Below are 144179 nucleotides of genomic sequence, written 5' to 3'. Positions count from 1 at the left end.
ATATCATGAAAGGCTATTGGCTAATCGGGACTGACATAGTGTGGGAACTACAACCTTGCACTGAATACCAATGCAATTTCGAAACCAATGCGTGTGTGTGTGTGTGTGTGTGTGTGTGTGTGTGTGTGTGTGTGTGTGTGTGTGTGTGTGTGTGTGTGTGTGTGTGTGTGTGTGTGTGTGTGTGTGTGTGTGTGTGTGTGTCTGTGTGTCTGTGTGTGTGTGTGTCTGTGTCTGTGTCTGTGTGTGTGTGTCTGTGTGTCTGTGTGTCTGTATGTGTGTGCGCGTGTGTGCGAGAGAGAGGTAGAGAGAGAGAATGAATATTTCATTTGCCCCTGAGGAGGGAGAAAAACAAAGAGAAAGTGTTCAAAGAGACAGGCCAAGACTCCTGTCAAAATTTACTGTCTATGAAGCTTACTACTAATGTGTTGCATCAATATGCTCCCTCCTGATAAATTACACTGCTTGGTTTAGATGGCAGCTCAAAATGAATGTGCTTTTTTAGCTTTTTTAAATGTTTTACTTGTTAAGCAAAATCTCTATCTCTGAGCAATTTTAATAGTATAAAATAATATAGTTTTAAAAATGTTGTGAGCATACAATATGGGTGGTCATTTCCATGTAAAAGGACCCCGTGAGAACCATTGTGAAGTTCATTGGAGCATGTCAAATTGGGTGTCAAAAGAATCTATATTTTTGGGAAATTAAGGCATACAGTTACTTCAGAAAATATTCATACCCCTTGACTTATTCCACATTTGGCTGTGTACAGCCTGAATTCAAAATGGATTAAATAGATGTTTTTTCTCCCATCTACACATAATACCCCATAATGACAAAGTGAAAACATGTTTCTAGAAATTTTTGCAAGTTTATAAAAAAAATGATATATAGAAAAGTAACATTTACATACATGTAAGTGTTCACACCCCTTTGCTATCAAACTTCAAATTGAGCTCAGTTGCATCCAATTTCCTTTAATCATCATTGCGATGTCACTACAACTTCATTGGAGTCCACCTGTGGCCAATGTTTGGGCATGATTTAGAAAGAAACACACCTGTCTATAAGGTCCCACAGTTGACAGTGCATGTTAGAGCAGAAACTATACCATAAAGTCCAATGAACTGTCCGTAGATCTCTGAGATATAATTTTGATGATGCATATATCTGGGGAAGGGTAAAAAACAATTCAGTGACTGTTGAAAGTTTCCAGGAGCACAGTGGTCTCCATCATTGGGAAATGGAAAAAATATGGAACTACTCAGACTCTGACTAGAGCTGGCTGTCCGACCAAACTGAGTAACCGGTCAAGAAGGACCTTGGTCAGGGAGGTGACCAAGAACTCAATGATCCCTCTGACAAAACTACAGAGTTCGTTGGCTGAGATGGGAGAACCTGCCAGAAGGACAACAGTCTCTACAGCACTTCAGCAATCTGGGCTTTATGGGAGAGTGGCCAGATGGAAGCCAATCCTGAGAAAAAGGCCCATGACAGCACACCTGGCGTTGTCAAAAAGGCACATGAAAGACTCAGAGCATAAGGCTAAATATTCTGAGGCCTGATGAGACAAAACTTTAACTCTTCGGCCTGAATGCAAAGCGCTATGGCTGGAGAAAACCAGGCACAGCTCATCACCCGTCTAACACCATCCCTACCATGAAGCATGGTGGTGGCAGCATCGTGCTACAGGGATGCTTTTCAGCGGGAGGGACTGGAAGACTGGTAAGGATAGAGGGAACAATGAATGGATCCAAATACAGGCAAATCCTTGATTAGAAGCTGCTTCAGAGTGCAAACAACCTTAGACTGGGGCAAAGATTTCTACAGGACAATGACCCCAAGCATACAGCCAAAGCAATGCTGGAATGGCTTCAGAACAAGAATGTGGAAGTCCTTGAGTTGCCCAGCCAAAGCCAAGACTTGAATCCCATTGAAAATCTGTGGAAAGACTTGAAGATTGCTGTTCACCGCCAGTCCCCATCGAACTTAACAGCGCTTGAGAAAATCACCAAATCCAGATGTGCAGAGCTTATACAGACATACCCAAGATGACTCAAAGCTATAATCACCGCCAAATGTGCTTCTACAAAGTATTGACTCAGGCGTGTGACTACTTATGTAAATTTAATATTTCTGTATTTCATTATCAATAAATTGTCAAACATTTCTAAAAACATGTTTTCACTTCGTCACTATGGAGTATTGTATGTAGATGGGTGAGAAAAAAATAACAATTTAATCCATTTTAAATTTAGGCTGAAACACAACAAAATGTGGATTAAGTCAAGCGGTATGAATACTTCCTGAAGGAATATATTGTTCAAACATCTACCTGAAAAAGTCATGAAAGGTATTAGAAATACATCAAAACACAATGTTGAAGTAAAGACACCTGCCAACTGATATCAACACTTATATTTAGTTTAGCAGAACATTTTCTGCCTTCTGTAAGAAGCATTGAGGTTTATTCCTTTTCCTTATTTTCTCATTAAACTGTAAGATGTCAATATTGTGTTTATTGTTCATGGAGCTGTTGATAACCAAAATATACCTGTTTTTGATTGTAAATTAGATGTGATTGGCCTGACTGAAAGCCTGATGAATTTATTGTGTTAAATGGCGCCTCTCCCCCTGGTTACACTAGTGACCATAACCCCCGCGCATCCCACAAAGGTGGAGGTGTTGCTAACATTTATGACAGCAAATTTCAATTTACCAAAAACAAGTCTGCATTTTTCTCTTTTGAGCTTCTAGTCATGAAGTCTATGCAACCTATTCAATCACTTTTTATATCTACTGTTTACAGGCCTCCTGGGCCGTATACAGCATTCCTCACTGAGTTCCCTGAATTCCTATCGGACCTTGTAGTCATGGCAGATAATATTCACATTTTTGGTGACTTCGGTATTCACATGGAGAAGTTGACAGACACACTCCAAAAGGTTTTCGGAGCCATCATCAACTCAGTGAGTTTTCTCCAACGTCTCGGGACTTACACATTTCCACAATCATACCCTGGATCTAGTTTTGTCATGTGAAATATTGTGGATCTAAATGTTCTTCCTCATAATCCTGGACTATCGGACCACCATCTTATTACGTTTGCAATTGCAACAAATAATTAGCTCAGACCCCAAACAAGGATTATCAAAAGCTGTGCATAAATTCTCAGACAACCCAAAGTTTCATAGATGCCCTTCCAGACTCCGTCCACCTACCCAAGGACGCCAGAGTACAGAAATCAGTTAACCACCTAACCGAGGATCTAAACGTAACCTTGCGTAATACCCTAGATGCAGTCGCACCGCTGTAAACAAAAAAACATTTGTCACAAGAAACTAGCTCTCTGGTATACAAAAAATACCAGTGGCCTGAAGCAAGCATCCAGAAAATTGGAAGGGAAATTGCACTCCACCAAATTGAAAGTCTTTCGACTCGTTCGGAAAGACAGTGCCGTGTAATATCGGAAAAGCCCTCACTGCTGCTCGATCAGCCTACTTTTCCAACCTGATTCAGGAGAATTAAAAACAATCCCAATGTCATGACTTCCGCCGAAGTTGACTCCCCTGCCTGTTCGGGCGGTGCTCGGCGGTCGTCGTCACCGTCCTACTAGCCGCCACCGATCCCTTTTTCGTTTGTCTGTTTGTTTTGTCTTATTAGTTGCACCTGTTTTTTGTTTCGTAATGAGTATCCCTATAATTAGGAGTTTGACCCGCCCTTGTTTTGTGCGGGATTGTTTTTGGTTACGTGTGTGTATGTTTGGGTTTTGGCAAGTGTTTCTCTCTGCGCCCTTGATGTTCGGGCTTATTCAGTTTTGAATTAAGAAAAAATATAAGGAATATTTTTTTCCAAAGCGGCTCTCTCTCTCTCTGCGTCTGGTTCTTTCGCCAACCTAGTTCCGCGTGACAGAATCCCGCACCACACAAAATGGAACCAGCAGGAGCAGCCGCGTCTCCTCTCCCATCGATGGAGGAAAGGGTCCTCCATCACACCAGTGTTCTCCACCGTATTGGGTCGGCTATGGACCAAATGATGGAGAGGATGGATCGATGGGAGAGGAGTGGCCTTCCCACCTCATCTCCAGCACCCCCTCCTCCAACACCTCCTGTTCCTGTTTCAGCATCCGGCTCCGGGGCTCTTCGGCTGGCGCTCCCACGGGAGTATGATGGAACGGCGGCCGGGTGTCAGGGGTTTCTTCTTCAGCTGGAGCTTTACCTGGCGACCGTTCGTCCTACTCCCTCCGGAGAGGAGAGCGTGTGCGCCCTCGTCTCCTGTTTGACTGGACGAGCTCTTGAATGGGCCAACGCAGTGTGGAATGGCCCAGACTCGGCGAGGGATCATTACCCTGAGTTCACCCGCCGATTCCGAGCTGTGTTTGACCACCCACCAGAGGGTCGTGCGGCGGGTGAACGGCTGTTCCACCTGCGTCAGGAGACGAGGAGCGTACAGGACTTTGCCCTGGAGTTCAGGACCTTGGCTGCAGGAGCAGGGTGGAACGACAGGGCCTTAATAGACCATTTCCGATGTAGCCTTAGGGAGGACGTCCGCAGGGAGCTAGCGTGTCGGGACACCACACTCACGCTGGACGAACTTATTGACATGGCCATCCGTCTCGACAACCTGCTGGCTGCCCGCGGACGTTCGGAACAGGTCCTGTCGTTCCCACCTCCCAGCTCTCCTGCTCCTATCCCTATGGAGTTAGGGGGGGCAGCGTCAAGGGGGACCGGAGGAGGAGTGTCCTCCTGCACCAGTTGTGGTCGGCGAGGGCACACGGCCGACCGGTGCTGGAGGAACTCTTCTGGGAGTCGGGAGGGCAGGCGGAACACTACTCGATCACCCCAGGTGAGTCAGCACCAGACTTACCCAGAGCTTCCTGTTAGTCATATGTTTGTGTTAACCTATTTCCCCGGGTTTTCTCCCTCTCTACAGCATAAGGCGCTAGTCGATTCAGGCGCAGCTGGGAATTTCATTGATCGGGGGCTCGCATTAAGGCTAGGGATTCCCCTTGTGTCGTTAGAGTTACCTTTCCCCGTGCACTCCTTAGATAGCCGACCATTAGGGTCAGGAATGGTCAGGGAGGCCACGGTACCACTGGACATGGTAACGCAGGGTAGTCATAAGGAGCAGATTAGTCTGTTCCTTATCGACTCACCTGCGTTTCCAGTGGTGTTGGGAATTCCCTGGCTAGCTCAGCACAACCCGGTGATTTCCTGGCAACAGAGGGCTCTGAAGGGGTGGTCAGAGGAGTGTTCAGGCAGGTGTCTAGGAGTTGCCGTTGGTGCGACTACGGTGGAGAGTCCAGACCAGGTTTCCACCGTGCGCATTCCCTCTGAATATGCCGATTTGGCTATCGCCTTCAGTAAAAGGAAGGCGACCCAATTACCACCCCATCGACGAGGGGACTGCGCGATAAACCTCCTGGAGAACGCTGCACTTCCTAGGAGTCACGTGTATCCTTTGTCTCAGGAGGAGACAGCGGCTATGGAGACATATGTTACTGAATCACTGGGACAGGGATACATTCGGCCCTCTGCATCACCTGTCTCCTCGAGCTTCTTTTTTGTGAAAAAGAAGGATGGCGGTTTACGCCCGTGCATTGATTATCGAGGTCTAAATTCCATCACAGTGGGGTTTAGTTACCCCCTACCTCTCATCGCTACGGCGGTGGAATCATTTCACGGGGCACGCTTCTTCACAAAATTGGACCTGAGGAGTGCGTATAATTTGGTGCGTATCCGGGGAGGAGATGAGTGGAAAACTGCATTTAGTACTACATCTGGCCATTATGAGTACCGCGTCATGCCATATGGGTTAAAAAATGCTCCAGCTGTCTTTCAATCCTTCGTAGATGAGATTCTCCGAGACCTGCTCGGGCAGGGAGTGGTAGTGTACATTGATGACATCTTGATCTACTCTGCCACCCGCGCGGCGCATGTGTCTCTGGTGCGTAAGGTACTTGGGCGACTGTTGGAGCATGACCTGTATTGCAAGGCGGAGAAATGTGAGTTCTTCAAACAGGCCGTTTCCTTCCTGGGTTATCGTATTTCCACCTACGGGGTGGTGATGGAGGAGAACCGCGTTACAGCCGTGCGTAATTGGCCGACTCCGACCACGGTGAAAGAGGTGCAGCGGTTTTTAGGGTTTGCCAATTACTACCGGAGGTTTATCCGGGGTTTTGGTCAGGTGGCTGCTCCCATTACCTCACTGCTGAAGGGAGGACCGGTGCGCTTGCGTTGGTCAGCAGAGGCGGACAGAGCTTTCAGTTGTCTGAAGGAGCTGTTTACCAATGCGCCCGTGTTGGCGCATCCGGACCCCTCTTTAGCGTTCATAGTGGAGGTGGACGCGTCCGAGGCGGGGGTCGGGGCCGTGCTGTCCCAGCGCTCGGGCGAACCACCCAAGCTCCGCCCTTGTGCCTTCTTTTCGAGGAAGCTCGGTCCGGCGGAGCGAAACTATGATGTGGGGGACCGGGAGTTGTTAGCTGTAGTCAAGGCTTTGAAGGTGTGGAGACATTGGCTTGAGGGGGCGAAACACCCTTTTCTCATCTGGACTGACCATCGTAATCTCGAGTACATACGGGAAGCGAGGAGACTAAATCCGCGTCAGGCTAGATGGGCCATGTTTTTCACCCGGTTTCAGTTCACCATCTCGTACCGACCAGGCTCCCAAAACACCAAGGCCGATGCGCTGTCCCGTCTCTATGATACCGAGGAGCGGTCCGTTGAGCCAACTCCCATCATTCCACCTTCATGTCTAGTGGCACCGGTGGTATGGGAGGTGGACGCGGAGATAGAGAGAGCCTCACGGTTAGAGCAGACCCCTCCTAACTGTCCAGCAGGGGTTCAGTACGTGCCGGGAGGGGTCCGGGATAAACTAATCCGTTGGGCTCATACTCTCCCCTCCTCGGGTCATCCTGGCATCGAGAGGACAGTGCGGAGTCTTAGAGGGAGATACTGGTGGCCCACGTTGGCTAAGGACGTGAGATTTTATGTCTCCTCCTGCTCGGTGTGTGCTCAGAGCAAGGCTCCTCGGCACTTGCCTAGAGGGAAGTTACAGCCCCTCCCCGTTCCACAACGGCCGTGGACACACTTATCGGTGGACTTTCTTACCGATCTTCCCCCGTCCCAGGGAAGTACTACGATTTTGGTCGTTGTGGATCGGTTTTCTAAGTCCTGCCGTCTCATCCCGTTGCCCGGTCTCCCTACGGCCCTGCAGACTGCGGAGGCCTTGTTTACCCATGTCTTCCGGCACTATGGGGTGCCTGAGGATATCGTTTCTGATCGGGGCCCCCAATTCACGTCCAGAGTCTGGAGGGCGTTTATGGAAAGACTGGGGGTCTCGGTCAGCTTGACCTCGGGTTTTCACCCCGAGAGTAATGGGCAGGTGGAGCGCGTAAACCAGGATGTGGGCAGGTTTCTGCGGTCATATTGCCGGGACCGGCCTGGTGAGTGGGCGAGGTATGTTCCTTGGGCTGAGCTCGCTCAGAACTCCCTCCGCCACTCCTCAACGAACATGTCCCCGTTTGAGTGTGTGTTAGGTTACCAGCCGGTCCTGGCCCCATGGCACCAGAGTCAGACCGAGGCTCCTGCGGTAGAGGAATGGGTACAGCGCTCCAAGGACACCTGGAAAGCCGTCCAGGAATCGCTAAAGTTAGCAGGACAACGGCAGAAGAGGAGCGCTGACCAGTACCGCAGTGAGGCCCCCGTGTTCACACCGGGGGACAGGGTCTGGCTCTCGACCCGAAACCTGCCTCTCCGCCTGCCCTGTCGGAAGCTGGGGCCGCAGTATGTGGGGCCGTTTAAAGTCCTGAGGAGAATAAACGAGGTGTGTTATAGGTTACAACTCCCTAGGTATTACCGTATTAACCCCTCGTTTCATGTGTCTCTCCTCAGGCCGGTGGTGGCTGGTCCCCTGCAAGAAGGTGAGGTGCCTGAGGTCCCTCCACCCCCTCTGGAGATCGAGGGGTCCCCGGCGTACACAGTACGTGCCATTCTGGACTCGAGACGCCGGGTGAGGGGCCTACAGTACCTCGTGGACTGGGAGGGGTACGGTCCGGAGGAGAGATGCTGGGTTCCGGTGGGGGACATTTTAGATCCTACTTTACTGAGAGACTTCCACCGCCTCCACCCGGATCGCCCGGCACCTCGCCCTCCGGGTCGTCCCCGAGGCCGGTGGCGGCGCGCTGCGGGAGCCGCGCGTCAGGAGGGGGGTACTGTCATGACTTCCGCCGAAGTTGACTCCCCTGCCTGTTCGGGCGGTGCTCGGCGGTCGTCGTCACCGTCCTACTAGCCGCCACCGATCCCTTTTTCGTTTGTCTGTTTGTTTTGTCTTATTAGTTGCACCTGTTTTTTGTTTCGTAATGAGTATCCCTATAATTAGGAGTTTGACCCGCCCTTGTTTTGTGCGGGATTGTTTTTGGTTACGTGTGTGTATGTTTGGGTTTTGGCAAGTGTTTCTCTCTGCGCCCTTGATGTTCGGGCTTATTCAGTTTTGAATTAAGAAAAAATATAAGGAATATTTTTTTCCAAAGCGGCTCTCTCTCTCTCTGCGTCTGGTTCTTTCGCCAACCTAGTTCCGCGTGACACCCAAATGTATTTTTAATACTGCTGCAAAGCTAACTAAAAAGCAACATTCCCCATGTGAGGATGGACTTCACTTCAGCAGTAATGAATTCATGAACCTCTTTGATGAAAAGATGATCATTAGAAATCAAATGACAGACTTCTCTTTGAATATGCATATTTCTCCAAAACTCAGTTGTCCTAAGTCTGCACAGAACTGCCAGGACCTCGGACCAATGGAGACACTCAAGTTTTTTAATCCTGTATTTCTCAACACATTCATGGCCTCTAAACCTTATAGCTGTCTACTGGACCCTATTCCAACTAAACTACTGAAAGCTGCTTCCTGTGCTTAGCCCTCCTATGTTGAACATAATAAATGTCTCCCTAACTTCAGGAGCTGAACCGAACTAAAAGTGGCAGTAATAAAGCCTCTCCTGAAAAAGCCAAATCTTGACCCGGAACATTTTCAAAAACTATAGGCTTATATAGAATCTCTAATTACTCTCCAAAATGTTTGAAAAACCTGTTGCTCAGCAACTCACTGCCTTCCTGAAGACAAATAGTGTATACAAAACGCTCCAGTCTGGTTTTAGACCTCATCATAATATTGAGACCGCACTCGTGAAGGTGGTAAATTCCCTTTTAATGGCATCGGACCAAGGCTCTGTGTCTGTCCTCATGCTCTTAGATCTTAGTGCCGCTTTTGACACCAACAATCACCACATTCTTTTGGAGAGATTGGAAACCCTAATTGGTCTACACAGACAAGTTCTTGCTTGGTTTAGATCTTAACTGTCAGAAAGATATCAGGTCGTTTCTGTGGATGGTTTCTCCTCGGTGTTCCTCAAGGTTCCATTTTAGGACCACTATTGTTTTCACTATATATTCTACCTCTTGGGGATGTCATTTGGAAACACAATGTCAACTTTCACTGCTATGCAGACGACACACAGCTGTACATTTCAATAAAACATAGTTAAGCCCCAAAAATGCCTACCCTTGAAGCCTGTGTTTCAAACATAAGGAAGTGGATGGTGGCATTTTCTTTCACTTTTGAACTGAGACAAAACAGAGAAGCTAGGTCTTAAGAAACAAAGCGATCTGCTGTTTGATCTGACAATTAATCTCAATGGTTGTACAGTCATCTCAAATAAAACTATGAAGGACCTCAGTGTTACTCTGGACCCTGATCTCTATTTTGATGAACATATCCAAAATATTTTAAGATCATATTTTTTCCATCTTCGTAAGCAAAAATCGGAAACTTTTTGTCCAAAAATTAAGCAGAAGGCTGATCCATGCTTTTGTCACTTCAAGATTAGACTACTACAAAGCCCTACTCTCCAGCTACCCAGATAAAGCTTCAGCTAGTGCTGAATACGGTTGCTAGAATCTTGACTAGAACCAAAACATTTGGCCTATTTATTGCCTACCTCCTCATGCCTTTTGCACACATTGTATATAGATTCTCTTTTTTTTTCTTTTTTTTCCTACTATGTTATTGACTTGTTTATTGTTTACTCCATGTGTAACTCTGTGTTGTTGTCTGTTCACACTGCTATGCTTTATCTTGGCCAGGTCGCAGTTGCAAATGAGAACGTGTTCTCAACTAGCCTACCTGGTTAAATAAAGAAAATAATAATAATTATCATATTAGTACAGTGCTAACCTACACTGGCTTCCTGTTAAGGCTAGGGCGGATTTCAAGGTCTTACTGCTAACCTACAAAGCATTACATGGACTTGCTCCTACCTATCGCTCCGATTTGGTGCTGCCGTACATACCTACACATACGCTATGGTCACAACATCCTTATTGTTCCTAGAATCTCTAAGCAAACAGCTTGAGGCTCCTATAAAGCTACATTTTTATGGAATGGTCTGCCGATCCATGTGAGAGACGCAGACTCTGTCTTGACCTTTAAGTCTATACTGAAGACTCACTTCTTCAGTAGGTCCTATGATTGAGTGTAGTCTGGTCAAGGGGTGCGAAGGTGAACGGCAAGGCACTGGAGTGACGAACCACCCTTGCTGTCTCTGCCTGGCCGGCTCCCCTCTCTCCACTGGGATTCTCTGCCTCTGACCCTATTACGGGGGCTGAGTCACTGGCTTGCTACTGCTGCCCATGCCGTCCCTAGGAGGGGTGCATCACATAGTGCCAGGCTTTTCCCCCCGCTATACTCGACTTGAGTGGTTGAGTCACTGATGTGATCTTGCTGTCTGGTTTTGCGTCCCCCTCAGGCTCGTGCGGTGGGGGAGGGGGGGGGGGATCTTCATGGGCTATACTCTGCCTTGTCTCAGGGTAGTAAGAAGGTGGTCTGTTGCTATCCATCTGATGGTTTGGGGGCTGTGCTTTGGCAAAATGGGTGGGGTTACAGTACATTCTGACTGGTTAGCCCTGTCTGGACAGGGCCACAGGGCCACTCCCCCTATCTATGCTGCAATAGTCTATGTGTCTATGTGGGGGCTAGTGTTAGTCTGTCCTGTCTGGTGTAATTCTCCTGTCTTATCTGGTGTCCTGTGTGATCTTAAGTATACTCCCTCTAATTCTCCCATCTCGCTCGCTCTCTTTTTCCCCTCCCGGAGGAACTGAACCCTAGGACCATGTCTCAGGACTACCTGGCCTGACAACTCCTGGCTGTCCCCATCCCCAGTCCACCTGGTCATTCTGCCGCTACAGTTTCTGCTGTTCTGCATGTGGCTATGGAACCCTGATCTGTTCACCGGATGTGCTACCTTGTCCCGGACCTGCTGTTTCGACCCTATCTCTCCCTCTTTCTCTCTCTCTCTCTCTCTATCTCTCTTTCTCTCTCACTACTGCACCTGCTGTCTCAACCTCTGAATACATGGCTATGAAAAGCCAACTGACATTTACTCCTGAGGTGCTGACCTGTTGCACCCTCTATAAACACTGTGATTACTATTTGACACTGCTGGTCATCTGTGAACGTTTGTACATCTTCAAGAACGATCTGTCCTTAATGGCCATGTACTTATAATCTCCACTGGGCACAGCCAGAAGAGGACTGGCCACCCCTCAGAGCCTTGTTCCTCTCTATGTTTCCTCCTAGGTTCCTGCCTTTCTGGGGAGTTTTTCCTAGCCACCATGCTTCTACATCTGCATTGCTTGCTCTTTGGGGTTTTAGGCTGGGTTTCTGTATAAGCACTTTGTGACATCTGCTGATGTAAAAAGGGCTTTGTAAATACATTTGATTGATTAATTGCCTTGTGCCTTGAAATTCCGTTACCAAGAACCCACATCCAATGACTATGAGACCAGTCTAGGGTCACACCAGTTGAATATTGACCATTACAATAGTACTTCTTTCCTCTTTTATTGAAGAAAAATGTACTTGCCAAATTGGGCATACTTATGAACTTGTTCTGAAGTGTGTTGCCAAGCCTGTAATGGTTTCTTCCAACTCATTCCCCCCAGCTAATATTCTCAGGCTCCTACTGTAGCCTACAATCTCCTTTGAAATCGCTGGCTGCCTTGAGTTTGTTTAGTGCCGTGTTTACTGTCTGGCCTTGCTGTGCTGAGGGTGTCCCTTAGGGCTGATCCAGGGCCAGCTTTGGCTAGGGTAGCAAGCTGGGAAGAATGTCACAGGGAAGTGGAGACTGATCCCTCGTCAGTGTGAAAAGACATCCATCAGAACAAATTTTACATTCTCCCAGACTGAGAAGAGGTCAAAGAGTGGACACAGAGCCAGCTCAATTTCTCTCTCCCTCTTTCTTAATCTTTCACCTCTTCTCGCTTCTCCAAATCCCTCCACCTCTCTCTCTCTCCCTCTCCATCTCCCTCCCTCCATCTTACCCCTCATTCATAGTGTGTCTGGAGCTCAGCCAGTAAAAACAGCTTGAGCAAACCTGCTTTCCCCTGGGCTCTGTGTGTGTGTGTGTGTGTGTGTGTGTGTGTGTTCACTCAGATGACCATATCCAGGACACTGTGCCATAGGGTCAGCACGTACATCCTTTCTGTCTACTCAAACAAGGCAAGGTCTGCCAGTCATGCAAAATACCCTAATGTCTGGCTGTTCTTTCCGTTTGGGTCTTGCAGCAAGGACTATTCTTTGGAAGACTACACTGAGTGTACAAAACATTAGAAACACCTGCTCTTTCCATGACATAGACTGACCAGGTGAATCCAGGTGAAAGCTATGATCCGTTATTGGTGTCACCTGTAAAATCCACTTCAATCAGTGTAGATGAAGGGGAGGAGACAGGTTAAAGAAGGATTTGTAAGCCTTCAGACATAAATTGTGTATGTCTGCCATTCAGAGGGTAGTACGTGCCAGGCATCGGTTTGAATGTGTCAAGAACTGCAACGCTGCTGGGATTTTCACACTCAACAGTTTCCTGTGTGTATCAAGAATGGTCCACCACCCAAAGCACATCGATCCAACTTAACACAACTATGGGAAGCATTGGAGTCAACATGGGCCAGCATCCCTGTTGAATGGTTTCATTCCATCCCCCAACGAATTTAGGCTATTCTGAAAAAAACCGGGGTGCAACTCAATATTAGGACGGTGTTCATAAGGATTTGTACACTCAGTGTACAGTATACTTGTGAACTAATGTTTATGTTTCACCATACAAAAATGGATTCTGTTTTCCAAACATGTCCTTCAATCTCTACAAGGGAACTAACTATAAGTGTGGAAGATGTGCTCAGTGTAACAACATGGTAAACAGTTCTACCAGAGAAAGTTCATCACTTGTAACTTTACCAACGTTGTGTTAATGCTCACATGCCTGTGTGGTAAAGCCAATGTGGGCCAAAGAAGAATATGTTTAAAAATAATATCTGAACATATAACAGCGATCCGGACTGGCAATATTGAATATGCTAAGGCAAAATATTACTTAGAAACCAAACACTGTCCTCTTTGAGCTTTGTGGGCCTGGAACAGATCATACCTATTAGAGGTGGTAAAATCCCTAAAATGTACTTACAGCGAGAGATGTTTTGGATTGATAAATGAAATACCATGTACCCTCAAGTTTTAAATTATTATTTCTAATTCAGATCTATTTTGCAGATTATTAAGGCTGTGCTGTATTTTGAATGCTCATGTACAGCGCATTTGGAAATATTCAGACCCCTTGACTTTTTCCATATTTTGTTACGTTACAGCCTTATTCAAAAATGGATTAAATCGTTTTTTTCCCCCTCATCAATCTACACACAATACCCCATAATGTCAAAGCAAAAACAGTTCTTTTGAATTTTTTGCAAATTTATTACAAATAAAAACAGAAATATCACATTTACATAAGTATTCAGACCCTTTACTCAGTACCTCGTCGAAGAACCTTGGGCAGCGATTACAGCCTTGAGTATTTTGGGGTATGACACTACAAGCTTGGCACACCTGTATATGGGGAGTTTCTCCCATTCTTCTCTGCAGGTCCTTTAAGCTCTGTCAGGTTGAATGGGGACCATCGCTGCACAGCTATTTTCAGGTCTCTCCAGAGATGTTCGATTGGGTTCAAGTCCGGGCTCTGGCTGGGCCACTCAAGGACATTCAGAGACTTGTCCTGAAGCCACTCCTGCGTTGTCTTGGCTGTGTGCTTAGGGTCGTTGTCCTGTTGGAAGGTGAACCTTCGCCCCAGTCTGAGGTCCTGAGCGTTCTGGAGCAGGTTTTCATCAAGGATCTCTCTATACTTTGCTCCATTCATCTTTCCCTCGATCCTAACTAGTCTCCCAGTCCCTGCAGCTGAAAAACATTCCTCATGAAGCTGGTTGAGAGAAAACATTTTTATTTCACCTTTATTTAACCAGGTAGGCTAGTTGAGAACAAGTTCTCATTTGCAACTGCGACCTGGCCAAGATAAAGCAAAGCAGTTCGACACATACAACACAGAGTTACACATGGAATAAACAAACATACAATCAAAAATACAGTAGAAAAATTGATATTCAGCGTGTGCAAATGAGGTAGGATAAGAGAGGTAAAGGCAATAAATAGGCCATGGTGGTGAAGTAATTACAATATAGCAATTAAACAATGGAATGGTAGGATGTACAGAAGATGAATGTGCAAGTAGAGATACTGGGGTGCAAAGGAGCAAGATAAATAAATCAATACAGTATGGGGATGAAGTTCATTGGATGGGCTAATTACAGATGAGCTATGTACAGGTGCAGTGATCTGTGAGCTGCTCTGACAGAATTCTGATAGAATGCCAAGAGTGTGCAAAGCTGTCATCAAGGCAAAGGGTGGCTACTTTGAAGAATATAAAATATAAAATATATTTTGATTTGTTTAACACTTTTTTGGTTACTACATGATTTCATGTGTTATTTCATAGTTGTGTTGTCTTCACTATTATTCTACAATGTAGAAAATAGTAAAAATAAAGAAAAATCCTTGAATGAGTAGATGTGTCCAAACTTCTGACTGGTACTGCATGTAAATAAGGTATTTCAGTTTTCTGTCTTTAATAAATGTATTTTTTTTTACCAAAAAAACTGTTTTCACTTTGTCATTATTGTGTCTAGATTGATTAGAAATGGTTTTTATTAAACAATTTTAGAATAAGGCTTTAACATAAAAAAGGTGGAAAAAGTCAAGGGGTCTGAATACTTTCCGAATGCACTGTATGTGTATATTTTCCTACATTCAAATAATTTTTCTATCCAGATTTGTTCTATCCAGATCAATTTGTTATACCCCAAACCATACATTTTTGTAGGCTTTCCTGTGCAATAGGAAGTAACTAAATGCACCCAAATTTCAAAAATGTCCTGTTTGTGTGTGTGCATACACGTGTGTGTGAGATCGATAGAGAGAATTCAAATTTTATTTGCCCCTGAGGAAGGAGGAAAAAACAAACAAGAGAAAGTGTTCCATGGGACAGGCAAAGACTCTGGTCAGGAACGATTCCCGTTTAAAACAGAAGAATTTAGCGTCAAAGAACTGAACTGTCTGTGAAGCTCACTTCTAATGTGTTGCATCAATATGCTGCCACCTGATAAATGGCACTGCTTGGTTTAAATGGCAGCCCAAAATGAATGTGCTTTTTCCACATTCATAAATACAACTATTTATGATTGTCTGGTAGTGTTCATATTGAAGATAAATCCAAGTAACGCCACCATTTGGTGAGATTAGATTAGATCACCCCAACACCAAATGCTCAACCCCCTCAAACGTGTCCCGCTAAAATATCTGTTGTCAGTCAACATACAGTATATCTGTTGAAGTAAAGGTGGCATAATGAAATGAATATGGCTTTGATATTATTGTTTCATGGCATTAAAATAGAGGAAGATCTATGCACACACTCCTGTGATCGCTATAAAACTCTCTGATGTATACTAACTAATCAAGGGGGCAGACCTGCATCTGTGGCACTGACTGAGACAGATTGCTGCCGTTAATGTGAAGAGCAGATACTAATGCACCAACGTCACTGTCAAGCTGTTTAAAAAACACCTCCGACAGACATGAGTCACTGCCTCCGCTGAAAGATGGAAATGTGTCTCGTCTCTCTTAAAAGCATGGCGCGATCTGAAATGGCATCCTATTTCCTATACTGTGCACTGCTTTTGACTGGAGCAGTCTATTATTATAGGGTGTTATACTATGAAAGACAGACAACGTCATCATTGTCTTCCAGTCTGAGTGTTTCTTCAGTGAACTGGGTGATGATGTTTTATCATGCAAGTGGGTCTCCAGCTTCTACACCCTGTGATTATAAACTGCTTATTTACAATTCAATCGTGTGTTTGTATAGCTGCATCAGTGAATGTGAACCCAGAATTTTAATTGGGTTCAGTCACTGGAGCTGTTGTTGATTTCAACGGACCTGCCTTCCACAAGACCAGTTGTCTCGGAAAAGAGACATAATTGTTATTTTCTATAGAAATATGTTTTCAAATGGGCGTGTGTTTGTGTGCGAATGCTAATGCATGTGTATATGCAAGTGTGTGTGCATGTCTGCATAGGTGCATACTGTCTGAGTGTACCATAGGATAGTGTGCCTGCTGGGTCCTTCTCCAGTTTCCAGTCTCTGCTCAGTTTCTGCCTTTTTCAAAGCTGCCTAATTAATCATGCATTATTAAGACAGAGCTGAGCTGGGGAGCGTAATAGCCTTCACTGCAGTCCCAGCACAACACAGGCACACACAGGTCCTAATGACTGCTCTGTGTGTGTGTGCGCGTGTGTGTCGGTGTGTTGGTGTGTGTGTGTCGGTGTGTTGGTGTGCGTGCGTGCGTGCGTGCGCATGACTTGAAGGGCATCAGCGGTCAGAGAGATAACTTGTAGCAGTACTTGTTACTGCTCTCAGGGGTGAAGCGCTTGAAACCTGCGGTACTTCTCAATGAGCCTCAAATCCATTTTAAATTGCACCATCTGTTATTGGATACACCAGGACACGACCTTAGCTCATCTTTACATTGGTCTCATCATTAGGATGATATATCTCTGTCAACTGAAAAGCAAGGGACATTTGCATATTGAGTGTTCAATTAGGTTTCTCTACACTATTCTATTCTATTCCAAACCTAACAACAGTGGTTCTAAAGCGGAATATAATAAAGAGAGGTAAAAATAAGGTAATATTTGTGGTTGTATGGCCTCTCGGTGTGTGTCCATCTCTGACCTGGCTTCTCTCCCCTGACCCAGATGCCAGGGTGTGTGTTAGGGTTAGGGTTGAACCAGGATGTGGACATGAAGCTAGGGTTAGGTTTAAGAGGGTTTCTGTTTGTATCAAACGTTGGGTTGCACGGGCCTATTGCAACTTCCTGCTATGTCTGCATATGTATATGGCAGGTCAGTCTGGTCTGGAGAGGATGAGGGAACATGGGCTGGTTGTTTGCCTGCCTGAGACCTGTGACGGTTCAATGAGAGAAAGACAAGGGTAAGTGCTGAGGGTAAACAAGTAAAACACATTATAATAATAAAGCATGCAAGCTGGAACAGTAAATTCATAGATAAATAATTGAATAAGTAAATAATATAGTAAAACTATATTAAAATAAAGGGATTAAGGGATTAAGTGCTGCAAAAATAAGTGCTTAATATAATAAACAAAAAAATATAAAAGACAAAATGTGGAAAACCTGTAACGGTTTTCTTCCGTTGGTGAAGGAGAGGACCAAAACGCAGCGTGGCTAGGGTTCAACATGTTTAATAAACAAAGGGACGATGACGATGACGATAACGTGAACACTATACAAAATACAAAATAACAAACGTGAAAACCGAGACAGTCCTATCTGGTGCAGAACACAAAGACAGAAGACAACCACCCACAAACCCCAACATAAAACAAGCCACCTAAATATGATTCCCAATCAGAGACAACACAAAACACCTGCCTCTGATTGAGAACCATATTAGGCCAAACATAGAAACAGACAAACTAGACACACAACATAGAATTCCCACCCAGCTCACGTCCTGACCAACACTAAAACAAGTAAAACACACAAGAACTATGGTCAGAACGTGACAAAACCACTGTTTGGAGCATCAGTCACGCCCCACAACCAGCATTGTAGGCTGCAGCAAGCTAGGCTGCAGGGCTACACCCACACCTGAGGCCACATGGCCTTGTTAGGCTGCAACGCACCTGAGGAAATCTAAGGGGCTGCTTTTGTTCAGTACAGGGGAGCTCCTGGCTGGACGCGGAGGCTGACTGCTACAGACATTTGTTTAAAGCCCTGGACACTGTGTTCTTCACTGGAAGAAGGGACTGGACCTCAATGTAAGCTGTGTAGCTGTCCAGCAAATGTTCTTTAACCTGTTGAGGACAGAGGGCGCTGTTTTCACTTTGGGGGAAAATCGTGCCCAATTTAAACGGCCTCGCACTCAATTATTGCTCGTACAATATGCATATTATTATTACTATTGGATAGAAAACACTCTCTAGTTTCTAAAACCGTTTGAATTATATCTGTGAGTAAAACAGAACTCCTTTTGCAGCAAACTTCCTGACACGAAGTGGAAAATCTGAAATCGATGCACTGTTCTAGGGCCTGCCTATTAATGTCCTTGATATATATTAGAATACATGCACTTCATACGTCTTCCACTAGATGTCGACAGGCAGTGAGAGAAGAAATGGAGTGAATAACTTGATCTGGGGTCGAATAATAGCTCTCGGCATGACGTGTCACCAGTTTCCTGTTTTCTGGAGAGCGCGTGAAGGGACCTGGATTTGCCTTCTGATAAGCTGTCGTTATGGTCGACTAATATCTCCGGCTTTGATTTTATTTGATACATGTGACAATATCATCGTAAAGTATGTTTTTTCAATATAGTTTTATTAGATTATTGAAATTTATTCGGGACGTTAGGCGTGTTGCGTTGTGTGCCTTTGTTCAGGAAGGAGAGCTTAGCGCCACTTTGCTAGCTTTCCGTGCTAATTGACTGGAGAAGAGGACACTCTAAATCCAAACAACGATTGTTCCCGACAAAGGACCCCTTGTACAACATTCTGATGAAAGATCATCAAAAGTAGGACCCATTTTATGATGCTATTTCATATATCTGTCGAACATGTTGTACTAGTCGTTTGCGGCCAGGTTTTGGGTACTCTCTCGCCATAACGTAAACTGCATATCGTAATGAAGTTATTTTTAGAATTCTAACACGGCGATTGCATTAAGAACTAGTGTATCTATCATTTCCTATACAACATGTATTTTCTAGTAACGTTTATGAATAGTTATTTGGTCAGAATAGTTGGAGTGTCATAAAAATATCCGCACATTCTGGGAAAAAGATGCTACGTTAGCACAATGTATAACCACTGATTTCAGCTCTAAATATGCACATTTTCGAACAAAACATAAGTGTATGTATAACCTGATGTTATAGGACTGTCATCTGATGAAGGTTTATGAAGGTTAGTGAAAATGAATATCTTTTGCTGGTTAATTCCCTATCGCTAACGTGCCTATTGCTATCGCTAACGTGCCTTGATGAATGAATGCGGTAGTGTGGTAGCCTATTGTAGTAAGATAATATAATGCTATATTGTGTTTTCGCTGTAAAACACTTAAAAAATCGGAAATATTGGCTGGATTCACAAGATGTTTGTCTTTAATTTGCTGTACACCATCGATTTTTCAGAAATGTTTTATGATGAGTATTTAGGTATTTGACGTTGGTGTCTGTAATTACTCTGGCTGCTTCGGTTCTATTTCTGACAGTAGCTGTGATTGTAGCTGCAATGTAAAACTGATTTATACCTCAAATATGCACCTTTTTCGAACAAAACATAGATTTATTGTATAACATGTTATAAGACTGTCATCTGATGAAGTTGTTTCTTGGTTAGTTTGGTTGGTTCTTGGTTAGTTAGGTTGGCTTTGTGCATGCTACCTGTGCTGTGAAAAATGTCTGTCCTTTTTTGTATTTGGTGGTGAGCTAACATAAATATGTGGTGTTTTCGCTGTAAAACATTTTAAAAATTGGACATGTTGACTGGATTCACAAGATGTGTATCTTTCATTTGCTGTATTGGACTTGTTAATGTGTGAAAGTTAAATATTTCTAAAAAATATCTTTTGAATTTTGCGCTCTGCCTTTTCAGTGGAATGTGGGAGGAGTTCCGCTAGCGGAACGCCAGAGCCAGACAGGTTAAAGTTAAGGCTAACTCTAGGTTAGGTTAAGTAGAGTGGGAGAGTGTTTTGTTTTCAGTTAATGTTTGAGAACCAGCTTTGTGAACTTTTTATTTTGAATAATTATGCCAGCCTAGCCTGGTTTAAGCTGTGCCCCTGTGTGTTGGACTTCTGTCATTGTTCCTCCTCGATGCCTTCCTACCAGCCATACCTAGCGAGTCGTTGCAAAAACTAGAGACAAAACAAGGCAGGGCAAATAAATACATCATTTTTTCCTGATCTTACTCCTGGTGTTGGTGGCCCTCTGGATCTCGTAATTTGTCCCTGACCGACCCCTACAGGTCAAGGTTAGATATTCTTATTTATTTCCCATTCAAGCCAAGTGGAGCTAAGGTCTTGAGTTTGGCTATCCACCTGGATTCGGACGTTCTTCTCTGGCCTATGGTCCAGGAGGCGTTCATCTCCAGACCGGTGATGCTGACAGAGGTTGTGGGGTTGAAAGTTAGGGTTAGGATTTAGGCTCTCTGGCTCTCTCTTCTTCTGTCAGCCTACCTACTCATCAGACACCCTGTCTGGCTGCCAATGTTCCGCCATGCCCCTCTCCTGTTCCTTGTAGAGGCCTTCACGGGTCCAAAAAGTTAGACCCGTTCTGAAATGGATCTAGGGCTTTCCCACCCAGACCCAATAAAGAATTTTTTAAATATAGCGACCAGTTCCGAAACGGACCCGAGGAAAACTAGACTCGTTACGAATAGAGCTGGTCAGATCAAGACCCGGGCAGATTAGAGCTAACCGCAATTTTTAAAGCGCGAGGGAGAGGAGGTAGAGATAGGTCTCTCTAGCAGGGTCCGTGCTATGTGTGTAGGCTGTGTGTGAGTGTGAACGAGTGACATGGGGAGCAGGGAGGAGGGAGAGGCGTGCGACAGCAACCAACCAAGCAGTGTCTCGACATAATCCTGTCTCTGGGCTCAACGGACAAATCCTTCGACCTCGTGGCTTGGTTTTTGCTCTGACATGTACTGTCAACTGTGAGACCTTATATAGACAGGTGTGTACCTTTCCAAATGATGTCCAATCAATTGAATTTACCACAGGTGAACTCCAATCAAGTTGTAGAAACATCTCAAGGATGATCAATGATAACAGGATGCACCTGAGCTCAATTTCGAGTCTCACAGCAAAGAGTCTGAATACTTATGTAAATAAGGTATTTCTATTTGCAAAAAATTCTAAAAACCTGTTTTCACTTCATCATTACGGTGTAGATTGATGTTGTGTGTAGATTGATGTTGAAAAATTCAAGGGTTCTGAATACTTTCCGAATGCACTGTAGGTGTGGTGTTAGTTGGTGCAATTTTTTCCTTTCCCCCTTCCTTTTGATTTTTATATTACAAAATGTAACATGATCGACCACACACTCCTGCACATTAGGTGGCAGCATGCACAAACAAAATGTGCCAACATCATGATACCAAAGAAGAAAAAGAAAAGAAGAAGACGTCAATCCATGTAGCCTGTCATGTCTGCCAGTAGCTCTCGAACTCTCTAGGTCTGCATTCTGCCTTCTCCCTACAGCTTTCGGCCATTAGCTTGGCCCACGACTACCTCGTGTGAACTACAATCCTGACGCTGTGTTTTAAAGTTTAGAAACCTCAATAACCATCACTTGTGAAACAGCTTATCTTTCATCAGCGAGAAATAATCCTTAAAATAAAGAACATACACTTACTGTAGCAGTTTTGAACAAATCCATACAGCTATGGTATGGGTGCCTCCATCTGACAAAACTACATTTACGCTACACTTGCCGAGTTACGCTTACACACAGGTGTTTGGACCATGCTAGATAGCTAATTAGCATAGGTGGTTGCCTCTTGTCCTCCGTAAACAAGCACTGTAACATGGAGATATGGCCGTGTGGGAACACTAACCCTATCAAGGTGTGTATCAATTTAATTTTTGGGTTTTTGAAAAAGATTTCACGCTGATATAAAATATAAGCTCCTTATGTTTCCAAAACAGTACCGCAAGCGATGCGTGCTAATGTTCAGACCGAACTTCAAAAAGCCCAGCTTAAAAAATATACTATCGTCAATAGGCGCTAAAGCAGTTAGCATCTATGAATGGGTTATTCTGTCAAAAACAATGTTGAAAGGGGGATAATGTTAGCTACAGTAACTTCGTTAGGTAGGCCTACGTTGGTTGGAGAAAAAAGTATGCTATGCTCAACCCTACACTCCAACCTCTGGTCTCCTAGCCCAGTCCAAGCTCTTTTCTGTCCTGGCACTGCAATGCTGGAACCAGCTTCCCCCTGAAACTAGAACAGCATAGTCCTTGCCCATCTTCCAAAAACATCTGAAAGCTTACCCTTTCAAAGAGAATCTTAAATAATCCCACAGCACCCCCCCCACCCCCCCAAAAAAAATGTTTTGCCTTTTGTGAACTAACACCTGTACGTTACTTTTTTAATCCCCTTGCTAGCTCGGACTTTACTGATGGCTACTTTATTGAGGAAAAATGTACTTACTGTGATATGTGGTTGTTTTAAGATTAATGCACTAAGTGTCAGTTGCTCTGGATAAGAGTGTCTGCTAAATGACTAAATGTAAATATCACTCAAATATGCAATTAATGGTGGTTAATATTGAGCAATATCGAGAGGCTACCCTCACACATCTGAAATTATATGCTTAATTGATGTTTACCGATCATGAAAATCATGCAGTTACTTGCTGTATAACTCTGATGGTAGAGCTAAATGTGCACATTTGCTTTTCGTGGAATAATTGGACATTTGTAGTTCTGACTATGTGTAATTGGGCGGCAGGTAGCCTAGTGGTTAGAGCGTTGGGCCAGTAACCAAAAGGATGCTAGATCGAGTCCCCTAGCTGACAAGGTAAAAATCAGTCGTTCTGCCCCTGAACAAGGAAATTAACCCAGTAGGCCATCATTGTAAATAAGAATTTGTTCTTAACAGACTTGCCTAGTTAATTAAATAAAACAAATTATAGGCTGCGAGTCAGTAAGCAGGTACAGAATGCGAGTTTAAGAACAAGACAAATTAATTAAACAGTAGAACGTTTAGCGTACTGAACGTGACCAAAACCAATACTGCCTAATGACTGAGGCTACTGAGGGCTAAATAAAGGCAGAGTAATAAAGATGATGAGGTCGAGGTGTACATAACGATGGGGAGCAGGTGTGTGTAATGATGGTTGCCTGGACTGGTGGTTAGTAGACCGGCGACGTCGAACGCTGGAGCGAGTGAGTGACTGGGAGTAGGCATGACACTATGCTCTTCAAGAACAGATAATATCACAACCAAATATTTATTTAACAATCCCTTGAAAGTGGTACGCAGTTGTCAATGGTTTTAGTGGAGCTAGGAGTCTCCTTGCCCCCCAGCAGGCAAATCAAACTCTTTGCACCTTATTGTGACGTTTTATTGATAACAATCTATTGCATTTTGATGACATTTTTTATTTAATTAATTTAACCTTTATTTAACTGGACAAGTCAGTTAAGAAGAAATTCTCATTTACAATGATGACATATGATTGGCCAACAACAAGCTAAACGCGCCACTCTCGTGAAAAGCAAGAGCAGAAGTATCATACTGTCATGGTTCCTCCTGGCACCAGAGAGCGGCAGTGACCGCCCTAGAGACTTTTATTGGACTGTGTGTGTCTTATTATTTCATGGTTGTGTCCATGTTAAAAGAGGTGTGTTTTCTGTGGTCCTTTGCAGAAACTTGAATTGTTTACTGTGTGCTTCGGTGCTGCGGCTACCGTATCTTAGTAAAGTATTATGTTTATTCTTAACCACTGATTCCTCGTCTGGTCTCTTCTCTGCACCTGGGTCCAACCTTACTACATCACAGCAAGCTTCTGCCACAACATGGACCCAGCAGAGATCACCCAGATCTGGAATGTGGTAGCCCACCAAGGAGCACTGTTAGGATGGCAGCAAGAGCAGCTCTCACAAATCTCCAGGACCCTTCGGGCACTTACCAAGTCCCTCCAACCACGACACGCCCCAGGAGGAGCCAACGCCCAGGTCTCATTGCTCAGTGCTACAGATGTCGCCGTTGTTCCTCCAGGGAAACTGTACCAGGAACCCAAGATCCCAGCCCCCGAGCGGTATGACGGCCACACGGGAGGATGCAAGGGGTTCCTCACTCAGTGTTCTCTGGTGTTTGAGCTACAGTCCTCCTCGTTCCACACCGATTGGCCATGATCACCTACATCGTCTCTCTACTCACGGGCAAGGCCCCGGCGTGGGCAACGGCGGTGTGGGAACAGCAGCCCCCATCTTGCAGATCCATAGTAGCCTTCACTGACGAGTCTTCGACCACCCAGTCGGCGGACGAGAAGCGGCCAGCCGACTGTTCAACCTCCGCCAAGGGGCCAGACCAGTGCCTGACTTAGCCATTGATTTCCGCACCCTCGCCGCTGAGAGTGGGTGGAATACGGAGGCACTGGTTACTACTTTCCACCATGGTCTGTCTAACTCCATCAAAGATGAACTGGCCGCACGGGAACTGAGAGAGGACCTCGAGTCCATAATAATGCTGGCAATCAGGTTGGACAACCACATCCGGGAAGGGATGAGACAGTGCTCTTTTGACACCACTCCAGCATTCTGGTTTCCTGAGCACCCCAAGCCCACCGAGCCCAGCATGGAGGATCCCATACAGCTGCGTTGCACACGTCTGAGCCCACAGGAGTGTGCCAGGCAAATGAGCGAAGGCTTCTGCCTCTATGGCGGAGGTCTTGGCCTTCTGCTTGCTACCTGCCCAGAGCTGACGGGAAACACCAGGGCTCACCAGGACAGAAGGAGACTCTGACGAGCTCTGCAGTTACCTCCCGGCTACCCAGTCACCGTCTCTTACTACCCGCAACCCTCCACTGGGACAACCGTCAGCACGAGATTCAAGCCATTGTGGACTCCGGGGATGCAGATAATTTTATTGATCAATACTTAGCAGGAGAGTTACAGATCCCCTTGCTTTAAATGTCCCATCCCGCTACAGCTTCAAGCCCTCAATTGATGCCCCATTGGCTCCGGTTAGGTGGAATATCTGACCAAGCTCATTCTACTGCAGGTTGGGCTGAACCACTCAGAGACTCTTAGTTTTCAGTTGATAGTTTTCTTATCCTAGGGTACCCCTGGCTAGCGCTACATAACCCACTAGTTTCCTGGTCCATGGGGTAAGGACTGCCAGACTAAATGTCTAAGACCCCCACCAAGAGCCTCGCCATGTCCTCCTGCATCCATTGAAGACCAAGACTTTCCCGCTCTCCCTCCCGAAGACTTCGACCTCCGGGAGGCCTTCAGTAAGAGGCTGGAGGCAGGTTTCATTCACCCCTCTACATCCCATGCTGGTGCAGGCTTCTTCTGTTGTGGGTAAGAAGGATGGAGGCCTGCGTCCCTGCATCAACTACAGAGGGCTGAACCAGATTACGATCAAGAATTGTTACCCCCTACCCCTGATGTCCTCTGCATTGGAGTTGGTCCAAGGGGCCCAATTCTTCACCAAACTGGACCTCCGCAACCCTTACAATCTGGTGAGAATCAGGGAGGGAGATGAGTGGAAGACTGCCTTTGACACCCCTAGTGGCCACTATGAGTATTTAGTCATGCCCTTCAGATTATTGAACTCACCGGCAGTCTTTCAAGCATTGGTAAATGACACCCTGAGGGATATATTGAATCGGTTCATCTTCGTTTACCTCAATGACATCTTGATCTTCTCCAAGACCCTTCTGGAACACATACTGCACATCCGCCAAGTCCTGAGATGCCTCCTGCAGAGTCAACTATATGTCAAGATAGAGAAGTGTGAGTTCCACGTATCCCAGGTTTCCTTCCTGGGTCGCATTACCTCTACCACAGTCATCCAAATGGACGAATAACTCTCCCACAGTTAAGTGGGCTGTTGAGGGGTGGAGACACTGGTTGGAGGGTGCACCTCATCCTTTCGTGATCTGGACGGACCATGAGAACTTGGTCTCCATTCTAGAAGCCAAGAGCTTGAATGCTCGCCAGGCTAGGTGGGCTCTGTTTTTTAACGGGTTCGATTTCATACTTGCCTATCACCTGGGATCCAAGATTCAGAAGGCAGATGCCCTGACCTGCCAACACAATTTCTCTAACGAGGAGAGGGACGCCGAGCCCATCATCCTCAGCTCACGCATTGTGGCCCCTGTGATATGGAGTATTGAGACCATGGCCCGACAATCACAGACCCGATAACCTGACCCCAAGTACTACAATGAGGACACTCCTCTAAATTAACTGGGCGTCCAGGTGGAAATTCTAGTGGCCCAACATGATGGAGGATGTGAGATCCTTTGTTGCGGCCTGTTCCATCTGTGCCCAAAGCAAGTCTTCACATCAGCGGCCCTGGTCTCATCTGTCTGTAGACTTTATCACAGGGTTAACTCCATCTCAAGGGCTTACCACTATCCTAGTGGTCGTCGATCGGTTCTCCAAGGCAGCCCATTTCATCGCCTTACCCAAGTTGTCTTCAGCGAAGGAGACCGCTGATCTAATGATTATCCATGTCTTTCGACTACACAAACTTCCCCCGGACATTGTCTCAGATTGTGGGCCCCAGTTTTTTGCATGGTATTGGAAGGCATTATGTTCCCTGTTGGGGGCATCGATGAGTCTCTCCTCGGGGTTCCACCCTCAGTCGAATGGGCAAACTGAGCAGGCCAACTAGAAGCTGGAGAAGTTCCTCCGCTGCTTCTTCTCCACAGGCCAGCAACTGGAGAAAATTCCTCGTCTGGGCGGAGTATGCTCATAACACACTGCCGAACTCGTTCACTGGACTGTCACCGTTTGAGTGTCAGTTCGGGTTCACCCCCCCCCCCCCCCCATCATCGTTCATTCGACGATGTCGCCACACCTAGATCAGAGCCCTACCCTCCTTGCTCTGCTCCTCTGCCCGACACCAACATTAGGAAAACTGGCACCGAAGACCTATTCGACTCCTCCAACCAGGCCAATAGGTGTGTCTGTCCATCTGTGATCTTCCCTTAAAGGTGGACTCGTGGAAGCTCATTCCTCGCTACATAGGACCATTCAAGATCCTGAGTCGCATCAATCCGGTCACCTATCATCTCCAGCTTCCCCAGGTCCATGAGGGTCTGTTCGTCCTTTCATGTCTCCCGTCTCAACCTGGTAAGAACCAGTCCATTCCCTCCCCCCACACCTGATCCTCCGCTCCCTCGACTTGTGGATTGCCGCCTGACCTACACCGTCCGGCGTCTGTTGGAGGCTTGTCGGGTCCGAGGAACCGAACAGTACCACGTGGACTGGGAGGGCTACAGTCCCGAGGAGCGGGTGTGGGTGCCTGCCCAGGACATCCTGGATCCGGGTCTTGTTAGAGACTTCAAACAACAACGTGGTGGTTGGCTGGAGCCGCTCCAAAGGGGGGGGGGGGGGGGCTGTCATGGTTCCTCCTGGCCCCAGAAGGCGGCAGAGACTGCCCTAGAGACTTTTTATTATTTCACGATTGTGTCCCTTTGCAGAAGCGTGAATTGTTTACAGTGTTTACGGTGAATTGTTTGTGTTTGTTGTTTTTCAAGTGTACTGTGATCCTGAGCTTTCGTATCTTAGTCAAGTATTATGTTATCCTTACCCACTGATTCCTCGTCTGGTCTCTTCTCTGCACCTGGGTCCAACCTTACTACATCACACATACAATTTATATCTCTCTCTCTACTGCAGCAGTCACATTCAGATCTGTACAGCTCCTTCCGGACTAGTCAGTTAATAAAATGACACATACCCGAGACAATCATATCAGATCCAACCCAGTCCCATGACATTATTTAGAATTCTGGATCTGGACCCGCTTGGGTCCCAGATCAGGTCTCGGTATTCGAGTACAGATGGATCCGTGAAGAGCTTAAGTTCATTGCTCCCTCCTTTTGAATGTAAAAAAAAAGGTCAAATAGGGGGGGGCTTATATTTGTATGTAACCTGTACAGTGTAGTGATTTTGCATATCCCACTCCCCCTGAGACACCCTCAGAGAGTGGAGTTACTGCAAACGTACTGTATTTAATGGTGCTATTTCTCGTAATTTTTCACTACCTTTAATAGTTCACCCTCCCCCTTGCCCCACCCAGACCAGAAAAAAAGTACCTGTCAGATGTCTTGCTTTCTCTACTGTCTCTGGCATTACTCCCTAAGCTGTATAATAAACATGAATAATGACAAAATTCTTATTTTAGATGAGAACTATTGACCGTTCTTATTTAGCAAAAGGATCTTCTATTGCAGGGATGTGTGAGTGTTTTTCTTATTAGTGTTTTTCAGACCTCCGCATATACAGTCTTTTTATAGGCAGGTGGTCTGGAGAATCCTTGCCTCAGCAGCGGTCTACTTGCTGTCCCTGGTCTCTTTAACCGGCAATAGACGTCTAGTGACATGATAAAAAGCTGGTGAACATCAACAAACTCAACCACGCCTGCAGGAGGCGGGAGCCCCCATTTTTCGCAAGGCCTGTACACAGAATCATACGAACTTAAATGATAACAATCATCACCAATTTTTGATTTTTCCGACAATTTTCCAGAGAACATTCCTTCCCTCCAGAACCATTTATTGAATGGCCCAGGAACACCTTACATCTTCAACATTTCTGTCTGAGACAATATTTCCTCACTATTTCATCACAATTGATTTGCCTGTGACATTTGAGTGAGACAAAGAACAAAGTATGCCTTTGTGTTTCTTATTTACACAACAACTGAGTATGAACCCTGAGTGAGAGTACGGTTCCTTGCTGGAGGAACAGTCTGTACAATAAAGTATAGTGATGAATGCTCCAGACAATAATGAGAATATGATTGATCACAGGAAAGATAATTGAAATGGATTAATAATTTGTGTTTGGAACTTAATCCTTTCAGTCCCTTCGAGTTATTGTGTGTGTGTGTGTGTGTGTGTGTGTGTGTGTGTGTGTGTGTGTGTGTGTGTGTGTGTGTGTGTGTGTGTGTGTGTGTGTGTGTGTGTGTGTGTGTGTGTGTGTGTGTGTGTGTTTGTGCGTGTGTGTGTGTTAGTGCATGTGTGTCCGTGTGACTTATAGAAGTGATAGGGGGCCCAATTGTGAGAGAGAGGTAATAACATTCCGAATATCAGCCATGCCCCAGGCCCTCTGATCTTGCTGTGATCAATACCACTACAAAGCTCTCCACATCCAATGATTTGATGGGAAACGTGTTGCTATCCTACCAATCCACCAACAGATATCTTCAACACATCCCAACACTAAGGAAAAATCTGAATTCACACGTTGATTCTTTTAAACTGTTGTTTGAGTGTCATTTATTTGTGTGTTTTTCCCATCATAGAAACCTGACACATTGCAGAGCATCATGCAGCAGAGTACAGGCCTACCATCGCAGAGCTCTAAGGCTTACAGTCCTTCTGTTGCTCCACTTAGCGGTTCTGATATTAAGCAGGCACACAACACTTTTACCATAAAGATAAATACTTCCCAATTTGGCGGCAGCTGGAGAATCTCTTTAACCTTCAGCTGGTATCATATTTGCTTCAAGAGATGTACAATTCAAGGAGATAGTGGGAGAGTCAGTGTGTATGTGCATGTGTGGGTCCATACACAAGTGTTAGAGAGATAAGGTCAGAGTGTAAAAAAGGGAGACACTTGTTTACAGGATGTAATATATGTAATATATAGTTATCATGTCCTCTGTCAGGTCAGGGAGACACAGTGACTATGCTTTGTCATCATACATAGACCCCTACAGCATGTTTCTCTTACATGTGTCCCCCTGCCCTTTCAAACTCTGTTAACACCAGGGATGCTGTCACGCCCTGACCATAGATTGCTTTGTATGTTTCTATGTTTTGTTTGGTCAGGGTGTGATGTGGGTGGGCATTCTATGTTGTATGTCTAGGTTGTCTGTTTCTATGTGTTTGGCCTAGTATGGTTCTCAATCAGAGGCAGGTGTCAGTCGTTGTCTCTGATTGGGAGCCATATTAAGGTAGCCTGTTTTTCATTGTGTTTTGTGGGTGATTAGTTTCTGTTCAGTGTTTTTTGTATTCACCGTTCAGGACTGTTTCGTTTCGTTCTCGTTATTTGGTTTTGTGTTCATGATAATACATTATCAATATGGACACTTACCACGCCGCGCGTTGGTCCTCCTCTTCTCATTCCATCGAGGAGCGTTACAGATGTTTTGGAGATAAATATAATGTAACATGACTCACAGAGCATAAAGCCGCTGTACTGTGTGGTTTAAAATATAGTAAACATTATACCGTTTACAGCCTTCTGACCCTTGCCGGTTTTTTTTTATACCCAAAATGTATTGTACTGGTAAGCTCAGTAAGGCGTGGAATGTAGAGTATCTAGGATATTGTCAGAACTGTTGGTAAACAACAGTGCTGTTGCCAAGGTAGTTACAGACCAGTGGAGGCTGCTGAGGGGAGGACGGCTCATGATAATGGCTGGAACGGAGCGAATAGAATGGCATAAAACACATAGAAACCATGTGTTTGATGTGTTTGATACCATTCCACCTATTCCACTCCCACCATTACCACACCCGTCCTCCCCAATTAAGGAGCCACCAACCTCCTGTGTTACAGACAGACCACTCTGCTCTGTCAAATATTGATCAACAACGAGTGGAGTCAGAAATGTGACAGGGCCATGTTAGGACTTTCGGAATGAGAAATGAAATGCCAACCTGTCTCGATTTCGCTTGCTTTTTTTCAAACTTGTCCTTCAGATGCTGCTATGATAGAAAGAACGCATGCTGTTCAAGAGATTATTTCACAAAAGACCCATTGAGGATTAGATCACAAAGATGTCGGACATATGATCCAGCCTACAGATCAGTCTGTAGATGGCGTGTGATGTGACTCAGTGGCCAGTACCCCACTGACCCAGATGTCCCCCACCTTGCTGACACTGCTTGGCTTTAGAAGTAGATCAGAGTAATTTTGAGGCCAACAGATGATCCACCTTCAGACCCTGAACCTCCTGAATGACCCCTGACCCTGTGACATGACAGTCACCTAGTGAGAAACCACTATATTTCTGACCTACATATTTAAAAATGGTAAAACGGTCAGCCTGTGCATACATGTGTGTGTGAATGAGTGAGTTTGTTTGTTTACAAAACAACTCTGTGCTGTTAATTGAGCTGTCAGCAGCTGTTTCCAAACAAGCCCTTTCGGACAAGCAAAAATTATTTGCAATTAAGAGGCACCTTACAGCAGGGGAAGGCAACGAGATTCAGCCGCGGGATGATTGTTGTCGGAGCGGATGGTCGGGGGGTCCGGAACATAATTATAATCATTTGTACACTGCAAATGAATGACAACTAAGCCCAAAAATATTTCAGACCTTGAATCATAAGATCACATATGTTTCTAGCGAATGGATGTCCTAAATTAAACACATTCTTAGCTGAATTCCTGGTGATTTTACAGGCTTTTTTTTCCCACCACAAAAAATGTAAATATATATATATATATATTTTTTACTTTGGAAGGGAAGGGGGAGGGGTGGGGTGAAAACAAATCACTTGCGGTCCTGTTACCGATCCCTGTTGCCACCCCTGCCTTACAGGCACAAACATACCCACACCTGTTTTCGTAAACACCCACATCAACAAGGAGGCATTATATGAACTATAAAAGACTTACATTATCATATGAATTGAAACCATAAGAGATTAATTAATGCACCATTGTGCTTTCAACCATTTTCCTCTTTTCTTTTCTTTTCTCTTACATCCGTGAGCTGAAGGACCTCCCAATATCTCTATCTCTATTTCTCTCTGTGTGTGAGATAAAAGGATGAAAGGATGTGGATGAAGAAAGGGAGCGACTGCTATTCCTGGCCCACTAGAGAAGTGTACGTCTCAATTAAAGACCAGAGACACGTGTGTGTGTGTGTGTGTGTGTGTGTGTGTGTGTGTGTGTGTGTGTGTGTGTGTGTGTGTGTGTGTGTGTGTGTGTGTGTGTGTGTGTGTGTGTGTGTGTGTGTGTGTGTGTGTGTGTGTGTGTGTGTGTGTGTGTGCGTGTTTGTAGATGTGAGAGATTTGACTTAGATTTTCTTTTTTTTCTCGTCATTAGTATAACAAGTGCATTGTAATTGAACTAACCTTCCTTTAAGGAAGAAGAGAGAGAAAGGGAGAGAGAGAGCAGAGGGTGGAGAGAGAGGGACAGAGAGAGAAAAGAGAGAAGAGAAAGAGCTACAGTAGAGAAAGAGAGTGAGGAAGAGAGAAAAGAGAGAGGCAGGGGAGCGAGGTAAATGCGAACATTAATCATCTGTGAGATATACGGCCTGTAAACAGAATTATCCTCTGAATCTCACCATCAGCAACTTAGCATGGCCAGTGGTCATAGCAATACGATTATAGTGGCTGAGATACTGTACTGTATTAAAATATATCTCAGCTACTGATGACTCCTTAGATTGCCTGATGGAAGACAGAGAGAGGGAGAGGGAGGGAGAAAAGAGAGAGAGGGGGCATTAGTATTGACCTCCAAGTCTGCAGTATTCTAAAAGAGAGAAAGAGGGAAGGAAGAGAGACAAGTCTGAGAGTAGGACAAGTTTGTACAGTATGTACACTGAACAAAAATATAAACGCATCATGCAACAATTTCAAAGATTTGACTGAGTTACAGTTCATATAAGGAAATCAGTCAATTTAAATAGATTCATTAGGCCCCAATCTATAGATTTCACGAGTGGGAATACAGATATGCATCTGTCTGTCACAGACACCTTAAAAAAAAGCAGAGGCATGGATCAGAAAACCAGTCAGTATCTGGGTCGGGTGACCACCAATTTTGCTTCATGCAGTGCGACATCTCCTTCACATAGATTTGATCAGGTTGTTTATTGTGGCCTGTGGAATGTTGTCCTACTCTTCAATGGCTGTACGAAGTTGCTGGATATTGCAGGAAACTGGAACACGCTGTCATACAAGTCGATCCAGAGCATCCAAAACATGCTCAATGGTCGACATGTCTGGTGAGAATGCAGGTCATGGAAGAACTGGGGAATGTTCAGCTTCCAGGAATTGTGTACAGATCCTTGCAACATGGGGCCGTGCATTATCATGCTGAAACATGAGGTGATGGCGACGGATGAATGGCACGACAACGGGCAGTTATGCCTGTCCATACCATAACCCCACCGCCACCATGGGGCACTGTTCACAACGTTGACATCAGCAAATCTGCCCGGTACAGTTGAAACCAGGATTCATCCCTGAAGAGGACACTTCTCCAGCATGCCAGTGGCAAATCAAAGAGGAGCATTTGCCCACTGAAGTCGGTTACAACGCTGATCTGCAGTCAGGTCAAGACCCTAGAAAGGACAATGAGCACGCAGATGAGCTTCCCTGAGACGTTTCTGACAGTTTTTGCAGAAATTCTTCAGTTGTGCAAACCCACAGTTTCATCAGCTGTCTGGGTAGCTGGTCTCAGACGCTCCCACAGGTGAAGAAGCCGTATGTGGAGGTCCTGGGCTGGAGTGGTTACACGTGGTCTGCGGTTGTGAGGCCAGTTGGACATACTGCCAAATTCTCTAAAACGACGTTGGAGGTGGCTTATGGTAGAGAAATGAACATTCAATTCTTTGGCAACAGCTCTGGTGGACATTCCTGCAGTCATCATGCCAATTGGACGCTCCCTCAAAACTTGAGACATCTGTGGCATTGTGTTGTGTGACAAAACTAGAAATTTTAGTGGCCTTTTATTGTCCACAGCACAATGTGCACCTGTGTAATGATCATGCTAATTAATCAGCTTTATATGGCACATCTGTCAGGTGGATGGATTATCTTGGCAAAGGAGAAATGCTCACTAATAGGGATATAACAAATTTGTGCACACGATTTGAAAGAAATAAGCTTTTTGTGAGCATGGAACATTTCTGGGATCTTTTATTTCAGCTCATGTAACATGGGACTAACACTTTACATGTTGCGTTTATATTTTTGTTCAGTGTAAGTACCCTAACTACAGGAATTAAAGTACTGCTGTTAGAGCTTGGAGCAGAGAGAGTAGTGTTATTGTAATCCTCCGGCAAGATAACATTGCCCAAGGGTTGTGTAAGAGATATAGAAACACACAGACACACACAGACACACACAGTCCGTCATCCAGAGGGACAGCAGGTGGACCAAAGGGCATAGAAAGGTAAGCCAAGGACAGCAAAGCTTCAACCACTCCTAAGGCCAGGATTCAATCAGATCAGCAGTAACCGGCATTAGCCAACATAATGCATAGATTTTCATTGCTTTTGTTTAGGCAGCGAGCGGCTGCTATTGTGGTTATTGTCATGAAATAACACCCCTCTTATATCCCACTGGGGTGAGAAGTTCAGAACACCAAAGTCTAGGCTATATAGAAATGATGACCCATTTTTTAAATTTATTATCATAAACAAAATAATAGTGCTTTATATCACCCTAATCGAGGTGTAAATTACATCACATTCCAGGGTTCGAACTTGTAATGCGGCTGTATGGGATATTTACTGTGACTCGACAAGGAATTGGCCTGCGATTTCTGAAACATTGTAGGGTAGGCTACAAAAAAAAGCAATTGCAATACTTAGAGTAGTTAGTTATATTTCTTGTGTGTTTTTGATCTACTTGACTTAAAAATATATATATATATTATACTACCACTGATATTCATTAGTGCATTGTTGGGAAAGAGCAAGCAAGAAAAGCATTTCACTGTAGGCCTACTTGTGCAAGTGACAGTATCAAATTGAAACATGATACATAGGCCTACTTCAACGTAAAAGATCAGCTGTTAAATTCGACTGTACACTGAGTATACAAAACATTTAGGACACCTGCTCTTTCCATGACATAGACTGACCAGGAGAAAGCTATGATCCCTTGTTGGTGTCACTTGTTAAATCCACTTCAATCAGTGTAGATGAAGAGGAGGAGACAGGTTAAAGAAGGATTTTTAAGCCTTGAGACAATTGAGAGATGGATTGTGCATGTGAATGGTGAATGGGAAAGACAAATATTTAAGTGCCTTTGAACGGGGTATGATAGTAGGTGCCAGGCGCACCGGTGTCAAGAACTGCACCGCTGCTGGGTTTTTCACGCTCAACAGTTTCCCGTGTGTATCAAGAATGGTCCACACCACCCAAAGGACATCCAGCCAACTTGACACAACAGTGGGAAGCATTGGAGTCAACATGAGCCAGCATCCCTGTGGAACGCTTTTGACACCTTGTATTTGGTATTTGATTAGAATCCCCATTGACTGTTGCTAAAGCAGCAGCTACTCTTCCTGGGGTCCACACAAAACATAGAACATGACATAATACAGAACATTACAAGAACAGCTCAAGGACAGAACTACATACATTTAAAAACAGAACATATAGTCAACATATCAGTACATACACATAAAATATCTAGGTCAAATAAGGGAGAGGTGTTGTGCCATGAGACGTTGCCTTATCTCTTTTTTGAAACCAAGTCTGCTGTTAATTTGAGCATTTGCGATGGAAGTGAGTTCAATGCAATAATGGCTCTATATAATACTGTACGCTTTCTTGAATTTATTCTGGATTTGGGAACTGTGAAAAGACCCCTGGTGGTATGTCTGGTGGGGTAAGTGTGTGTGTCAGAGCTGTGTGTAAGTTGACCTGTAGAGTCCATGCCCCGATTAATTGAGGCTGTTCTGAGGGCAAAATGGTGGGATGCAACTCAATATTAGGAATGTGTACCTAGTGTTTGGTATACTCAGTGTGTACCGGTATTATAATCCACGTTGCCTATGATATTGCAGTACTTGAAATACATAGCCTATAGGCTATCTATTTAGGCCTACTAGGCTACTAGGTCTTATTAAATGAGAGATGCGCATGGAATTTGTTTTATAGCTCCTTCGTGAATATGAACCCTTCATGTTCAGAAAAGGTGAGGAATATATTCTGCAATGGTTATGAAAATAAAGCAGGAAAAATCAAATGAAATGTATTTAATGTATAAAATTGACCTATGTCTAATTATAATATTCCGATGTTTAATTATAATTTACCTATGTCTAATTATAATAGTCCTATGTCTAATTATAATTTACATATGTGTAATTATAATATTCCTATGTCTACTTATAAGATTCCTATGTCTAATTATAATATGCCTATGTCTAATTATAAGATTCCTATGTATAATTATTTTAGATTTTAAAAAATAAAACACAGATTTTCTCTCTTCTCACTAATGGCAAATCATTTCTTTCTTGTTAATATGTTTTTCATTTTTTATGAATAAGCTTTTCATCACATCCCCATTTGCACAAAATACTTACTTGACAGCTTGCAATACAATATCTCAACCACTAGCAGATGTGTGTATGCATGGTCTTAAGTTTTCTGGGAGGTGAGCACATTCTCACCTCAAGTACATGTTTTATAAATGCCAACTTTTGCATGAAAACTGGCGCATACACATTTTAGGCTATATTTGTAAGTAAGCACAGTTTATTAATGAGGCCCCAGGAGCCGCTTGTGGATTTGGCAGCTCTAACACCTCTGACACCGCCTAAACAAAAGCAATGAAAAGCTCTGCGTTTTTATCGACTATCGTGTTAGTACTAATTTGATTGAATCCTGGCCTAACAGTACCTCAGACCAGGGCCAGAGAGGCTCTACCACTATATCACTAGGGCTGTAACGTACTGAGCCTCTTACACACACAGACACACACAAACAGACGAGGTGTCTTCACACTGGGAGCTAAGTCACAGATCCACCCAGAGAACGGGGGAGAGGCACGCACGCACGCACGCACGCACGCACGCACACACACACACACACACACACACACACACACACACACACACACACACACACACACACACACACACACACTGAGAGGGGAAATGCTTACAGATTTTCCTGAGGCAGCTGAGATTGGCAGGGGCAGGGGAGAAGAGGTGACGAAAGTGGAGGAGAGAAGAGAAGAGGAGTAGGAGAGGGTGAGGGGGGGTCAGGTGGGGGCCTCCATCAAAGGGCAAAGTTGAGAGAGATGTCCCGACTGTGCAACACCCAGCCCAGCCCCCACCCTCCGACCACTCCCACCAACAGCTGTGTGTCATAAACAAGCACACGATCTGTTCTGAACCTCTCCACTCCTCTCTCTCCAAGATCAGAGCAAAGGGTGCAGATCCAAAAACAGGAGGTAATGTAACACATATTTATTTCAAATCTTAATTACAACTGTGCTTTTCCATGAGACTGGACTGTGGGGGTGATTGAACTATGGTAGAACATGATGCGTGTGTGTGCGTGTCAGCTTAGTGCCCATGTTGTTGTGCAACCATGGTGTCATCCTGGTGTCACAGTGCCCTGTATGGCCAACATTTCTCAGTGTGCAGAAAGGCACACAACACCGTGGAGGATGCGATGACAGAGGCAGTGACCTCTCAACATGATTCCATGTTCCTCCGCTCACTTCAATCCGTGGCTGTAACATTTTATAGTGATAGGACCATATGATGAGAAAAAACTACGCTCGCATGAACCTTCTGAGATCTGAAGACGGACTTGTGTTAGCTTCTTGAGCTAATGCCTAGGCAGTCTTGAGTTGTGCAACCCAAGTTTGAAAAGGTGATCGGTAACATCTGAGGGAGCAGGTCCTACTTTTAAAATTGGTAAATAATGTGAAGGAGAGATGACAGTATCTGCAGGCAGAAGTCACTAGGGTTGCAACATTCTGGAAACTTTCAATAAATTCCCTGGTTTTTCCAGAAATCCTTTTTTGTTGTTGCACATTTATAAAAAAAAAAACTGAAATATCACATTTACGTAAGCATTCAGACCCTTTACTCAGTACTTTGTTGAAGCACCTTTGGCAGCGATTACATCCTCGAGTCTTCTTGGGTATGACGCTACAAGCTTGGCACACCTGTATTTGAAGAGTTTCTTCCATTATTTTCTGCAGATCCTCTCAAACTCTGTCAGCTTGGAAGGGGAGAGTCGCTGCACAGCTATTTTCAGGTCTCTCCAGAGATGTTAGATCGGGTTCATGTCCGGGCTCCGGCTGGGCCACTCAAGGCCATTCAGAATCTTGCCCCGAAGCCACTCCTGCGTTGTCTTGGCTGTGTGCTTAGGGTCGTTGTCCTGTTGGAAGGTGAACCTTCGCCCCAGTCTGAGGTCCTAAGCGCTCTGGAGCAGGTTTTCATCAAGGACAACGTAAAAATATGTAAAAATGGAAGAGGTCTGAATACTTTCCGAATGCACTGTATAGTATACATTTGTTATATCTGTGTCCATATTGTCCATTAGTTTCTAGAGATAGTTTAAGAGAAAATAGCCAAATTAATGAAAAAAGCATCTAATGTCACACCCTGATCTGTTTCACGTGTCCTTGTGCTTGTCTCCACCCCCCTCCAGGTATCGCCCATCTTCGCCGTTATCCCCTGTGTATTTATACCTGTGTTTTCTGTCTGTCTGTGCCAGTTCATCTTGTTTCCCAAGTCAACCAGCGTTTTTTCTCTTAGCTCCTGGTTTTTCCAAGTCTCTGTTTTTCTCTTCCTCCTGGTTCTGACCCTTGCCTGTCCTGACTCTGAGCCCGCCTGCCTGACCCTTGCCTGTCCTGACTCTGAGCCCGCCTGCCTGACCCTTGCCTGTCCTGACTCTGAGCCCGCCTGCCTGACCTCTCTGACTGCCCTTGACCCCGAGCCTGCCTGCTGCCCTGTACCGTTTTGGACTCTGACCTGGTTATGAACTGAACTGTCCCCGACTTGCCTTTTTCCTACTCCTTGGATTATAATAAATATCAGAGCTCAAACCATCTGACTCCCGCGTCTACATCTGTGTCTCGCCTTGTGTCGTTATATCTAATTAACAATGACATTCTTTTCAATTAACTCTGAAACTCTTCCAACCATTGACAAAACATTGACAAAAAATACATATTGGCAGTAAAATAAATAAAAGTATGTAAATATATATAAAGGATATTTCATGCTGCTGAAGTATTCATATTAACCACCAATGGTATTCACTAAGTTTCTGGTTTATAATTAAGATGTTTTACAGCTTTGGCATTGTATTTATTTTTAAATAATCTTATTTTATTAGTTCATATATTTTACATGTGATTATGCCACACAGAGGGTCAGAGATAATTACAGACACCTGTGATCATCAGAAGTACCCAAAAAGGCCACTAAAATGCATTGTGATGGATTACAACAAATCCTTGATAATCACCAAAATTCTGTTAGTTTACTGGTAAAATGTGAAAGTTTCAAGTAATATACCCTCCCTTTTCAAACGTAGTTGCTGATGAAGACCGGTCTCTCTGTAAATATCGGCTGGTGAGGCTATAAATCAGTTGTGTTAATGGGTCTGATCAGAGAGAGAGAGAGAGAGAGAGAGAGAGAGAGAGGAAGACATACATAACATAGTGACATAAGCTTGTTAGTGTAGAGGCTTTCCTTTCTGTATGGGAACATATGGTCCCATTGAGGATCAATGGCATATATAGGCCAGTCTTAGCACAGAGTCTAACACTGCTAATCGGCTAACTTTCTAAGATGTCCTCGCTGCAACGAACACACACGCATGCACGCACGCACTCGCACAGACAGACAGACAGACAGACAGACAGACAGACAGGCAGGCAGGCAGGCAGGCAGGCAGGCAGACAGACAGACAGACAGACAGACAGACACACACACACACAGACACACACACACACACACACTCTAAAATGACCCCAATCCTCCTGCTCTAGGCCGATGGGTCAGTGAACACTAACAGTGTGTAAATTTGTGCGTGCGTCTATTTTCAGTAATGTCTAGCACATTAGTACAACTATTAATACAGCAGCCAATATTTTCCTCTTGCTGCAAATCCATATGGCCAATATACCACGGCTAAGGGCTGTTTTTATGCACGACCCGAAGCAGAGTGCCTGACTACAGCCCTTAGCCGTGGTATATTGGCCATATACCAAAAAACCCTGAGGTGCCTTATTGCATTTCTTGGAGATTGCATTTCTAAATTGCAACATTGTCACTTAGGTTGGAGAGGCAGACAGCAAGGTTCATACAAACCTCTTGCTTTTTAAGTATTTGTCCAGTAGGTTTCCTCAGGAGTGGGTGGGTCACTCCAGCCCCATCTCTCTCTTTTTCTCTTTCTCTCTCTAGTGATTTTCTCTGCAGCATCAGAAGACTCCTCTGGATTCTTACCAACACAGGAATGTGGCAGCAGTGACCCTATAGTCAGTCCTAACCTCCCCCTTCAACTACTCTCTTCTCTCTGGCCCCCTGTATTCCTATTGGCCTAATCACTCCCCTCCCTCCCTCAATCCCTCCACAACCTCTCTCTCTCCTTCCTTCGATTCCTCTACACCTTCTCTCCTACCTTCATCCCTCTTTCTCTCTCTGGGCAAGGTGAAGAGCAGACAGAAGTGGATTAGGGAGAATCTGATCAGGAGAGAGAGAGTTACTCCTCACTATTCCTTACTCTGCCCACTTGTGGGGGTCAGAACCTCAGGCCTGTTAGAGGGACTAGCAGCCTTTGGTTCAGAAACAGCCATCACTGTCAGCATTGCTCCTAACCATGCCTACCTACTCCGATGTGTTTGAATATACAGTCATTGGTTGATCAAAGCAACTTATTCACACACAGGTATCATTATCAAACGGTGACCATCTGGCTACTTTTAGGGTTTCGATGGTATTTTTTGGATGGTTTGTATTCTGTTATGAACCATTACCCCCAGCTGTACACGTAGTTTGAAATTCTACTACATATCACCATGAGTGTGCTAAATGCCTTGCTATCTGTGCTCACTGGTTCATTTCAGGAAGTAAACAACTTTCACAACCTTGTCTGGGGAAAACCCATGAAGAAAGTTTCAAGGAGTCTTGGTTCACTTTAGGTGACCTTGGTGTGTTAATAGGCTTAATAATATGTTGTTCAAACTCACTATGGGTTGCATGTTTCCTCACAATATTGTTTTGGACATTAGTTTTAGGACTGAGCATTCTACTCAATGCATTCTCAATGAGCACTGATGAAGATTTCATCAAAAGTGCAACACAGTGGCTTGGAACTACGATGACATTTCAAAAGGAGGCAAATAATTAGTAAGAAAACCTTTTGTCATCATTTTGATGTCGCCAGATTGACTTTAGATGCGGTATAACGCTAGCTAGCTGGCTAAGATCGAGAGGAGACCACTGGATTCATCATGGTTAGCTATTTCTGACTAACTTTGCTAGCTAATGACAACATTGCCATTTGTCTAAAGTAAATTTGACCACATGATAATGATGGCAAAGATGTTTCTTACTAAATATTTGCCTACTTTAGCAATGTCATGGTTATTCCAGTCCACTATACTGTAAATCAGACGAAACAGTCATTAGCCTGCCTTCATAGAATGACTGGGTTTATCACGTAGAGATAGAGGACTCATCTTTATATCTGTGCCGTTATTGCGTCTGTGACAGCACGGGCATCGCCACTGAGGCTACAACCCATAGGAATCCCCACCCAGTTGACATCTTTGATTACTTTAAAATGACCAAAGCAGGGTGGGCGCCCTCAATGGTGCTGGTCATGCTAAAACTGCCAAGAGGCCTCTATCATTCAAATCAAATCAAATCCAACTTTGTCACATGCGCCGAATGCAACAAGTGTAGACCTTACCATGAAATGCTTACTTACAAGCCCTTACAAACAGTGCAGTTCAAGAAAGAGTTAAGAAAATAATTAACAAAAGTAAAAAATTATAAAAAGGGACACAGTAAAGTAACATTAAAGAGGCTACATACATTCTCTATGGTTATCACGACTTTTGGGCACCACAATGGCAGAGGGCAGCTGGAGAACGGTCATAACAATGGCATGACGCTACCGAGTGACGGAGGTGCAACCTATGAATATTGACCAATAGTTTCTCTGTAATCGTGAGGATTGCTGATGCTATGTAATGGTCAATGAGAGGCTTTGAAGCCACCGGCTGCCATATTGGTACTCCTCAGAAGAAGCAGTACTCCATAGTAATGAATGGAATATTACATTATTTCAATAAAATGTTTCAATGACAAAATGACATGTTTTTTAGTATGTATTTGTTTTAGTGGGGCAGTAGCATTGGTACTCTACAAAAATACTTTCAGGAATATGTTTTATATATTTTTTTATGTTCAGTTTACATAATATCATTTTAAAGTATGCATTTAGTGGTAATAGGATATACTTGTCAAAATGTATACATTAATAAATTCAATTATATAGCTACCAAAATCTATTTATTTATTGTTTACTATGGAGGAATACCAAAATATACATATATTGGGTCATTGTGACTCAGCAGCACAGGTGGCAAAGCATTCTGAACATTTATTCTCAACTTTTGAAAGAGCTGTTCTGGAACATTCTCTCCTCAAGCATTTTTTGCATGGATTAAATTACATGAAATCGAAGCAATTTATCTTCAAGCTTCCTTATCTGATCATTGAATTTATGCAGATTATGTGTTCATGCTAATTTCCCCTAGTCATATGCTACTGAAAGTAGTAGCTGCAAGCATGAAAAACACAAAAACAAACATACCTAAGTTCTATTATGAATAGTATCTAGCTTCTAGTCTCATTCAATGGTCCTTGTGGTAGAGATCTAGAGATCTAAGCAAATTCTTTCCATGATACCTTTTTTACAAATCCGTTGGAACATCTTTGAAGTGATTAATCAAAGACAGCATATTTGACTGTTACAGCCTTCTGCATAGTTACAGGGTCTGAAATTAAACCTCTGGTAGCTCCTCCAACCTCGTGGCTATCTTCTCAGCTACTGTATCAGGGAAAAAATCTATTTTTAGAGTTTTAAACTTATTTGCTCAAGGGCAGGGCAGCGTAAAAGACCTTGAAATAAGGACATGACAGCTGAAATTGGATACTGACTTCAGATGTTAGCATTATCTCAAACCACTGAGTCTGTGCAGCTTTGAGTGGTTTTAGGAGCCTCTTTCACAAATATCTGAGTGTATGGAAGAAAGGGTATTCTATTTCACAAACCCAGCAGAAGCAAATGGCAGGCAAACCAAACCTGAACTTCATCTGTCTATGGCATCCATTTTCAGGTCCAAATTTAGGAGTTGGTCAGCAACTGCTGATTCTCCACTACGGCAGAGGAAGGATGTTTTGGACAATGGATTCCATCACCTGACCTCTCCTTTCAAAATGTCCTGTGTATTCTATTCTGAAATGTTGATGTTGTTGATTCTATTTTATTATTGTCTATTCTAAAAATCGGTTTTGTTCTCTGCCAGCCTAGGTCTAAGTCTGAGTGTGTGCGTGTGTCTAGGCCGAGGGCGAGCAGCCTGCATTCTGAAGCTCATTCTCCCAGACACCGTCTCTAGCAGACCCTTTGATGTGCTGTGTCAGCGCACACACACACACACACACACACACACACACACACACACACACACACACACACACACACACACACACACACACACACACACACAGTAGCAAATCCCCTTTGGTGACAGAGCTGGAGAAGGAACACTCAGACATCACAGAGGAGGAAGATAAACAGAGAGATGGAGAGAATAAGAAAGAGAGCGACTGCAGCTGTGTGTTTGGGTCCAGTGACACCTATGATCTGAAAGACCCGATGATGACTGTGACACTCAGACACAAACTGCACTCAGCAGAGGGACATAGCTAATGATGAATTGATATGGGTCCTATATGATAGGGTGAGACACCAAGTCTTTCTCTTACTCCGACCAGTGTATTGTTTAATGAGAGGGTAATGTGGAGTATTTTCTGTGAGTATGATAATGACAATGAGTTATACCTTGTGGTAGAAATACACCATTCAACAGATTCAGCACTCACCTCATTGCACCCATCTGGCCCTGCAATGAAACATATGGGCAGACAACAGAGACACGCATGCATGCACTGCAGCCAATGCAGGATTGTTTCAGGCACCTGAGATATTACCCTTTCCATAAAATAGAAAGAGTGATCCCCTCAGTGTTATTGGTTGGACCGTAGACAGAGAGGCCCGGGCAGCGGGTGATGGTGTGTGCCGAGACATTCTAGTCATTTAGCAGACACGCTTATCCAGAGCGACTTACGGTAGTGAGTGCATTCATTTTCATACTGGTCCCCCGTGGGAATCGAACCCACAACCCTGGCGTTGCAAGCGTCATGGGGCCAAGGCCAAGCCAACCTCCCCTAGAGACACCAGATGGCTCATTACATAACCGCTACACCCTGAGAGAGCAGGGAAGCAGGGAGTGGGAGGTGTGTACGTTCTACTGATATGGGTGGTGTAAATGTGTGGGCCGGGGGGCAGAGCAGCAGGCCAGGCATGCGTGACCATTACTATCACCCCCTCCATGTGTCCTGTCCAAAGTCACCATCCATCCTCACACCCTAATACACACTAACACAAACGTTATGACATCCTTATTGTCTAGCGGCTAAGTGAAACAATTGTGGCTTTTGCGATAGAGGCACCAAATTTCACACATGGCTATAGTGCCATCGCAGATTTTCTACATTATTGGGATGGAATGGAACATTAAATCCATGAATAGAACAGTTAAAAGCCAATTAGAGCAAAGGGAGAGGTGTTTCTATTGGCTTCTAGTAATGCCCCCTTCCAGATGCCACCAGACTGTGGGGCAACACTGACACCTGGTGGCAAGGAAGAAAAGTGAATGTGTTTTCTTCAGCGAAGGATGACCTCTTTTCAGGAGTTCAAATAGAGCCTGTCCTATTTTGACCTTTATTTAACTAGGCAAGTCAGTTAAGAACAAATTCTTATTTTCAACGACAGCCTAGGAACAGGGGTAAAACGACAGATTTGTGCCATGTCAGCTCGGAGATCCAACCTTTTGGTTACTAGTCCAACGCTCGAACCACTAGGCTACCTGCCACCCCTCTATTGCAGTAGGCTAGGCTACAGGTGGGATATTATGGTATGATGCTATATGTAAAAAGTCAATAGTTAAACACTGCATTGAAATCAAGGTGTTTCATTGATTACAGGCGCTCTGTCTGGCCTTGCAAGGTTATCATCTATCCAGTTAATGTAGACACACATACAGCAGAGAGATACTATTTCAGGGCAACATGAGACAGCGTTGTGCTAAATGTTGGTTTCTGCCTATCCTAAAGCAATCGCTACTGTGGCAGAGCATTAGAGAGAAGAGAGAGCGAAATAGAGAGGGAGAGCGAGAGAGGGTGTCTACCTTCACCAGGCAGCGCTCCACAGCCATAAAAGAAAACCAACCCTCTATCTCCCTGCAGAGTTAACCTCTGGTCATTCTCCAGGGTGCTGGCTACTGCTGAACATGGACAGTCATTGTGTTTGGTTTACAGTTTGGTTTACACATATGAACGCTGAATGTTGGCTTATCTTTTAAGAGGTTGATTTTAAGTGCACCTCATGTATTGGGGCGGCAGGGTAGCCTAGTGGTTAGAGCGTTGGACTAGTAACCGGAAGGTTGCGAGTTCAAATCCCCGAGCTGACAAGGTACAAATCTGTCGTTCTGCCCCTGAACAGGCAGTTAACCCACTGTTCCTAGGCCGTCATTGAAAATAAGAATTTGTTCTTAACTGACTTGCCTAGTTAAATAAAGGTAAAAAAAAATAAAAAAATAAAAAAAAAGAGCCATGTCTGGTAAAGTCAAGAGCACCTAGGAATGATTTCAATAAGTTGGAAAAAGCCAAATAACGAGAGGACACAAGAGTTTCCCCAAAAAAAGTCAGTTTAATTGAATGCTAAAAGAACAAGGCTGAGACGCTGTATCAGTACATAGGTGATGCATCACAGCAACACAACAGTTTTTTATGTGGGGGGCGGGAGACACACGACTGTGACCTGTTCATCAACCTCCAGGTTAGAGTAGAAAGAAGCTGATCTTAGGCACTGGTCTGTTTTACACATTTCACCTTAGCCGTAATGAAGGATTTTGTAAGGATAAGCTGTTGCTAGATCACTGCCCAATGACAACTCCTACCCAGAACACTCAACCTTCCCCTGTGGATGTAGTGCATAGCTCAGTAGTTTCTCTCTCTAATTCAACCACTCATGTATTGACCATTCCAATAACAATCCTTGTCAAAATAATATCTAATGTAAAAAACAATTTCAAATTTGTCTACATAAGACCGAATCAAGTCGGTCGCTCACATATATAGTGATATTTCATATTGTACAAAGTTACATTCTGAACTGCAAATGCTCTTTCATAGAAATAAATACTGAAATGGCTAAACTGCAATATGAGGGATCTTCTCCTGGAGAGAAACACACACACACTTTCACCCCTCAGGACAGACACCAGCTAAATCCGTTGATGCACAGACCAGAGACACATGAAACCTTACCCCCTTTCTAGTGCACTTCTTTCAACTAGCCTGGCCAAAATAGTGTACTAGATGGGGAATCAATGTGTCATTTTAGATGCAACCAGAGTCTAAAAAGATAAAATGTACAAAAAGTTAATCAAAATAGGCTTAGAGTCTGAAAACTTCAGTATCATAGCAACCTATGGGGGGAGCCACCTTGCCCTCTAGTGTACAAAAGGTAGAAGAAAGAAGTTGTTCCTAGACGCTGATCTAAGGTCAGTGTTGAGTTGTTCCCCTTAATGTTTCATGTTGGGATTTAGAGAAGATAAACTGATCCTAGATCTGTGCCTATGGGTAACATCTACTCTCAGCGTACAAAAAATGTCAGAAGCAGAGAAGCCGGCTATTATACACCAACATCTCTGCTCTCGTAGAGTGCTCTTAGTTTATTTGCAGAGATGACAGCTTAAAAATATATCTCTATTCTATACACCATGATCATTTTAACAAAGACGGTCTGGCAAAATGTTATTGTATTTACAGAGAGACGGGGCTGAACATGCTGCTACAAGGCCACACATTACACATTTACTTTATTTGGTAACCGGCCATGTAACATTCTTTCACATAGGAATAAATAAATCTGTCACACTTAAAGTCCATAATGTAGTTTTCAATATATTTTTTCTCAACTTTCAAACATAAGGCAGCCGTTGATTTTCGTAAAGTGTCTGCAAGCTCTAGCTGGTGGGAGAGAGGGAAGGCGGGAGAGCAGCGGCCCAGAAACTAAAGACGGAAGCCCTGTTCCAACACTCTTGCAATGCAACACTGCCTTCCTTCCGTGAGGTAATAAATTATTCATCTATATGTATCCATCCTATTTAAATCCTGTCAATCATTACCCCTAGAAAGAAAAGAGGCATTTCGAAAGTATTGAAACAAGGCGATTCTCTGTCCCAGCAGCTACGGACATGATTGATCAGAGATCTATTAGGTTAGCCTAAACATAAGCCCAGTAATGGAGGACAACACTGATCCCAGGTCCAGAAAAATCTTACAATTGATTAAAAACTGTCTTTCATACAACCAAGAGCCATGTTCTCACAAAATAAAATCTATCACACAAGAGTACGTCTGTGTCATTCAGGACACACAGGATTGGCTCACTTGCTGGATTGTCCTGTAATCCCTTCTTTCTTATTGGACGATGTGAGACATCATGGGGTTGATTTGGTTTTGCATTTCAAAACACATCATAACCAATAAACCATCATTATTCTCCTGTGAGCAGGTCTCTTATACAGTATTGTCTCCTCTCCGTCCATCTGAAAGAAAGCACAGAGGGGAGGCCAAAGACACACCCTGACCCTGCATTGATTCCACCAATCACCACACAGTATTTGGACAGAGGGGTTGGACCCTAAGCATCCAATAGAAAACCAGGTGCAAAATATGATCTAAGAAAATTAAAATCACCATTTTTTTTGTTTTCACTAATAATCATTCTAGTAATAATAATAATAATAATAATAATAATAATAATAATAATAGAAGCGCGACAGGCTTGTATCAGATTTAAAATACAATACAATCAGTAAAATAAAACATTTAATTAAAAAAATGTAAAACAAAACAAAGATACAAAACCAAAATTAGAAGAAAATAAATAAACAAAAATAAACATGCAAAAGAGTGAATCTGACTGGACAGCTTGTTCCTGCTTTAAATAGGCTCCTCATCGCCGTGGCATGGTCAGAGGTTAAAGTTCAGTCCTGGCTGTCCATGACCTGCCAGACGATCAGGTGACTCCTCTCAGCTTTGGCCAGGAACGGCTGCAGCTTCAGAGTGGGCTCGTCCAGTGGCTCTTCAGTCTCATCACCTACACACGCACAAAGACACACAAAGACACACAAAGACACACAAAGACACACAAAGACACACAAAGACACACAAAGACACACACACACACACACATTAAGCCACTTCAACTCATACAAATATCTATGTTTTCATGCCCTGCCATATACTGACTGTACTTGTCAGTCTGATGTGATGGTCCATGCCAACTCACCCATCCTGAAGTCGATGTATCCCTCTCCTCCACTCATCACCAGAACAGACTTGCCCAACTGCTTTTGAGGGTTCTCCTCTGCCCCATTGTCACCCCCCGCCTCCGCTGCTCCGCCTGCACCTGACGGGATCACCTGACCTGGGGGGACCTTCATCAGTTAAAAGGCAGGACGAGGAGGAGAAGAAGAGAGGGAAGAGAAGTGAAGTTACCTGGGACAGCGGTGAAGAACTTGACTGCGTCTCGGTGACCATGGAAACAGAGCTGAGCGTGCACCATGGAGCAGAAGGGTACGAAGGTTCCAGCCGTCACCTTGTCACTGTTCTCATCACCATACACACGGATCACTCCGCCAGGTTTACCTGGCCCTGCCATCACCTTATTGGCTAGAGAGAGAGATGAATCGTTAAATAGAGAGAGGGTAGATAGATGGAAGGATAGAGAAATTTTCATTAAATAGAGAATGGAAGGGGAAAGAGAAGGATGGAGAGAGAGATCTATCATTAAATAGAGATTGGGAGGGGAGAGAGAAGGATGGAGAGAGATGCATCATTAAATAGAGATTGGGAGGGGAGAGAGAAGGATGGAGAGAGATGCATCATTAAATAGAGATTTGGGGAGAGAGTAGTGGGCATAGAGAGGGGGGTGGAGACAATGGAGTGGGAGAGAGACATTACTTCCCCTTACTGTCAGTGAGAGGTATAGAGATGATGACTCCATTGCCAGTGCCGACCCAAAGACGGTTACAGGACACCGTGAGAGCTGTGATCCTGACAAAGGAGAAGCCCAGCTTCCCCGTACCTGAGGGAGACCAACATGACACATTAAGAAAATAGGAATGGCCTCCCGGGTGGCGCAGTGGTCTAGGGCACTGCATCGCAGTGCTAACTGCGCCACCAGAGTCTCTGGGTTCGCGCCCAGGCTCTGTCGCAGCCGGCCGCGACCGGGAGGTCCGTGGGGCGACGCACAATTGGGCTAGCGTCGTCCGGGTTAGGGAGGGTTTGGCCGGTAGGGATATCCTTGTCTCATCGCGCTCCAGCGACTCCTGTGGCGGGCTGGGCGCAGTGCGCGCTAACCAAGGGGGCCAGGTGCACGGTGTTTCCTCCGACACATTGGTGCGGCTGGCTTCCGGGTTGGAGGCGCGCTGTGTTAAAAGAAGCAGTGCGGCTTGGTTGGGTTGTGCTTCGGAGGACGCATGGCTTTCGACCTTCGTCTCTCCCGAGCCCGTACGGGAGTTGTAGCGATGAGACAAGATAGTAATTACTAGCGATTGGATACCACGAAAATTGGGGAGAAAAGGGGATAAAAAAAAATAAAAAAAATAGGAATAATGGGTCTGTATTTCCTGTATGTCACTTGGGCTTGCTAATGCTGTGAACCCCTGTCCCATATCAGTCAAAACTAGCTAACAACGAGGACACAAACACCACAATCAAGTTGCGTTAGAAGCATAGAACGTAGAACACACAATAACTGCAACAGGTGTAAATGGCCTTGGTTCCTCACCCAGCATCTTGCTGACGTAGGGCTCTATGTCAACGTCCTGCAGGTGTTGGTGTGTGTGGGAATGGAACAGTCTCAGAGTAGAGTCCAGTCGGATGGACACCCAGATACCATCTCCTTCCCCCGCCAGCTGTCTCACCTGGCTCTCCTTACGGGGGTGGGCATCAAACGACTTCTACAGTGGAGAGGAGGATTACAACTATAATCTGTGGACTGAGCCTGTGTGAGTCCGTGTGTGTGTGTGGGTTCTTGTGCGTGCGTGCGTCCATGAACGGGTCAGACGTACCTCAATCTTCATGGCTTTGGGCTGGACCACGTAGATCTTGTTCCTGTAGCCACACCAGACCTTGTCGTGAACCACGGTCATACAGCGGACAGAGTGGTGGGGTCTGCCCAGGTCTAGTAGGTGGTAGTTAGTCAGGTCCCACTGACCATCTGGAGAGAGGAAGAGTAAGAGCGGTGTGTAAGCACCAATGTAGGAATCCTTTAATGGACACAGTCACATAAGAAACTAAGAAAACCAATTAAAAGTCACACAAACGTGTAAGAAAACATCTCAGCCTTACCCACTCCTCTGTGGAAGATAGCCAGTGTTCCATCAGCCAGAGCCACCAACACTCTCCCCTTCACATGGACAATGCCCAGGACAGAGTCCTTCAGCTTTATAGAGTGGAGACACTTCCTCCACTGGGCCACTGACGAGTGCACGTACACACTGGAACACACACACATTTGACTGATGAGGTCAATATGAGATAGATAAACTGATCTGATTGATTGATTAAATCGATCGGCGTCTCACCATCCGTTCTGTGCCCCAAGCCACATGGTTGGTAAAACACTGCTCATCTTCTGGGCTTCTTCTCTCATCAGGTCCTGTTCCTCTGGGTTAGGGTTGGAGCTAACTCCATCCTTCACCAGATCAGACTCCCTGAGAACAGAAACAGGATGTTAGTGTGTATGTATGTGTGTGTGTGTGTGTGTGTGTGTGTGTGGTGTGTGTGTGCATCCCTGTATCCCATACCTCTGTGTGTAGTTGGCTGGCGTCTCCCCAGGACTAGTGCTCTGTACTCCCAGAGGGTCAGTGAAGACATGTTCAGTGTAGACTCCCCTCTGACTTAAGTCATGCTCCGGGCCTGCAGGACCCGCACTGGCCTCTGTAGCTTCAGTAGCCTCCTCTGCAGCCTTGGCGTCTACACAGAGAGGAGTGAAGGAGAAACTGTAGGTGTAAGAGCAGAGAATTCAATAGATAATCACTTTTGACTTAGGGAAGGACTGGAGAAGCAAATATTATTGCTTTTTTGCCATAATCACTGATCTGGTCTATGAAAACACCCTTACACACTTACCAGAACCATGCAAAATGCACATTCACTAATAAATGACTAACTTCTGGTAGCAGGCGTTAACAATCTCTCAAGCACAGGCCCACCTGCTAGTGAGTAGCCAGCTAATCTTTATATTTAAAGTCTAGTTTTACATGGATCTAGTTGCTTGCTAACAAGGTAGAACAGTTGATCTGTTATGAATACACCCTCCTTTCCGTCTCCAACTGTTTGAACAACCCAGCCTGTTCACTTAGTTTAGGATGTTGAAATCCAGTGGCCTACCTGGATAAGAAGATGCTTATTTCGCAGAATGAGAACGAGTTGCCAATTCCGTATTTAAATGCATATTCTTATGCTCTGTGCACATTTATAAAACACAGGCTAGACAGCTAGCATACAGACTGGATAATATGCTGCTAGCTGTACATGGTGCCGCGCACGACAGAAACTGAGCATTCATTTTCCACAATCACTTTAATGGATACTCCCATCTAAGTAGGGTCTGCTCTGTAATACATTTTGGGAGTTGAGACATAAAAGGGCATCGTTGCAAAGGTTACGTTCTCCTCTATTACAGTAAAATAATGTCTCAATGTGTTTCGGTGTCATACGAGTTGATTGCTTGTTGTAAGAGGGAGATGATCTTGTCTCGCTGTGGTGGTGAGTGGCAGGGGGAGGGGTTTAGTGTCTGGAGCGAAGGATACGAGACCAAAAATACAAACACACAAACAAAAAAAAGATACATGTGTGTATGTATGTACAGTTGAAGTCAGAAGTTTACATACACTTTAGCCAAATACATTTCAACTCAGTTTCACAATTCCCGACATTTAATCCAAGTAAAAATTTCCTGTCTTAGGTCAGTTTGGATCACCACTTTATTTAAAAAATTTGAAATGTCAGAATAATAACACAGAGAATGATTTATTTCAGCTTTTATTTCTTTGATCACATTGCCAGTGGATCAGAAGTTTACATAGACTCAATAAGTATTTGCTAGCATTGCCATTAAATTGTTTAACATGGGTCAAACATTTTGGGTAGCCTTCCACAAGCATCCCACAATAAGTTGGGTGAATTCTGGCCCATTGCTCCTGACAGAGCTGGTGTAACCGAGTCAGGTTTGTAGGCCTCCTTGCTCACACACGCTTTTTCCAGTTCTGCCCACACATTTTCTATAGGATTGAGGTCAGAGCTTTGTGATGGCCACTCCAATACCTTCACTTTGTTGTCCTTAAGCCATTTTGCCACAACTTTGGAAGAATGCTTGGGGTCATTGCCCATTTGGAAGACCCATTTGCGTCCAAGCTTTTAACTTCCTGACTGATGTCTTGAGATGTTGCTTCAATATATCCACATAAATTTTCCTACCTCATGATGCCATCTATTTTGTGAAGTGCACCAGTCCCTCCTGCAGCAAAGCACCCCCACAACATGATGCTTCCACCCCCGTGCTTCACGGTTGGGATGGTGTTCTTCGGCTTGCAAGCATCCCCCATTTTCCTCCAAACATAACGATGGTCATTATGGCCAAGCAGTTCTACTTTTGTTTCATCAGACCAGAGGACATTTCTCCAAAAAGTACGATCTTTGTCCCCATGTGCAGTTGCAAAACGTAGTCTGGCTTTTTAAAGGTGGTTTTGGAGCAGTGGCTTCTTCCTTGCAGAGGTTACGTCGATATAGGACTCGTTTTACTGTGGATATAGATATTTTTGTACCCGTTTCCTCCAGCATCTTCACACGGTCCTTTGCTGTTATTCTGGGATTGATTTGCACATTTCGCACCTAAGTACGCACATCTTGGAGATAGAACGTGTCTCCTTCCTGAGAGGTATAACGGCTGCATGGTCCCATGGTGTTTATACTTGTGTACTATTGTTTGTACAGATGAACGTGGTGCCTTCAGGCATTTGGAAATTGCTCCCAAGGATGAACCAGACTTGTGGAGGTCTACATTTCTTTTGTCTTGGCTGATTTCTTTTGATTTTCCCATGATGTCAAGCAAAGAGGCACTGACTTTGAAGGTAGGCCTTGAAATGCATCCACAGGTACACCTCCAATTGACTCCAATTGACTTGATTATGTCAATTAGCCTATCAGAAGCTTCTAAAGCTATAACATAATTTTCTGGAATTTTCCAAGCTGTTTAACGGCACAGTCAACCTAATGTATGTAAACTTCTGACCCACTGGAATTGTGATACAGTGAATTATAAGTGAAATAATCTGTCTGTAAACAATTGATGGAAAAATTACTTGTGTCATGCACAAAGTAGATGTCCTAACCGACTTGCCAAAACTATAGTTTGTTAACAAGAAATGTGTGGAGTGGTTGAAAAATGAGTTTTAATGACTCCAACCTAAGTATATGTAAACTTCCGACTTCAACTGTATGCCTGCGTGGGTGTACTAATCTTACCTGTGTCGGTGTCATTCTCTGCTCCTGCTGTCTGGGGGGTAGCCACTGCCCCCTCTGTAGAGCAGCCAACCACATTGATCCCTGCCAGCACTCCAGCTTCGCCCATTGAGCAACTACTGGTTGTGCTGGCTTGCAAAGTCCCGCCCTCAGCACCCGACCCCGACTCCGCGTCATGGGGCACCTCCTCCCCTGCCGGATAGTCTGTCTCTCTGGCACCTGACACACACACACACACACACACACACGTCATATATAAACATGTATAAACAAACATGGTATGATTAGCTGCAATCAAAACAAAAACATTTAGCCTTGTCTTCAGTTTACATCACACAAACGAACACACGCAGACCTGGCACACTGGCGATGCAGAGAACATGAGAGTTGCAGACAAAGAAATTCTCCAGGACGTTCCCAGGCTGGTTGGCATCGATGACGATGACCTTAGTGGTGGCCTGAGTACTGGTACAGATCCACACCAGAGAGGACAGCTCCTCCTGGTGGAGCAGCTCCTTCTCCTGCTCCTACACACACACAACGGAAAAGGGTGTATGAGTGTGAGTGTGTCTTTACTGTACGTACACACGTGTGTCTTATGAGCCCGTCTGTCTGTCTATTGTATGCGTGCAAGCATGTGTGTGCTGTATGATGTATTATGTACCTTTAGGTCCTGGTCCAGTTTGTCCAGACTGCTCTGTGATCCTGTCTTCCTGAGAGGGCTCTCAGGACCAGGGCTGGTCAGGTCACTGTAGAACACACTGGCACCTACTATAGACCCGCCGTCACGAGTCTTACCCCCCGACAGGTTCACACCCGCAGCACACCACAACTACAGGAGATAAATACACACAGTTACCAATACGCAACATATACAGTGCATTCAGAAAGTAGTCAGACCCCTTGACCTTCTCCACATTTTGTTACGTTACAACCTTATTCTAAAATTGATTAAATATGTTTTTTTCCTCAATCTACACACAATACCCTATAATGACAATGCAAAAACAGGTTTAGAAATTTTGGCTAATTTATAAAAAATAAAATAAATGAAATATCAAAATGTACATATGTATTCAGACCCTCTACTCAGTACTTTGTTGAGGCACCTTCGGCAGAAATTACAGCCTTGGACCTTCTTGGGTATGACGCTACAAGCTTGGCACACCTGTATTTGGGGAGTTTTTCCCATTATTTTCTGCAGATCCTCTCAAACTCTGTCAGGTTGGATGGGGAGCGTCGGTGCACAGCTATTTTCAGGTCTCTCCAGAGATGTTCGATTTGGTTCAAGTCCGGGCTCCGGCTGGGACACTCAAGGACATTCAGAGACTTGTCCCGAAGCCACTCCTGCGTTGTCTTGGCTGTGTGCTTAGGGTCGTCGTCCTTTTGGAAGGTGAACCTTTGCCCCAGTCTGAGGTCCTGAGTGCTCTGGAGCAGAATTTCATCAAGGATCTCTCTGTACTTTGCGCCATTCATCTTTCCCTCGATCCTGACTAGTCTTCCAGTCCCTGCCGCTGAAAAACATCCCCACAGCATGATGCTGCCACCACCATGCTTCACTGCAGGGATGGTGCCAGGTTTCCTCCAGACGTGAGGCTTGCCATTCAGGCAAAGGAGTTAAAGCTTGGTTTCATCAGACCAGAGAATCTTGTTTCTCATGGTCTGAGTCCTTTAGGTGCCTTTCGGCAAACTCCAAGTGGGCTGTCGTGCATTTTACTGAGGAGTGGCTTCTGTCTGGCCACTCTACCATAAAGGCCTGATTGGTGGAGTGCTGCAGAATTGTTGTTCTTCTGGAAGGTCTCCCATCTTCACAGAGGAACTCTGGAGCTCTGTCAGAGTGACCATCGGGTTCTTGGTCACCTCCCTGACCAAGGCCCTTCTCCCACCGTTTGCTCAGTTTGGCCGGGCGGCCAGCTCTAGGAAGAGTCTTGGTGATTCCTAACTTCTTCCATTTAAGAATGATGTAGGCCACTGTGTTCTTGGGGACCTTCAAAGCTGCAGAAATGTTTGGGTACCCTTCCCCAGATCTGTGCCTCAACACAATCCTGTCTCGGAGCTCTACGGACAATTCCTTCAACCTCATGGCTTGGTTTTTGCTCCGACATGCACTGTCAACTGTGGGACCTTATATAGACAGGTGTGTGCCTTTCCAAATCATGTCCAATCAATTGAATTTACCACAGGTGGACTCTAATGAAGTTGTAGAAACATCTCAAGGATGATCAATGGAAACAGGATGCACCTGAGCTCAATTTTGAGTCTCATAGCAAAGGGTCTGAATACTTATGTAAATAAGGTATCTGTTTTATATACGTCAAGGGCTCTGAATACTTTCCGAATGTACTGTATGGAGAGAAAGACAAGGTAAGGAAAGGTACACACACCTTCATGGTAGCATCTTTCTCATCCAGTGGTCGGAGGTAGACAGGTACAGGTAGATTCTTCATCTTGTTCTCTAACGTCTGACCACCATTGGCCACCTGTAATATAACACAGTGGTCAGCATACCTGGAGTCACTGAACCGAACTTAACACGCAGCCCTTGTCTAGAAAAAGTCTAGTATAAAGTAATGCACTAAGACACTTGTCCTACCTTGAATTTCTGCGGCAGGCTCCACCCGTAGGCCTGTACCCTGCCGTCGTCCTCCTTCTGAACGTGGGCTTTCACCTGTCTGTACTGGGCTCTCTTCTGCTCCCTGCGAGACACCATGTTGCCTGACTCAGACCTGAATTGGGGGAGAAAAAAAACATCTAATCTATTTTGGACATACTGTCCAGTGTAGATGGGTAAATTAATTGAAGAATGGATGGTGGCATGGAGGTGGGGCCAAAGGACGATTGAATCCTTGACGTGTGAAAGACTGGTTGGATCATGAGTGAAATGGAAAGATGGGTAGACGTCTCCAACACTCACTCCTCATTGAGGAAGTCGAAAGCCTTGCTCTTGTCGCTGGGTAGCTGTTGCAGAGCTGCGCTCCTCTTCTTCACAGAGGGCTGGACCTGGGAGGAGGGGGCGTTGTACTTCACATTCACTGGCGCAGCCTCCGCTGGCTTCTTAGCCGCTCCTCCACTCGAACTGAACAACCGACTGAAACTGGAGGACGGAGGGAGGGATGGAGGGAGAAGGAAGGAGGAGGTAGAAAGAAAGAACACACAGACACATATAGAGGGGCAGACAAAGCAGCAGCAGCAGGGTTTAAGGGATAAATCATCTAATTAAGGTTTGATTACGCCCCCGCCCCCCCAAATCACACCTTCAGTACCCATTTCAGTTCCAAAATCACAGCAAAAATCAGAACCATACAGAGCTTGGCAAACTTTCAAAAAGGTCAGAACAATGCTTGTTGTTCCAGTGCCATGATGCAAAGAGCCCTTTCTCAATCAGATTGGTTAGATCAGACTACACTGACCAAAAGCAGCGAGCGAGTCTCCACTCTGTGATTTTACAGGGGATGGGAGAGCAGGGAATGCATTGGTTAGTACTGTAACACGAACCAGGCAGTTAGTAATTCAACACAGAACACAACACAGTTACAGACTATTGCTGCTTATTCCAGCTCCAGAGACGATGCTTGTTTAGTAACAGAATGAGATCAAAAGACTAGGTCCATAAATATCAGGATTCTTTCAGTTGAAGATCAAATAGCTACAGACCATCAGGTTAAAACGTATAGATGACTGTATGACCCTCTCCATATAGCAGAAAGTAGCCTCAAGACTAAACTCAGTGTATCAGTTTAGAAATCTGTCCAACCACAGATGACATTCTGATTACAGTATCTGACTCTAGAATACAACTATCCATTCCACTAGTTATACCCTCTTTCTCCACGCCCATCACCCATCCCAACCACTCCCAACACACCTCCTGCATACAGATAGGACAACAACAACATCAGGCAGGATACAACAGAGAGAGGGACCAAAGGAGCAGAGGGTAACAGGAGACAGAGGATTTCTTCATAAATAAACATGCATTCAATACACACAACCCCTCTCCAACAGCTTAATGCTTTAACCCCTGCCCCAAATAAACATTCATCATTAGTCAGATGCATTACACACCATAACCATTCCTGCTGAAACCCAACAGGGGAGCCTAGATCAGGAAATGGCAATTTAGAAGACATTTCAGTAAAAGATATGTAATATGTGTACTAAGCTGAAGCACACTGATACGCGTGCACGCTCACAAACACACATCTGTCTTCCATTTGTAGGTGAATCGTTTTTGAAACGTTTTAAAGCAGATGAAAAGTGTTGGTTTCCCTTGGGAGATTTCACACAATTTGAACTCACTCCGACTTACAACAAAAACAAAATGACACTTCAACTAAAAAGCCATTCCCTGATCAGGCAGACACTCCCTGGTTTGTTGATTTGTTTGTTAAGAACCAAAATCAAAAAGACCCATTAGCCTGTCAAAGGATTACCTACACACTGGAGATCAAAATGTGAAAAAAAGAAGAAAAAAAAAGAGGGGAAATCAGATTAAATGATCATCAACAATCTTACAGTGGTTTTAGCTATAAGTGTGGTATGACAGCTCCTAGGTGTGGAGTGTAAAGAGAAAAGGAGAGCACGCAAAAAAGGAGAGATGTGTGGTAAAGGGGAAGGATTGCATTGAAGGAGTGAAGAAAAGGAGTGATAAAAGGAGTGACGGTAGGAAAGGAGAGACGGTAGGAAAAGGAGAGACGGTAGGAAAAGGAGAGACGGTAGGAAAGGAGTGACGGTAGGAAAGGAGTGACGGTAGGAAAGGAGTGACGGTAGGAAAGGAGTGACGGTAGGAAAGGAGTGACGGTAGGAAAGGAGGGACGGTAGGAAAGGAGAGACGGTAGGAAAGGAGAGACGGTAGGAAAGGAGAGACGGTAGGAAAGGAGTGAAGCTTACAACTGCCAGATGCTGGATTTCTTCTTGTCTGCGGTGGCTGGATTCTCTCTCGATGCTCTGAGGGGAAGATTACAACACATTTAATGACTTATCACTATTCAGCTGAGACAAAAACGATCTTGTTACTCAACTAGCTAGAATCGCCCAGGAGAGAAAACACAAAAACACAAACTAGAAGGGGTGCATGTTTATCAGTAAGCACATTGTGTGGTTGGAATACAAAAAGACAAAAACTCTTCAATATGCATCATTTTGTTTTGGACTAGCTGAGCTTGTCACATGATTCCTCTCCCTACCGTATCATCTCTGTCCATCGTACAGCTTCCTGTAGCTCCATCAGTCTCTCTTTGTACTGGTTCCTCTCCATCAGGACTCTGGCCATCTCTACCCTGGTGAACCTCTTCCTCTGGGCCGTGGGAACATCCGCCTGCAAGAAGTGGTATCAGCAACCTCAGAGACACACACACACACACACCTCAGGAAACACACACACCTACATACAGTTGAAGTCGGAAGTTTACATACACCTTAGCCAAATACATTTAAACTCAGTTTCACAATTCCTGGCATTTGATCCTAGTAGAATTAACCCGTTTTAGGTCAGTTAGAATCACCACTTTATTTTAAGAATGTGAAATGTCAGAATAATAGTAGAGAAAATGAATTATTTCAGCTTTTATTTCTTTCATTACATTCCCAGTGGGTCAAAGTTTGCATACACTCAATAAGTATTTGCTAGCATTGCCATTAAATTGTTTAACTTGGGTCAAACATTTCAAGTAGCCTTCCACAAGCTTCCCACAATAAGTTGGGTGAATTGTGGTCCATTGCTTCTGACAGAGCTGGTGTAACTGAGTCAGGTTTGTAGGCCTCCTTGCTCACACACGCTTTTTCAGTTCTGCCCACAAATTTTCTATGGGATTGAGGTCAGGGGTTTGTGATGGCCACTCCAATACCTTGACTTTGTTGTCCTTTAGCCATAACTTTGGAAGTATGCTTGGGGTCATTGTCCATTTGGAAGACCCATTTGCATCCAAGCTTTAACCTCCTGACTTATGTCTTGAGATGTTGCTTCAATATATCCACATAATTTTCCTACCTCATGATGCCATCTATTTTGTGAAGTTCACCAGTCCCTCCTGCCGCAAAGCACCCCCACAACATGATGCTTCCACCCCTGTGCTACAGGGTTGGGATGGTGTTCTTCGGCTTGCAAGCCTTCCCCTTTTTCCTCCAAACATAACAATGGTCATTATGGCCAAGCAGTTCCATTTTTGTTTCATCAGACCAGAGGACATTTCTCCAAAAAGTACGATCTTTGTCCCCATGTGCAGTTTCAAACCATAGTCTGGCTTTTTAATGGCCGTTTTGGAGCAGTGGCTTCTTCCTTGCTGAACGACTTTTCAGGTTATGTCGATATAGGACTCATTTTACTGTGGATATAGATACTTTTGTACCCGTTTCCTCCAGCATCTTCACAAGGTCCTTTGCTGTTGTTCTGGTATTGATTTGCACTTTTCGCACCAAAGTACGTTCATCTCTAGGAGACAGAATGCGTCTCCTTCCTGAGCGGTATGATGGCTGCGTGGTCCCATGGTGTTTATACTTGCGTATTTGTCACGTTCCTGACCTGTTTTCCATTGTTTTTGTATGTGTTTAGTTGGTCAGGGCGTGAGTTGGGGTGGGCATTCTATGTTATGTGTTTCTATGTTGGGTTAAATGTGTTGCCTGATATGGTTCTCAATTAGAGGCAGGTGTTTGACGTTTCCTCTGATTGAGAACCATATTAAGGAAGGCTGTTCTCACTGTTTGTTTGTGGGTGATTGTCTTCCGTGTCTGTGTATGTCGCACCACACGGGACTGTTTCATTTTCGTTCGTGTATGTAGTCTGTTCCTGTTCGTGCGTTCTTCGTGTTATTATGTAAGTTCGTTTGTTCAGGTCTGTTGACTTCGTTTATTGTTTTGTAGTTTGTTCAAGTATATTTTCGTCTTCGTTATTATTATTAAAATCATCATGTATTCCACCTACGCTGCATTTTGGTCCAATCCTTCTCGCCTCTCCTCATCCGAGGAGGAGGGAAAATATGACGACCGTTACAGTATTATTGTTTGTACAGATGAATGTGGTACCTTCAGGTGTTTGGAAATTGCACCCAAGGATGAACCAGACTTGTGGAGGTCTACAATTTTTTTTCTGGGCTCTTGGCTGATTTCTTTTCATTTTCCCATGATGTCAAGCAAAGAGGCACTGAGTTGGAAGGTAGGCCTTGAAATGCATCCACAGGTACACCTCCAATTGACTCAAATTATGTCAATTAGCCTATCAGAAGCTTCTAAAGCCATGACATAATTTTCTGGAATTTTCCAAGCTGTTTAAAGGCACAGTCAATTTAGTGTATATAAACTTCTGACCCACTGGAATTGTGATACAATGAATTATAAATAAAATAATCTGTCTGTAAAAAATTGTTGGAAAAATTACTTGTATCATGCACAAAGTAGATGTCCTAACCGACTTGCCAAAACTATAGTTTGTTAACAAGAAATTTGTTGAGTGGTTGAAAAATTAGTTTATGACTCGAACCTAAGTGTATGTAAACTTCCGACTTCAACTGTATATCTTAGCAAACACATACACACACATACCTCAGCAAACACATGTACACACGCACAGAACTCACATCTTCCTCATTGTTCTCACTCTTCGTCTTTGTTTTGGCCTCCTCCGCCTCAGCCCGAACACTACGAGAAACACAAACACACTAGAGATGCCTGGGGATCCTATATTCATCTAAACAGGGAAAGAAAACAGACAGAAGGGCAGAGTAGAGACTGACTTCTTGAGTTCCTCCTCCAGTTCCTTGCTCTTCTCCTCCAGTCTGGTCTTGGCCTGAGTCACAGCCTCCAGCTCTCCCTGCAGCACCTCCTTCTCACACGACAGCTCATCCACACGCGCCATCAGGTCATTCTTCACCAGGTTCAATGCATTTCTGACGAGACGGAGGACAAAGATTAGACGGCGTGATCATCAGGCCCTACACATACTTCCTCTGGGACCTGGGTGAACTCTGATGAAAGCTAAATCCCTCCGTGAACAATAGGTGGCAGTAGTGTGCTGTCTACTGCACAACGTGGAACATTGTTGCGCTTGATAAATTCATGTTTCGTTTATTTCGTGAGCATGGACGCAGGTGATTTGAAAACACAACTTACTTGGTCTCCAGCAGCTGAGTGTTCTCGTGGATGAGATGCTCCACTTCACGGCCCATACCTTAGGAGGAGAAAGGAGGGATGAAAAGGAAAAAAAGAGAAGAAATGGAAATTCCTCCTGTCTAAAATGGAATGATATGACACACACACACATTCCTTCAGTCTTACCCAGGAAGTTAAGGTCTGAGACCCATGCTGGCAATGTGAGGTGGAAAACAAAACAGATTATCTTGACGATCACCTAACAGTTTAGTTGATTTCGTGAGCATGGACGCATGCTCACAGAATTGCGGGGACTCCAACAGGTCTATACGCAGCCTAAAGAACACTGAACCTACAACCTCACCAAGAGGGAGATCCCACTGTATATTTTAGACATCATTTGGGAGTTTGGGAGCTAAAAGGGGAGAACTAGAGGGAGGGTGGGAGTGTCTTACCCAGCAGGTCAGCCCCCTCGTCCATGTCTGCTATTTCCATGTCGGGTCCTGCCGAGGACAGCTCCGCAAACAGAGACTCAGTGTTCCTGTCGAACGCCATGTTCTCTATACCTACTCCTTCAGTAGGAGTACTGGAGAGGGATGTGAGGAGGGAGAAAGGGATGGGGTAGGGGGGGGGGGGAAGAGATGGAGGGGAGAAAGGGATGGGGAGGAGGGGGGGAAGGAGAGAGGTCATCTGAGTGAACACAGCTACAATACATTCCATCATAAAATACAATTTGTATAGATTTGTTTTATATATCCGGCTCAAAAGGACCCAAGCTGGAAGGGATTTTCTGTACAGTTTGACACATAAATGGAGATTGAGTGTTCAGGATAGAGATGCAGAGATCGAGATAGAAACACTACTTCCTGTTGACCCTACCTGGCGTCTCTGTAGCCGCTAAGGTCCATGTCCAGTTCAGGAGTGGACTCTATGATGGCCTGCACCTCCAATGACTCAGTGTTATCATCTGCTGCGTGTGGAGAGGAAAGAGAACATGTTAGATTACTGTTCTTGTGGGATGCCAAACACATTTTTGGTAGGTTTTACAATACAACTAATCCAAGTCCCCAACATAGCCAATCCCCATGTTATCCCAGTTTATGCCCTGGAGCTGCAGTACTGACCTGTGCGAGGTCCTGACCCTCCTCTCAGTTCTAAGTTCTGTCTTTCTGGACCCTCCTGATCCTCTGGTCCTGTGGTGTTCTTCCTGCCGATGTTCTCTGGCTTCCTGTTGCTTCTGTCCAGGTTCCTGTTCAGACCCTTGCCCACTTTCTCAAACTCTTCCTGGAGTGGCGTGCTCACCGATGCCATGGCAACGTCAGACTCGGAAATAGACATGGGACTGGCCGACATAGACCCGCCCCCTTGAGAAGACAGTGGAGTGACCAAATTAGAGCCACCGTTTTGCGTGGACAATGGGGTAAGCGACTTTGTGTCCCCTCCTTGAGATGACATGGGGGTACCCGATTTGGACCCTCGTTGAGAAGACATGGGCGTGCCTGATTTAGAGCCACCTTGTTGTGAGGACATTTTGGAACCTCCTTGAGCAGGAGCCCCAAATGAGGTCCCCGACTTGGAGCCCCCTTTAGGAGACATGGGCATGTTGGACTTGGAGCCCCCTATAGGAGACATGGGGGTCCCCGACTTGGAGCCCCCTTTAGGAGACATGGGCATGTTGGACTTGGAGCCCCCTATAGGAGACATGGGGGTCCCCGACTTGGAGCCCCCTTTAGGAGACATGGGCATGTTGGACTTGGAGCCTCCACGGTTCGCATTAGACATCTCATCCTACAGAAGAGAAAGAAGAGGAAGAGGAGGAATATAAATGAGATCCTGACAGATGGTCAAGGACACAAGGGCCATATTCTAACAGTCTTAGCTTCTTTCCCTCGAAAAGGAACAAGGAAGTTTGAAAAAAGGTTAACCAATCCAACACAACCATGAATACCCAGTCAAAATCATCCCTGAACACTCAAACATTCACAAGGCAATGATATAAAGTGCATAAAACAAAATCAACAAAAACACAAAGTCCCCCCCAAACTCAGTAAATACAATATCTTCCACTGAAACAAAAGGCAAAGTGAAAACCAACCGGGAAAAACCACCTCAATTCACATCAGAGTTGTTAGAGCACACAACAAATCAACAAATCAGTTTTAGTCAATTCTACAGCTAAGGCTAGTTGATTAGGTTGAAGTAGAGAGGATTCTACAGCTAAGGCTAGTTGATTAGGTTGAAGTAGAGAGGATTCTACAGCTAAGGCTAGTTGATTAGGTTGAAGTAGAGAGGATTCTACAGCTAAGGCTAGTTGATTAGGTTGAAGTAGAGAGAATTCTACAGCTAAGGCTAGTTGATTAGGTTGAAGTAGAGAGAACGCTCTATGCATTAGTAATCCTAGCAAGCCGACTAACCCTGAAAGGCTGGGTTGCATCTGAAATGGCACCCTACTCCCTATATAGTGCACTACTTTAAGTCAGAGCCCCACAGGGCCGAAAGTAATGCACTACATAGGGAATAGGGGTCATTTTAGATTCAGCCCCACAGTCACACCATTGGCGTCCAGGTGAGTAAGCAGCTTGGGTGGCATACAGCTGGCAGTGAACTGGGTTCTAATGGTGACACAAAGGCTAGATGAAGCTTTTATGGAGACTACATGGTCAACAACACAGCAACTACAGGCCTTAACAACAACAACAACGCGGTAGTTTGGACCTGGTTCTGTTCAGCCTGCTGATTGGCCCAAAGCCTCTGCCCTCTGCTCTGGGAGTCTGGCGCCCCCAACTGGTTTAGAGAAAAATTACAGTGAAGGCCAGTTTTAGAGCAGTGATCACAACTGGAAAGGGGGAGGGGGAGGGGGGGGGGGAGCAGCAGATTTATGTTGAAAAAAAGTATTGCAAATCATGAATTAAGTATAAAGACAGTTGTTCAAGTGAAAGGGCCGGTGGAGCCAGACGTGTTGGACTGAAGGTGACAAACGGGTTAGACGTTCTGATGAGCAGCCACTTCCAGAGGTCGTCTACCCAGGCTTTCTACTGCAGTCAACCATTCAAATGATTGCATTACATACTTTATATGGCTTTTTAGAATAGCCTCGGACAAGAGCATTGGCAAAACACTGGCTGACATCCACTACACCAGAGTTTCTCATGTTCTGTCCTTCACTTTTCCCTTCTACTTCTTCCTTTACCCTTGGGTGTACTCCCCCGCTTTCCCTCGCTGGCATCATCCTCTCTGCCGTTGCCATAGTATCACCTGTCACCCATTCAGAGCCTAGCTTCTCTTCTGTCCATCAGACTGATAAAGCTGACGCTTTCCATGACAAAAAACTCTAAGCTCTGCTGACACAGTGTGTGTCTGTATACAAACCTGAGATAGAGAGAGATATAATTGGCGGGGGTGAGAGAGAAAGAGAGAGAAAGTGGGAGGGGGGACTGTAACCGAAAACTATAAATCTTTGGGAAATGTCGAGTCAGAGGCTGTAACAAAGGCGTCCCTGTGAGTCTGAACTGTGGCTGTGTGTGGCTGTGTGTGTGTGTGTGTGTGTGTGTGTGTGTGTGTGTGTGTGTGTGTGTGTGTGTGTGTGTGTGTGTGTGTGTAAAAGTCAGCTTAAGAGATCCACCGTGAAAGTGAGAAAGGGATGGTTTAGTGGGATATGGGATAGAGAAAGAAAAGAGGTTTGATAGAGATGAGGATTAAGTAAAAAGATGATTTAGTAGTAGCCAGGGCTGAGCTGAAACGTAGGCAGTTGAGTTTCATCTACTGGTCTCATATCTTATGTCAAATGTTGTCTTGTAACTTCTGACATGAAGCCCCCTCTTCCTGGTATCTGAATCCTTTCTATCTGGCCACGAGGAGTAAAATATCACAACAAATGAATACTTAAATCAGCCGATCACTCATTAATATTCATGACGGAACCTTGCTCGCGGCAACCATGGTGAGGTTCTCGTGTGGCCCCAGCAGAAAGCGTCCCTTTGGTCTGCTCAGACACTCTGTCCTGTTCCCCTGTTCTCTCCTCTGTTCCCCTCTTCCCCTGCTCCCAGCCCCGAATGGTACCACTTCCATGGGCCCTCAGACAGACACACAAGCCCCCCTGCCATCCCTCAATGCCTTCTTAGGCATTCTGGGCACACTGATCCAAGTTTACCTCTCAATCGTGCTTTGGTACACACTGAATCAAACTTCCTTCTCAATAAGCCTTTCCGTCCTCTGGCAGAGTGAACGGTTGAAAGTGTCTGTTTCCACACAGACTATCTCCTCTGGGCCAAATGACCCATCTTATGTCGCCCTTCAGATTCCTGGGAAAAGCTAAGAGGCATGGGGCGTGGGGTCCAGATTCAAACCACCGAGTTCACTTTGTACTCATACAGTGAATTCCTGAAAAGTATGTCCAAAACAGTCAGCGAATGTTAGAATAACGTCTGCATCCGTTTAAAGTGACTGGCAGGTGAGGAGCATATTGATACCTTGAGGCTGGTGTTGGAGCGAGGGTGGCTCAGGTCCTTACATCTCCAGGCTTCAGACGGCGTTTCAACAGCTTCCCTCTGCGAGTCACTGGTCAAATCATATTCTGGTAATGGGAATAACCCCATTGAGATGGGACGCTCCTTCCTGGATTCAGAAAGATAAAAAGAGGGTGAGGTGAAATCCACAGAGAAAGGTGTGACAATGTTGGATAGTGTAAGAGTGTGAGGTGAAATCCACAGAGAAAGGTGTGACAGTGTTGGATAGTGTAAGAGGGTGAGGTGAAATCCACAGAGAAAGGTGTGACAATGTTGGATAGTGTAAGAGGGTGAGGTGAAATCCACAGAGAAAGGTGTGACAGTGTTGGATAGTGTAAGAGGGTGAGGTGAAATCCACAGAGAAAGGTGTGACAATGTTGGATAGTGTAAGAGTGTGAGGTGAAATCCACAGAGAAAGGTGTGACAGTGTTGGATAGTGTAAGAGGGTGAGGTGAAATCCACAGAGAAAGGTGTGACAGTGTTGGATAGTGTAAGAGGGTGAGGTGAAATCCACAGAGAAAGGTGTGACAATGTTGGATAGTGTAAGAGGGTGAGGTGAAATCCACAGAGAAAGGTGTGACAGTGTTGGATAGTGTAAGAGGGTGAGGTGAAATCCACAGAGAAAGGTGTGACAATGTTGGATAGTGTAAGAGTGTGAGGTGAAATCCACAGAGAAAGGTGTGACAGTGTTGGATAGTGTAAGAGGGTGAGGTGAAATCCACAGAGAAAGGTGTGACAGTGTTGGATAGTGTAAGAGTGTGAGGTGAAATCCACAGAGAAAGGTGTGACAGTGTTGGATAGTGTAAGAGGGTGAGGTGAAATCCACAGAGAAAGGTGTGACAGTGTTGGATAGTGTAAGAGGGTGAGGTGTGCCCTGTAATAAAGGAGTCACTGAGCTGATTTATAAGCCTTACAGAGGCTGGTCAATGTGTTGTGATTAAAAACGCAAGTCAATAGTCCTGCTGCAGGCATGAAAGCTGAACATCATGAAGAAATTTCACACCCAAAACATGGCAACGAAAAACAAGACATTAATCATTTGAGACTTTGCAAGGAGGCACTACAGCCGTTTCTATTTGGTGCTTTAGTACGAGGGGTGACATCCCTCTGATCCATTGGTCGCTCAGTAACCTCTGCGTCTCTATATCAGGCCAGTGACTGAAGAGCTGGTAGATTCCCACAGTGGTGGTTCTTCTTTTCCACACATTGCGTCATCTCTCTAGCTCCCCTCTAATGACAAAACTAATCCTTCATGCACAGCGTACACACTCACCTGCTAGCTTCCACACTTCCATGCTCTCTCTCAGCACCCACAGTTCTCTGATGACCCAATACATCACACACTTTCAAGGATTTTCAAAGTCACATGTTCCATAGGTCTCTGAAGTGAACAAATATTCCCTTGCTTTAAGCATCAAACATGATCAGCCTCTGAACATCAATAGAAGTGGAGCACAATATCAACCCACCCACATCAATGAGGATCTATCAAAAAGGTACAGTAGGCAGAAACAAAGGCTTCCATGTTGAAAAGAGCAGGCTGTATGGAATGGTAGCAGTCCATAGACAACACACACCACTATAGGCTGATTCCCAAAGAGAGAGAATCAGAGAGTTTCCCATGCCAATAAAGCCCCTTAAATTGAACTGAGAGAAAGAGAGAATAACATTTTTGTTTATTATCTACTTCACTTGCTTTGGCATGTTTCCCATGCCAATAAAGCCCTTAAATTGAAATTGAGGGACAGACAGAGAGCAAGAGAGGGATAGACAGCGAGCAAGATCGAGCGGGACAGACAGCGAGTGGGACAGAGCACGCGTGAGCGAGACAGAGAGCGAGCGAGAGCGAGCGGGACAGACAGCGAGCAGGACAGAGTGCGTGAGAGCGGGACAGAGCCTGTGAGAGCGAGCAGAGAGCTCGGGACAGAGAGCGCGAGACAGAGAGCGCGAGACAGAGAGCGCGAGACAGAGAGCGCGAGACAGAGAGCGCGAGACAGAGAGCGCGAGACAGAGAGCGCGAGACAGAGAGCGCGAGACAGAGAGCGCGAGACAGAGAGCGCGAGACAGAGAGCGCGAGACAGAGAGCGCGAGACAGAGAGCGCGAGACAGAGAGAGCGCGAGACAGAGAGAGCGCGAGACAGAGAGAGCGCGAGACAGAGAGAGCGCGAGACAGAGAGAGCGCGAGACAGAGAGAGCGCGAGACAGAGAGCGCGAGACAGAGAGCGCGAGAGCGAGGGACAGAGAGCGCGGGACAGACAGACCGAGGGACCGAGCGAGCGACAGACAGACGGACCGAGTGACCGAGCGAGGGACAGACGGACGGACCGAGGGGCCGAGCGACGGACCGAGTGACCGAGGGACCGAGCGACGGACGGAGGGACCGAGGGATCGAGCGAGCGACAGACAGACGGACAAAGGGACAGACAGACGGACCGAGAGGCAGGCAGGCAGGCAGACAGACAGACCTAGCGACAGACCGAGCGAGCGACCGAGCGACAGACAGAGACAGACCAAGCGAGCGGCAGACAGAGGGAGAGCAACAGACCGGGGGAGAGAGAGCGAAAGCACAGACTGCACAAGAGGGACAGAGAGAGAGAGAGACAGGGAGAGGCCTCAGAGGTCAAACTTAGGGCAACAATGTTCACTGTCAATGCCTGCCATTTTGACAAATTGGAGGGTAGCTGAACTAAAGTCAACTATTTTTTTCAACTCTCAAAGAAATATCCAAAATAACCAAAAATAGCATAAAGCTTTGACAGGTCCCTCTGGTATAGGATATTTTTTCCCCTCATTGGGAACAACTGCATAAATAAAGGATAAATGAAAGCAAGTAAGATGTCATGTTATCATGGATATGAGTATTGCTGTGATTTACTGGCTGAGAAGGCTCTTTCTCCTGACCTACTTTCAGCCTGCAGAACCATACTGCCTGGCTGTTTGTCTCCAACACAGCAACAGCATGGTAACCATATGTTAAAAGCCTGGCAACTGGGCTTTACCCCACGGCAAGTAAACAAGCAAGGGGAAGAGGGATGAGACGGAGTCAATCGGAGGGGTAAGCAACCATATAAAATAACAAGTGATTGAAGCAGAGATTGGAAAGTGAAGAAAGGAGGAAATGAGAGATGTAGGAAGAGAGAGAGAAAGAGAAGAGACTGGAGAAGAGAACATGGAGAAGAGAGAAAGAGAAGAGACTGGAGAAGAGGACATGTGGGAGAGAGAAAGAGAAGAGACTGGAGAAGAGGACATGGAGGAGAGAGAAAGAGAAGAGACTGGAGAAGAGAGAAAGAGAAGAGACTGGAGAAGAGGACATGGAGAAGAGAGAAAGAGAAGAGACTGGAGAAGAGGACAGGAGAAGAGGACATGTAGGAGAGAGAAAGAGAAGAGACTGGAGAAGAGGACATGGAGGAGAGAGAAAGAGAAGAGACTGGAGAAGAGGACAGGAGAAGAGGACATGTAGGAGAGAGAAAGAGAAGAGACTGGAGAAGAGGACATGTAGGAGAGAGAAAGAGAAGAGTCTGGAGAAGAGGACATGTAGGAGAGAGAAAGAGAAGAGACTGGAGAAGAGGACAGGACATGGATAAGAGAAAGAGAAGAGACTGGAGAAGAGGACATGTAGGAGAGAGAAAAAGAGACTGGAGAAGAGGACAGGACATGGAGAAGAGAAAAAGAAGAGACTGGAGAAGAGGACATGTAGGAGAGAGAAAGAGAAGAGACTGGATAAGAGAAAGAGAAGAGACTGGAGAAGAGGACATATAGGAGAGAGAAAGAGAAGAGACTGGAGAAGAGGTCATGGAGAAGAGAGAAAGGAGGTAAACAAACACACCCATCCCTTTCACAGAGAGTTACCTGCAGGAGTGGGGGTGACTTACAGTAGGCTGTGTTTCATTCTCTCTCACACACACACACACACTACCTGCTGGGTCGTGGCAGGGTGGGCAGGGCAGGGAGGCCAGTGGAGACAGAGTAGTGCACCAGCAGCAGGACAGACAGAGAGACCAGCACGGCAGAGTTAATAACAACGGCTCCCCCAACGAAGCCAAAGACAAACAGCAGCATACACCTCGGGCTCATGACCCCCCCTGAACATGGCCCAGCGCCTCTCACTGCCGGGACCAGGGGAGGGGGGCGACCGCCAGGGGGCTAAAACACACGCCTCTGGGGCTTTTACAAACTGTCCCTTGGATGACGACGCGAACTAGAGTATACTCCTTCTCCTTCTGTCGTCAAAGTACTCCTCACATACACACTCTGTTGCCGTGTGTTGAAGAGAAGAATGCTCAGGTACAGGAGATCTGGAACTCAGGCTGGAGAGTAGAGTGTGTGGCGCGGTGTGTGTTCAGACCAGCGGGCCAACGAGCGACGGCCACAGAAACAACAACAGCAGTAATCCCATGAGCAGTAGCAGCGGAGGCAGAGAGAGACAGAGCAGCAGCTGCTACTGTAGAGTGATGCCGGCTTGAGTTCAACACTGCTGTGACATCATCCAGTGAGAGAGAGAGAAAGAGGGTGGACACTGGCCTTGCAGCAGCCTTCTCCTCGCCTCACTTTTCTTGATGTATTTGTATCCTCTTTCTGGCAGACGATGCTCTTTCTTTACTAAACTGCGACACTGATGTCGCTGAGCAGTCTAGAATTGTCGCCGTCACTCTCACCCTCCCTTTCTCTCCCCTCCCCCTCGCCCTCTCTCCCCTCCCCCTATCGGATGCTGAGGCAGCATCAGAGCTGGTAACATATGCCTCCCCTCAGCTCGATGCTGATTGGCTGAGCCATGGAGAGACTGGGAGGAGGAAAACCCTGTGGGAACTGACAGCGTCTGCTGCTACTGAGAGACTGTAGAGGGCTGCTGACACACACACACACACACACACACACACACACACACACACACACACAGCTAATAATTTTACACACTTGTTAGGAAAAACACAGAAATCACTAATTAGTTCCTTGTGAACACAAACATAAATGCTGTTCAAATCTAAAAAGCTACACAAACTGCTTTGATCTGATATACTAGTCAAACTAACACCTCTCTGATCTGCTCAACATGAAGGTTTGCCCAGCAGGAGACCATGACCTCTTTTTACTGCTGTTTCACTAATCTGATCAGCTGACTAAAACACTACAGCTCTGAATCACTCATCTCCATCACACTGTGGGATTACTGCAGCTGACCACTGAATGCTGCCAAACCTCTGATTTATATACAGCTGATTCCATGGCATAATCCCACTCAATATCTATCCCAATCTCCTCTTCATCATCCTCCCCCCACTTCAACACATATCCCCTAAAAGTTCATCCCCATCTCCTACCACCGTCCCCTCTTTTTTCCATCCCTTTTGCCTCTCCTCCCATCCCCTCGTCCCTCATTTCCCTTCCTTCTGCCCAGCCCCTCATGCCTACCTCACATCGCTCATCTTCTGTCAGGTTCTGACCTAAAAGGAAATCGTGCCCATGGAGAGCAGAGAGCGCAGTAGTGGCGCCTGCAGTGATGAAGCACGTCACATCAACGTACTCTCTCACAAACACACTGAGTCAGGGTGAGGAGCCAACTAAGACAATGAATGTTAGTGTGCAATACTGTATAATAAAATACAAAACACCTACACAGTACCCAGGATGAAGTGGCCACGAGCCACTATTAATACACTATTAACACTGTTATATGAGAGTGTTTGTGTACAACTTCAGATACTGTCCACACAGTGATCTCCGTATGGGACTTAGTTGTATGAATAGTTGTATGATCTTACCGTGATCTGCTTGTGCTTGTGTCTGTAGGCGCCTCATGCACCGCCGCGTGCTGCTGGTGTTTGGTACGTTCCAAGTGCTCCATGTAGCTGTGGATCATCTGCATGGGACATACCACATAGGGAGATTAGGGGGTTAGCGTGGACAGGGAGTGGCCCTATTCAAATAATTATTTGAACATGGCCATGATGCCTGCTGTTTCTTAGATGAGTTTTTTTGTGTTGATGTACAGCTGGAACAGACAGCCTCCCGGCCTGTGGGGTATTTAGCTGTCACTGTGCGTTTGTGTGAGCTTCTAAAATCAAGTTTCCGTCCATATTTAAAATGTCATGGTCTCTACGCAAGCTTGTTTGTTTTGGCGTCTGGGCCAATGTGTTAGTAATAGATTGGAGAACAGACTTTAGGCAGACTGAGTTGAGGCAGCTTGACAACATACTTATTACTGGGAAAATTGCTCCAATCTCCTTAAACTGACCCAATTCTAACTCCCTCTTTCTCCTTCCCGCTCTCCAGCATCCTCCATCCCTCACCATCCTCATCCCTCCCTCCCCCTCCCTCCGTCCTCTGTTGTAGTGTGAATTCCCTGAATGCTGGAAATAGCATCTTGTCTTGGTTCACTGTCGGTTAAACATCAATGGGATCCACTAGTCTGCCGACCTATGTCTAAAACATATTATACATACATTCTAGCCATTTAGCAGAGCCAACTCTCTTAACCGCTAGGCTACCTGCTGCATAGGCAACCTGCCATCCAGGTGCGTATGTGTGTGTGTGTGTGTGTGTGTCTTCAAATCCCTGTTCACCCACGAATGCGTGGCAGAAATTAACATTAAATTCTCTGTCAACAGCTGTGGTGGACATTGATGCAGTTAGCATACCAATTGCACTCTCCCTCAAAACATCTGTGGCGTTGTGTTGTGTGACAACACAGCACATTTTAGTGGCCTTTTATTGTCCCCAGCACAAGTTACACCTGTGTAATGATCATGCATTTTAATCAGCTTCTTGATATGCCACACCTGTCAGGTGGATGGATTATCTTTACAAAGGAGAAATGATCACTAACAGAATTGTAAACAAATTTGTGCCCAGAATTTGATAGAAATAAGCATTTAGTCCGTATGGAACATTTCTGGGATTTTTTGTTTCAGCTCATGAAACCAACACTTTACATGTTGCGTTTATATTTTTGTTCAGTGTAGTTTGCCCAGTAGACCTACAAAGGAACAGTCCCAACACGCACTTAAATACACAAAACACTATCTTCCCCTCCCCCCTACCTCTGTGTGTCTCTGGTGGAGGGCATTGTACTCTTTCTTCAGCTCGGCTTCTCGTTCCTCCAATCTGCCAACTGAAAGAGAAAACGGTTAGATGATCTCAGTCAAACAGAACTACATGGTTAATGAGGGAAAAGAACCCTAACAACTGTTATAGGGTCATTCCAAGGGTTGCAAAGCAAACGGTAATTTGGGTAATAAACAGAAAATCTATGGCAATTTAGGTCATTTATACTTTGAATAACTTTTTTAAAATTATTATTTTCTTTTTTTATCTCCATGTCCACGAATTTCTAGTAGATAGACTATATGGTTCAAGAAAAAATGCCTAATTAATGAAAGAAAGCATCTAAAACCAACAATGGCATTATTTTCACCTCAACTCATCCAACTATTGAATTTTGTTTCCACAACTGCCACCTGTTTGATGCCAAAACATCGACAACAAATACATAGACAGTCAAATAAACTGTAATTTTGGTGGGGGAAATTTGATATTTCATGCTGAAAACCCTCATTAAAACACCAATTGGTATTCACTAGGTTTATGGTTTATATTTAGGATAATGTTTTACAGCTTTGTCATTCAAATGTTTTTATTTTGAAATAATCTTATTTAATGATTTCAGATATTTTAAATGTGGTAAGGCCACAAAGGGCCAGAGAACTGCAGACACCTGTGATAACCTGAAGTACCCAAAAAAATATCCATTAAAAACCAATCTGTCAGTTTAAGAGAGATGTTTTTATTTTATTTTTTCAAATTGAATGCATCTCAATCCACCGCATCTGCCTATGCAACACTTCCGCATCTGCGGTGAAAGGTGACAGAGCTAGAGCGGTGTTTGTCAGACCATGAGACATCCCGAAAATCTGTCTTCTCACAAAATCATCTTTTGCGTCTGAACGGTTTGGCCTACAAAACTATGATGACCGCTCTGGAAAGATGAGACTCACGAACACGCTGGTGTTCTCCGACTCCCACATGCTTATTGGGATTCGTCTGAAGTCGGTACAGCAGATCTGCCAACTTCTGTCTGTAGCCTTCTGTGTAAAGGTGAGACTCTCACGAACATGTCGGTTGCTGTGCTCTCTAGGAATGCTCACAGGCCTTACAAGACTCGTCTGAAGGTCCCCAGTCAATCTGTTTTATGGAAGTATGTATATGAAGACTGTTTAGTGACAAAAATAAGGTGTTTAATACAAGTTTTAAAAAATGAGTATCTCAAATATAGGATAGAAACTTCAGAACAAACAGACTGTTGTTCCATATAGTGACTCTGTTATTCAATGTGTTTGTATGGGCTAATAGCAGTAAGGCCAAATATATACACTGCTCAAAAAAATAAAGGGAACACTTAAACAACACAATGTAACTCCAAGTCAATCACACTTCTGTGAAATCAAACTGTCCACTTAGGAAGCAACACTGATTGACAATACATTTCACATGCTGTTGTGCAAATGGAATAGACAAAAGGTGGAAATTATAGGCAATTAGCAAGACACCACCAAAAAAGGAGTGATTCTGCAGGTGGTGACCACAGACCACTTCTCAGTTCCTATGCTTCCTGGCTGATGTTTTGGTCACTTTTGAATGCTGGTGGTGCTCTCACTCTAGTGGTAGCATGAGACGGAGTCTACAACCCACACAAGTGGCTCAGGTAGTGCAGTTGATCCAGGATGGCACATCAATGCGAGCTGTGGCAAAAAGGTTTGCTGTGTCTGTCAGCGTAGTGTCCAGAGCATGGAGGCGCTACCAGGAGACAGGCCAGTACATCAGGAGACGTGGAGGAGGCCGTAGGAGGGCAACAACCCAGCAGCAGGACCGCTACCTCCGCCTTTGTGCAAGGAGGTGCACTGCCAGAGCCCTGCAAAATGACCTCAGGCAGGCCACAAATGTGCATGTGTCTGCTCAAACGGTCAGAAACAGACTCCATGAGGGTGGTATGAGGGCCCGACGTCCACAGGTGGGGGTTGTGCTTACAGCCCAACACCGTTCAGGACGTTTGGCATTTGCCAGAGAACACCAAGATTGTCAAATTCGCCATTTTTAACAGTTCTTGCTTTGAATATTGAGGTTACAAAGGGTCTCTCTATAACTGTGATTGGCTGTTATAGATCCCCCTCTGCTCTTGGTGATGCATTGTCTTCTCTGATGCACCTTACTGCTAAACTTCTTCACAGTGAAATTATCTTGATTGGTGATCTCAACTGGTGTTGGTTAAAGCCGGTGTCTGATGATTTAAAAATGTTTTGTAATTCTATGAATCTTACCCTGTTGATTAACTAACCCACTCGCCCAAATCTCAAATGTCCAGAGGAATCTACTAAATAAATCATTACAAAAAAACAACAACCATAGAATATTTAAGAGACCATTGTGCTGTTGTTGCTGTTAGAAATACTAAGACAAACCCACGCTTTACTCGTAAGAGAAATTTGAAGAGTTTTGATGAGCAGGCTCTCTTTCATGATTTGTTTTATTTTGACTGGAGCAAGATTGATCTTATTCCTGATGTGGAAACTGCCTGGAAATTCTTTCATTATGTTTTTTCCCAAATAGTAAAAAAACATGCCCCATTCCACAGGTTCAGAGTTAAAGGGAGGGATAATCCATGGTTTTCTGAGCTGTCTTGTTTTATTCACAACCGTAATCTATCCTGGGCTAAGGCAAAGAAATCATGTTATGATGTTGATTGGCTTATTTTTAGGCAGTTACGAAACAAGTGTTCTTTTCTTCTCAGGAAGGCCAAGTCTGAATATTTTATTTCTATTATGACTGATAACCTGTATGACCCTAGAAAGTTTTAGAAGGATATTAAGTCTATGTCTGGTAACAGTAATGTTAATGAATTACCATCATCTGTATTGAAGGACTTTGTTGCTGTATATGACAAAACTGAAATGTTGAATTGTTTCAATGAGCACTTTGTATCATCTGGTAGGCTGTTTGATTCAGTGTCCTCTGTCTCTGTACAACCCTGTGTGGATGAAGCAGTGAGAGCTGTTCAAACATTTAGCTTTTTGCCATTCTCAGTGAAGGAGATACATAAAGCCCTGAAATCCTTAGATCAGAGAAAGCCTACAGGTCCTGATTTTCTTGATGCCTGCTTTTTAAATCTGGCAGCTGATTTCATAGCTGAACCACTTACATATCTGTTCAATCTAACTCTGGAATGTAATGAAATTCCAAAGATCTAGAAATCACCATTTGTCTACCACTTTTAAAAAGGTGGAGATCAAACTCTTAAATAATTATAGGTCCATCTAGAAGCTGTCACCCCTGGTGAAAATACTTGAAACCCTTATGAGTGAACAGCTAAAAAAAAAGGTTTTATATACTAACTCTATTTTATCAATGTACGAATTGAGCTTCAGGAAGAAGCATACCACAATTACAGCAGCCATGAAGGTTTTAAATGATATCACTGAAGCCCTTGACAAAAAACAGCACTGTGTCTCACTTTTTATTGATCTCGCTAAGGCTTTTGATACAGTTGATCATGCTATTCTGGAGGCAGAGATTGTTGAGTGTAGGTCCTTCGGAGCATGCAGTTGCATGGTTTGCTAACTATCTGTCTGATAGAACTCAGAACACTCAATTTGATGGGCTCATGTCTGTTAAATTGTCTGTCTGTAATGGTATACCCCAGGGCTCTGTACTTGGTCTCCTCTTATTCACTCTTTATATAAAAAATGTAGACAAAAATGTGCAAAATGCGCAACTTCACTTTTATGCTGATGATAATGTTATTTATTGTTGTACCTCATCTCTCACAAAAGATTTCCAGAACTTGCTAACTGCTTTTTATACTGTTCAACATACCTTGTCAATTGAAGCTTATCCTCAAAACTGACAAAACTAAACTAATGGTGTTTTTTCTAAAGCAAGAAATAGACCTCTGAACCTTTCACCTATTACTACCTGTCAGGGTAATGAGATTGAGATTGTAACCTCATAAAAATCTTGGAATTTTAATTGATGATGGCCTCTTTTAAAATGGCATATTCAACAACTTACAAAAAAATTGAAGCTGAAGTTATTTTAGGAATAAGGCCTGTTTTTCTTATGAAGCCAGAAGTGGGCTAGTATCAGCTACATTCATGCCTTTACTAGACTATGGGGATATTTTATATATGAATGCTTCAGCTCAGTGTTTGAGATCAATTGACACCCTTTACCATTGCGTATTGAGATGTATTTTAAAATGCAAAACCCTTATGCACCACTGCACTTTATATACTAGGGTTGATTGGTCTTCTCTAGTCACTCGTAGGCTCAGTCACTGGTACACTTTTATTTACAAAGCCATTTTGGGTTTACTACCATTTTATTTGGGCATTTTTATTGTTCAGAAATGTGGTGGGTACTCTCTTCGTTCGCTGGACTTTATCCTGCTAACTGTTCCAAATGTCCACACTGAATTTGGTAAAAGGGCTTTTATGTACTCTGCGCCATCGTCTTGGAACGCCTTACAAAATACTTTTAAACTGGAAGAACTTGTCCCGATTGGTGTTTTTAAATCACTGATGAAGGATTTTGAGGCTGATTCCCTGACCCGTCAATGTTTTTAATTTGCTGTTTTATGATTTTGTTATACTCTTGTGAATTCTATGGTTTTTACTAGATTACTTATAGTTTTTCATGTCTGTCTGAAATTGTGTAACGACTTGGTGCTGCCCATCTTGACCAGGACGCTCTTAAAAAAGAGATTTTAAATCTCAATGAGCCCTTCCTGGCTAAATAAAGGTTCAATTTAAAAAAATCTCTAGTCATGGTATTTCTATCCACAACATTCAAGGTTTTCCAACTGAACATGGCCGAGGCTTCAGATGAGAAACCAAGTAAGGTTTTAAACTGCTGTCAGTTGTAGTAGCAACGCATGACCACCAGGTGTCATTAGCACACTAGTAAAATACACTGGCTGGCTCAAACGCTCAAATATTTTGGGTTAAGGGTCACTGAGTAACCATTATCCTATGGAAAACATTAGGAATTCTAAGCCATTTCGTCCAGTCATCACACACACACACTCAGAAGCCATGTTTAAACTTTAAGACTAAAAAGCACACGCAGGAACCCAAACACACTAGAAACAGACTTAGAATCCACTCTATTTGAGTAAAGGATAGGTCTTGAGCCATGTTACTTATTCCACTTTGTTGGCAACTTGGCTGGCATGGACTGTTTATAGTGAAAACACCCTGACAACGTTCTGTGTGTACGCGCAGATGATTGCCCAGCCTAACAATATCCTCTCACAAAGGCAGTGTGTGTGAGACTGAGACACTAACCCAAGCAGGCCTACCATCTGGTCATTGACAATGACCCTCCCAACACAGCATCAGGAGTTAATGTCACTAACTGCCAACACAGTTATCTAATATAATCTGCTACCTCCACACATCTCTATGGTAGCCTGGCTAACAACACCAGACTGTTGTCATTGGATTTTTGGAGTTGGCTTTTAGTAGAATGAGACATACGACAGGGATTTGATTCAGAACAACAGAAGAGAGACTTGTTAGGTCAGGCTTTTAACTCAGACCGTCGTAGGTGGTTAGGAGAATGCCTAGGAATTAGCTCAGCTGGCTATGTGATTTGTAAGTTATTTGTTACCATGACTAATGACTATCAGTAGACAATGAGGAACCAACTAGAGAATGTACAGACAGAAATAACCCTTTAGGAAACCACCTGATGTGTGTGTGGGGCTTTTATTACTATCCTCGTTGGTACTATGCTAGAAAATTCTCCCTCGTGGGGACACTTCCCAGGACCTCATGAGGACAAAGGTTATTTTTAGCTTAGGGAAAATAGTGTTTTAAATGGAAATTAATTTTAGGTCCCCAAAAGGATAGTAAAACATATATGTATTGGGAAGTGGAAGTACTGTATGTTTACGGCTTGCGGTCTATTATATGTCCAGTTCATCATCTACAGTCTACACACACATGCTGAGCAATCTGGACTATGAGCTAGCCTAGATTTCACATCTAAATGACTCAAGAGTATTACTGCTCTGCCTCTCCCTATCTAGTTTAAGGAGAGAGAAGACAGAGTGAAAACTGTTCAAGTAGGAAAGAACTGAAAGTGAAAAAAAAAAGAAAGATGTAGTGACAGTGGAAGAGAGAGAAACTGAATAGGAAAGAACAAGAACTGTGGACTTGGCTGTGAGCACTAGTGAATATCAAGTCAGGTGATGCGTGCGTGTACTCAGTCAGGGTCAGCTGGCAGACACCCATAAAGTAGCTACTTAACCCAATCAGAGTCCTGATGGTTCACACCAACTCAGCAGATCAGAATAAACTGAGTTGAGATGTGATGCAAGGATTGAAAAACAAAATTAAAATCACCAATCAAGACTCGCTTAGACTGCACTTACACAGACACCTCCAAACTGTCACCTCTTGAGTTTATTCCTTATGTAATGACCTTCCCACGGTTCATGAGGGTGTGTTTGGCAGCATCGTGTGGGTTGTTTGTTTCTATGGCCTGCAGATACAGTATAACCCAGTAAACATATTGGTCTTCCAGCCCCAAGTGATGTGCACATTCCTGAGCCCTTCACTTGTAATGTCTTTCTCAGTATTCCTTCCATTAGGGTTCACCCCTCCAGTCCTAGAAGCCATAATGATTGACTCACTCTGGTCCGAGTAGTTCCTGGTCTTGAGCTCCATTTGACGTGTTTGTGACTCCAGCATGACCAGTCGACTCTGAAGGTCCTTCTTCTCTGTCTCCTGACTGTCCTCAAACACCATGTACCTCTACAGAGACAGAAACAGAAAGATATTAAAGCACAGAATAACACAACGGCATGTGTCTGTGTGCGTTAAAGGCCCAGTGCTGTCAAAAACGTGATTGTCCTGTGTTTCATGTATAGGTAACTGCCAAAATAAATGGAAACACTTGAGTAAATAAGGGATACAAAGTATATTGAAAGCAGGTGCTTCCACACAGGTGTGGTTCCTGAGCTAATTAAGCAAATCACATCCCATCATGCATAGGGTCATGTATAAAAAATACTGGGCAGCTCATTATTGACTACCATGGCCCCATAAGATGACAATACCCCACCATCCACAGGGTACAAGTGGTCACTGAAGTGTTTGATGAGAATGAAAACAATATAAACTATATGGCATGGCCGTCTCAGTCACCAGACCTCAACCCAATACAACACTTATGGGAGATTCTGGAACGGCTCCTGAGACAGCATTTTCCAACACCATCAACAAAACCAGATAGTGAGACTAAGCGCAAACCAGATGGGATGGCGTATCGCTGTAGAATGCGGTGGTAGCCATGCTGGTTAAGTGTGCCTTGAATTCTAAATAAATCACTGACAGTGTCACCAGCAAAGCACCCCTACACCATCACACCTCCTCCTCCATGCTTCACGGTGGGAATCACACATGCAGAGATCATCCATTCACTTACTCCGTGTCTCACAAAGACAAAGTGGTTGGAACCAAAAATCTCAACTTTGGACCTCATCAGAGCAAAAGACAGATTTCCACCGGTCTAATGTCCATTGCTCGTGTTTCTTGGCCCAAGCAAGTCTCTTCTTATTGGTGTTCTTTAGTAGTGGTTTCTTTGCAACAACTCAACCGCGAAGGCCTGATTCACGCAGTCTTCTCTGAACAGTTGATGTTGAGATGTGTCTGTTACTTGAACTCTGTGAGGTGCAATCTGAGTTGCAGTTCATTGCCGATTTCTGAGGCTGGTAAGTAATGAAATTATCCTCTGCAAAAGTGGTAAGTCTGGGTCTTTCTGTCCTGTGGCGGTCCTCATGAGAGACAGCTTCATCATATCGCATGATGGTTTTAGCGACTGCACTTGAAGAAAATGTCAAAGTTCTTGAAATTTTCCGTATTGACTGACCTTCATGTCTTAAAGTTGATGGACTGTAGTTTCTCTCGGTTTACACCTTTCCATCAGGTTTGGGAATAGTGGGACCACCATCTGTTTTTCAACAGGACAATGACCCAAAACACACCTCTAGGCTGTGTAAGGGCTATTTGACCAAGGAGAGTGATGGAATGCTGCATCAGATGACCTGGCCTCCACAATCACCCAACCTCAACCCAATTGAGATGGTTTGTGATGAGTTGGACCGCAGAGTGAAGGAAAAGCAGCCAACAAGTGCTCAGCATATGTGGGAACTCCTTCAAGACTGTTGCAAAAGTTCCTCATGAAGCTGGTTTAGAGAATGCCAAGTGTGTGCAAAGCTGTCAAGGCAAAAAGGTGGCTAATTTGAAGAATCAAAAATATTCAATATTGGTTAGTACATGATTCCATATGTTAATTCATAGTGTATGTCTTAAATATTATTCTACAATGTAGAAAATAGTAAAAATAAAGAAAGACCCTGGAATGAGTAGGTGTCCAAACTTTGGACTGGGACTAATATACATACACACACACACACACAGTTGAAGATGGAAGTTTCCATACATTTAGGTTGGAGTTATTAAAACTCGTTTTTCAACCACTTCACAAATTTCTTGTTAACAAACTATAGTTTTGGCAAGTCGGTTAGGACATCTACTTTGTGCATGACTGTCACGTTCTGACCATAGTTCTTGTGTGTTTTACTTGTTTTAGTGTTGGTCAGGAAGTGAGCTGGGTGGGCATTCTATGTTGTGTGTCTAGTTTGTCCATTTCTATGTATGCCTGATATGGTTCTCAATCAGAGGCAGGTGTTTGTAATTGTCTCTGATTGGGAACCATATTTAGGTGGCTTGTTTTGTGTTGGGGTTTGTGGGTGGTTGTTTTCTGTCTTTGTGTTCTGCACCAGATAGGACTGTCTCGGTTTTCACGTTTGTTATTTTGTATATTGTATAGTGTTCACGTTATCGTCTCTTTGTTATTAAACATGTTGAACACTAGCCGCGCTGCGTTTTGGTCCTCTCCTTCATCTCAGGAAGAAAACCGTTACAATGACACAAGTAATTTTTCCAACAATTGTTTACAGACATGTTATTTCACTGTATCACAATTCCAGTGGGTCAGAAGTTTACATACACTAAGTTGACTGTGCTTTTAAACAGCTTGGAAAATTCCAGAAAATGATGTCATGGCTTTAGAAGCTTCTGATAGGCTAATTGACATAATTTTGAGTCAGTTGGAGGTGTACCTGTGGATGTATTTCAAGGCCTACCTTCAAACTCAGTGCCTCTTTGCTTGACATCCATTGGAAAATCAAAAGACATCAGCCAAGACCTCAGAAAAAAAAAATAGTAGACCTACACAAGTCTGTTTCATCCTTGGGAGCAATTTCCAAATGCCTGAAGGTACCACGTTCATTTGTACAAACAATAGCACGCAAGTATAAACACCATGGGACCACCCAGCCATCATACCGCTCAGGAAGGAAACGCGTTCTGTCTCCTAGAGATGAATGTAATTTGGTGCAAAAAGAGCAAATCAATCCCAGAACACCAGCAAAGGACCTGGTGAAGATGCTGGAGGAAACAGGTACAAAAGTATCTATATCCACAGCAAAAACGAGTCCTATATCGACGTAACCTGAAAGGCCGTTCAGCAAGGAAGAAGCCACTGTCCAAAACCGCCATAAAAAAGCCAGACTACGGTTTGCAACTGCACATGGGGACAAAGATCGCACTTTTTGGAGAAATGTCCTCTGGTGTGATCAAACAAAAATAGAACTCTTTGGCCATAATGACCATTGTTATGTTTTGAGGAAAAAGGGGGAGGCTTGCAAGCCGAAGAACACCATCCCAACCATTAAGCACGGGGCTGGCAGCATCATGTTGTGGGGGTGCTTTGCTACAGGAGGGACTGGTGCTCTTCACAAAATAGATGGCATCATGAGGTAGGAAAATGATGTGGATATATTGAAGCACCATCTCAAGACATCAGTCAGGAAGTTAAAGCTTGGTCGCAAATGGGTCTTCCAAATGGACAATGACCCCAAGCATACTTCCAAAGTTGTGGCCAAATGGCTTAAGGAAAACGAAGTCAAGGTATTGGAGTGGCCATCACAAAGCCCTGACCTCAGTCCTATAGAAAATGTGTGGGCAGAACTGAAAAAGCGTGTGCGAGCAAGGAGGCCTACAAACCTGACTGGGTTACACCAGCTCTGTCAGGAGGAATGGGCCAAAATTCAACCAACTTATTGTGGGAAGCTTGAGGAAGGCTACCCAAAACATTTGACCCAAGTTAAACAATTTAAAGGCAATGCTACCAAATACTAATTGAGTGTATGTAAACTTCTGACCCACTGGGAATGTGATGAAATAAATAAATGCTGAAATAAATTATTATTCTGACATTTCACATCCTTAAAATAAAGTGGTGATCCTAACTGACCTAAGACATGGAATTTTTACTAGGATTAAATGTCAGGAATTGTGAAAAACTGAGTTTAAATGTATTTGACTAAGGTGTATGTAAACTCCCGAATTCAGCTGTATACACACACACAACCTTTCAAAAGTTTGGGGTCACTTAGAAATGTCCTTGTTTTTGAATGCACATTTTTTGCCAATTAAAATAACAAATTGATCAGAAATACAGTGTAGGCGTTGTTAATGTTGTAAATGACTATTGTAGTTGGAAATGACAGATGTTTAATGGAATATCTACACAGGCCCATTATCAGCAACCATCACTCCTGTGTTCCAATGGCACGTTATGTTAGCTAATCAAAGTTAATCATTTAAAAAGGCTAATTGATCATTAGAAAACCCTTTTGCAATTATGTTAGCACAGCTGAAAACTGTTGTCCTGATTAAGGAAGCAATAAAACTGGCCTTCTTTAGACTGGTTGAGTATCTGGAGCATCCGCATTTGTGGGTTCGATTACAGGCTCAAAATGGCCAGAAACAAAGACCTTTCTTCTGAAACTCGTCAGTCTATTCTTATTCTGAGAAAAGAAGGCTATTCCATGTGAGAAAATGCCAAGAAACTGAAGATCTCGTGCAACGCTGTGTACTACTCCCTTCACAGAACAGCGCAAACTGGCTTAACCATAATAGAAAGAGGAGTGGGAGGCCCCGGTGCACAACTGACCTCTGTACGCCTATGTAGATATTCCATAAAAAATCTGCCATTTCCTTGATGTTGTTTTAACAGACATTTTTTTTTCTCTTTTCTTTCAAAAACAAGGACATTTCTAAGTAACCCAAAACTTTTGAACAGTAGTGTATGTATATCTATATACATACATACATACATACATACATATACATACTTTATGTTGCTGTTGCCTTTATTTAGGCAGTTACTTGTATATTTCCACACTATGAGGTTGGAATAATACTGTGAAATTGTAAAATTATGATAATGTCCTTTTCGTGAAAGAGCTGTTTGAAAATACCGCCTGAAATTTCAGCCTGTTTTGGTAGGATGGCGTTTTGGCCTGCCTGGTGACATCACCAGGTGGTAAATTAGTTAATAGACCAATAAGAAAGCATTCCAAACATCTCTCCCAATACCAGCTAGTTTTCACCTCACCACTGAGACAGTCCTAGCAAAATTATCGCTTGATTTTTGACCATTTTAATTGAAAATGGTCACAGTAAGGTACTTGTTACCCAGAAATTATTTGATATCGAGATTAAAAGACCTGCATTGGACCTTTAAGTACATGTAAGAAAAGGTCATTGACCACTAGCCAACAGACAGGAGGGTGAGCTGTTTGCATCATGTTCATGTGAGATTCCTCCTGTCACCACTTCCTGCGATCCTTAGTGTCACTCACTACTACACAGTTAAAGAACGAGAGAAGAGACTAATTGGGAGAGACTCTAGGGATAGCTCTAAGGTCTCGCTAACTCATAAATATGGACTGAGATCAATGGGACAAAACCCACCCGTCTGCCTGTGTGGCTTTCTGCTGCTCCATTGAGTGTGTGTGTATCAGGTCTGAGATCATCATGACGAGTCAGTCGGTCTTCAGTTCCATTCACTGGGTGTCAGACAACAGGTGCAGAGCGCTAACCCCTTGGTGCACATGTGCACACACCCACACCTTTTGAGTGTGTTTATGCGTTATACCGACATATCAGTGTCAGGCAGTGAGTCTTATTCTTGTTGTCCGTTAGATCTCTGTAACTTCTTTCAGATCAAAACTCACAACAATTTTCCATGGGAATGAGAGAGAAACACACACACAGACAGAACTGCATATCACCTAGCTTATTAGCAACATACAGTAAGAACTGAACCAGCAGCTTTGGCTGATTCCAGCCTGTGACTGTTAATAGAGACCTGTTAGAGCAGTGTTGCAGGCTTTCGTCCTAGCCCGGCACTAACACACATGACACTAGACTGAGTTGAATCTTGTGTTATAACACTAGGCTGGAACTAAAGTTTGCGCTCATTAGTCCGACACACGTAAAACAGTCTTGAGTCTTGTGATCATGGAGCTCAGCCAGCCCATTGGCTGGGATGAACAGTCATCTGCTGGTGTAGACCATCACCCGAGACCCTTGCTCCGCCGGAGGCCTACTGGAACTAATAGGCTCTTCTTTACATGAACGCCACTTTGTGTCAAAGAGCAGATGTAAGCTAGGCCAAATGCGCTCGGAGAATGTCTGTGACCTGCTTAATTGCCTACACTGATATAAAGCAAATCGTTTTGGCTGTAGGCGTAGTCAAGGCCTTGTTCAAATGGTTATGAAAGCATAAGCCTAGCGAGCGAGAGAGAGAAAGGGATAAAACAACTATGTGGGAATGTGGGAAGGTATGAGAAAGGGTCTGAAAGGCAGTAAAGGCACAGACTTCACAGTAAATCTAATAAGAGCATTAGGCTACATGAAGCCTGGACTGAACAAGGGGCTGGGAGAGGGACTTAAAATCTGTCAACAGCACTAAACACAAGGCTGCAAGTCACACAGAAATATACTATCATAAAAGCATAATGCCCAACAACCCTCCCTAGAACCTAACCGCCTTCTCCTATTGACTTACACACACACACACACACACACACACTTTCTCCGTGCTGCTGATCATATGACCCATAGTTGGGTGTTCATATGATAACGAGTAGAACTCTTTCTCTGCTGTGCTATCTGCCTCTTTCTCTTCCCTCTCTCCTCTCCTCCTGAACACGCATAATGCTCCCTTTGTCCCTTCACACACACACAGTGCCCCAGTGTATGAACATTCTATTGACAGGGAGTTTTATTAAGTGCACTGCGTCTTCTTTGGGTCTCGCCTGGGCATAACTGGGCCGCTGGGATAGCAAGATGGTTCTGACAAAAAGGGTAGGAGATTGATTGGCCAAGATCAGATATCACATACTGAAAGTCACTAAAAAAGGGCCATGCATCTGTGGTTAGCAAGATCGTAAGGTTGTCAGTCAGGGTTAGATTTCAAATCAAATGATACAGTAGGGGGAAAAAGTATTTAGTCAGCCACCAATTGTGCAAGTTCTCCCACTTAAAAAGATGAGGCCTGTAATTTTCATCGTAGGTACACTTCAACTATGACAGACAAAATGAGAAAAAAAAATCCAGAAAATCACATTGTAGGATTTTTAATGAATTTATTTGCAAATTATGGTGGAAAATAAGTATTTGGTCACCTACAAACAAGCAAGATTTCTGGCTCTCACAGACCTGTAACTTCTTCTTTAAGAGGCTCCTCTGTCCTCCACTCGTTACCTGTATTAATGGCACCTGTTTGAACTTGTTATCAGTATAAAAGACACCTGTCCACAACCTCAAACAGTCACACTCCAAACTCCACTATGGCCAAGACCAAAGAGCTGTCAAAGGACACCAGAAACAAAACTGTAGACCTGCACCAGGCTGGGAAGATTGAATCTGCAATAGGTAAGCAGCTTGGTTTGAAGAAATCAACTGTGGGAGCAATTATTAGGAAATGGAAGACATACAAGACCACTGATAATCTCCCTCGATCTGGGGCTCCACGCAAGATCTCACCCCGTGGTGTCAAAATGATCACAAGAACGGTGAGCAAGAATCCCAGAACCACACGGGGGGACCTAGTAAATGACCTGCAGAGAGCTGGGACCAAAGTAACAAAGCCTACCATCAGTAACACACTACGCCGCCAGGGACTCAAATCCTGCAGTGCCAGACGTGTCCCCCTGCTTAAGCCAGTACTTGTCCAGGCCCGTCTTAAGTTTGCTAGAGAGCATTTGGATGATCCAGAAGAAGATTGGGAGAATGTCATATGGTCAGATGAAACCAAAATATAACTTTTTGGTAAACTCAACTCGTCATGTTTGGAGGACAAAGAATGCTGAGTTGCATCCAAAGAACACCATACCTACTGTGAAGCATGGGGGTGGAAACATCATGCTTTGGGGCTGTTTTTCTGCAAAGGGACCAGGACGACTGATCCGTGTAAAGGACAGAATGAATGGGGCCATGTATCGTGAGATTTTGAGTGAAAACCTCCTTCCATCAGCAAGGGCATTGAAGATGAAACGTGGCTGGGTCTTACAGGCCTCTCATCTCTCATCTTTTTAAGTGGGAGAACTTGCACAATTGGTGGCTGACTAAATACTTTTTTGCCCCACTATTTGTCACGGGCCGAATACAACAGGTGTAGACTTTACCATGAAAAGCTTACTTACAAGGCCTTAACCAACAATGCAGTTCAATAAATAAATAAACTAAAGTTTTCAAAAATGTAATCAATCAAAAAGTAACAATACATTTACGAGGCTATATACAGGGGGTACCGGTACCAAGTGAATGTGCTGGGGTACAGGTTAATCAAGGTAATTGGTAAAGTGACTATGCATAGATAATAAACAGCAAGTAGCAGCAGTGTAAAAACAAAGGGGGGGGGTATTCAATCAGAGAAAGGCAGAAAAGTGTGTGTATGTGTGTCTTCAAATCCCAAATCCCTGTTCACTCACGACTGCATGGCTGTGCACGACTCCAGCACCGTCATTATGTTTGCAGATGACACAAATGTGGTAGGCCTGATCACAGACGACGATGAGATAGCCTATAGGGAGGAGGTCAGAGACCTGGGAGTGTAGTGCCAGGACAACAACCTCTCCCTCAACGTCCACAAGACAAAGGAGCTGATCCTGGACTACAGGAAATAAAGGGCCGAGCACACCCCCATCCTCATCAATGGGGCTGTAGTGGAGCGGGTCGAGAGCTTCAAGTTCCTCAGTATCCACATCACTAAGGAATTATCATAGTCCCCCCACACACACACACACACACACACACACACACAGAGTCGTGAAGAGGGTACGACAATGCCTCTTCTCCCTCAGGAGGCTGAAAAGATTTTCCAATGGCCCGCAGATCCTCAAAAAGTTCTACAGCTGCACCATTGAGAGCATGTTGACTGCCTGCATCACCACTTGGTATGGCAAATGCTTGGCAGCCAACTGCAAGGCGCTGCAGACATTAATACGTGCAGCCCACTACGTCACTGGGGCTGATCTCTGTGCCATCCAGGACCTCTGTGCCAGGTGGTGTCAGAGGAAGGCCCTAAAAATTGTCAAAGACTTGAGCCACCCAAATCAGACTGTTCGCGCTGCTACTGCAGGGCAAGCGGTACCGGTGCAACAAGCCTGAAGTCTGGAACCAACAGAACCCTGAACAGCTTCTACCCCCAAGCCATAAGACTGCTAAATAGTTAGTTAAACAGTTAACTACCAGCTACCCGAACTATGTGCATTGACCCATTTTGCACTAACCGTTTTAACTCATCACATACGCTGCAGTTACTGTTTATTAGGGATGCACAATATATCGGAAGATATTAGCTAAAAATGCCAACATCGGCTCTATGTATAGTTTAAACACCGATGTGCAAAACCGAAGTCAAAGCTGACGTGCATACCTGTATAACGTAGGTAGATGATGCAATGACGCCACGAAAAATACAGAGCTACACGTGCAACACAGCATTCCTAACCTAGCCCACAATGTCTTCTGTGTGGATCTATTTTGACGTTTCAAAGGAAGATAACAAAAAGGCCATATGCAATGTTTGTGCTGCTATTATTTCCAGAGGGGAGAAAGTGAAATCTTTCAATACCACAAACCTAATTACTCATTTGAAACTTCATCACCCCAGACGTTCAGCGACTAAAACTAAGCTCACACTTCCAACAACTAAACAAGTTCAAGTCGAGCAGTCATTTGAAAGAGTAAGACCATTTCAGCGAGACAACTCAAAAGGCAAAATGCATTAACGCCAAGGTAATGGAATTCATTGCCCTTGACAATCAACCGTTCTCTGTCGTGGATGATATTGGCTTTTGCCGACTGGTCGAGCACCTCGAGCCCCGGCACACACTACCAAGTAGGTGCTATTTTTCAGATGTTGCCCTACCGGAGTTACACACAATTATTGAAACGCACATCCATGAGCTACTTGCTATGGCGTCACAGCTATTAGCTTCACGACTGACATTTGGACCAGCGATGTCAACCCCAAGAGCATGCTGAGTCTGACAACACAGTGGGTCGACGAAGATTTCGTACTGAGGAAAGATGTATTGCACGCTCAAGAATGTGCTGGTTGTCATACCGCCTGCTGCCACTTCAATGGCTTTTGAGAACATGTTTGAAACTTGGAAAATCCCCAAGAACAAAGTACACACTGTGCTAAGTGATAATCCACAGAACATGACAAAGGCTTTGGAAGAATGCGGAGTCGCCAGTTTGCCATGCATGGCACACACGCTGCAACTGGCTGTGAACGAAGGTGTTTTGACCCAACGCAGCACATCTGACACAGTGGCAACAGGTAGGAAGATAGTGGGTCATTTGAAACACTCACAGCTAGCATACAGCCACTTTCAAGCAATACAGGGGCAGCTTGGAGTGAAAACAAAAAGGCTTAAGCTAGACGTTTCCACCAGATGGAATAGTACTTTTTACATGACGGAGAGCCTGCTGGAACAAAAACGAATGCTTGGCGTGTACGCAACCGACTATGAGTTACCTGCAACAATCACTACAAATCAGTGGACTCTCATTGAAAACATGAACACATATTCGTAGCTCCGTTTGAACAAGTGACTGGAGAAATAAGCTCATCAACTGTGCCTGCAGAAGATGTGATACCCTGTCATGGCATTGAAACGCCTGCTCAACAAAACTGCCCACAGAACGTGGGGTTAAAACTTACAAAAAAGTACTCTACTAGAGGCTGTGAACAAGTAATCCGGTGGCATTCTCTCTGAGCCTCTTTACGGTGTCGCCACCATGCTCGATGTTAAGTACAAGGACCGCTACTTCGATGCAGACAAGAAACAGGGTTTACATGAAATGTTAGACACAGCTGGACAAGATGGGAACGGACACAGCGACAGTCCACAACGAGAAAGAGGACCCACGACAGAAAAGGCCACAGACAGAGCTGAAACATCACTGCTTGACATGTATGATGAAAACCTAGTTGAGAATGAAACGACTGAACAAATGAACAATGAAACAGCACAGCAAGTAAGTGAAAGAAATAGGTTTTGATTATGTTTTACTGGTAATGGGGACATACGTAAATGCCAACAAAATTACTTTTTGGTCAGTGTGTGTGTGTGTGTGTCAACTATTTAACTGTACTAGAATAGTTGAAAGGCCTCTAAAATTTTAAATATCGGTCATCGGTATTTGTTTTTTTGGCGAGGAAAATATTGGTATCGGCCAAAAATGTCATATCGGTGCATCCCTACTGTTTATTATCCATCCTGTTGCCTAGTCACTTTATCCCTACATATGTAAATATCTACCGCAATGCCCTTGTTTACCTACACATTGACCTGGTACTGGTACCATATGTACACAGACAAGATATGCTTACTCATTGTTTATTTAGTCCTTGTGTTATTATTTTTTTGATTATTTGTCTTTGCATTGTTAGGACAGGCCCGTATGTAACCATTTCACTGTTAGTCTACACCTGTTGTTTACGAAGCATGTGACAAATAAACATTTGATTGATTTAATATTAAATCATAACTTAGATCAACATCAAACATCCGGATAAATTGTCCTAATCAACAAACCATACAAATGGTCTGGGCCGTGACATCCAATTATGGGGCTAACAGGTTCGGTCTTGATTTAAAATAATGAACCGGGTTCAATAGAGGGCTGTGACAAAAACAGTATCGCAATATTTTTTCCTTGGCAAAAATGAAAACACGAAGCAGACTGTACTCTCCGTTCCTTTAAAACCCTGCTGTATGTAAAATATTGTGTGCTATAGCTTGGAAAATAAATCAAGAGCCGCTTTGTTTTCTGGGACAAGGAATGGGGATGTAGCCTATTACAGTTACCTCTTGAGCCATGCACTTTAGATAAACACCCCCGACCTCTGTTTTCCAGCCCCAAATCAATGACATGCTTTTAGGCTTTCAAATTGTTCCTGATAAATGCTGTGTGATAACAGATACCTGGCACCAGAAACAGAGGCTTTTTGGTTAGAGCCTGACTGACATTGGCAGGAATGACACGACTCTCTGACGTCGCCTTCTAAGTTCTGACATCACCCTGTGACATTATCATTATGAACCGTGACTCTATGATGTCAGGGGTCAGGGGGAATGGGTGGGAGGAGCATCCTGGCCGCAGAGAGGGACTCACTAAGTCTTGTTTTCCCAGCAATTTCCTGCCTGGCCCTGCCCTCTTCCTGTCTTTAGTGTAGAGTCACAGTCCGTCTAGGAAGAGTTACACTGGACTTACTAGGACTGTTTGTGTCTGGCAGTTGAGTCACAACAGCATTTAATGGGTTGTCCCAAGAAGTACTTGGGGCGTCTGTCTGCAGTGTTGTTTACTGGCTGAGAACCATATTGTCTTTACTTATAGTCTAGTAGGCAGGTGTTTGGGTTTTTACACCCATGAGCATGTGGATTGGATAGTTTTCTAGAGCCTAATGACCAACATGACTGATGTCATTGAGTTAGCCAGGCGTGTGTAAAGCCAATTAAGCATAGTGTTTTTCAACCTCATGGTAAACACCTAGGCCTAACACTGGTGAAGAATCTAACACAGGACAACTGGTTTCTCAACTCTTTTGAACTGTAGAGTGTAGAAAATCATTGTACCATCTAAACCGCTGTGAAATAGATTTTCCAGAATCAAAAATCTAGTATTTTCAGCTGTTTGAAGCTGGTGTACACAAAAAAGGCAACAAAAAAAACAAACCTTAATAACGGGAAGCATAGAAAGTGCATATACACTGCTCAAAAAAATAAAGGGAACACTTAAACAACACAATGTAACTCCAAGTCAATCACACTTCTGTGATATCAAACTGTCCACTTAGGAAGCACCACTGATTGACAATAAATTTCACATGCTGTTGTGCAAATGGAATAGACAAAAGGTGGAAATTATAGGCAATTAGCAAGACACCCCCAATAAAGGAGTGATTCTGCAGGTGGTGACCACAGACCACTTCTCAGTTCCTATGCTTCCTGGCTGATGTTTTGGTCACTTTTGAATGCTGGCGGTGCTCTCACTCTAGTGGTAGCATGAGACGGAGTCTACAACCCACACAAGTGGCTCAGGTAGTGCAGCTCATCCAGGATGGCACATCAATGCAAGCTGTTGCAAGAAGGTTTGCTGTGTCTGTCAGCGTAGTGTCCAGAGCATGGAGGCGCTACCAGGAGACAGGCTAGTACATCAGGAGACGTGGAGGAGGCCGTAGGAGGGCAACAACCCAGCAGCAGTACCGCTACCACCGCCTTTGTGCAAGGCGGAGCACTGCCAGAGCCCTGCAAAATGACCTCCAGCAGGCCACAAATGTGCATGTGTTTGCTCAAACGGTCAGAAACAGACTCCATGAGGGTGGTATGAGGGCCCGACGTCCACAGGTGGGGGTTGTGCTTACAGCCCAACACCGTGCAGGACGTTTGGCATTTGCCCGAGAACACCAAGATTGGCAAATTCGCCACTGGCGCCCTGTGCTCTTCACAGATGAAAGCAGGTTCACACTGAGCACATGAGCACATGTGACAGACGTGACAGAGTCTGGAGACGCCGTGGAGAACGTTCTGCTGCCTGCAACATCCTCCAGCATGACCGGTTTGGCGGTGGGTCAGTCATGGTGTGGGGTGGCATTTCTTTGTGGGGCCGCACAGCCCTCCATGTGCTCGCCAGAGGTAGCCTGACTGCCATTAGGTACCGAGATGAGATCCTCAGACCCCTTGTGAGACCATATGCTGACACATGCACATTTGTGGCCTGCTGGAGGTCATTTTGCAGGGCTCTGGCAGTGCTCCGCCTTGCACAAAGGCGGAGGTAGCGGTCCTGCTGCTGGGTTGTTGCCCTCCTACGGCCTCCTCCACGTCTCCTGATGTACTGGCCTGTCTCCTGGTAGCGCCTCCATGCTCTGGACACTACGCTGACAGACACAGCAAACCGTCTTGCCACAGCTCGCATTGATGTGCCATCCTGGATGAGCTGCACTACCTGAGCCACTTGTGTGGGCTGTAGACTCCGTCTCATGCTACCACTAGAGTGAGAGCACCGCCAGCATTCAAAAGTGACCAAAACATCAGCCAGGAAGCATAGGAACTGAGAAGTGGTCTGTGGTCACCACCTGCAGAATCACTCCTTTATTGGGGGTGTCTTGCTAATTGCCTATAATTTCCACCTTTTGTCTATTCCATTTGCACAACAGCATGTGAAATGTATTGTCAATCAGTGTTGCTTCCTAAGTGGACAGTTTGATTTCACAGAAGTGTGATTGACTTGGAATTACATTGTGTTGTTTAAGTGTTCCCTTTATTTTTTTGAGCAGTGTAGAACAGATCAACCGCTTCATGTACTTGTTTTCAATGAGAATGACAGATCTATAACACATTTCTATGTGAATTTTGTCAGGTCGTCTAAAAAGTTACATATATATTGCAGGTTACTTATGAAGCTTTATGACCAGACTCTGAGCTCGTCTTTCCACACTCCACTGAACTGCAGCTCTGAGGAGAATGTCAAGCCTGGGCAGTGCAAAGCAAATTACTTCAGGGAGACACAAACACGTTAATCAGTCCCCACCCAGCCCCACCCTAGTTTTCAAATCATGACATGTCGAATCAAAACTAGGCCTTGTACTCAATGTACTACATAAGCTCTCATTCTGGTGGCAAGGAAAGCAGTTAGCGCTAGCAATGCCCTTTGACAGGACAAAGTGAAGGATCAGACAGATTTGTAACATTACCACTGTGACCTTCAATTGTTGTCTAAGTGGTGTTATGTCCTAGTTAACACTAATCCATTTTTTTTTATGCACACCTCGCTGATGTAAAGGAAGTTGAAAGGGCAGAGCACCTGACACACACAAGCCATAACCAACACTACAACAGAGGTCTCCTAAACCGTGTTCATGTACAGTACTGTCTGGCAGGCTGGGAGAAAGTTACACATGGCTAAATTACAGCTTAAAAACACAGATGCAGGACAAGCCTACAGCACTGCTGCTGCTAACAAAGGATCACTTGACCTGTTAACCCATCTTTAGGAGAGGATAGGAGCTTTCACTTTGGCAGTTATGGGAATAAAGAGATTAACGACATGAGGGGGGGGGGGGGGGGGGGGGAATCACAACAGCACTAGAACAGTTTGATGAGACAGAGAGACAGACATGCAGATAGCCTAGTGCAGCCAAACTCAACGGGCGGAAAGCGGGTCAATACGGACCAGACAACACATTTTGTTACATCAAAAAATATATATATATATAAATTATTTTTGGACAGCTTTATAAAAAAATATTTTTAAATCAACCGGGCGCTGCGGCCTCGCTAACTCAGCAACCTCTCTCTCGAAGCAACGCCCACATTTACTAGTGCCACGTCTAATCCAAACGTGGTTATATGCAAATACAAGAGGCCACTTCTTACCCAATCACATCAATCCAAATATCCTCTGCAGAAGCTTGGGACAAGCAAGCAGAATGAAACAGAAAGATTTGACTGAGTCCGCAGCCCTCGTGAAAAGTGCCAATGTTAAGCGCCATTATGACAGCAGGCATAGTCATTTCGATCAAACGTATCCCCTGAACACGGAAGTGAGAACAAACAAGATTAACCAACTCAAATTCCAATATGAGAGGTCCACCAAAGTCCTTGTCAATTCTCTGACAATCCAACAACGTGCAATGAGTGTTTACTGAGGATAGCTTGGGTTTTGGGAAAAGATTTTCAGACACTGAGATGGTAAAATAATATTTGTGAAGGTGCTGACACCTTGCTTGAAGGTAAACAAAAAGATGAGCTCTGGGAAAAGATCAAACAGATCCCACTGTCAGATTCCACAGCAATGAGGAGAAGTGAAATACTAGCTGAATATTTAACTTTACAACGTTCAGGCCATTCAGAGATTCAGCATGCATTTCGTTAGCTGTGGACAAACAGATAACACTGACAAACAAACACTGACAATAACCAGCTTCTGGTGTTTGTCAGAGTTTATAACAAAACAAAGAAGGAATTCTGTGAGGAGCTGTTGGGCTTAACAAATCTAGAAGCACACACATGGGGAGAGGATATCCATGATGCCATCAAAGGGATGCCGACGAAAAGGTGGATAGATCTGAAGTCAGTGGTCCCATCACCACAGATGGAGCTCCAGCCATGATAGGAAGAGGGAGGGGACTGGTTGCACGTTTGAAAGAGGACCACCCTGACCTGACATCATAACACTGCATTATCCATCAATCTGTCCTGTGTGCCAGTCTGGGAAAAGAGTATTCTTAAGTCATGACAACGATGATGAAACTGATCAACTTTTTGAGAGCAACAGCATCCCAACCAAACTGCCTGATACGAGGCATTCTGAGAGGCCAATGCCAGTTGATGACTTACTACTGCACAACAATATCAAATGGCTCAGCAAAAGCAGGGTTTTGGAATGCTTTTGGGCCATTAGGGAGGGAATCAAAGCTTTCTTATCAGAGCAAAAGAGTGACAAGGCAACTCAGTTTTTGGAAGATGAGAAGACGAAAACAGTTGCATTTTTGACAGACATTACATCACACCTTATTCAACTGAATGTTAAGCTGCAGGAACGGGACAACACCGTGTGTGATATGATAACAGCAGTCCGGACTTTCCAGAAGAAATTTGAGTTTTTCAAGAATGATCTCTAGGGAACATTTGTCCACTTCCCAATCTTCTCGTATAAATGCAGGGAGACAAAGACGTTACCAACCATGTTGATTTCATCCAGAAGCTGATGGATAACTTCAAGGCTCGCTTTGATGACATCACTGTTGGACGAGAGCTGCTGCTGCTCATCCCCAGAACCCTTTATTGGTCACAAATGTGACAAAGTTGTCAGAAGAAACAAAAACAGATCTTCAGATGGGTAGATGCTGCATCACTGCAAAAGGGAGTTGATTGAGTTGCAAGAAAATGTGTCTTTGAAGGAGTAGGCTGGTGATTGTGACCCTGTCACTTTCTGGGAAATGATGGTGCCTGCAGCCAATGTCCCTGTTCTCAAGAAACTGGCACTATACATCCTGACCATGTTTGGCTCCACATACAGCTGTGAATCAGCCTTCCCCAAAATTGTTTTAATTTAACTAGGCAAGTTAGTTAAGAACAAATTCTTATTTACAATGACGGCCTACCCCGGCCAAGCCCTAACAACGCTAGGCCAATTGTACGCTGCCCTATGGGACTCCCAATCACGGCCGGTTGTGATACAGCCTGGAATCAAACCAGGGTCTGTAGTGACACCTCTAGCACTGAGATGCAGGGCCTTAGACCGCTGTGCCTAACTTTTTGAACTTTATTCAAAACAAATACCGCACCAGGCTCACCAATGAACACCTGCACCAGTGTCTCAGAGTTGCTTTCACACCATTTGTGGCAAAGTTCAAAGTATTGGCAGGAGACAAAGTGTAATTTCTCTCATTGATGCAAGGGCAAGGCTCAGAGTGACACATGAATATTGCATGGCCCACAGTGACATTTTGTGCATTCAGATTATTATTTTCGGGTGAACTCTCCTTTGTTCTCCAGAAAACATGCACTTTATTTAATTTATATATTTTTTTATTCAAGGGCCATGTGCAATGGTTCACAGTGAACTTTTTGCATAGACAATTAAGCATCCGCCTTTATTCTTCAGCAATGTTGCACATGTTTACATTCAAAATAAAGTTGTAATAAATTCAAATTCTTAGTCTCATTTAATGTACATTTTATATAACAACATGTTCGCTAAATCGTAGACGACTACGTTTGTTACTACGTCGTAACACAGCGCCAATAACGGATGAAATTCATCCGGACTTTTGCCACCTAGGAAATGTCACTGGACCTTCTCAAATAGTAGTTGAGTACCCCTGGCCTAGGCAGGGGGATGGGGGAGAAAGAGAGGGGGGAGCGAGAGAGAACGAAAGAGAGGGACAGAAAGAGAGTAGTCTCATTGTCTGGAGTGACTGCAGTGTGTGGTGGCAGAACAAACAAACAGGAGAGAGAGAAAAGAGACAAGGTGGCGCTCAAACTTCCAATGACACTCCTGTTTTGGATTTGGACGTTATGGCCAAATCTCATTTGGCAACTGCTCTTATGGTCGATCTGACTCTACCAAGTCAACCAGAAATGTTTTTAGCCACAAAGCTGTACGGCTAGGTTCAAACTATCTAGAGCAGTGACCTAAAGGGACCCACCACTGGGTCCTGACCCATCATCTGAGAAACACTGACAGGTTTGAAATATACTGTCAGCGTAATTCCCTGTGGGTGTAGCTCCATGTGTATGCTGACTAGTGCATGGCTGCAAGAGTGTGCATCCAGTTTGGACCGCGGGCATGAAATTAAGCAAATTAGTCTACAAAAAGAAATGTGCATACAAAACCACCCATGAAACAAATTACTTTAGTGTCACCAGCCACAATATTAGCAACAGTGTCAAATGAGTAATATGTAACCTTGTCATCAGCTGTTGCAACCAGATGACATATCCTGCTAGCTTCAGAATGCTATAGCTTTATAAGATTAGCCTGTGCAGTTTACCAAAATTGACTTTCGGGGTTTAAAGCTAGCAGCAATCTAGTCCATACATAACTGTTTGCAAGTTCTCACGGGCAATAGGCCCTGCTATGTGCAAATTAACCTAATGGGAATAGTAGCTACAGTATTGGGTACAGTCTGTGCTTGTTGTTGAACATTACTTGCGCTTGAACTGTCAAAGCTATCTTGAGTGGCCTAGCAGTAGCAAGCAGTTTTTCGATCAGTTTCGTGGTCTGTCTGCGAAAGTTGTCTTTCTCTCCCCCTTTCTTTGACAGTCGAAGACTCAAACCCACCTCTTCTGCAGATTTTCTGAGCGATTTCTCCCGTTCATACTGGGTAACAAGTTGTTCGTTGTCTTCTTTTAGGAGCTCCAACTCAACTTCGTGCTCCTGGTTCTCCGCGAACACCGCGTCCAAGTTCTCCAACACCGCGACGACGAGCGGCATGAGTTCTTTCACAACGTCCTCGTCGTACTGACCGATCAACCGTTCAAACTCCCGGTAAATGGAGCTCGCCAGACCAGACACCCGTTCGGACATCATCGCCGAACTACCAGAGTCGTCCTGGTAGAGAACTCCATCGTCCAACTCCATGTTCTTGCTTCCTTTTCTTCTCGCAAACTAAGGTTAGCAGGTTAGCCGAGGAAAAAGCTACTTGAGAAAACCTGCCAGCAGCAACCTGCCTTATCCTTATTTGTGAAGCGAGCCCAAATAGTGTCCCTTAAATATAGCTAACTGAGCTACCGTTAGCTACTTTTTTTAACGAGAAAAGGAAACGACGTTAAACAAGTTGCAGTCCCTTTCTCCTATGGAAGGTTGACTTATAAGGGGGTTAAAAAGAAAAGTCTCTACTTGGCTCCGGGTTTCTAGTTAGTTCTCCTCCCGACTTCCCAACAGATGAGCTTCTGTGTTCTTGTTGACGACTGGCCCGTCACGCTGACGTCACATGCTATAAGAGGGCTGGGAGGGATCTAGGGAAGAAAATGTACGGGTAATCCGTTTGAAGTGTTTTTCATTCAATAGCACTGTCCACATCAATATTGTTAACTCTAATTTGCCAACTTTATTCAATGTGCCTCATCACTGTACTGTTGCTTTATTAACTCAACAGGTAGTCTCTTAAAATTGCTTGGGGACTTTGCAAATATTTCGTAAATAATGTACACTACCGATCAAAAGTTTTAGGACACCTACTCATTCAAGGGTTTTCCTCAATTTTTTGACAATTTTCTACATTGTAGAATAATAGTGAATACATTTAAACTATGAAATTATACATATGGAATCATGTAGTAGCCAAAAGTGTTCAACAAATCAAAATATATTTTATATTTGAGATTCTTCAAAGAGCCACCCTTTGCCTTGATGACAGCTTTGCACACTCTTAGGATTCTTAACCAGCTTCATAAGGTAGTCACCTGGAATATATTTCAATTAACAGGTGTGCCTTCTTAATAAAAGTTAATTTGTGGAATTTCTTTCCTTCTTAATGCGTTTGAGCCAATCAGTTGTGTTGTGACAAGGTGGGGGGTGGGTATACAGAAGATAGAGCTATTTGGTAAAAGACCAAGTCCATATTATGGCAAGAACAACTCAAATAAGCAACGAGAAACGACAGTCCATCATAACTTTAAGACAGAAGGTCAGTCAATAAGGAGAATTAAGAACTTTTAATGTTTCTTCAAGTGCAGTTGCAAAAACCATCAAGCGCAATGATGAAACTGGCTCTGATGAGGACCGCCACAGGAATGGAAGACCCAGAGTTACCTCTGCTGCAGAAGATAAGTTCATTAGTTACCAGCCTCAGAAATTGCGGCCCAAATAAATGCTTCACAGAGTTCAAGTAACAGACGCATCTAAACATCAACTGTTCAGAGGAGACTGTGTGAATCAGGCCTTCATGGTCGGTGTGTTGCAAAGAAACCACTACTAAAGGACACCAATAAGAAGATACTTGCTTGGACCAAGAAACACGACCAATGGACATTAGACCGGTGGAAATTTGTCCTTTGGTCTGATGAGTCCAAATTTGCGATTTTTGGTTCTAACCGCCGTGTCTTTGTGAGACACGGTGTGGGTGAAGATGATCTCCTTATGTGTATTTCCCACCGTAAAGCATGACGGAGGTGTTATGGTGTGGGGGTGCTTTGCTGGTGATACTGTCAGCATGGCTACCACAGCATTCTGCAGCGATACGCCATCCCATTTGGTTTGGGCTTAGTGGGACTATCATTCGTTTTTCAACAGGACATTGATCCAACACACCTCCAGGCTGTGTAGGGGCTATTTGACCAATGAGAGTGATGGTGTGCTGCATCAGATGACCTGGCCTCCACAATCCCCTGACCTCAACCAAATTGAGACGGTTTGGAATGAGTTGGACCGCAGAATGAAGGAAAAGCAGCCAGCAAGTGCTCAGCATGTGGGAACTCCTTCAAGACTGTTGGAAAAGCATTCCAGGTGAAGCTGGTTAAGAGAATGCCAAGAGTGTGCAAAGCTGTCATCAAGGCAAAGGGTGGCTCTTTGAAGAATCTCAAATATAAAATATTTTGATTTGTTTAACACTTTTTGGTTACAACATGATTCCATATGTGTTATTTCATAGTTGTCTTCACTATTATTCTACAATGTAGAAAATAGTAAAAAAAATAAAGAAAAATCCTTGAATGAGTAGGTGTGTACAAACTTTTGACTGGTAGTGTAAGTAAACCAGCCTCCAAATACACAAATAACTGCAGTGACTATTGACAAGTTTATTTGTATGATGAGTCTCATCACAAATACAGGATTCAAGACATAAACCATTACTTTGACTTTCGTTTTTCAATGTTTAATTACCTTATAAAGTATGTATATGGCATGTTAACAGAACATGTGTCATGAAACTGGAGTCATTTAGGCTACCTGATATCACCTAGAAGTTGTTTTCATGCCAATTAACTAATTTGTTTGCATATATGGGGCAAAACAAACTGGTCAAGCATTGGTGAGACTTGTTGATCTGCGATGCATAGGCCAATAAGGCCCTGATTTTTGAGTAGGTAGAAATGTCCCCTTAACACTGATACAAGGTCAGATATTGCTCTTCACCCACCCTAAGGAGTGGGGGGGGGGGGGTCATCTGATCTTAGATCTGTGGTCCAGGACAACTTCTACCTCAAGCAATTTCAAAGTCTTAGACATTCAACACAAGACAAAGCACAGTTACATAATCAAAAAATAATCTCAAAACCAGCAGCCAAAAAAAACAACTAAAGAAAATAAAATCTGAATGTACACTTTTGAAATTACAGTAACACTGCAATGCTATCTAAGTATGTGCACAGAGCACAATGGATGATAAGGACACAATGACAGTTCATGGAATTACTCAAAAGATAGCAATAACCAATGAAATGGCAACAAATGTTTACTACATAAATAAATAATCAAATAACAACCCCCTTTCCAAAGGCCTAATGAGAAAGACAGTCCTGCACAGTCCTTTAATCGAGGAGTCCAATTGTCTTGTCCCTTTGTCTTCGCTGTTGAGTATCCTGGTCATGGAGTAGGGACAAATCAGGGACAGAAACTGTGGGGGGGGGGGGGGGGGGGGGTTGAGACGGGGTGGGAAGAGATGAAACTGGAACCAAAGGACTGGGGACAGCCTTGCAACAGACAGTCAGGCTCGCTCTGTCCAGGTGTGTGTATGTGTGTAGCAGTGTGACTCAGATGACGTTGAGGTGGCTGTTGCTAAGCGACGAGGGGCAGATGTTGAAGGGTCTGTCCTGTGTCATACTGTGGAGTGATCGGAGTACAGCATCAGGCATGTGGTCGGCGATCATCCTAGGACTGATGAGAACACTCCGGAACGCTGTCTCACTGGACCACTCCGCCCGGTAACGCACCTGGGAAAAACAGGACCTGGAGAAGCGATGAAGGAGGGAAAGAAGAGAAAGAAAAAGTGGAAAACTCAATGACAAAGGCAGACATGGGTGTAATGTATTTTGTGTGTGTGTGTGTGTGTGTGTGTGTGTGTGTGTGTGCGTGCGTGCGTGCGTGCGTGTTGTGTCATACACACCTCCGTGATGGGCCGTCCTCTGTAATGTGCAGTATACGTCCCGGTAAATAAAGTGGCAGGTGGGCGCAGTGTACCGGAGAGTCCTCGGAAGCCAGGCTGTGATAGGATGAGGAGCCACGAATCAGTGTCTCCTCCCCCAGGAGCGGCTGGCTTAGTTCCTCCTCCCTTCTGTCCATCTCAGTAGGGAAGTCATCAGGATCTCCCCCAAACAACTCATACCAACAGCCCTGGAGTAGGATACGGTACTGAGGTAGAGGGGGAGAAAGAGAAGTCATCAGGGTCCCTCTCCAAAGTTAGGATTCTGCCCAACTTATTTGATTCATAAACTCAATTTGGATTAGAATTTTAATGTTCTCACCTTGGGCTTATTGCAATTAGAAACCATTTTTAATATTCTCCTTTTCAAGTCCTCCATGTTGGGATAACTCAACCTGAGAGATGGAAGTGGAGAAGAGAAAGGAAAAATGAATGAAATCAGTGCTTTCATCAAAACACAGAACAAGCACTTGAACTCCAACTCAGAGAGGAGAGCGAGAGGGAGAGAGAAAAGAGTGAGAGGGCGGGAGAGTTGCTCTCATTTTCTATGTGCCTGTAATAAGGGGGCAGATCCTAAATATAGCGTCTCCATCGTTCAGAGTCAGGAATAGCCTCTACACCACAGCACTTTCACATTCAGACTCAGAAACCAGGACTTTCCACTTGAGTTGACACACTGACACATGAATATAACAAGAGTTTCCGAATCCCTATCCCGGTCCACTGTGTGTACTAGTATAATAATGTGTAATAGTGAGAAACTCATTAATAGAACACAGTTTGTTTCAGGGGAACCTTTTGTCTGAGATAAACATGGGAGTACAGAGCACATGACAGGAGGAGGGGGGCATCTCAGTCTAAAGTGGCTCCTCACCTTGGCACCAAGTCCTTGCCCAACACCACAGACACCACAAAGTCTTTGGAATATTCCGCCAGGGCTTTACTGCAGAGGGAGCACAAAGGGAAATGAATTTGAATAATACTAAGTACATTACATAAACTTAAATCATCACTTGATGTAATGCTAGGCATTAATTATTTGAATGTGTGTGTTGGTACCTCATAAGTCCCCCTGGTGGAGAGAAAGCATAACACTGTAGGGTGGGGAAGGAGCTACGTAATAGAATGGCCAGGAGAGAGGCTGTACCCCCTCCAAGACTGTGGCCTGTGATGACTAGCTTGTACTCCTGAAAACACACACACAGTTAGGGCTTCTAAGGTTACAAGAAATGTACTTTTTCGGAGAGAGGACAGGTAAGGAGACTTACAGGTGCGATGGTGAAAGCCTGGTTTAGAATGCCATCGTTGAGGAGCTTCTTATAGATGTAGCCGGCTGCCTGAGACATGCCCTGTGAAACACAGAGGTTACAGCTCCTATCTACAAATAAATAATGCTCTGATAGAAATTCATAGAAATGTAAATTCAATAGATGAAGTAATGTGACTATTCTATCCACCTTGTGAGCATAGCATGTTCCTGACACTCCCTCTACTGGGAGGTTCTCACAGTCTGCAGACAGGTCAGTCAGCAAATCCTACACAGAAATGTACATGAGTGAGAGAGAGAGAGAGAGCAATAGATAGATAGGTGGAACGGAGTGATGGAGGAGTCTCACCCGGAGTGACAGTGTTCCTCTGATAGCCACCAATACTGCCTCTCTCTTATGGTCCAGAGCCACAAAGAATGGAATTTCATAGATCTGGAACACACAGGGTTACATTTCATCAGTAGAGAATTCAGTACTGGCCAAAGGTAGCAAACTAATTTGGGAATAGGATCTCACTTGAGATTCGCCCTGAGTCAAAGTACCTGGTTGTGAAAGCTAACGTAGATGAAGTCTCTGTACTGTAGGCCGGTGCTGTGGAGGATGGAGGAGAAATGGCAGCCCATGTTGTCTCCTCCGACAATGTCATACTCAGCAGACTGGGTCTTACAGCTGAAACACACAGTAGATGGGCATATAAGTATTTACAGTGCCTATGTAGGTATGCTTGTGTTTTTGTTTATGTAGTTATTTAATACACTGGTGTCCACTCCTCTAGATATTGCTGTTAATAAATAGAGGCCAAATTAGTTTCACTCCCCAGCTCAAAAATCGAGAAGGATGAGCACGTTAAATTAGAGGTGTAACAGTCTTACCAGTTCCCACTGAGTTTGCAGGCTCCAGTGAGTGGGTTGGAGTAGACATACATGGGCCAGCCATACGCTGCTATAGCAAATTGCATACAGTGGGCTGCCTTCTCCAGCTCTGCCTCAAGATCCTCCGCCTGCAGAGCACACACACAAATAGTAATTGATTAATTTAATGACTCACTGATTATTTTTGGACGGATTGACAGACTTATTGACTGACTCCAGTACTTACGATAGGTGATGAGGGGCTGTGAGGCAGGACTTCGTCTGGATCCCTACACTGCTCCTTCTTATCCTGCTCCTGATGTAGCAGAGCCAGACCCACTGCGATGTCACTGGGAACCAGGTCTGTATCCTAACACAATGAAAACATGATTAGTTAAAAAAATACTTTAGTCTCACACTGACCGACAAGATGTACACAGACACACCCTGTTTCCCTTACTCACCGAGAAGAATCCGCTGACTAGCTGAGCTATGCTGGAGAAGGCAGCTCTGTGGCTCTCATCCTGAGGCAGGCAGCAGCAGAGGAGCCTCAGCCTGCTCTCCCACACCCTGACAGCCACGGAGCGGGCGGTGGACAGGAGCTGGGAGCCCTCACTGCTCTCCAGGTCCCTTACCCCTAGCTGCTCCTGGGACGGAGGCCCAGGAAGGCGGCTGCCCAGCGGGTCGAACACAAACAGCACTCCCACCCCTGTGGACAGCAGCAGGATCCAACTGCCAGGGAGGGAGATGAATGTTTCACACAATGTAAACTGCCAATGTACTGTATATTCAGGTAGGATGTAGGCCTATATGGGCGATTCCTCACGAAACTAGAACAAAACAGGACCGTGATGTTTTGGATTTTCACAAAATGTAATCTATAGAAGGGTCCTTTGTAGGAAGGATTGTTGACATACACTGAGTGTTCTTTCCATGACAAAGACTGACCAGGTGAATCCAGGTGAAAGCAGTGCTTGTAGTCCATGCCCGGACGAATTCAGACTGTTCTGGAGGGCAAAAGGCCGTGCAACTAAATATTAGGAAGTGTATTAGAGCGGCGCACAATTGGCTCAGCGTCGTCCGGTCTAGATTAAAGTTTGGCCGGGGTAGGCCGTCATTCTAAAATAATAATTTGTTCTTAGCTGACTTGCCTAATTAAATAAAGGTTAAATAAATATTTTTTTTAGAGAAGTCAAATTAATGGGCTGCTGCACAGTCACTATGGGAGCTCTTTCTAGAGCACCAGGTTAAGTTGTGCATAAAATACTCGTTCAACCATTTAGAGACTTTAAAAAGTAAGAAATCTGTGATTATTGAACAAATCTGTGAGTTCTCATTTGAATTATCTTGCCATATCTAATTAATGTATACAACGCTGCTTTCCATGATGTGTTACTATACTGAACAAAAATTAGAAACGCAACCATTTCAAATATTTTACTGTGTTACAATTCATAAAAGGAAATCAGTCAAGTGAAATAAAATCATTATGTCCTAATCTATGGATTGAACATGACTGGGAATACAGACATGCATCCGTTGGCCACAGATAACCGATAAGGTAGGAGCGTGGATCAGAAAACCAGTCAGTATCTGGTGTGACCACCATTTGCCTTATTTATCTCCTTCACATAGAGTTTATCAGGCTGTTGATTGTGGCCTGTGGAATGTTGTTCCACTCCTCTTCAATGGCTGTGAGAAGTTGCTGGATATTTGTGGAAACTCGAACACGCCAATCCAGAGCATCCCAAACATGCTCAATGAGTGACATGTCTGGTGAGTATGTGTAGATAAAATACTTTAGGTTTTCAATATAGTACAAACTCTTTCTGAATATCGTTTATTGATTTGGACACAAACTGTGTTTTGACATAGGGCTATTATCAATATGTCTTGTTAACAGGAAGCAGCGAAAGCATCATTTTCAACTTAAGTTTTAGGTATATAAATAAACCTTTCAACATACATTTCCAATGGTATTGTACTTAATCTGGTAAAAACTGCTGAATGAGTAAAAACGTCCTTGATGATATACCATAAAAATCACCAAAACAGGTTTGCCCTGCCTAAAATATGACGTTTGTATCTTAAAGCATAATTGAGAAATAATTCATTTAATTTACCCAGGTCTCCTTTAAGACAGCATAATGTTTCATCTGTATGTGCTATAAAGCAAAAATGTGTGTCATGAAGCTTTACCGCTTGCTCTGTAATATGAGTAGTATTTTGATTGATAAAAAAATGAATATTGAAGAATATAAACATGAATATTCAAAATATACCATTCTTAGATTGTCACATTTTAAAATATATGGTTTAACATAACATACTCTACAGGCATATCAAAGTTCCAGAGTGGGATCTCTACTAGATGTAGAGTTATGATCCAATTTATAAGTGTTACCATAGCGAATTTTTAAATGGATTCAAATTGGTCGCCCTCTGCTGGTGTTTTTGTTTTTTTTAAGTAAAAAAAACAAAAAAACTTAGGGGGTGGATCAGCTTTAATATTGCGGATAGATTGTTGCTTCCATCAATGTAATTGTCTGCATCAATTCCAATCCCCCATATATTTTGGGGGTAAATATATACACTTCCGTACACTTAGAAATGTCCTTGTTTTTGAAAGAACATCAAATTAAATCAGAAATACAGTGTAGACATTGTTAATGTTGTAAATGACTATTGTAGCTGGAAACGGCTGATTACTAATGGAATATCTACATAGGTGTACAGAGGCCCATTATCAGCAACCATCACTCCTGTGTTCAAATGGCACGTTGAGTTAGCTAATCCAAGTTGATCATTTTAAAAGGCTAATTAATAATTAGAAAACCCTTTTGCAATTATGTTAGCACAGCTGAAAACTGTGGTCCTGATTAAAGAAGCAATAAAACTGGCCTTCTTTAGACTAGTTGAGTAACTGGAGCGTCAGCATTTCTGGGTTTGATTACAGGCTCAAAATGTCCAGAAACAAAGAACTTTCTTCTGAAACTCGTCAGTCTATTCTTGTTCTGAGAAACGAAGGCTATTCCATGCGAGAAAAAACTGAAGATCTAGTACAACGCTGTGTACTACTCCCTTCACAGAACAGCGCAAACTGGCTCTAACCAGAATAGAAAGAGTGGGAGGCCCCGATGCACAACTGAGCAAGAGGACAAGTACATTAGTGTCTAGTTTGAGAAACAGACACCTCACAAGTCCTCAACTGGAAGCTTCATTAAATTGTACCCGCAAAACACCAGACTCCATTTTGCTCCTGCCTTCCTATAGGCAGAGACTCAAACAGGATGTACCCGGGATAAGGACTATTCAACGCTGGTCTGACCAATCGGAATCCACGCTTCAAGATTGTTTTGATCACGCGGACTGGGACATGTTCCGGGTAGCCTCAGAGAATAATATCGACGTATACGCCGATTCGGTGGGTGAGTTGATAAGGAAGTGCACAGGAGATGTTGTACCCACTGACTATTACAACCTACCCTAACCAGAAATCGTGGATAGATGACGGCATACGCGCAAAATTGAAAGCGCGAACCACCGCATTTAACCATGGAAAGGTGACTGGGAATATGGCAAATACAAAACAGTGTAGTTATTCCCTCCGCAAGGCAATCAAACAAGCGAAATGTCAGTATAGGGGCAAAGTGGAGTCGCAATTCAACAGCTCAGACACAAGACGTATGTGGCAAGGTCTACAGACAATCACGGACTACAAAAAGAAAACCAGCCACATCACGGACACCGACGTCTTGCTTCCAAACAAACTAAGCACCTTCTTTGCCCGCTTTGAGGATAATATAGTGCCACCGACGCAGCCCGCTACCAAAGACTGTGGGCTCTCCTATTCTGTGGCCGACGTGAGTAAGACATTTAAACGTGTTAAGCCTCGCAAGGCTGCCCCCAGGTGGTGAAGGTAGGAAACATCTCCACTTCGCTGATCCTCAACACTGGGGCCCCCACAAGGGTGCATTCTCAGCCCCCTCCTGTACTCCCTGTTTACCCATGACTGCGTGGCAATGCACGCCTCCAACTCAATCATCAAGTTTGCAGACGACACTACAGTGGTAGGCTTGATTACCAACAACGACGAGAGAGCCTTCAGGGAGGTGGTGAGGGCCCTCGGAGTGTGGTGTCAGGAAAACAACCTCTCACTCAAAGTCAACAAAACAAAGGAGATGATCATGGACTTCAGGAAACAGCAGAGGAAGCAGCCCCTTATCCACATCAACGGGACAGTAGTGGAGAAGGTGAAAAGTTACGTTCCTCGGCGTACACACCACAGACAAACTGAAATGGTCCACCCACACAGACAGTGTGGTGAAGAAGGCGCAACAGCTGGGCATGCACCCTTGTGGGGCCCCAGTGTTGAGGATCAGCAAAGTGGAGATGTTGTTTCCTAGCGTCATAGGGCGGCGCACAGGGTTTGGCCGGGGTAGGCCGCCATTATAAATGAGAATTTGTTCTTAACTAACTTGCCTAGTTAAAGGTTAAATCATTATTTTATTTTTTTTAAATAATTCAACCTCAGGTGGCTGAAGAAATTTGGCTTGTCACCTAGAACCCTCAAACTTCTACAGATGCACAATTGAGAGCATCCTGTCAGGCTGTATCACCGCCTGGTACGGCAACTGCAATGACCACAACCGCAAGGCTCTCCAGAGGGTGGTGCGGTCTGCAGAACGCATCACCGGGAGCAAATTACCTGCCCTCCAGGACACCTACAGCACCCAACGTCACAGGAAGGCTAAAAAGACCATTAAGGACAACAACCCTGCCTGTTAACCCCGCTCCAGAAGGAGAGGTCAGTACAGGTGCATCAAAGTGGGGACCGAGAGACTGAAAAAAAGCTTCTATCTCAAGGCCATCAGACTGTTAAACAGCAACCACTAACACAGAGGCTGCTGCCTACATACAGACTTGATATCATTGACCACTTAAAAACATTTACATACAGTTGAAGTCAGAAGTTTACATACACCTTAACCAAATACATTTAAACTCAGTTTTTCACAATTCCTGACATTTAATCCTAGTAAGAATTCCCTGTCTTAGGTCAGTTAGGATCACCACTTTATTTTAAGGATGTGAAATGTCAGAATAATAAGAGAGAATAATTTATTTAAGCTTTTATTTCTTTCATCACATTCCCAGTGGGTCAGAAGTTTACATACACTCAATTAGTATTTGGTAGCATTGCCTTTAAATTGTTTAACTTGGGTCAAACATTTTATGTAGCCTTCCACAAGCTTCCCACAATAAGTTGGGTGAATTTTGGCCCATTCCTCCTGACAGAGCTGGTGTAACCCAGTCAGGTTTGTAGGCTGCCTTGCTCGCACATGCTTTTTCAGTTCTGCCCATAAATTGTCCATGGTATTGAGGTCAGGGCTTTGTGATGGCCACTCCAATACCTTGACTTTGTTGTCCTTAAGCCATTTTGCCACAACTTTGGAAGTATGCTTGGGGTCATTGTCCATTTGGAAGACCAATTTGCGACCAAGCTTTAACTTCCTGACTGATGTCTTGAGAAGTTGCTTAAATAAATCCAAATAATTTTCCTTCCTCATGATACCATCTATTTTGTGAAGTGACCAGTCCCTCCTGCAGCAAAGCACCCCCACAACATGATGCTGCCACCCCCGTGCTTCACGGTTGGGATGGTGTTCTTTGGCTTGCAAGCCTCCCCCTTTTTCCTCCAAACATAACGATGGTCATTTTGGCCAAACAGTTCTATTTTTGTTTCATCAAACCAGAGGACATTTCTCCAAAAAGTACGATCTTTGTCCCCATGTGCAGTTGCAAACCGTAGTCTGGCTTTTTATGGCGGTTTTGGAGCAGTGGCTTCTTCCTTGCTGAGCAGCCTTTCACGATATGTCGATATAGGACTCGTTTTACTGTGGATATAGATACTTTTGTACCTGTTTCCTCCAGCATTTTCACAAGGGCCTTTGCTGTTGTTGAATTGATTTGCACTTTTCACACCAAAGCACATTCATCTCTAGGAGACAGAACACGTCTCCTTCCTGAGCGGTATGATGATTGCGTGGTACCATGGAGTTTATACTTGCGTACTACTGTTTGTACAGATGAACGTGGTACCTTCGGGCGTTTGGAAATTGCTCCCAAGGATGAGCCAGACTTGGAGGTCTACTATTCTTTCCTGAGGTCTTGGCTGATTTCTTTTGATTTTCCCATATCAAGCAAAGAGGCACTGAGTTTGAAGGTAGGCCTTGAAATACATCCACAGTTACACCTCCAATTAACTCAAATGACGTCAATTAGCCTATCAGAAGCAACTTAGTGTATGTAAACTTCTGACCCACTGGAATTGTGATACAGTGAATTATAAGTGAAATAATCTGTCTGTAAACAATTGTTGGGAAAATGACTTGTGTCATGCACAAAGTAGATGTCCTAACCGACTTGCCAAAACTATAGTTTGTTGACAAGAAATTTGTGGAGTGGTTGAAAAACTAGTTTTAATGACTCCAACCTAGGTGTATGTAAACTTCCGACTTCAACTGTATCTTGCATTACTCATCTCATATGTATATACTGTATTTTATACCATCTACTGCATCTTGCCTATGCTGCTCGGTCATTGCTCATCCATACATTTATAAACTCAGCAAAAAAAGAAACTTCCTGTGTCAACTGCTTTTATTTTCAGCAAACTTAACATGTGTAAATATTTGTATGAACATAAGATTCAACAACTGAGACAAACTGAACAAGTTCCACAGACATGTGACTAACAGAAATTGAATAATGTGTCCCTGGACAAGGGGGGGGGAGGGTGTCAAAACCAAAAGTAAGACAGTTTCTGGTTTCCGGCCACCCGCTGCATTTAGTACTGCAGTGCATCTCCTCCTCATGGGCTGCACCAAATTTGCCAGTTCTTGCTGTGAGATGTTACCCCACTCTTCCACCAACATTTCTGGGGGGAATGGCCCTAGCCCTCAACCTCCGATCCAACAGGTCCCAGACGTGGTCAATGGGATTGAGATCCGGCTCTTTGCTGGCCATGGCAGAACACTGACATTCCTGTCTTGCAGGAAATCACGCACAGAACGAACAGTATGGCTGGTGGCATTGTCATGCTGGAGGGTCATGTCAGGATGAGCATGCAGGAAGGGTACCACAAGAGGGAGGAGGATGTCTTCCCTGTAACGCACAGCATTGAGATTACCTGCAATGACAACAAGCTCAGTCCGAGGATGCTATGACACACCGCCCCAGACCATGACGGATCCTCCCCCTTTAAAAACCGATCCCGATCCCGCTCCAGAGTACAGGCCTCGGTGTAACGCACATTACAATAAACGCAAATACGACGATCAACACTGGTGAGACAAACCCGCGACTCGTCAGTGAAGAGCACTTTTGCCAGTCCTGTCTGGTCCAGTGACGGTGGGTTTGTGCCCATAGGCGATGCTGTTGCCGGTGATGTCTGGTGAGGACCTGCCTTACAACAGGCCTACCAAGCCCTCGGTCCAGCCTCTCTCAGCCTATTGCGGACAGTCTGAGCACTAATGAGGGATTGTGCGTTCCTGGTGTAACTCGGGCAGTTGTTGTTGCCATCCTGTACCTGTCCCGCAGGTGTGATGTTTCAAATGTACCGATCCTGTGCAGGTGTTGTTACACGTGGTCTGCCACTGCGAGGACGATTAGCTGTCCATCCTGTCTCCCTGTAGCGCTGTCTTAGGCGTCTCACAGTACGGCCATTGCAATTTATTGCCCTGGCTATATCTGCAGTCCTCATGTCTCCTTGCAGTATGCCTAAGGCACGTTCACGCAGATGAGCAGGGACCCTGGGCATCTTTCTTTTGGTGTTTTTCAGAGTTGGTAGAAAGGCCTCTTTAGTGTCCTAAGTTTTCATAACTGTGACCTTAATTGCCTTAAAGCTGTTAGTGTCTTAACGACCGTTCATGTTCATTAATTGTTTATGGTTCATTGAACAAGCATGGGAAACAGTGTTAAAAACCCTTTACAATGAAGATCTGTGAAGTTATTTGGATTTTTACGAATTATCTTTGAAAAACAGGGTCCTAAAAATGGGGCGTTTTTTTTTGCTGAGTTGATGTATATATTCTTATTCCATTCCTTAGATTTGTGTGTATTAGGTAGTTGTTGTGGAATTGTTAGATTACTTGTTAGATATTGCTTCACTGTTGGAACTAGAAGCACAAGCATTTCGCAACACTCGCAATAACATCTGCTGTGTGTTGGTGACCAATGAAAATATGATTTGATACATGTAAATGGAGGGCTGTGATTGCCTACTATACAAATGTCTCTGTATAAAATGGTCCATAAAAATTTGCAGAAATCGCACTTTGATATGCTCGTAGAGTATATTATGTTCAACAATATGAAATATGTTCCTAATCAAAAATGGTATATTATCAATATTTATGTTTAGATTTTTCAATATTCATATATTAATGTAAGGACATTGTTATTGAAATCAAAATATTACTCATAATACAGAGAAAGTGGTAAAGCTTCATATGACACCAATTTTCATTTGTAGCACATACAGATGAAACATTATGGAGTCAAAAAAGGTCCCTTCTATGGATTAAATTTCATGAAAATCCCCAAAATCATACCACAGTATACGTACAGGACAAAACATTCTTCCCACCCACCTGGCGACCACTGCAGCAATGACGGCCCCCACCTCAGCAGGCTCACAGCCCCGGCTGTCATCAGACACCCAGATAGCACCCAGGATGGCCCAGATCAGCTCAGGGACATACAGTATCGCCCGCACATACACCAGCACCGGGATGGAGCGTCGCGGGCCCGGGTTTGTGATGGTCCCTGGGGAAACAGAGACAATCAGAGATGTTGACAACGTAAAACTCTGAGTCATGGTGAAGAGGAAGATTATGTCATTAGATTGTGCACTGAATATATTACTATAAATGGTAAACAAAAGAAATTACTAAAATATATCACACCAATTCTAAACCCAATGTATAATACAGTAAATTAATGTAAATTCCTTTCATCACGTCATAACAGTAAAAGTGTGCAAGATTCACCTTGAGCGCTGACGTAGACGATGGCACATAAAGACAGGATGATGAAAGCCAACAGGACCAGTAAAACCACCAGGTAGCTGTGTAGAACTCTCCCACCAGAACAGTCAAACTTCCCCTTATGGAGAGTGTACAGAGCCAGCGTCCCGATCCACCTGTAGGGCAGTGAAGAGATACAGCATGAATGATTCTATTTTTTTTTTAGATCATTAAAACACATCAAAGCAATACCTGGGGTGTAATCATTAGTCCAAACACTTACAAAACAGAACAAGAGTTTCTATTGGACAAATTCCGTTGGGACCCTCCCGTTTCTCTCCTTTTGCTTAACGTTTTGCAACATATCCGGCATAATGAATACACCCCAATAGAGGTCAGTGCAGCAACCTTTACCAGGTTGTGGGTTGGGCACAGCAGGGAGGATGCTTGTATAATAAATACAAGTGAAATACAAACAATGAGAGAATACTGAGTGTGGGATCTATGTAGCTACGACTACGTTTACAGCACGTGGTATAATATAACAACAGCTATGCATCATCCCTCCCTTTGCTTTGAATATCGTTCCATTAATGTTGAGCTCACTTACCATAGAACCCTGACGAACAGCTCAAAAGAGCCGGAGAAGACCAGATCGTCGCTTGCGATGCCCCATCGCCGACCAAACGCTATCATTCCAGGCATGACAAATAGCTACACTACAATCAGTCAGTGACGAGAGAAATAACCTTACCTATCTAGCTAACTTGACAACGTTCTGATTTGTTATCTTTCGGAGAAGCAATACTGCTTTTTTAAGATGGCCATTTCGCAACACCTTCGATCGTGAAATTACTGTTATTGCCGTAAAAGGGAAGGTAGTTACTTTGTTGCCATTTGCTTTCGTCGAATGTAGGCTAACGCTCTTTGCTAGCTATTAGATAGAACCTCTTGGCTAGCTAGCATGTCCCCTCAATAAGAGCCCGTGTATAACTAAATGACCGCACACTTGTTCACAATCTAATTGTAATGTCACAGATTTGTACAAATAAAAAAATAAACAATTATTTATTTTGCTTCGTTGAATTCGATTTGCTACGTTAGCTAGCAAGGAGTGGGCTGACGATACCATTGCTATTGCGCACCATCTTCACCGGTCATTTAATTCCTGGTATATTCCTGGAAGCCATCGTCAACAACATGGGTTTACATATTTATCTGAGGAAAATAAAAACTCCCCAATATAATGAATATAGGTAGCAGGCTGCCAGTACAGTACAGAAGCAAACAAAGCTGCTCGAAGTGTTTTGTTTTCTTCTGGTGATTGTGTCTATTTAAAAAAAACCTGTCGAACGATGTGCTGTGAAAATAAAGTTCCGCTTCTCGTTTCGTTATCAGTTGCTTCCACTGTTTTGTGGTCTAGGCCAAGACAATTCAAAAAATACTTGATTGTAACATTAATATTGTTTTAATTATTAAAAAGCCCTAATAATATAGAATCGGATCATTGAATATGTTGATTAATCCCATGAACATCTGTATGTGGAAAAATTCCAATCTGTTTTTTCGCCTGCAATACACCAGCACCAAGATGGAGCGCTGGGCCCGGATTATTGATGGATGGTCCCTGAGGAAACGAAGACAATCAGAGATGAGTTACATGTTGACGATGTAAAACTCTTTAAATACATGGTGAAGAAGAGGGTTGTTATTATGTTATGATAACCAGACCTTTTTAATCGCACTGAATATATTACTATGAGTAGGGGCGCAACTTTAACTAGGAACATGTCCCCCCACATTCTGAAATTGCATTTTTGTCACCCCCAGTTGTATAATTTGAATGTGATACAAAACGAGGCAACGATGTGCTGTAGGACCATTGTTGATAAAATGTTTACTGGAGACGGGAGATCAAGTGGAGACATAGGACGAGGTGGATATTTGTATAATAAGGCAGGTTTATTCAAGTGCAAAAATATCAGGCAAAGCGTGCAGCACGGCTCCTTCTGTCTGATTCATATGGAATCGTCAGGAAAAGAGACAGTCTAATCAGTTTGTACAGGTTATATAGGCAACACGCAAAGTAGGTTGATCTTGTAGTCTGGCCTTCCGATTGGTCGATCTGGGTCTTGGGTAGTCCTGGTCAGGCCTGGTGTCAACGTTCCATTGGTTCCTGAGATAGTTCTTTGTTTTGTGCTCCAACCTTGAGTTGTGTGTGTCTGTGGTTGTCATGGGGAGGGGAGTTGTGTGTGTCTGTGGTTGGTGTCTTAATGAGTCCAGCATATGTCCAAGAGAAATGAGGAGTATGTGTATTTTGTTTAAAAGATGGCTTATGTTGAAAAGTTGTTATTACTAGTTTCCAGTATCTATTACAATTTCTTACACCATGCAGACGCCTCCGAGCGGTCAGGTAGGCTGTTTGGAGTGTTTATCCGATTTAATAAAAATATATAATAATGTATGCCCCCCCACCCCACTTCTAAAACCAAAGTTGCACCACTGACTATGAGTGGTAAACAACAAAATGTGGTAAATGATTTTAGAGCCATTGCAGATGCCAAACAGTTCTCTGTCCTTGTACTCTTGGATTTAAGTGCTGTATTCAACACTGTTGACCATGATGTCCTTCTGGACAGACTGGAGAGGTTGGTTGGCCTCTCCAGTCCAGTTCTAAATTGGTTTAGGAACTATTTAACCAGTTGAGATTTTGTCAACCTTGGTGAACAAAACTCAAACAAAATGCATATCACAGGTGGCGTTCCACAAGGTTCGATTTTTGGTCCGGTACTGTTCAGTTTATATATGTTACCCCTTGGCAGCGTTATCAGAAAGCACAGCATTGATTTTCACTGCTACGCAGACGATACACAACTTTACATTTCTGTGTCACCAAAGGATTTTATCTCCACGTATAAATAAGACTGTATTAGTGATTTAAATACTTGGATTGCTCACAACTTCCTCCAGCTAAATCAAGACAAGATAAAAGGTACTTAATTGTTGGAGCCTATGCACAGGGAGAGAATCTGTGTGACTTTGACTGAGCAGAACTGCATTTCCACAAGCAGGAAATTTATAAAAGCAGAGATTTTTGTTTGCCTAAAGAAATACTTACATGTCAAGACTCAGAAATGACTGCACACTTAAATACGCCACGTCCACACACTGATGTATTTTCTCCCTCTCACACCAATTAACCAGTTTGGTCTCCAAAATCCATTTGCTCTCGCAACTACTTACTCTAATTTTATAATAGGGGGAAATTCTAGCCAAAGAACATTGCCCGTAGCAGTCTACTATAACACAATTGGTTAGGTTTTTGGACCAATTACAGCTTCACTGCTCTCTAACCAGATTTTTTACCAGAGAGATGAAAGAGTACGGTGAAAGGTGAACAATGGCTGACAATAAAGAAGTCAGCCTAAGATGGATAGTTTTTCAGTAGAGAAACTAACTAACCAACTAGCTAGCTAATCAACTATGATTTCGACATTAAAATAGGTAGTTATTTGAACTTCTGCTATTAAAGCCGCTATTGATTTGGCAATATAGGTTAACGGCAGCTCACTAGAAAGCTAACGTTAGCTAGCTAACTAAGCTAACTAACTAACCACAGAGTTTTTGTACTGTCTTTGAAACTAACTTTAGCTAGTTCGCTAATGTTTAACCAAAGCCAATGTGTTTTTGTTTTCTATACTATCTCTGGTTTAACTAAGAACATTGTAGTGAAGTCAAGGATGCCAGGGTTTAGTAAAGGAGGAGGACTTTGAAGACCAGCATGACTGAGTGGCAGAAAAGGGTGAGAACAGACAGGAAAGGGAGGTCAGTGATTGTCTATGACTAGGGTGGCTGGAGTCTTGACAATGTTTTGGGCCTTCCTCTGACACCGCCTGGTATAGAGGTCCTGGATGGCAGGAAGCTTGGCCCCAGTGACGTACTGGGCCGTACGCACTACCCTCTGTAGTGCCTTGCGGTTGGAGGCCAAGCAGTTGCCATACCAGGCAGTGATGCAACCAGTCAAGATGCTCTCGATGGTGCAGCTGTAGAACTTTGAGGATCTGAGGGCCCATGAGGAACTTGAAGCTCTCGACCTACTCCACTACAGCCCCGCCGATGATAATGGGGGCGTGCTCGGCCCTCATTTTCCAGTAGTCCACAATCATCTCCTTTGTCTTGATCACGTTGAGGAAGAGATTGTTGTCCTGGCACCACACGGCCAGGTCTCGGACCTCCTCCCTATAGGCTGTCTCATCGTTGTCAGTGATCAGGCCTACCACTGTTGTGTCATCGGCAAATGTAATGATGGTGTTGGAGTCATGCCTGGCCATGCAGTCATGAGTGAACAGGGAGTACAGGAAGGGACTGAGCACGCACCCCCGAGGTGCCCTCGTGTTGAGGATTAGCATGGCGGATGTGTTACCTACCTTACCACCTGGGGGCGGCACATCAGGAAGTCCAGGATACAGTTGCAGAGGGAGGTGTTTTGTCCCAGGGTCCTTAGCTTGGTGATGAGCTTTGGGGGGGGGGATGGTGTAGAACACTGAGTTGTAGTCAATGAATAGCATTCTCACATTAGGTGTTCCGTTTGTCCAGGTGGGAAAGAGCAGTGTGGAGTGCAATAGAGATTGTACCATCTGTGGATCTGTTGGGGCAGTATGCAAATTGGAGTGGGTCTAGGGTTTCTGGGATAATGGTGTTGCTGTGGGCCATGACCAGCCTTTCAAAGCACTTCATGGCTACAGAAGTGAGTGCTACGGGTCAGTAGTTATTTAGGCAGGATACCTTAGTTCCTGTGCACAAGAACACTATGGTGGTCTGCTTGAAACATGTTGGTATTACAGACTGGGACAGGGAGAGGTTGAAAATGTCAGTGAATGCTCAGAGTACACGTCCTGGTAATCCGTCTGGCCCTGTGAATGTTGACCTGTTTGAAGGTCTTTCATCAGCTGCGGAGAGCGTGATCACAGTCGTTCGGAACAGCTGATGCTCTCATGCATTTTTCAGTGTTACTTGCCTCAAAGCAAGCATAGAAGTAATTTAGCTCGTCTGGTAGGCTCGTGTCACCAGGCAGCTCGCCTCTGTGCTTCCATTTGTGGTCTATAATAGTTTGCAAGCTTTGTCACATCCCAACGAGCATCAGAGTCGGTGTAGTACAATTCGATCTTAGTCCTATATTGACGCTTTGCCTGTTTGATGGTCCGTCGGAGGGAATACCGAGATTTCTTATAAGCCTCCAGGTTAGAGTCCCGCTCCTTGAAAGCGGCTGCTCTAGTGTTTAGCTCAGTATGGATGTTGCCTGTAATCCATGGTTTCTGGTTGAGGTATGTACGTACGGTCACTGTGGGACGATGTCATCGATGCACTTATTGATGAAGCCAGTGACTGATGTGGTGTACTCCTCAATGTCATCGGAAGAATCCCGGAACATATTCCAGTCTGTGCTAGCAAAACAGTCCTGTAGCTTAGCATCTGCTTCATCTGACCACTTTTTTATTGACCGAGTCACTAGTGCTTCCTGCTTTAGTTTTTGCTTGTAAGCTGGAATCATGATAGAATTATGGTCAGATTTGCCAAAATGGAGGGCGAGAGAGAGCTTTGTATGCCTCTCTGTGTGTAGAGTAAAGGTGGGTTTTTTTACCCCCTCTGATTGCACATTTAACATGCTGGTAGAAATTAGGTAAAACGCCTCTGGATGAGCGTTTTCCTGTTTGCTTACGGCTGTATACAGGTAATTGAGTGTGGTCTTAATACCTGCATCGATTTGTGGTGGTAAATAGACAGCTACGAAGAATATAGATGACAACTCTTGGTAAATAGTGTGGTCTACAGCTTATTGTGAGATACTCTACCTCAGGCAAGCAAAACCTCGAGACTTCCTTAGATATCGTGCAGCAGCTGTTGTTTACAAATATACATAGACCGCCACTCCTTGTCTTACCACACTGTTCTATCCTGCCGATAGTGTATAACCTGCCAGCTGTATGTTATTCATGTTGTAGTTCAGCCATGACTCGGTGAAACATAAGATACTACAGTTAATGTCTCGTTGGTAGGATATACGTGCTTGTAGTTCGTCTATTTTATTATTAAATTATTGTACGTTGGCTAATAGTATAACACAGGGCGAGACAGATGCAGACACCGTAGGGCAGATGGTTCAAGCATCTGCTATTTATTGAAAAACTAGGGGTGGGCAAGAGGCAGGTTGAGGACAGGCAGAAGTTCATAAACCAGGTCAGAGTCCAGAAGGTACAGGGTGGCATCCAGGCTCGAGATCAGGGCAGGCTGAATGGTCAGGCAGGCAGGTACAGTGTCAGGACAGGCAAAGGGTGAGAACCGGGAGGACTAGAAAAACAGACTATGTAAAACCAGGAGCACAGAAAAACACGCTGGTTGACTTGACAAAACGAACTGGCAACAGACAGAGGACACCGGTATAAATACACAGGGAATAACAGGAACAAATCGGAGACACCTGGTGGGGAGAGGAGACAAGCAAAAGACAGGTGAAACAGATTAGGGTGTGACAATTAGGACCAATGGTAAAGGCAAATTATCCACTCGCTGACAGATCCTTACAAGGCATCCTGACCTTTGTCCTCGATATCTCCATCTTTGTCTCTTGTGAACGACGGGGATGAAGGCCAGCATCTCGGAGTCGCTTCTAAACTGTTGACATTGAGACTGGTGTTTTGCGGGTACTATTTAATGAAGCTGCCAGTTGAGGACTTTTGAGGCGTCTGTTCCTCACACTAGACACTCCTCTTTCTATTCTGGTTAGAGACAGTATGCGCTGTTCTGAAGGGAGTAGTACACAGCGTTGTACGAGATCTTCAGTTTCTTGGCAATTTCTCACATGGAATAGCCTTAATTTCTCAGAGCAAGAATAGATTGACGAGTTTCAGAAGAAAGGTCTTTGTTTCTGGCCATTTTGAGCCTGTAATCGAACCCCCAAATGCTGATGCTAGATACTCAACTCGTCTAAAGGCCAGTTGTATTGCTTCTTTAAATCAGTACAACAGTTTTTATCTGTGCTAAGATAATTACAAAAGGGTTTTCTAATGATCAATTAGTCTTTTAAAAATGATAAACTTGGATTAGCTAACACAGCGTGCCATTGGAAAACAGGAATGATGGTTGCTGATAATGGGCCTCTGTACGCCTATGTAGATATTTCATTAAAAATCTGCCGTTTCCAGCTACAATAGTCATTTACAACATTAACAATGTCTACACTGTATTTCTGATCAATTTGATGTTATTTTAATGTACAAAAAATGATTTTCTTTCAAAAACAAGGACATTTCTCAGTGACCCCAAACTTTTGAACAGTAGTATTGTCAACAACAGGTTATGGTCAATAATATCAAAGGGTGCACTGAAATCTAACAGTACAGCTCCCACAATCTTTTTATAATAATTTTTTCAACCAATCAGTCATTTGTATCAGTGCAGTACCTCACAGGCTACTTTGACACAGAATCTGAGCTCAATTAAAAACCTTGACTTGAATCCATCAATAGCCTAGGCTTTGCTGTATGGCGACACGCATTGTAGGATACAATGAGGAAATTATAATCCTAAAAATGCTTTTGTTTCACTGACTCAATGTGCAGCTCACTCTCCAGTGATGGCCGATGCGTTCGTGCCAAAAGCCTCTCCCTCTGTTGTTTTACTTTGTATCAGAGCAGAGAGAGATCATGGAAAGTATTTCTGTGAGAGATACAGGGGAGTGGGGTGGGGGTTGTTTGACAGATTTTAAAGAAAGTACATTTTGAGTTTCAGCATCTTTTATCGTGGAATTGCCCTACAGCTCGGCTCAATCCAGTCCCACATCGTATGTTATCATTTATTTGGCTAAATTATTATCCATAGTTGCCTCGATACAGCCATAGCAGTCTTGGACTGTTACCTTGAATGCAACATTAAGATGTTAAAACATGTAAACTCCAATTGAACTCTGTCTGTGACATTTCCTGACATCTTGTTTTCCACCCGCTCACTCCAGTTGTTTTCAGGAGACCGGTCATTGTGTTCTCCAGTTGTTTTCAGGAGACCGGTCATTGTGTTCTCCAGTTGTTTTCAGGAGACCGGTCATTGTGTTCTCCAGTTGTTTTCAGGAGACCGGTCATTGTGTTCTCCAGTTGTTTTCAGGAGACCGGTCATTGTGTTCTCCAGTTGTTTTCAGGAGACCGGTCATTGTGTTCTCCAGTTGTTTTCAGGAGACCGGTCATTGTGTTCTCCAGTTGTTTTCAGGAGACCGGTCATTGTGTTCTCCAGTTGTTTTCAGGAGACCGGTCATTGTGTTCTCCAGTTGTTTTCAGGAGACCGGTCATTGTGTTCTCCAGTTGTTTTCAGGAGACCGGTCATTGTGTTCTCCAGTTGTTTTCAGGAGACCGGTCATTGTGTTCTCCAGTTGTTTTCAGGAGACCGGTCATTGTGTTCTCCAGTTGTTTTCAGGAGACCGGTCATTGTGTTCTCCAGTTGTCTTCAGGAGACCGGTCATTGTGTTCTCCAGTTGTTTTCAGGAGACCGGTCATTGTGTTCTCCAGTTGTTTTCAGGAGACCGGTCATTGTGTTCTCCAGTTGTTTTCAGGAGACCGGTCATTGTGTTCTCCAGTTGTTTTCAGGAGACCGGTCATTGTGTTCTCCAGTTGTTTTCAGGTCATTGTGTTGAGAGAACAATGTTTGACCAGGTGGAGTCAGGCTTCTACTTCATCGCCCCGGACCACAACACCAATGAGGCAGAGAACACCAAGTTTGGACCAGTGAGTCACCAACTCATCTTCTGCCTTATACAACTTAGCACATATTGCTCCACCTTCCTCAAAATCGTGCCCTACTTTTGTTGACCTTTTGACCAATATCTATGGATTGTACAGGACTCTAAATTTGGATTTCAACTCCATATTAAATCTAATTCCATCTCCTGTATTGTTCTGCCCTCTATAGATTACACAGATTCCCCACTTGAAGAACCTGGAGATCTTCACTGGATCTGAGGGATGAGGCTGGAGAAATGGAACCACTCAAATTCAGACAGAGCTATGGATACAAGGACTGCCCATTGCGTTTCCTTCTAAAACCCCATTGGAGACGACCCTAGGTTCCTCGCCTCAGACCTCCTCCAATGAGTTTTGAGGAGGATGTGAAGAGTTGAGCATAGATTAATTGGGACAGTGCTCATGTCATTGTTTTAGGTGGAATTTAACTCTTTTTTTTTGTTGATCTGTGACAATGTTCTGCTCACTCAGTCACACTTGCAAGCTCTCAAGTTTAATTTGTACTCTCGACTGGCTTGCGCACTCGCAGGACGCCTCTGCCCGCTTGATCATATTTATTCTCTCTCGATGGTCGGGCAATGTTGTTTCATCTTGCTCACGCGCCATTTTGTGCGTGTTCAATTTTTGAATTGGATTTGACACCATACATGTGATTACTACAAACCTAGACAGGGATGTGTGCGCATATGTAGCCATAGACGTGTTGGTTGTTTAGCAACAAGACCGACTCATGCGCAACTATGGGGCAAAACAGACGGGGTTGGCTTAGAATGTTGACATGTAATCTACATTTCATCTCCAATGTTTATTGAAAACATTTGCACAATAAGCACTTCTCTCATATCACTACAGTTGTTGATTAGCTAGCTAATTTTAGCATTGATGTGAAATCAGTCCGATACCCCACATGGCAGTTTGTCATTCTTGCTAGCAATCTAGCCATCCAGAATCACAACATGCTGACTTCTGCCCCATGGAAGCACACTCATGGTTTAGCTAACATCGTCACGAGAACAATCCAAAGGCCGGCAGATAGCAATTGAGTCTTTTCATCTTATCATCCAAAGAGAATTTATGCAGCCGGTACACTCATATCCCGTGGACTTGTTTGTACATAAAACATTCTCCATTCAGGCTGCAACGGTATGGATTTCCTCATTTACCCGATCTAATGGCGAGAAGGTGAAAAAATAGAAAATATGCACTCATTACGAAACTCAATTTCCCACCTGCTAATGCTACTTCCTGACATTTTGTACAGCGTTCAGACCTAGTGTAAACCGAGTGCTGCAACCTGATTGGCTGAATGTGATACACAACATCTGGGTCTAGCATTTAGCCACTCTAGCATGGTGGTGGAAAATGGTTTCATCAAGTCTCCATATTTTCACCATTAAATCAAGTTAAGGAAATCTACACCTTTGCAGCCTGAATGGAGAATGTTTTACGTACGAACCAGTCCGTGGGGATAGGTGTAGAGCCGGCTGCATAGATTCCTTTTGGACGGTAAGTTGAAGCAACTCAATATCGCCATTTGCCAGCCTTTCGGCAACAGTAGCCGATGTGAAATGACTAACCAGGTTGAGACAAGGAGAGGGCCTGAAAGAACAGTGTTATACATACACAAAACCATAACACCAACTATTTTATTCTACTTTTATTTAGTTTCACTTATACTTTTCTCTCATAACTGTAGTTATATGAAAAGGGGAAACATTTTATTGACTGGCCACAACAAAAAATTACAAAAATAAAGTGGGAGATGCACTCAGGCCACAATCTTATCAAATGTACATCTTGTACACAATTGTGGGGCAGGAGGGATTAACATTTCAATAATGATGTACATGATCGTTTATGTACATTCAACAGAGTTTTACGTTCAAAAGCTTTTCCACAGTCCAAGCATTTATAAGGCTTCTCGTTTGAGTGTGTAGACATGTGTCTCTTCAGGGAGTCATGGTAGTTAAAGCTTTTGTCACAGAGGGAACATGAATACGGCTTTTCCCCTGTATGAGTCCGGTAGTGCGTAGTGAGATAATTGGCTTGAACAAAGCCCTTTCCACAGACGTTGCACTTGAACGGCCGCTCTCCGGTATGGTATCTCGTGTGTATCCTCAGTTCAGCTCTCGACCTGAAAGCCTTATCACAACTCTTATGATTGCATTTAAAAGGTCTCTCCCCCGTGTGAATCAGATCATGCCTTTTCAATGCATTTGCACAAACAAACTGCTTGCCACAGTACGTACACGGGTAACGCACCCCGCCATGCTTAGTCTTCTCGTGGTTCGCACGGGAATTACTAAGCCTGAAGGGTTTCCCACAATGGCGACACGGGAAACGACACTCTGTGGATTTTTCACCATGGCTATTCTGCATGTGTTGTTTCAGGTCAATGTTGGTACAGAAGGCCTTACCACACTCCCAGCAGAGACAAGGCCTGTCGTCAGAGTGCCTTTTCTCATGTTCGACTAGGTCGTAATTGTAGATGAATCTCTTTGGACACTGGGAGCACTGTAAGGGGAGGTTCCCGGTGTGAACCATCTCGTGTTTGATGAGTGAATGGAACTTCTTGTAGCTTTTCGGACAGTGGGTGCAGACGAACGGTCCGCTGAACTTATGGACATCCAGATAGTGTGTTCTGAGGTTTGTAAGCATGAAGCTCTCCTCACACATGCTGCACTGAACGGGCCTGTGCCAAAGCTTGTGTCTGGTTAAAGTTTCTAAGTCAGGCAATACCTTCCTGCACCCTGTGCAGTAGAGCGGGCCGTGGATAAGTTTGTGTTTCCTCAGTTTTGATTGGATCGTGAATGTCTTCTCACATTTGTCACACTCAAAACGTATGTTGAAGCTGTCGAGCTCAGCAGCGTCAACTGTCCGAACCTTGCAATAGCGTCTGAGATGGACCCTCAAACCTCCGCTGTGTATGAACTTCATCCCACACTGAGGATGAGGGCAGGAGAAAGGGCGCTCGCCTGAGTGAGTTCTCATGTGATACTCAAAGGCTCCAGCAGTCACGTATTTACCACAAATACAGCACATATGTTTTGGTTTTTGGAAGGTTTTTCGGTTTGACTTCTTTGCTGTGCTGGAGCACTTTGGTCTTTTGATCTGGCTGAGTTCTGGGTCATAAGATGGGTCCTGGGGAGCACTGGTGGAGGATGAGTCACTGTCCTCAAGTGTTGCCTCAAGAGTAACACCACTGGACGGCTCTGTGTCTTCTCCCTCAGCTGACGGTTTCTGGACTGCTTTCGCTTCTTCGAGTGAATAGTGACGATTCGCAGAGTGAATCTTCATGTGGGTACTCAAGTAGCCAATGCGATGCACAATCTTGCCGCACACCTTGCACGTTCTACGGTCTATTGAGGATTGTGCGAATTCTGCCTCACACATAGTAAACGGAGCACTACTGCCCTCTCCAGAGGGAACCTCCTCTTGTTGCCCAGTTCCAAACAGACATGACTTTCTGTGAGTTTGCAAAGTGTACAAGTGCTTGAAAGTCTTCTGACAATTGCGACACTGATAGGTGCGACCGTTCTTATGGGTTTGCATGTGCTTTTTCATGTCTGAAAAGCGGGATAAGACACGTCCACACACTGTGCACATATTGGGGTTTTGGGGTGTTTTAACTCTCTTGCAGACACGTTTTTTCTGTTCTGAAAATTCAGTTTTGGTTTGCTTCAATTCTCGTGCTAGCAATATCTTCATCTTACGCCCCCTGTTTCTTCTCACTGGTTTTAAGGGCAATGTCAGGTTACCAGTGTCAATCCTTTGTAGCTCCACTGAGGGCTTGTGAAGCATGGACGATATGATCGTATCAGACAGGTCTATGCTTTTCATTTGTGGAGGGCTAGGTGTTCGGTGTTTTTTCCCATCAGGTATGCCACTGGCGTCATTTCTTTCTCTTTTGAGCCCTTTGAGTTTATTGGTTTTGACTAAAGGCGCCATCTTCCCATCTTCCCCTAAAACCAACACTGTTTCATACACTGGTGCCACCTCTTCAGTCTCAGCAAACTCTGAATGATCTTCTTCCTCATCATCATTAATAACTGAGGATGCTTTTTCCTTTCTCTTACATTCCACCCTTTCCTCTTCTATTACATCCATACTTGTCCCGGGTTCCATCTCTGTGTACTTTGCCAGTGTTGCAGAGTCCACCTCCAACTCTTTGGTGAATGTATCCATAAAGACGTTCAAGGATGATACGTGCGTTTCTGAATCTGTCTGTTCGGTTGCAATCACCACCCTTTCTACTGGAGGGAGACAGAGAGCTGAGAGAATGCAGTCCCCATCGGAAGAAGACAGAGTATCTAGAAAGGGAAGAGGATAAATAACTTTGTATAGTGAAAATGTTTTTGTCCCTACAGAAGAAAAGCCAACATATACATGGGTCCTGTGAAATTGCCTACCATGGTTGTCCAGCTGGCCGAGGTCTCTGTGGTACTGAAGCAGGGTTTTCAGCTGCTGAGGGTGAGACACTGACTCAACACATTCCTCGAGAAGAGAGGGGGAGTCGCTGAGCAGCAAGGCAGCCTGACAATGAGGAATACAGAGTTAGAAGGAATATAGGTAGAATTCACAATTGCGTAAGTGTCAAGTCCATGGTTCCTCTATATAATTGTATTTCTACTAGTACCTGTTGGAAGTTTGACACAGGAAGTAGCTTCTCCAGTCTCGAAAGGAATTGCCACATGAGTTTCTGTATGGCTGCATCATAACTGGGACCAAATTCTACAGGAAAAACATCCTAAAAGAGAGTTTTTAAAATTTTATTATTTCACCTTTATTTAACCAGGTAGGCCAGTTGAGAACAAGTTCTCATTTACAATTGTGACCTGGTCAAGATAAAGCAAAGCAGTGCGACAAAAAAAAAAGTTACACATGGGATAAACAAACACAGTCAATAACACAATAGAAAGTATATATACAGTGTGTGCAAATGTAGTAAGATTAGGGCGGTATGGCAATACATAGGCCAAAGTGGCAAAATAATTACAATTTAGCAATTAAACACTGGCGTGATAGATGTGCAAGTAGAGATAATGGGGTGCAAAGGAGCAAAAAATAAATAACATGGGGATGAGGTAGTTGGGTGGGTTATTTACAGATGGGCTGTGAACAGATGCAATGATCGGTAAGCTGCTCTGACAGCTGATGCTTAAAGTTAGTGAGGGAGATGAGTCTCCAACGTCAGTGATTTTTGCATTTAATTCCAGTCACTGGCAGCAGAGAACTGGAAAGAAAGGCAGCCAAAGGAGTTGGCTTTGGGGATGACCAGTGAAACAAACCTGCTGGAGCACGTGCTGCTATGGTAACCAGTGAGCTGGAGATAAGGCGGGGCTTTACCGTGCAAAGACTTAGATGACCTGGAGCCAGTGGGTTTGGCAACGAATATGAAGCGAGGGCCAGCCAACGAGAGCATATAAGTTGCAGTGGTGGGTATTATATGGGGCTTTGGTGACGAAACGGATGGCACTGTGATAGAAAATTGGATGTAGTCTGAGTAGAGAGTTGGAGGCTATTTTGTAAATGACATCAAAGTCAAGGATCGGTAGGATAGTCAGTTTTACGAGGGTATGTTTGGCAGCATGAGTGAAGGATGCTTTGTTGCGAAATAGGAAGCCGATTCTAGATTTAATTTTGGATTGGAGATGCTTAATATGAGTCTGGAAGGAGAGTTTACAGTTTAACCAGACACTTAGGTATTTGTAGTTGTCCACATATTCTAAGTCAGAACCATCCAGAGTAGTGATGCTAGACTGTGTTTCCTAGCCTCAGTGCAGTGGGCAGCTGGGAGGAGGTGCTCTTATTCTCAAATGGACTTTACAGTGTCTGAGAACTTTTTGGAGTTTGTGCTACAGGATGAAAATTTCTGTTTGAAAAAGCTAGAATTAGCTTTCCTAACTGCCTGTGTATATTGGTTCCTAACTTCCCTGAAAAGTTGCATAGCGTGGGGGCTATTCGATGCTAATGCAGTACGCCACAGGATGTTTTTGTGCTGGTCAAGGGCAGTCAAGTCTGAAGTGAACCAAGGGCTATATCTGTTCTTAGTTCTACATTTTTTGAATGGGGCATGCTTATTTAAGATAGTGAGGAAAGCACTTTTAAAGAATAACCAGGCATCCTCTACTGACGGAATGAGGTCAATATTCTTCCAGGATAGCCGGGCCAGGTCGATTAGAAAGGCCTTCTCGCTGAAGTGTTTTAGGGAGCGTTTGACAGTGATGAGGGGTGGTCGTTTGACCGCGGACCCATTACGGACACAGGCAATGAGGCAGTGATCGCTGAGATCCTGGTTGAAGACAGCAGAGGTGTATTTAGAGGGCAGGTTGGTCAGGATGATATCTTTACTCATATTCCTATGAGTAAATGAATATGAGCCATCTCCTGAGATGTTTCATTTGTGGAAACACACAGCAGTCACATGGAAATGACCCACAACTATTCCATACCCACTGACCTGGAAGAAATGTTCCCTCTCGTCTGGGTCTTTCAGAAGGGTTTGAACCAGCCCCAGGAAGTTGGATTCAGATAATCCCACCTCTGCATCAGTCGCCTTAAACACAGAATATAATTGTTTCCTTAAAATCAGGACATCCTAAATGATAGCTTTTCATTTAGACTGCATATGTTTTTGACATAATGGATCAGTCATATCAGAAATATTTATGACTGACAGACATTAGCGGATTCTCTGCCCGTGAGGAACTCACTTGTGTCCTCCAGAGAGGTGTAAGGGTCTGTATCCTGTCCAGGTGTGGCTGAATGGTCTGGAGGTCTGTGAATGGCTTCGAGAGACACAACTCCAGGACCAGCTGAAAGCAGAGCAAACCAGTCAGAAAATGTAGAGTGGAAGACATACATGACTAAAAATGTTCATCTCATCTTTCCCCACATGAGCACTAGTTCCGTCCCTCCCTCCCTCTCACCCGTGCTCGAAGACCCAGAATAAGTTGGGCCCTCTGACTGTCATTCAGAAGCTCTGGAACCATCTCTGTAACCATGGTAACAAACTCCTCCAGCATCCCATAATCCATCACGTGTCTCTGCTGGATCGTTTGCCAGATGGCTGCTGAGACCAGGCGCAGTGGTGGGACCATGAGGCGCAGAGCGGGGAGAGGAAGAGGTGGAACTGAAATAGAGAATTTGGTTTTGATGAGGACAGCAATGCATTTGTTAGAACTGATTCAGTTACGTTCAGGGTTGAACAATGCAAAAATGAGTGCTAGTGGTAAAAATAAAATGTGTTTGAGCCAATACAAGCCAGATCGTTCTGACCTGAGATTCTGGCAGTAAATACAAACTTTCAGGTCGGAACGCTCGGCTGCCTAAATGAGGGAAGTGTGGATGGACGCGATATGGCTGAGAAAACGTACCTCATCCAGAGATTAAAGATGTCGCTGTACTCCTAATTATCCTATTATCCAAAATGATATTTCAAGAAGATTGAAATACGGCTAGTTCTTAATTAAAACTGCCTTTGTCCTCATGCTAGGTAGCAGAAGCCACAACAGCTATTTTGGAATGACACGTTGCGTTGAGCAACAAAGGATAGTCAGACAATCAGGCTCCTTTGTTGTTCAGCACAACATTATGTGCCATTCCAAAATGGCTGCTGTGGCTTCTGCTACCTAGCATGCGGATGAAAATGGCAGTTTAATTACAAACTAGCAATATTTCAATATTCAATTTAGGATACTTAGGAGGACAGCGACATCTTCGATCTCTGGATTGAGGTACATTTTCCCAGCCATATCCCGCCCTGCACTGTCCACCTTAACCCTGAGACCCAACATTGGAAAAACAAGTTTCCTAAATTGCATCCTGTATAGGTCCAATTATTTATTTTTTAAGTCAAACATTACATAGTGCATCTCCTTAGACCCAGATGTATCCATTAGTAGTATTTGTTATGTGTCAGTATATTTGTGGCATCATCCCCCAGTCGGGGAAAAACCCACTCAGTTTTTCCCGAGTTCCAGTTGTTTTTAACACTGCAATTGTTATCTTGGTGCTGTTGAAAATTGTGTTTTACCGGAATAAAAAGTCAGCTACCTGAGACAATTCTCATCTGGCTATAACCTACCTGCTGAAAATGAGCTTACAATAGATTTGATTTTGACTGTTCAGGTTCACTATTGACAAGTTTTGCTTTATACAAAAGTGTATACGGTCATTTTTAGATGAACAGGGTAAAGTTGATAATTTCATGACGAGGAATCACTTTTTCAAGGTGCACTGCATGGCCAAAGCGGGAGGTGAAAAGAATCTCAACTTCCAAACGTTCAAAACCATTTGATTTCAAGATGGGGAGGTGAAATCCAAAGCTGTACTAAACATTGGGGGGGGGGGGGGGGTGTAATTGCATCATTTCCAATCCCCAATATATTTTGTTATAATACACACACACTACCAGTCGTAAGTTTGGACACACCAACTCATTCAAGGGTTTTTATTTTTTTATTACAATTTTATACATTGTAGAATAATAGTGAAGACATCAAAACTATGAAATAACACATAAGGAATCATGTAGTAACCAAAACAGTCTTACACAAATAAAAATCTTATATTTGAGATTCTTCAAAGTAGCCACCCTTTGCCTTGACATCTTTGCCCACTCTTGGCATTCTCTCAACCAGCTTCACCTGGATTGCTTTTCCAACAGTTTTGAAGGAGTTCCCACATATGCTGAGCACTTGCTGGCTGCTTTTCCGTCACTCTTCGGTCCAAATCATCCCAAACCATCTCAATTGGGTTGAGGTCGGGTGATTGTGGAGGCCAGGTCATCTGATGCAGCACTCCATCACTCTACTTCTTGGTCAAATAGCCCTTACACGGCTGGAGGTGTATTTTGGGTCATTGTCCCGTTGAAAAACAAATGAATGTCCCACTAAGCCTAAACCAGATGGGATGGCATATTGCTGCAGAATACTGTGGTAGCCATGCTGGTTAAGTGTGCCTTGAATTCTAAATAAATCACAGACAGCATCACCAGCAAAACATCCCCACACCATAACACCACCTCCTCCATGCTTCACGGTGGGCACCACACATGCAAAGATCATCTGTTAACCTAGTCTGCATCACACAAACACATGGCGGTTGGAACCAAAAATCTCAAATTTGGACTCATCAGACCAAAAGGACAAAATTCCACCGGTCCTAAGTCCATTGCTCGTGTTTCTTGGCTCAAGCAAGTCTCTTCTTATTGGTGTCCTTTAGTAGTGGTTTCTTTGCAACAATTCGACCATGAAGGTCTGATTCACGAAGTCTCCTTTGAACAGTTGATGTTGAGATGTGCCTGTTACTTGTCCTCTGCAGAAGTAACTCTGGGTCTTCCTATCCTATCTTGGAATTTATATGGCACAGCTGTCAATTTTTTGGTCCTTAAAATGAAGCTGGTATACTTTATTAAATAAATTTTTTAAACCAATTTTGGTCTTTAATGCAGGGCCGACAGACAAGTTCTTTACTTTCACCCCCTTCCATTTTTGCGTGAATGCTGCAATTAGTTGGCTGTAATTTTGGTAAACATGTCCACATATTTTTTGTTAGCTGCATGTGTGACAACACTACCAGTCCTATTTATGATATCCCTTAAAGATTACACTTTTTTTGTGAAAAAAACGTTTTTGTATATTCATTTGTATTTTTGAGTTTAACCACAATATTTGTTGTATTTGTTCTGTCTTTACTGGTGGATTAAACTGAAATTGCAACCAACTTTCTATGGCTTGTTTTAAAAAGAGATATTTTGGGAGATTATTTCCTTTTCAAATAACTGAAAGAGAGAGGTTGTAATCTGAATAAAGGGAAAAAGGCCTTTCTTGAACATGGGGTGAGACATTCTTACTAATTTTCTAGAGAATCAGTTTGGATTTAAGAATAGCTTTTGTATGACTGAAACTGTCAGTAAGAGGTCTAATGCTTTAATATTTAATAATTTCTGCCCACCGAATTCACATTATATAAAATGTCCCGTTTAATTGTCTGGCCTGCCGTTCCAAATAAGTGAATATTCTTTGCTCATAAAATCATTTAAAAAACAAGTCACTATGTGTAGGCAAGACCATAAGCAAATAGGTAAACTGGGATATGATTAGAGAGTTAATCAGAGTGATTTTTCCACAAATACAGGTATTTTCCTTTTCATGGTAGCAAAATCTTACCTATTTGTTGTAAGATCATTTCTTTCAGGATATGTAGAATACCAATAAAATGGTCTGACTCATGTGGTTAACTACACAGTAATGTCAATTTTTTAGTGGTCCAATATGTAATATGGTTGTAAAAAGTATCTAGATAACTTTAGAGAGTTGTGGAGGGATCCAAATTGTGGATTTAAAAGAAAGCATGAATCAGCGAACAATGACCTTTGTTTTTAAGCCGTTGATATTAATTGTTGGTTCTGATTTTAATAGCTAACATTGATGGCCATAATAAATAGATATGCTGATAGTGAGCAACCTCGTTTTGCTCCTCTTGACAGTTTAATACTTTGAGAAGTAGCCATGAATTACTATTTTACACCTAGGGTTACTAGACGTATGTTTGTTGTTGAACGCTGAAACCTGAACTAAAAGACCTCTGTTTAAAAGCTGACAGTGTTTTTATATTATTTTATTTTATTTTGAATCCTGCGTCTGTTGGGCTAAATTGCTGTGAGCACTGCTATCGGTCCCGGGATCCTGCCAGATTCCATATAGGGGGAGAGGCACGAAAGCCCAGCTAGCCTAGCTGGCTCGGCGGTCGCTATTGAACGTTTCCAACATTGCAGGAGCTGCGTTAACTTTGTTCCGAGACAATTTGGACCGCGTTGACTTTCAATTTAGCAACTGCTTGCGGAGGACTACAGGAGCGAAGTAGCTACTCTTAGCAAGCAAGTAGCAAACCTACATAAGCTACTGGGGAACCCACACCCACCTACTTTTTCTTTCACCCCAGTTTATTGAATCCGATGGCTCATTCATCACAAAGCCCACTGATATTGCAAACTACTTTAATGACTTTTCCCATTGTCAAGATAAGCAAACATAGGGATGGCATGCCAGAAACAAAACGCTGACACTACACATCCAAGTATATCGGACCAAATTATGAAAGACAAGAATTGTACTTTTGGTGGGGGGGGGGGGGGGGGTGTTGACCAGATACAATGCTATTTTACAGTAAGCACATTGACAACAGAATTTCAGCATGCTTATAGGGAAGGACACTCAACAAGCACAGCACTTACACAAATGACTGAGGGGACGGTGAAGCAACAAACATTGGCACACACACAGATTTAGTAATGTAGATATGTGGTAGTGACGTAGTAGGGGCCTGAGTGCACACAGTGTGTTGTGAAATCTGAATGTATTGTAATGTTTTAAATTTGTATAAACTGCCTTAAATTTTGCTGGACCCCAGGAAGAGTAGCTGATGGGGATCCATAATAAATACAAAATACATAACTTTAACCCATTTCATAAAATATGCACCAAAATTGAAATATTCCAGACATTTATAAATTACAGTCATACTTTATCAACAGCCTTTTCAGCTATGAATACAAAGCCAGGTTTCCCAGATTTTTCATAGTGTTCTATTGTTTCCAGTACTTGTCTTATATTATCTCCAATGTATCATCCATGTAAAAAACCTGTCCGATTAGGATGAATAATATCCAACAGTAGCTTTTTAATTCTATGCGCTATGCATTTTGCTCAAATTTGTAAGAGGCCTCCAATTTTTTCAATGGACTAGATATTTATATTTACAATTATCTTCAGTTAGTGGAGATAGGGATATACAAAAAATGTGCTTAAAGTACTTTGATCTTACACGTGATCTTTCTTGAATAAGTTTCCATTTCTTTTTCATCCAACTCACTCTGTGCCTCTATGGTACAGTTTATTGCTATCTGTACCATGAGTCCTTCCATTTCCTTTTTAAAATATGGACTTTTTCTACCTGAATTGCTTTTGTTTTAGTACTGAATTGCATAGCCTCTAAAGACATTTAAAAAGTGTCCTATACAGTAAGGTGATCTGCTGTACCTATGTCTGAAAAAGTCTGTTATAAATTCTTTCCTAATGAACTTGTTTTTAATCATCCAATAGGCTTTGATGATAACATTTCCAATATCCTCACCCATGTGGAAATTCTGTAAGAGTAATATATGCCAATTATTTGATGGTCTGACCGCATTCTGTCTCCAATCAACACTGTATACACACATATCTCACTAGGTCAGGATATTAAGCCTCCATATATCTACTAGTTCCAATATAGCCATGACATTCGTGATTTCCTTAAGTGCATGAGGGTGATAGTTTGTAGAGTGATTTCCTTTGCGGTCCATTTCATGCATTTAAAACCGTATTATAATCTCCCACCATAATAGTCTTGTATTGATTGTAGGTTTGATAAGATATATTTTCAAAGAAGCATGGATTTCAGTTGTACAACTGACTAGGTATCCTCCTTTCCCTTTCATCATTATTTGGACCGTATAGATGTATTTATTAGGGATCCCATTAGCTGCTGCCAAGGGGTCCAAACACACCAAAGCACCCACATTACATATAAAACAAAACACAGTGACCTGTGTTTGTCCTGAATGAGCTAAAGATAACAGTACATCATAAAACATCACCACATATTCACACCACCACCATACAACAGTGTCTCTTCAAAGTCCCCGTTGTTCCATAAGGTGTATTTCTTCCTGCTTTTTAAACCTGGTTTTCTCCTGCTTGCATCAGTTACATGATGTGGAATAGAGTTCCATGTAGTCATGGCTCTATGTAGTACTGTGCGCCTCCCATAGTCTGTTCTGGACTTGGGGACTGTAAAGAGACCTCTGGTGGCATGTCTTGTGGGGTATGCATGGGTGTCCGAGCTGTGTGCCAGTACTTTAAAAAACACACAGCTTGGTATATTCAGCATGTCAACACCTCTTACGAAAACAAGTAATGAAGTCAATTTTTTCCACTTTGAGCCATTAAGAGATTGACATGCATGTCATTAATGTTAGCTCTCCGTATACTTTTAAGGGCCAGCTGTGCTGCCCTGTACTGAGCCAACTGCAACTTTCCCAAGTCCCTCTTTGTGGCACCTGACCACACGACTGAACAGTAGTCTAGGTGCGACAAAACCAGGGCCTGGAGGACCTGCCTTGTTGATAGTGTTGTTAAGGCATAGCAGAGCTTTATTATGGACAGACTTCTCTCCATCTTAGCTATTTTTGCAAACTCATGGTCAAAATACATTGATACAATCCAGGATTACTCCAAGCAGTTTAGTCACCTCAACTTGCTCAATTTCCACATTACTCATTAGGAGACATCACGCCTGTAAACAAATTAGTGTTCAAAAACCATATTAATAGATAGATTTTTATAAATAAAGTTTTGTTGTTGCATTTAACTGCTGAAAATGCTGTTATCAAGGTAATTTCCTTAATAGGTGAAGTCAAAGGTCACCATGTGGGAGAAGTCAGAGCTCAGGAATGATAATTAGTAGTAATTACCAGCTGGAGGGGCGTTCAGGTGGATTTTCCCTGTTTGTGTTAAATACCTCCTTCCCACTTCACTTGGTTATGCACGCAGGTTTAAAGTTAAATAAATACAATTAAAAAAGGTAGGTTTCCCTGCTCAGGCATTACATGCGTCAACCAATGGTTGCATGCTACGTCATCGACTGCGCAGTCAGGCAACAGATTGCTATAACATAATGGTTAGCTGATACGTAAAATACAATTACGGGCGTTGTAAGATCTGGCATGCGTCCGCAACGCCAGCCAAAGGATCGCGGCCTAACTCTGAGGTTCAGATGTAATTGCTGCCTAAATCAGGTCGGAAAAGTCTGGTTCAGATATATAATAATATAATATTGCCAATACATGACTAGCTTGTTGTATTTATTAGGTAAGAGAATAAGCTAATAAAAAGCTATTTGACCCGCACTGTTCCCTAAACTTAGCAAATAGAAAAGGAAGTGAACTTAACTGATAACGTTAGCTAAATAGCTACTATAGCTAGCTTGTCTGTACTAACTAACTAGGATCAGAATGATTACAAATTGTACTGCATTTTACCATTTTTTACTGAAATGTGTCCTCTCATCGTGCGATCCAAGCTGCAGTCACGTCTATACTTAAGAACTGGGGTGACGTAAGGTTTATCAAAGTTCTTGAATGTGAAGCGCCAAATATTTTCCTCTTCCTCCCTGGAAGCGGGTCATTGCTAGAAGGGATACAATTTATGTCGACGTGATGTCAAATTCCCGCGAGAGTTTGAAATTGGCCTGCAAAAATTGGGACTTCGAAATGTTCAGAATCATTCGGTATACTGAACAAAAATACAAACGTAACATGTAAAGTGTTGGTTTCATGAGCTGAAATAGAATATCCCAGACATTTTCCATACGCACAAAAAGCTTATTTTCTCTCAAATTCTATGCACAAATGTGTTTACATCCCTGCTAGTGAGCATTTCTCCTTTGCCAAAATAATCAATCCACCTGACAGGTGTGGAAAATCAAGAAGCTGATTTCAACAGCATGATCATTACACAGGTACACCTTGCGCTTGGGACAATAAAAGGCCACTCTAAAACGTGCAACACAATGCCACAGATGTGCCCAATAATGTTTGTACCCTGTTTTGTGTTGCTATGTTGCTACCATGCTATGTTGCTACCATGCTATGTTGTTGTCTTAGGTCTCTCATTATGTACTGTTGTATGTTTTGTCCTATATTCTTATTTAATTTATTTGTATTTTTAATCCCAGGCCCCCATCACCGCAGGAGGCCTTTTACCTTTTGGTAGGCCATCATTGTAAATAAGAATTTGTTCTTAACTGACTTGCCTAGTGAAATAAAGGTTAAGTAAAATAAATAAATAAAGATGTCTCAAGTTTTGAGGGGGTGTGCAATTGGCATGCTGACTACAGGAATGTCCACCAGAGCTGTTGCCAGATCATTGAATGTTAATTTCTCTACCATAAACTGCCTCCAACATCATTTTAGAGAATTTGGCAGTACGTCCAACTGGCCTCACAACTGCAGACTGCGTATATTTCTGTCTGTAATAAAACACTTTTGTGGGGAAAAACTCATTCTGATTGGCTGGGCCTGGCTCCACAGTGGGTAGCCTTGCTACCAGTTGATAACCATTGCTATGAATGCTAAGAAGCCAACCTTACTGAAGCATATATCACTCGTTGGCCTATCCCTCTGTGCTGGCACACAATCCCCACTAACATGGACAACCCTAGAGTTGACACACACAACTTTATCCATTGCAACTACACAATCCTCTATCCCATGCATCTCCAGCACACTTCCCACATTTTGGCATCTCCCTCCTACAAACTGCTGCCGCATGGCCATAAACGTTGCACCTGAAACAGCACAGTGGATTCGGCATAAAAGCTCTAACAGGATGATATATCCTAACATGACTTTGTCTGGTAAAGACTCTGACTCAAAACTTAAAAGGACTGTTAGTGACTCCTCTGTTTCACCACGTTCAACACTGGGTCTGCGTCGCACAAAACGGCAGGCATCACAAACACCAGGAATCTTCAACTTCAATTGCTCCACCTCCACACTTAACACTACCCCAGAAATCACTCATTTTAATGGCGCACTCTTCCTAAAGGCAAAGCAAGAAACATATTAACCCAAGTTGCGTAACACAGAGAACCTGCTCCCTCTGGTCAGAAGAAACACAAAATAAATACAGTATCACAACAGGTTACCTTCACTGATTCAACTGCACCCAAGTCCTTTCCCGCCCACCCTGAAACCACAAATGTATCTGCCAAAAGGCAAGGATACGCTTTGTCCAAAAATTTCACTCCTACTGGACCAGATTCTTCTATATCATGTCCATTGATGCCAGGCTCAGGTTCTGAGCTCTTCACCACACCTTCACTTAACTTGCCTTCATTCACTTCCATTTCACCTCCAGAACTTGGTCTGGTGCACGGCTCACTCTGTTTGCACTTGACACCAATTTTCTTCAACAGTCCATCTCCATTTTTTAGCGCTGTCTTCCTGAAATTCAAATCCAACCTCTGCTTTCCTCATTCTCTTCAACCTCTTTTCCCTTCCATTCTTCCTCAGAAATCCACCTTTATTTGTCCTTGTCCCAATACTCCTCTTCTCCCGACTTTGCTCGCGGCCCGGTTGCATCCCGATGTAATTGAATCTCATAATCGTCTTGCTCACCTCGAAAACGTGTTTCCTCCAGGCGCCAACATTTTGAGAGCATGAGCAGTGGCCACACAGAAAAACGAGACCCAAACTCAACTCTGTTCTACTGCCATTGCGGCGGAAAACCTTTAGCTCTCCCCAATGGGATGCTACCGAGAGGATCCCGAGTTATGCCAGAGACAATTAGGACCCAACCAAATTTCATCAGAGAACCAAAGACAGACTTTCATGGTGAAAATCACTACAGTCACGGTTGTCCACAACAATCGGATGTTCTGGTTTTCAGGGGAAATGGAAAGAAAGCCTGTGACGCATCTTCCTCTTTTGGACATTAACAAGGGATAAGGACACGCCTGACGCCGAAACCGATATTTAATTTCAGAATTTATTAAAATTAGGTAAGGGTTTGGTTAAAGTTAGGTTTGAGGTAAGGGTCAGTTTTAGGTTTTTGCTAGGCGATTTAAGCTTCAGCTGTGTCCTTATAGTGTCTCAGCTAACAAGGCAACACTCTATCTTAACTCCTCCACATTTACTGGATTGGTTGAACAGTGCAGAAGAGAACCTCTTCCAACATTTTTTATTTTCTTGTCAAGACCAGTTTGTAGGGGATCTAGTTTGAGGCGTTTCTTTTATGCCTTAGGTTACCCAGGCTCAGGTTCCGAGCTTCTTCACCACACTGGCTACACTAGCTAACGTTAGCTAGTACTTCCCTCACCGTACTGTGGAACAGCAGGGAAGAGCGAAGGACACTGTGCCCGGACAGCCCGGTTGTTGTGTTGCTGGCATAATATTGCCTTTTGCATTGCACTATTACATTAATATTACCTTTTGTCCTCTGCATTGGCCGTGCAGCATTGATGGTGATACGGCCTCTGCAGAAGTCAGGGCATTCATACTTCTGCTTCGCGGTGTCACGTTCCTGACCTATTTCTGTTAGTTTGTTATATGTCTTAGTTGGTCAGGACGTGAGTTTGGGTGGGCATTCTATGTTTTCTGTTTCTATGTTGGTTTATGGGTTGCCTGGTATGGCTCTTAATTAGAGGCAGGTGTTTGGCGTTCCTCTAATTAAGAGTCATATTTAGGTAGGTGTTTTCACAGTGTTCGTTGTGGGTGATTGTCTCCTGTGTTTGTGTATGTAGTTACGCCACACGGGACTGGTTTCGGTTTGTTTGTTCAGTGTCATTTATGTGCAGGCTTTTTTCCCTGTTCGTGCGTTCTCGTGTGTTATTCTGAGTCCGTCGTTCAGATCTGTCTACACCGTTTATTTGTTTTGTTAGTGTATTAGTCGAGTTCGTGTTTTTTTCGTTAATAAATCATGTCTACAAACTCAGCTGCATTTTGGTTCGATCCCTGGTCCTCCTCTTCTGATGAGGAGGAGGAGGAAAGCCGTTACACGCGGAACATTGCAGCAGTGGTGATTTCAGCATGTAAATCTTGGTGAGGCAAACTCCCAAAATATTTTGAGGATGCATGCTAGCAAAGCCATTATACAACACAACACTAAACAATACATTAATTGCACTATAACGGTGACAGATGGTGCCCACAAACTGTCAGGACCTACATGAAGCTGTCCCAACAGCAGAGCTTTCTTTCAGCGCTATGGAGTGGATCGTTACCACCTCTACACCTGGCTATCAGCGGAGCCTTGTCTGGCAGCGAAACAGTTCACTCAGCCTCATTTACTGCCTTAAAAAAAAAACATAGCTGATATGGCTGACTTGTTTAAACAAATGTGTATTCTACTGACAATTGAGATGTACAAACTATGGCATAAGGGAACGGCGAGCGGATAAGAGGCAATCCGAACCATAGGATAAATTAAAGGGGCATATAAACAGACAATGAAAGCTCTTACTTACTTATATTCGATGATGGCATTTCTCTAAAACAGGCTATAGGCTACATGTGCACCACCAAGTCAGAACAGTATGCTAAGTTATGAGGGGGAAAGGGACCAAATTATTAGGGTGAGGTTCATGGGCTACTAACAGCTTACCTCACAATATACAGTTGTGTTCTTGTGTTACTTTCTTAGCTACACTATACATATCTCCCTGGCATATTACATAATGTATGTAGCAGCATACAATACTTGTTGTGCTGTGCTCACTTGAACAGGAAGGTGGCGCGGTGGTCCTTCTTGTGGGCAAATTTGTCATCAAACTTTGTCATCAAAGTCTGGCATTCTATGGATTAACTGGGAACTCAGAAAAAAACAAGGTTGCCTCATGACGTCAGTGATCTCCGGTTGGAGCTCTAGAAAGAGGCCAGAGTTTCCGACTTGGAATTCCGAGTTGGATGATCGTTCAAAGCGTGTTATAACAGTATTATAACAGTCAGAGCTAGTTTTTTTTCCAGAGTTCCCAGTTGTCTTGAACTCATTGAAGTCTGAGGTTTCCCAGTTCAGAGTTTCTAGTTGTTTTGAACGCGGCAGAAGTCATGCTGGATTGACAGCATGGCTGTCAAACTTTTCTGGTCCATGGCATGTGAATGTTTATCCTTTAAAGCTTGGAAAAGAGATCCTTAAACCCAGACTTGGACCACGCACCCACTCCACTGACTTGCTTTGCAACGCTTGCAGTTAGCCAATGATTCCTTCCAAACCACTCATTGTTGAATTTGCGATTTCCAAATTGTTGTGTAATGTTTATGTCCAAGGATTTGCCAGTAGATTGTCGACTTGATTCCTGATGATGACTTCTTGTCTTGCTTGCTAGCGAAGATTTTGAAAGTATAATGTTGACACGATCAGTCCAATCAAAGCAATTTGACATTATTTTATCTGTGGCAAATGACCTTGATGGAAATGGAAATCTATGGCTTGAATTTTTGAGCTCTTCCTGTAGAGTTTGCTGTGATGTCGTGTCCCAATGAGTGAAAGAACACTGAGAAACTAGAGAACATTAGCAACCCCTATGTTCCGTATTTTCCACTGGCTGCCACAGAAAGCACTGAGCTAGGCTGAAACACCTGCATTTTGGAGCTGCCTTACTCAAGAAAGAGCACATGTTTGTGGCTTTATTAATTCAATTATATATATTTTTTTTTACATTGTTTGCAAACTGTTTTTTTGTTTTTAACTAAGCAAGTCAGTTAAGAACAAATTATTGAATTTGTGAGTTAACTGCCTTGTTCAGGGGCAGAACGAGAGATGTTTACCTTGTCAACTCGGGGATTTGATCTAGCAACCTTTTGGTTACTGGCACAACGCTCTAACCACTAGGCTACCTGCCGCACCATGACATGTGGTAGGTATTAATGCCACATCTTTTAAATATTTTTTTTTAGCTAAATGGGTGGGACTCAGAACAGGTGGAGCCCTTCCCAATCGGGTCGCCACTGCAGCGCAGAGATGTTTTCAAGGAAGTGAGTTGGTGTTTACACACCTATCGACGATAGTATCGTCATTCAATCATGTCGATGCAGAGCCCTCCACATTCCTACAACATTTGTGAGACGCACAGCGATGCGGTACGGAGCTCAATTTGGCATCTGTATGCATACGGAGCCTCCGAACACATTTTCATATCAAGCATAAATTGGCTTTTAAGGTTAGGGTTTAGGGAACCTACCAGGTACAACCCCAAATCCGTAAACACGGGCACCCTCATAGATATCATCCTAACTAACTCGCCCTCCAAATACACCTCTGCTGTTTTCAACCAAGATCTCAGCGATCACTGCCTCATTGCCTGCATCCGTAATGGGTCTGCAGTCAAACGACCACCCCTCATCACTGGCAAAAGCTCCCTAAAACACTTCTGCGAACAGGCCTTTCTAATTGACCTGGCCGGGCTATCCTGGAATGACATTGACTTCATCCCGCCAGAAGAGGATGCCTGGTTATTCTTTAAAAGTGCCTTCCTCACCATCTTAAATAAGCATGCTCCTTTAAAAAAAATTGAACTAGGAATAGATATAGCCCTTGGTTCACTCCAGACCTGTCTGCCCTTGACCAGCACAAAAACATCCTGTGGCGTTCTGCATTAGCATTGAATAGTCCCCGTGATATGCAACTTTTTAGGGAAGTTAGGAACCAATATACACATGCAGTTAGATAAGCTAAGGCTAGCTTTTTCAAACAGAAATTTGCATCCGGTAGTACAAACTCCAAAAAATTCTGGGACACTGTAAAGTCTATGGAGAATAAGAGAACCTCCTCCCAGCTGCCCACTACACTGAGGCTAGGAAACACTGTCACTACCAATAAATCCACAAGAATTGAGAATTTCAATAAGCATTTTTCTACGGCTGGCCATGCTTTCCACCTGGCTACCCCTACCCCGGTCAACAGCCCTGCGCTCCCCACAGCAACTCGCCCAAACCTCCCCCACTTCTCCTTCACCCAAATCCAGATAGCTGATGTTCTGAAAGAGCTGCAAAATCTGGACCCCTACAAATCACCCGGGCTTGACAATCTGGACCCTCTCTTTCTAAAATGATCTGCCAAAATTATTAAAACCCCTATTACTAGCCTATTCAACCTCTCTTTCGTATCGTCTGAAATTCCCATAGATTGGAAAGCTGCCGCGGTCATCCCCCTCTTCAAAGGGGGAGACACTCTAGACCCAAACTGCTACAGACCTATATCTATTCTACCCTGCCTTTCTAAGGTCTTTGAAAGCCAAGTTAACAAACAGATTACCGACCATTTCGAATCTCACCGTACCTTCTCCGCAATGCAATCTGGTTTCAGAGCTGGTCATGGGTGCACCTCAGCCACGCTCAAGGTCCTAAACGATATCATAACCACCATCGATAAGAGACATCACTGTGCAGCCGTATTCATCGACCTGGCTTTGGCTTTCGACTCTGTCAATCACAACATTCTTATTGGCAGACTCAACAGCCTTTGTTTCTCAAACGATTGCCTTGCTTGGTTCACCAACTACTTCTCCGATAGAGTTCAGTATGTCAAATCGGAGGGCCTGCTGTCCGGACCTCTGGCAATCTCTATGGGGATGCCACAGGGTTAAATTCTCGGGCCAACTCTCTTCTCTGTATACATCAATGATATCGCTCTTGGTACTGGTGATTCTTTGATCCACCTCTACGCAGACGACACCATTCTGTATACCTCTGGCCCTTCGTTGGACACTGTTAACTAACCTCCAGATGAGCTTCAACGCCATACTGCTCTCCTTCCATGGCCTCCAACTGCTCTTAAATGCAAGTAAAACTAAATGCATGCTCTTCAACCGATCGCTGCCCACACCTGCCTGCCCGTCCAGTCTCACTACTCTGGATGGTTCTGACTTAGAATATGTGGACAACTACAAATATCTAGGTGTCTGGTTAGACTGTAAACTCTCCTTCCAGACTCACATTAAACACCTCCAGTCCAAAATTAAATCTAGACTCGGCTTCCTATTTCGCAACAATGCATCCTTCACTCATGCTGCCAAACATACCCTCGTAAAACTGACCATCCTACCTGATCCTCGACTTCGGCGATGTCATTTACAAAATAGCCTGCAACACTCTATTCAACAACTTGGATGCAGTCTATCACAGTGCCATCCGTTTTGTCACCAAAG

At 43.9% G+C, this 144179-nt stretch overlaps 3 protein-coding genes and 1 long non-coding RNA gene across 8 annotated transcripts; 1 reads left to right on the top strand and 3 right to left on the bottom strand.

The window, feature by feature from the left end:
- Positions 1 to 37145: 37145 nt before the first annotated feature.
- On the top strand, positions 37146 to 38971 carry LOC129828485 (uncharacterized). The gene is made up of 2 exons (XR_008755247.1): positions 37146 to 37359; positions 38122 to 38971. It is a non-coding gene; the product is annotated as an uncharacterized LOC129828485 (long non-coding RNA).
- Positions 38972 to 45915: 6944 nt separating this feature from the next.
- Positions 45916 to 99317, bottom strand: LOC129828998 (C-Jun-amino-terminal kinase-interacting protein 4-like). 5 transcript variants are annotated; one of them, XM_055890379.1, is made up of 29 exons: positions 98694 to 99317; positions 80102 to 80222; positions 73455 to 73525; positions 72177 to 72274; positions 66382 to 66526; positions 64628 to 64696; positions 63037 to 63700; positions 62792 to 62882; positions 62368 to 62498; positions 61934 to 61991; positions 61558 to 61710; positions 61402 to 61462; positions 59017 to 59147; positions 58721 to 58777; positions 56745 to 56924; positions 56424 to 56556; positions 56215 to 56310; positions 54495 to 54662; positions 54186 to 54357; positions 53834 to 54049; positions 51112 to 51280; positions 50890 to 51018; positions 50654 to 50802; positions 50374 to 50522; positions 50091 to 50262; positions 49272 to 49385; positions 48797 to 48970; positions 48588 to 48725; positions 45916 to 48395 (listed from the first exon to the last, which is right to left on the bottom strand). In XM_055890379.1, the coding sequence occupies exons 1-29, from the start codon at positions 98991 to 98993 to the stop codon at positions 48283 to 48285; spliced, it is 4422 nt and encodes a 1473-aa protein (XP_055746354.1). In that variant the 5' UTR covers positions 98994 to 99317; the 3' UTR covers positions 45916 to 48282. The 5 variants fall into 5 exon arrangements, with proteins under 5 accessions (XP_055746354.1, XP_055746355.1, XP_055746356.1 ...); XM_055890380.1 differs by having other exon boundaries at positions 56745 to 56926; positions 58720 to 58777; positions 62792 to 62879; XM_055890381.1 differs by lacking the exon at positions 64628 to 64696 and having other exon boundaries at positions 56745 to 56926; positions 58720 to 58777.
- Positions 99318 to 101980: 2663 nt separating this feature from the next.
- daglb (diacylglycerol lipase, beta) lies at positions 101981 to 115226 on the bottom strand. Its single transcript, XM_055890378.1, has 15 exons — positions 114254 to 115226; positions 113668 to 113819; positions 113269 to 113443; positions 105079 to 105346; positions 104862 to 104984; positions 104636 to 104763; positions 104306 to 104432; positions 104112 to 104195; positions 103953 to 104030; positions 103764 to 103844; positions 103555 to 103682; positions 103370 to 103438; positions 102818 to 102890; positions 102460 to 102704; positions 101981 to 102302 (listed from the first exon to the last, which is right to left on the bottom strand). The coding sequence occupies exons 1-15, from the start codon at positions 114346 to 114348 to the stop codon at positions 102107 to 102109; spliced, it is 2022 nt and encodes a 673-aa protein (XP_055746353.1). The 5' UTR covers positions 114349 to 115226; the 3' UTR covers positions 101981 to 102106.
- An 8845-nt stretch (positions 115227 to 124071) lies between these two features.
- LOC129828996 (zinc finger protein 420-like) lies at positions 124072 to 136685 on the bottom strand. The gene is made up of 7 exons (XM_055890377.1): positions 136516 to 136685; positions 129359 to 129561; positions 129143 to 129244; positions 128890 to 128985; positions 127066 to 127176; positions 126839 to 126962; positions 124072 to 126739 (listed from the first exon to the last, which is right to left on the bottom strand). Exons 1-7 carry the CDS (start codon positions 136541 to 136543, stop codon positions 124254 to 124256), a joined length of 3150 nt encoding a protein of 1049 aa, XP_055746352.1. The 5' UTR covers positions 136544 to 136685; the 3' UTR covers positions 124072 to 124253.
- Between the last annotated feature and the right edge of the window lie 7494 nt (positions 136686 to 144179).

The sequence above is a fragment of the Salvelinus fontinalis genome, chromosome 30, assembly GCF_029448725.1.
Source record: "Salvelinus fontinalis isolate EN_2023a chromosome 30, ASM2944872v1, whole genome shotgun sequence".
In the NCBI taxonomy this organism is placed as follows: domain Eukaryota; kingdom Metazoa; phylum Chordata; class Actinopteri; order Salmoniformes; family Salmonidae; genus Salvelinus; species Salvelinus fontinalis.
The sequence above is the reverse complement of the archived record's forward strand: the minus strand, read 5'-3'. Positions and strand labels throughout refer to the sequence as shown.

Excerpts from the sequence above, each read along its gene's own strand:
- LOC129828998 (XM_055890379.1), bottom strand. The coding sequence starts at position 98,993 with ATGGAGTTGGACGATGGAGTTCTCTACCAGGACGACTCTGGTAGTTCG. Across the intron at positions 48,726-48,796 it reads GTTCTTCACCGCTGTCCCAG|GTCAGGTGATCCCGTCAGGT; the intron begins GTAACTTCACTT and ends AGGTCCCCCCAG. Across the intron at positions 48,396-48,587 it reads ATACATCGACTTCAGGATGG|GTGATGAGACTGAAGAGCCA; the intron begins GTGAGTTGGCAT and ends GTGCGTGTGTAG.
- daglb (XM_055890378.1), bottom strand. The coding sequence starts at position 114,348 with ATGCCTGGAATGATAGCGTTTGGTCGGCGATGGGGCATCGCAAGCGAC. Across the intron at positions 104,196-104,305 it reads ACGTTAGCTTTCACAACCAG|ATCTATGAAATTCCATTCTT; the intron begins GTACTTTGACTC and ends TGTGTGTTCCAG. Across the intron at positions 103,683-103,763 it reads AGGCTTTCACCATCGCACCT|GAGTACAAGCTAGTCATCAC; the intron begins GTAAGTCTCCTT and ends GTGTGTTTTCAG.
- LOC129828996 (XM_055890377.1), bottom strand. The coding sequence starts at position 136,543 with ATGAGAGGACACATTTCAGTAAAAAATG. Across the intron at positions 129,562-136,515 it reads ACACATTTCAGTAAAAAATG|TTCCACCTCTTCCTCTCCCC; the intron begins GTAAAATGCAGT and ends TCTCTATTTCAG. Across the intron at positions 129,245-129,358 it reads TTCTGGGTCTTCGAGCACGG|CTGGTCCTGGAGTTGTGTCT; the intron begins GTGAGAGGGAGG and ends CTCTGCTTTCAG.